The sequence below is a fragment of the Papio anubis genome, chromosome 12 (genome assembly GCF_008728515.1).
Source record: "Papio anubis isolate 15944 chromosome 12, Panubis1.0, whole genome shotgun sequence".
NCBI classification, from domain to species: Eukaryota; Metazoa; Chordata; class Mammalia; order Primates; family Cercopithecidae; genus Papio; species Papio anubis.
In genome coordinates, this window is record NC_044987.1 from 85,087,724 (window position 1) to 85,231,902 (window position 144,179).

Here is a 144,179-nt window from a genome sequence, read left to right on the forward strand (position 1 = left end):
AAGCACACAGTTATGCATAAATGCACCTATTCAGTATGTATCATTGATTATAAGAACTAAGGGCTACATTCTGCGTTTTTCTGTAGACATGTAGTCTTGTTTGTCTACTGAGGTTTGTCTAATGACAACTAGACTGGTCAGTGATTACCAGTTTTTGTGATTCATTCCTTATCTAATAATTCATTCAGTATGCATACAAAATATGAGAGTCTATATGGTAACATCTTTAAACTTAAATATCAAATGTAACATTTTTCTCTAAAATACAGATAAAACATAAACAGTAACGTAAATTATTAATATTAGGAATACACCAGAGAAAACTCAAGATAATGCTATTCTATTTAGTTATTTCAAATACTATGAGGACTAAACCATCTTGGTTGTATCATTGACTCAAGATTAAATACTACATTATGCTAAAGAGAAGTAAGGCATATTTTGAAATATTTTCACCTTTTGAAATATAAATTATTATTTGACATTTAACATTTTCAAAAATCGAGCAGACTCATTTAAACATAAAGCCTTTACCCTGACACACTGGGTTAATTGATGAACCGAATCTTTCCTATCTCTAAACGTTAGTGGCTGATGTCCACCACACACTGAACTCCTTATTCGACTACTCTCTAGTGTACTGGTGCATTTATTCACATGATAGTTGAACTGCTTGTTTCCATAGATATGATATAATTTTGTATTTTAATTATGCAATTAAATAAAATTAATATGCAAGAAATAAATAAAGTGGGAATTTCTGTGAATGCATGGAAGGATTATTAAAAGCAAATCATTAAAATGACTGATTTTTATTATAGAATTTTGATAGGAAGTTTTAGAGGGAGTATAGCAATTTAGAAATATTTTGCATTCAGACTGTTTTTCAGGTGTGTTTTAATTCTTACTTCAGTTAAAAAGTTCCGCACAGTGGAGAAGGTGGGCATGAAATGCTTTTAGTCAGTCATCCTGAAACCCTTCCCTTGTGATTTCTTCAGTTGAAAGAGATCAGAATGCATTATGGGCGTGGTCGTGCCAGAAAGGTGATGCAGAGCTCTGATGTGGATGCCAATTATATGTTCAAGTATATGATTTATGTGAAAAGGAAATAGGCATCGTATGCATATACACATATGCATGATTTTAATGGTTTAACATTTATTTCTGCTTTAACATTTATTTCTTAATCAAACCAGTTTATCCTCTAATCTCATTGGTTAAAAATCTCCTGCAGTACTTTACATGAAAAGGTCCATTAGATAATGAATTCCATCAATAAGCAGCTAACACTATACATCAGAAGCAGGAAGAAAAACAAGCAATTGGTGAGAGTAGAAAAGATGTATCGTTTGGTTGCTCCATCAAAAGAATTGGTAAATATGAACTCTCTAAAATATTGGAAAATAATTAAAATGAATGTCATTTTCAAAGTGATTTTAATCTTACCTTCAGGTGACCTGGACAGAGCATTTGTTTTTCCTATCTTGGTTTAGGAAGTGTTTTAATCAGATAATAGAGATCTATCAAATTACATACTCAAAACAAAAAAAATAAAGTAATTGTATTAACAAAACTATGCAGGAGAGCAATAGAAATACCAAAAAGCACTACTCGATCTATGCAAATAACAAAATTCTACTTGTATTCTACAAATATACAAATAAATACATCAGAAGAAAAAAGAAATAAAAGCAATAGCTGGGAAAGTTTTAAATAACATCTCGTTCTTTTCTTGTGTCTCTCACTAAACAATTCCCAATGAAATAGGTAAATTATTTGGAAACACCTTTAGTTAAAATAACCTATTAAAATCACATTATGGTACTAATGAATAATGATTTTCATGGCAATACACATTTTAGAACTCTTTGATACTTGGACGTCCTATGCATTTTTTTCTACTGTTGTTTATCTGGCCTCTATCAGAAATGTAGTTTTAAGATAAAATATTTCTGGATTTCAGGATGAAAGCACACTTTTTCATATCTGAGTCTTAATTTATAATGCTATCTTTAACAGGGGCCAATAATTTAAACTTATTTTATAATATCTTAGAAAAAATTTTAATTTTCTGTTTCTCTTCATGGAAATAATTAAATATTATATATTAGGTTAACATACTATAACAACATAGTGTAAATCAGACATGTTAAAGAGAGTTTTTTAAAACATACTAACTAGCACCAGTGGTTTTTTCTCCACCACCCTTTTCCACAAAGTGAAGTAATTGTATTTCCAATAACTTTGTTCAATGTGTGTGACTATAAAAAGAAGCTTTACAAATACAAACGTGGGTACATGTGTGTGCATTTTTTGTTGTTTTTTTTTTTTTTGAGACTGGATCCCACTGTGTCACCTAGGCTGGAGTGCAGTGGTGTCATCTCAGCTCACTGCAGCCTGGACTTCCTGAGCTCAAAAGATTCTTCTACCAGCCTCCTGTGTAACTGTGACTACAGGTGCTTACCAACATTCCTGTTAATTTTTGTAGTTTTTGTAGAGACAGGGTCTTGCCATGTTGCCCAACCTGGTTTCGAACTCCAGGGCTCATGTAATCCACCTGCCTAGCCTCCCAAAATGCTGATATTACAGTCATGAGACACTGTGCCCAGCCCACATGTTTTTTATTGATGATTTGTGAAGCACTAATATGATTTGCTCTGTGTTGCTTTTTGCCATTCTGACAGTTTGATATTAGACCATTGATTTTGAAATTATTATAGATTTTCAAAATGGTTTATGCATTTAACAAATGGGGTCATTAACATTTAATGCAAAATTAATTGTCCTTGATCTTGTGCTATGAATACCTTTTATACTACATTCCCAATCAAAAGTCATTAGAAGAATGCGATTTTGACATTCCTCATTTCAGAGTGTGTTAATTGGTTCAATGTTTAAATTTTTCATAGTTATGGAATCTCCCTATATATTTCAGCAATCTTTTAATGTTAACTTATCAGATTAGCAGATCAAACTGAGTTTTTAAAGTAACATATAAAAATGATCTCCCAATATTCTTGTTAAGAGATTTATCTTACAGCCTTCTGATATATAAACACAAGGCCAAAATGTAAATGCTATAATTGGTTCCACAAATTATTTTGTTAAAAATATATTGAATAAAAAATGGATAAGGCCTACTGTTCGATTGCACAACAGGGTAACTGTAGTCAAAAATAAACTGTACATTTAAAAATAACTTTAAGAATGTAGTTGGATTGTTTGTAACTTAATGGATAAATGTTTGAGGTTGTTGATGCCCCATTCTTCATGATGTGCTTATTTCATATTGCATTCCTGTATGAAAGCATCACATGTACTCCTTAAAATATATACCTACTATGTACCCACCAAAATTTTTTTAAAAAGTCTTGAAATATCTTGAAAGTATCTTTCTTCCATTGCAATTTGGTATTCCTTGTAATAATGTATAATTTACAGCAATCGCATTTTCTCCCCCTTACCTTTGCCAAAGAACTAAGGAACAGTTTCTTGGAAGTACATTTAATATTTCAAAAAAGTTTTCCTTGAGGTTTGAGACTGTTTCCCATATATGTCTATGCTTTAATCACTATGAGTTTGTCCCAAGCCTGAGAACCAAACCTACATTTTAGGTGCTGCAAAATCTGATTTTTGAACTCTGAAGAATTGTAGGACAGATCCTAGGCTGCAGTGAGGCCAACAGAAGTGTATTTTGGAAAAGAGCAATTCTTGGGTTTTTTTGATGCACTGATACAGAGTCTCGCTCTGTCACCCAGACTGGAGAGCAATGCCATGATCTCAGCTCTCTGCAACCTTGATAGCCTGGGACCAGCAGATCCTCCTGCCCCAGCCAAATAGCTGGTACCACAGTCATGTGCCATCACACCCAGCAAATTAAAAAAAAAAAAAAAAAAAAAATCTCTTTTGTAGAGACAGGATCTCATTATGTTGCCTAGGTCGGTCTTGAACTCCTGGACTCAAACAATCTTCCCACCTTGGCCTCCCAAAATGCCAGGATTACAGATGTGAGCCACTGTGCCCAATGGGAAAAACGCAACTCTCTTTGCCATCAGTGCGCATCACGAATTTTCTTTCAAATATGATCTTTAGGGACAGTATTTTAATTATCCCTTTGTACCGCTCAACCTAGGTCCTAAGAACTGTGTATAGGGTTATAATTTTTTTTTTCTCTCTCTCTCTCTCTCTGTGTGTGTGTGTGTGTGTGTCTCTCTCTCTCGCTCGCTTCTCAAGTTATTTTTGACAGTTTTACTTGAATACAAATTTCATCTCTTGGTACTACATCTACTCATTGAGTCATACCAGCCTGAGACAACAAGGGATTATGGGAAAGACATTAGGCTTTGGAACTGGAAGACCTGAATTAGATTCTTGGCATCTACCAAGCACAAACAGTGTAACCTTCAGAGGGTCCTCCTAACTTTCCTGAGCCTAGTAATTTGTGTAATTAAAATGGAGATTATAGTATTTATATAATAATATCAATAATAATAATAATAATAATACCTATGAAGTACTTAGAGTATGTCAGTAACATTCTAAACATGCTATATACCTCTGTGCCACATGGTTTCTCTCTCTCAGTTTCTTTACTTCTCCCGTCTGGTCTATTCTACTCAATTGTTCTCTCCTAACTTGAGTTCATGCATGATTCATTATCACTTATTTCTTTATTGGGAACTTACAGCTTCAGCCTCCATTGTTAAGGGTTCATTCTTTTAGTTTCTTTGATTTTTGAATACAGCAAATCTTTTATCATGGCATATGTTACTCTATAATCGCCCACTGGCCTCCATCTCTGATCTAATTTTGAACTATGTGGAGAGCTTCCATGCTCAATAGTGTGTTACTGAAACACGTCAGTTTTATCAAACTTTGGGTCCTCTAGTTTTTCTGGTCTCTCTTCCTGGAATACTCTTCTGTTATATATGATTTACCCGTTATATTCACATTCCTCAGGTCTCCATAGCCATTTTCTATTTCATTGCTATATTTCATTTGTAATCTTGTTAATAAAAATGCATGTATCATATTTGTTTGCTCACTTGTACATTATTTATCTCCCCAAACTGGAATTCAAAAATGATAAAAGCAAAACTTTTTGTTATATTCATGACAGTACCTGTAATACCTACTGCAGTGTCTACCATGTAGTAAATCTGCAGTAAATATTTATAAAATTGATTAAATAAATGAAAGAAAATAAAGCCACCATGCCCTCATACATATTATGATTTATTATTTTATTATGTATTACTCTTTCAATAATAGAAAACAAACTAATATATCTCCAATTGTCCAAATATTGTAGTAAAGACAAAGTGTTGTTTTGTCTTGGACTCCTTCCAATTTAAAATACCAACATGATCTGCCCTATCTTTACCTATATTTGATGTATCACTTTCTTCATGACTAAGTAGAAATATACTTACACTTCTCATAAATGACAAGCAAATGATGTGTGAGTTTATACATGTGTTTTCTCCAGCAAGGAATTCATAATTTTCATGAGCTTGTCAAAGATTTGAATATGAGACTCTAAAAATGTTTTAGTCACTCTTACGTAATGAAAACATAGTTATTTTATCATAGTTTTAAGTATATAACTATTTCCAAACTTGACAGGATGCTAGCCTAAATAGTTGAAGTTTAACTGTTTATATTTTTAAAGTAATACTTTTAAAAATTAAATATCCACTTTGTACAAGTACACAGTAGAGGATAAATAATCATATAATGGAGATGAATTTATGATCTAAGAATGAATAATCTACCTTCAGTAGCTTTGAATAGAGATTTTTTATTAGTTAGAAAAAATGTTATAATCCATACAGTCTTATTCAGTATATTTCGTAAATAGAGAAAATGCTTCAATATATACAATCATCAAGCAGCATTTGCTAACATCAAATTAAGCTTCATTTTTTATATGCTTGAGAATATTAGAGATTGATTTGTTGGTAATGCTATTAACAAGCGAAAACTGCAATGTCTATTTATCATATTATTGAAGTCACTTCAAAATGGCCCAGAGTCATTTTATGTGACTTTACAGTGACTTTAATGTCCTGTGGCCCCCTGGACCCAATAATTAATCAACTATGATTGTCCTGGCAGATTCTGTGGCTGATTTTGAAGGATAATCTGTACAAAGTTACTGTGCAAATGTTTGCATTAGTACTTTTGGAGCACCACTTTCCAGATTAGAGAGAACCCTTAACCATTCACTTTCCTCTTGCAACAAATACCTTGCGTTTGTGATGGGAGATGATACATGGTTAAATAAAATGCACCATGATTTAGAATTTGGGTACAAATAAGCACTATAAGGAAGAAGCAAAATTAAAGTATAGTTGTAATTTTATCTGACTGAAAACATATCTGAGATCTTATATTGAAAACAGCAGAAAAAATATCTGAGACTTTTAATAATAGGTACTGCAGGGCTGTGATTAATAAGAGAAGGGGGAGGAGGATAACTGATGTGAGCCCATATGATTAACTCTGGCTTTCCAAAGGGCTTTCTGAGTCATAGCACAGGGAGAGGAATCCAAGCAGAACACAATAGTTTTACTGAATTGAAGAGACAGAGATTAAAGTACGGGGAGCCTGAAGTGGCTAAATGTGTAGAACACAATATCTCAGGAGACACAGCTACTTGAAGGAAGGGTTCCATAAACCTTCAGTAGATTCCCACTTTAATCTGTTGCTGAATACTATGCTGTACATGCACAAAGCAAAACTCCACAGACAGGTTAATAAACAGCATAGAGACCTGAAGGCCAAACAATCCCTGGAAATCAAGCAAAGTCTGTAGACTTGGGAGTTCTAATCAGTCATCTTAGGACAATACAAAATATTTAAACTGAAACATGGAGAAGAGAGAGGCAGGAAAGAATAAACAATAACGGAGCCTCAGTCCTCAGTGACCTGTGGGGCTCCAATACCAAGCTAAACTCAAACACGTGAGTAAATAGATTCTCATAATGCAGTGGTGATGCCGGGGAGAGTGTCAATAAAGATAATTGAAGAAATAATGGACATTTTTTCCCAATTTGATAAAAACTATAAACCATAGCATGTCATAAACATTTTCCTAAAAGTCAGTGAAGTTTTATTTTTATTGTTACTTGCAACTACATATATTTCCAAAATATATTTTCAGATATTTTTCCAGGGGGAGGTGTTAGGAGATGGGAATAATGGCACTGAGGGAGACTAAGTAGGGTGCTGAGATTTGAAGTTATCTCAAAATCCAAACTCATTTAAATATAAATAATATACTGAGTGGTAAGCTCAGGAGAGCAAAGAGGGTTTACTAGAATAAAACAGAAAACAGTAGGTGGATTATCTCATGGAAGAATTGCACTATTAATTTTGAAAAAGTAAGTGACATAAATACACATTACGATATTGACAGAAGATCTACAAATTAAAAACAAACAAAAGAAAACCATAAAGTATGTTGAAGAGGCACAGAAATGCTAGAGATATTTAATATACATAAATATACCTACTGTATACTTACATATATATACATCTCTAGTGTTTCTATGTCACTCTTAATTTCATTTGCCATAATTAGACTTTCTTGACTTACTGAATATTGTCAACCCAATGCTTTTATTATCATAAGTGAACAATTACCTCTTATCTATGAAGACATCTCGGTGGCTACACAATCTCTTGGCTTCTCAGTAACTGGTGTATGATAGCAGACAATTTGGGTGGAGAATTCAGAGAAAACTTTTATAAATGTCCCTTATGATGTTTATATAGGCCTGTTCATTTATATTGTCTGACATTTAAAACCAGATGGGTGAAAATATTGTAAAGCAAAGAAAGCACACTCTTCTGAAAAATCATTGATTGTCTGATCTCAGAGGTCATTTTCATCTGTGTGGATTGTGACTTTTCTTTGAATTTACATCAACTCTGATAACAGAGCTGCTGAAAACCTCTTGTGATTAGAGCCCATTTGCCAGAAGTTTAGAGAAGTCTCTTAAGTAAGTCCCTTTTATCCCTTTGTATTATGGCTGTCTCTCTCTTTTTGAGTTTGACATTTCTTTTATCTTTATTACTTATTAAATAAATAAAGAGATTAATCTTGGTTCTTTGCTTCAAACTAATAGATGTGTTCATGTGCTTCTCTTTGATAAATAAATCTTAGAGGCAGTTTACAAATCAAATACGTGTAGTAATTATAGTTTTTAAAAGCATAAGATTAGGAGCTTGGGAAATATGAATTTATAAAAACATACTGTAGGGAGAGTAGAACAGATTTAACCAGGTCAGATCATTCTAGATAGTTAGAAAATTGAGCTTCAGGCCAGACACAGTGGCTCATGCCTGTAATCCCAGTACATTGGGAGGCCGAGGTGGGAGAGTCTCTTAAGGTAAGGACTTTGAGGGCATCCTGGGCAACATAGTGAGATACCATCTCCATAAAAAATGTAAAAATTAGCCAGGAAGCTGAGATAAGAAGATTGATTTAGCTCAAGAGTTCAAGGTTACAGTGAACTAGGATCACACCACTGCACTCCAGTCTGAGTGACAGAGTGAGACCCTGTCCAAAAAAAAAAAACAAAAAAAGTAGCTGCAATATTGTCTCTATAACTACCTCTTATTAAGTACACTATTAGGGTACACTAAATCCGTACCCTACCCAGACACAAACAAACACACCCATGTTACTCGCATATGCCTAGTTTGTTCTGCTACAAAAAGAATAGCCTCTGATTTGGGCTGATTTAGATACCTGTTCTTTGAAATTTTCTGAGACTCTTTTGGGCTCTTTACTTTTTCTAATTGTAGAAAATATATATTATACAACATTTCTCATTTTAGCCATCATTAGATTTATAATTCTGTGGCACTAAATGCATTCACAGTGTTGTGCAGTCATCACCACAGTCCACCTCCAGAACATTTTTCTCCACAAACTGAAACTCTGCACCTATTAAACAATAATCCCCATTTTACAATCCCCCCACCCAACCTGTGGTAACTACCTTTCTACTTTCTGTGTCTCTGAATTTCACGACTCTAGGGATCACATGTAAATGAAAGCATCGAGTCCTTACGTGACTGGCTTGTTTTATGTATCCTAATGCCTTTGAGGTCTATAAATGTTGTAGTGTGTGTCACATTTTCCTACCTATGTAAGGCTGAATAATGTTGTATGTTGTTTTAAAATATACCAGGATTTGTTTTAAATTAGTAAGATATTGTATTAATGTATTCTCACACTGCTATAAAGAAATACCTGATGCTGGGTAATTTATAAAGAAAAGAGGTTTAATTTACCCACAGTTCTGCATGTCTGGGGAGGCCTTGGGAAATTTAAAATCATGGCAGAAAAGGAAGTAGGCTCTTTCTTCACATGGAGACAGGAGAGAGAAGAACAAGCAGAGGAAATGCCAGACACTTATAAAACCACCAGATTTCTTGAGGACTCACCACTCTCACAAGAATGGCATGGAGGAAACAGCCCCCATGATAAAATCGTCTCCTACCAGCTCCCTCCCTCCAAATGTGGGGATTATGGGGATTAGAATTCAAGATGAGATTTGGGTGTGAACACAGCCAAACCATGTGAGATATGTAGATATGGAAATGATTGTCATAAAGGAATAAAATCCCACTCATAGCTTCCTAGAAACAGAAGACAGAGCATGCCACACAGGGCCACATGGGGAAGGACTGGGTCAGTCAGGAGGCAGAAGCAAGGGGGAAAACAGGGATCCAGAGCCTTAGTTACGATTTTCATGGCAAGGAGTGAGCAAAAAAAGGGTAAGCAGGCTAAGGAGGTTTAAGATTGGCTACTTTAAATAATTTCAGAGGTCTCCCAGGTATAAGGGCTGTCTCTAGCTGTCAAGTATTTGGTCCTGGGAAGATTGGGACAGTCAGTTAGTAGCCCAGAGTATAACAGCTAGACAAAAGAGTAGAGGTGGAAGAGGGTATGATCTTTGGATTGTTTGATTTGCATATAAAAGGTGCACTTGCAGGCAAGTATTTTACTACCCCTAGAATTTCACTAATCTTGGGAGGCACAGTCTTTCCAGAATCAGTAAGTCCCCAGATGACAGTAGAATATACAGAACATAAAAAGGCATTATATATAAAAAGGCAGTACACACACACACACACAGCAAACACCTTACATTTTGTTTATCTATCAATGGATAGATACAGGTTGCTTTCATCTTTTAGCTATTGTGAATCCTTACAATTCTTAATCCACACGCACTCATCTGTGCAGGGCTTCTTAACATTTTCATTGAAGAGACTCTATTATTATTTGTAAATTATCCTTCATCTTTTCATTGGTCATTGCCCAGTAGTCACTTTAATTACTATCTTTAGCATTTGGTTTACAAGAATGTTTTGCTTTTCTCTAATACACTCATCAAAATGTCAGCTTTGCTATGCACTGTGATATGAATTTTGTCTCACCTCTAAGTGTTGTTTTACCTCCAATTTTTTGTATTAGTCTATATTCTGCCATTTGACGCATATAATGCTACTATGGAGGTAGTTACTTTCACAATATGGTCCAACTAAATATAGAATTTTGTACCTGTGGAGTGTTGTCTTTATTCACTCTATATAACATCACTGACTACCTGGTTATTAGCAACAGCTCTAGCAACATGCCTTTTTGTTTGGTTGGTTCTCTTTTCCAATTATCTATTTATTTTCATTGTGGTAAAATATATTTACAATTTACTACTGAAAAATCTCAAACAGTTTGGCGGCACTGTTATAATATTGTACAACCATATAGCTTTTTAATTCCAGAATATTTTCATCATCTCAAACAGAAACTCTGTTACTATTAACCACTCATAGCAAATGCTAATTATGTTAATTTTTTACTGTGGAGATGAATGAGTGATAGATACTTTCTTTTTTTTGGGGGGGGCGGGGGGGACAGACTCTGGCACTGTCACCCAGGGTGGAGTGCAGTGGCGCAATATCAGCTCACTGCAACCTCTGCCTCACAGGTTCAAGCAATTCTCCTGCCTCAGCCTCCCGAGCAGCTGGGATTACAGGCACCTGCCACCATGCCCAGCTAATTTTTTATATTTTTAGTGGAGACAGGGTTTCCACTGGTCAGACTGGTCTCGAACTTCTAACCTCATAATTTGCCCGCCTCAGTGTCCCAAAGTGTTGGGATTACAGGCATGAGCCACTGCGCCCAGCCAGGTGATAGGTATTTTCTAAAGGATGTGAGTTAGTAAGCCTTTTATAGCTAAACATTTAATATCAATAATTTAATATTAATATCTATTCTATAGAATAGTAAAATAATTTTCTGAGCTGATTTATTTAGTAATTTTATAATCACAAAGTCAATGGTTATAACTTTTATTTCCTCATTAACAGTTTGTCTTACACATTTTTGTGTTTATACTCCTCATTCTATTCCACAGGCTAAATCATTTGAACTGCTCACTGATCTCATGCAATTTAATTTTTAATGACTAACCATATAACTCGTTTGTGACTCAGGTCATGCTACCACTATATGCTAAGTGAAGTGTACAATTTGCTCTAATGAAATATCTTTTTAAGACCTGGACTCTTGACTTAAGCAAATCCTGCCTCTGCATTAACCATGGCTGAAACAGGGACAAAACTCAAGCTTCAGGCAACCACTGATGGGTAATTAATTAACTTAAAATTATATGCTCAATTTATAACATACTTTATAGTCTTATTAGATTCAGACAGAATTATGTAGGGAAAGAAAAGGTACGATCTATGTTGAAGGGGAAAGAATCCAAAGCTAATCCTGGTCAGACAGACAGATGTGTTTTATGTATATGGCATAAATGTATGGATTTAGTCCTGAAAACAATGAGAAGCCATCAAACTATTTAAACAAAGGAGTTGTATGAACATACTTGTGTAGGAATGAACACCATAGCGGCAGTGAAGAATAACATTTCGGGGAAAGGGAGAAGGAAGCAGGTGTGAGCAGAGGCTTCATATCTATTTTAGTAATCCAGTCAGCATATAATAAGCAACCACTGCCTTACAGAGAGGCCTGGGAATTGTGCAGGGGCTTAACAAAGTAGAATTTCCTGGGGTCAGGAGTAATTAAGGACTTAAGGACAGGGATATAAAATAAAATATATCTTACGGCTTACGTATATTTTCAGGGCTGCATAGGATTCAGTATGCGCATTCTAGCATTATCCTGAACTCTCTGTAACAATATACTCTTTATAACTGCCTTGAGTTTATTAGTATTTGGGAAAGTCATAGGGAAATCTTTATGTAGATTTATACTGAGCCGAGGGAAGAGAGTATTCATAAAAGTTGAGGTAAAATAAACCAAAAGTTCAAAAGTAATAGAAATCAATGTCAGGGTTCCAGTGGGCTGCACTGTGAGTTCCCAGATCTATTAGCAATTAGCCTGGACTTCCCAATGAGAACTCCTTTTTTGTTTGTTTGTTTTGGAGACAGAGTCTCGGTCTGTTACCCAGGCTTGAGTGCAGTGGCGCGATCTCGGCTCACTGCAAGCTCCGCCTCCTGGGTTCACACCATTCTCCTGTCTCAGCCTCCCAAGTAGCTGGGACCACAGGTGCCCGCGACTATGCCTGGCTAATTCTTTTGTATTTTTAGTAGAGACGCGGTTTCACCGTGTTAGCCAGGATGGTCTCGATCTCCTGACCTCGTGATCCGCCAGTCTCGGCCTCCTAAAGTTCTGGGATTACAGGCGTGAGCCACCGCGCCCGGTGATGAGAACTCTTAACAGTTTTATGTGTGCTAATAAATATTAAAGCAAAGGTGATCACAAAAGCTGGATAACCCGAAGACATACATATTAAGGTTACAATATTGAGGATTAATTAAGAAAATATTTTTAAATGCTTTGCTTGAATTATGACATATTCGCTATTGAAACGTGTAGCATAATCATTGGGAAAATGAATTAAGCTTTCTGAGTCTCCTTCTCCATGTTCTTTTCATTCCAGAGTGTTAATATTATACACAACACAAAGTTAATTAAATATAATGAGAACACAGTAAATGAAAATATATTTTTCCCATCTGTTTATATTATTTGTCTTCAGGCTTGAATTTAATTTTATATGAAATATCTCATACAAAACATATACTCTGGAATTGTGATCTTAATAGAGACACAGACAAACTAATGATAGTGATTGCTTACTTAACCTCAAAACAATTTCAGTTAATATATTTTATATTATTTATTTTTTTCATAAAACTCCATTGATTTGTCTTTGCTATTTGTAGTTTAATAAAATAAAAGCGAGATCTTAAGGGAGATGTTCAAGAAATAATTGACAGTTTCAGGTCTTAGGTTCAAGTATTTAACCCATTTTGAGTTGACTTTTGTGGACAGTGTCAGGTAAGAGCCCAAGTTTATTCTTTTGAATGTGGATGTCAGGTTTCCCAAACCATTTACTGGAAAGACTATCCTTGCCTCATTGTGTGTTCTTGGCACCACTGTCAAAGATTAATTTTTCATATATGCTTGTTTTATGTCTGGGATCTCTATTTTGCTTTCTTGGTCAGTAAGTCCATTTTTATGTCACTGCCTTATTGTTTTGTTACTGTAACATCAAAATGTATTTTAAAATAAGGAAGTATGATGACTCTAGCTTGAAAACATAAAACTCCTAGAAAAAAAAATTTTAAACTTCCTTGGATACAACACCAAGGCACAGACAACATAAAAATGGACCAGTGGGATGATGTGAAAATAAAATTTATTCAAAGCAAGAGGAAAAAAATCACCAAAATAAAAATGTAACCTACAGAAAGAGAGAAAATATTTGAAAATTTCACATAGGATAAACAGTTCATATCCAAAGTATACAGAACTCACACTCAGGAGAAAAAAATTAATTAAAAAATGGGCAAGTCACCTAAATAGACATTTCTCCAAAGATGACATACAAATGGACAACAGGCATATGAAAAATGCTCAACATTACTAATCATCAGTGAAATGAAAATCAAAACCACAATGATTATCACCTCACATCCTTTAGAATGCCTTTTATTTGTAAAATAAAAGATAAATATTGTCAAGTGATATAGTCTGGATGTTGTCCCTGCCTAAATCTCATGTTGAAATATAACCCCCAACGTTAGAGGTGGGGCCTGGTGGAAGGTGACTAGATCATGGAGTGAATTTCTCATGAATAGTTTAATATCATTTGCTTGGTGTTGTCCTTGAAATAATGAATGAGTTCTCATGATATCTGGTTGTTTAAAAGCATGTGACACCTCCCCACTCTTACTTTCTTGCCCCTGCTTCTGCCACTTGATATGCCTTCTCCACCTTCACCTTCTGCCATGATTGGAAGCTTTCTGATGCTCCCCCAAAGCAGATGCTACTATACTTTCTGTATAGCCTCCAGAACTGTGAGTCAATTAAACCTGTTTGCTTATAAATTACCCTGTCGCAGGTATTTCTTACAGCTGCGTAAGAACAGCCCAATATATCAAGGATGTGATGAAAAGGGAACCCTTAGGTACTGTATATGGAAATGCAAAATAGTGCAGAGACTATTAAAAACACTATGGAGATTCCTCAAAAAATTAAAATTGGAACTACTGTATGATCCAGCAATCCCACTTCTGGGTATATATTCAAAAAAATTGAATTCAGGGTCTTGAAGAAATACCCTCATTTCCATATTCATTGCGGCAATATTCACAGTAACCAAGACTTGGAAACAATTTAAATGACCATCAACAGATGATGTAATTTTTAAAATGTGGCACATAGAAATAATGGAATATTTAGCCTATAGAAAAGAGAAAAAGCCTGTCATTTGTGAAGACATGGATGAATCTGCAGGACAATATTCTAAGGAAAATCATTAAGACACAGAAGAAAAAAATACCATTTTATACAATTATAAGATTCCAAAATAGTCAAACTCATAGAAGCAGAGAGTGGAGTGATGATTGATATAGGCTGGAAGTAGAGCAAAAGAGGACAATATATTTCAAAGGGCATAAAGTTATGGCTACAAAAGTCCTGAAGATCTACCATACATCATAATGCCTGGAGTTGTTAATAATGTGTTACATACTGCCAGTTCTGATAAATCTATTTTGAAATATTGAAGAGCAAAGAATACATTCAAACTCATTCTGTGAAGCCAGCATTACTCTGATACAGAAGCAGATTAATACACAACAAAAAAAGTAAAAGTACAAGCCAATATTCCTGAAAAATCATAGATGTAAAAATCCTCAACAAAATACTAGCAAAAAGAATTTAACAACATGTCAAAAAGATCATGTACCATGATCCAGTGGGATTACCCCAGGGATGGAAACATGGCTCAACATATGCAAATTAGTAATTGTGAAACATCACATGGACACAATTGAGGACGAAAATCACATGATCATTTTAATATCTGATGAAAAATTATTTGATAAAATTCAACATCCTTTCATGATAAAAACCCTTAAAAAAACTGGGTATAGAAGAAGAAACATATCTGAGCATGACACAGATTATGTATGACAAGCCCACAGGTAATGTCATATTGAATGGGAAAATAAATTGAAAGCCTTTCCACTAAAATCTGAAATAAGACAAAGATATCCAATTATACCAATTTAACTCAACATAGAACTGGAAGTCAGACCCAGAGCAATTAAGCAAGGAAAAGCAATAAAATGCATCCATACTGTAAAGGAAGAAGTCAAATTATCGTAGTTTGCAGACTATATAATCTTATTTTCAGAAAACCCTAAAGACTACACAAAATCTCTTAGAACTTATTATTATATTTAGTAAAGTTGTAGGATACAAATTGATATAAAAAAGTAGTGTTTCTATACTCTAAAAGTTATTTGGTCAATCTAAAAGATAAATCAAGAAAGCAATTCCTCTTAAAATAGCTACAAACATACCTAGAAATAAATTAAAACAAAGAAGTGACAGATATCTAAAAGGAAAACTATAAAACATTAATGGAAGAAATTAAATATAACAGAAAAATAAAATACACATCATGCTGATAGAGATAATAGTCTTAAAATGTCTATACAATTAAAAGTGATCCACAGATTAAATGTAATTTCTATTACCAATAGAGATTACAATTAAATGGATTACCAATGTCTACCAATAGCATTCTTAAGAGAAATAGAAAAAAAAAAAAAAATCCCAAAATTCACATGAAACCAAAACAGACCTCGAATAGTTAAAGTAATCCTGAACAAAAAGAACAAACCTGGGGGAAGCACACTACCTTATTCCAGATTATACTACAAAGTTCCAATAACCAGAATACCATGGTACTGTCATAAAAGCAGACATAGACTGATGGAACAGAAGAGAGAGCCCAGAAATAAATCCACACACTTAACAATCAAGTGATTTTTGACAAAGGCACCAAGAACATACATTAGAGGGGGGGAAAAAAAAACAGTTTCTTTAATAAATTGTGCTGTGAAAATTGGATATTCACATGCAGAAAAATGAATCTAGATTCCCATGTTTCACTATATGCAAAAATCAACTCAAAACTGATTAAAGACATAAATGTACCACCCGAAACTATGACAGTACTAACAGAAAACCTTGAGGAAACACGATAGGACATTGGTCTGGGCAATGTTTTGGATAAGACCTTAAAAAAAAGTTAACAAAAGCAAAAACTAACAAATGAAGTTATTTAAGCTAAAAATCTTCTAGATAACAAAGGAAACAATTAACAAAGTGAAGAGAAAATCTACAGAATGGGAGAAAACATTTGCAAGCTATCCATCCAATCAAAGGATTACTAACTAGAATATGTAAGGAACTTTACTGCAAAATAAGAAATAATCACATTAAACAACGAGCAAAACACCTAAATAGGTATTTCTCAAAAGAAGATGAACAAATATCCAACAGGTGTATGAAAAACTGTCCAACGTCACTAATCATATGGGAAATGCAAAAAAAAAACTACGATAAGCTACCTCATCCCAGTGAAAATAGTTTTTATCTAAGGACAAAAAGTAACAAGTATTCATGAAGATGTGGACAAAGTAGAACGCTAACATACTGTTGCTTCCTTGCTTCTTTTTTTAGCTCGGATTACAGGCGCCCACCACCACACCTGACTAATTTTTGTATGCTTATTAGAGAGGGGGTTTCACCATATTGGCCAGGCTGGTCTTGAACTCCTGAACTCAGGTGATGCGCCTGCCTCGACCTCCCAAAATGCTGACATTACAGGCGTGAGCCACTGCACCTGGCCCACTCACATACTGTTGGTAGAAATGTAAAGTAGTGCAGCCATGTAGAAAACAGTAGAGAAGTTTCTGAGAAATCTATTAAGTTGTTGCAAAAGTAATTACGGTTTTACTACTACTTTTAATGGTTATAACTGCAATTACTATTGCGCTAACCTAATACGTAAAGAACTACTATATCATCCAACAATCCCACTGCTGGGTATATATCCAAAAGAAAGGAAATCAGAGTACCAAAGGAACATCTGCACTCTCATGTTTACTGTTGCAGCACTATTCACAGTATCCAAAATATGGAATTAACCTAAATGTCTATCAACAGATAAATGGACAGTGAAAATATGGTATATAACAAAATAGAATATTATTCATCCATAACAAGAATAAAATATTTTCATTTGCAGCAACATGAATAGAACTGGGTTATTATGTTAAATGAAATAAAACAGGTATAGAAAGATAATTATTCAATTATTGCATGTTCTTACCCACATGTTGGGGCTAAAATAAAAAATAAATGTCTCATGGAGGTGGTGAGTAGAATGATATTTACCAGAGGCCGAGGAGAAAAGAGGAGAGTGGGTATGAAAAGCTGGCTACTTCAAAAATACAATTAGGCAGAATAAATAAGTTATTCTATTCAATAGAGTACAGTACAGTAGGATAATTATAGTTAACAAAAATCTGTATTTCAAAATAGTAGAAAAGAATAATTGTAGTTCTCTCAACACAAAGAAAAGATTAATGTCTGATATGATGGATATCCCAATTATACTGATCTGATAATTGCACATTGTACACATGTATCAAAATATCACACATTCTATAAACTAGGATATGTCAACAAAAAATAAAAAAATCAGGAAGATAAAAAAATTGCTAAGAGGGTAAATCTTAGTTAAGTATTCCTGTTACAAAAACATGATTATAATAATAAATAAGAGAATGTGAGGAAACTTTTGGAGGTAATGAATAAGTTTATGGCATTGATTGTAGTGATGGGTTCACACAATCTCTAAGCTCATTAGGTTGTATTATACATTAATCATGTACAAATTTTTATTATTTGTTCTTGAGACAAGATCTCACTCTGTTGGCAAGGCTGGAGTGAAGTGGCACAAACACGGCTCACTGCAGCCTCCTGGGCTTATGCAATTATCCCACCTCAGACTGTAAGGTAGCTGGAACCATAGGCACAGCATCAAACCTAGCTAATTTGTTTTTACATTTGTGTAGAAATGAGGACTTGCTATGTTACCCAGAATGGCCTCAAACTCCTGGACTAAAGTGATCCTCCTGCCTTGACCTCCCAAAGTTCTGGGATTGCAGAAGTGAGCCATTGTGCTTAGCCTATACAACATTTTTAATGTAAATAAATAAACAAAGTGATATAGTGGAATACTTAGTTTAGGGCAATTTTCACAAAAAGTATTAAGAAGCATAAGAGCAAGTTTTATCCACTGATTACAAAAATGGAAAAAAAAACTAATCTGTCTTGCCCAAAGTGTCACCTGGTAATACAAAGCAATTTAAACCAGAACTTCTGCTCCCAGGGACTTTTGGTTGATTACTAGATGTTTGTCAGTATTTTCTTTCCATAGGATCAACTTAAAATTAAGTAATGATGACTCAAGAGAATTGTATACTTACTTTGCTGAAATCTAAAATGCAATGCCTTTTAGTTTCCCCTGGTGCCCTGGGAACATTCCCAACTGTTTTTTTGCATTTCTGTTTGCCTCAAGCAATATATTCTTAGGTGTAACAGTTTTGTATCACTTAACTATGAAATAATATGAATAAGCTTAACATTATATTGTCCAAGGGAAATATAAATTGTGCAAGTTACCAGGAAAACATAGGTAGAAGTCTGTTTAATGGTATAAAATAAAGCCAATGGTCTCTATTTTACCATCAGTGTCACATCTCATTTCCAAAGTGTTTTCTTGAGGGGAGATAAAGTGTATCATGATACCTAATAATGTCTGAATAATATTAAATACTTGGAGACATGGGTGTGAATATTACTCCTTAAAGTCTCATGGGGAATTAAGGGAGCATCTGTAAGTTTCCCATGTCTCTCTGGGAGGAATACAGTGTTTTCATAAAAGAGAGAGGGCACAAAGAAGTCTGGACTCAGAAGGAGGACAATCGAATGCACAAATCTTGTGAGTAGAGAAAAGTGAGGACTGAGGCTGAAGCAAATAACCCGAACGAAACTACAGAGAACTGACAAGATAAGCAAACACACCAAACCTAGTTCAGAAGGGGTATGCATGAGAATTCTAAGAGGCTATATTTAAACTTGAAGTGATTGAATTCCTTAAACTCTAAGGGGGCCTGAAGATCCAAGCTAATTTCAAAGAAATAGTTACAGCTATTAGGTCATTTATTTTGTAAACAAAAATTATGAACTGGTCACACTAGCAAAATAAAATTCTTCCAAAATTATATTTTTGTTACAAATGAGAAGAAAATACAAAGAACCAAAGTCAAAAATATGACTCAAATCTGGTACTTGTTTCAGTAAATACAGTGGTCTGGGAATGAAAATGTAAACAGGGTAGAAGTCAAGAACCGCCGCCCACCCAACACACACACACACACACACCTCTTGAGCATATTGAGGAAATCTGCAACTGAACCTTACCATGGAATGAAGCAATCAGAATCTTTTTTGAAAAAAATTGAACAATGCAGTTGAAGGTCATATTTTTCTAAAGCTGGATATTAGTAGACTAGGTGATGGGAGTACTGACATGTATTGAGAGTCCACTCTGCTCTAGGTATTTGTTCTGGTTAAAACTGTTTTGATTTCCAGTAACAGAAATGAATTGAACTTGCTTACACAAAAATGGAATATTTACTGGAGAGTATGGGATATTTTGAAGAAATAAGAATTGCTACATTTTACTATTAATAGAAATCAGAAGCTTCAAAAGCATCAGGAACTCTCACATTGTTACTTCTCCACTTCTATGCTCTTTATGTTTCTAGGACTGCTTCATTATTGCTATCTCTCTTTTTTTATATATATATAGAAAATATATATATACACACACATATATACACACACTATATATACCCACTATACTATATATAATATATAGTATATATACACTATATATACTTATATATACTTTATATTATATATACTCACACATACATGCATATGTATACATATATACACACACATATATATACTCACATATATATACACTTTTTCTTTTCAATACACGCAATACAAAAATTGACATCTCCCTCTATCCAATCATACAGTATATTGAGTCCCAGTTCTTTTTTTTTTTTTTTAATTATACTTTAAGTTCTAGAGTACATGTGCATAACGTGCAGGTTTGTTACATATGTATACTTGTGCAATGTTGGTGTGCTGCACCCATCAACTCGTCGGCACCCATCAACTCGTCATTTACATCAGGTATAACTCCCAATGCAATCCCCTCCCCTCGTGATAGGCCCCGTGTGCCATGTTCCCCTTCCCGAAGTTCAAGTGATTCATTGTTCAGTTCCCACCTATGAGTGAGAACATGCGGTGTTTGGTTTTCTGTTCTTGCTATAGTTTGCTGAGAAGGATGGTTTCAGCTGCATCCATGTCCCCACAAAGGATACAAACTCATCCTTTTTATGGCTGCATAGTATCTCCATGGTGTATGTACCACATTTTCTTAATCCACCTGTCATGATGGACATTTGGGTTGATTCCAAGTTCTTTGCATTATTAGAATAGTGCCGCAATAAACACACGGTGCATGTGTGTTTATAGCAGCATGATTTATAACTTTGGGTATAAAAATTCAGTAATGGGATGATAAATATGGTACTTCTAGTTCGGTAGATCCTTGAGGAATCGCCATACTGTTTTCCATAATGGTTGAATTAGTTTACAATCCCACTCAACAGTAAAGTGTTCCTTTATTTCCACATCCCTTCCAGCAATCTGTTGTTTCCTTTACATTTAATAATGATCGCCATTCAAATCGGTGTGAGATGGTATCTCATTGTGGTTTTGACTTGCATTTCTCTGATGGCGAGTGATGATGAGCATTTTTTCATGTGTCTGTTGGCTGTATGAATGTCCTCTTTTGAGAAATGTCTGTTCATATCCTTTGCCCACTTTTTGATGGGGTTGTTTGTTTTTTCTTTGTAATGTGTTTGAGTTCTTTGTAGGTTCTGATATTAGCCCTTTGTCTGATGAGTAGATTGCAAAATACAGGGAGATTTGGGCCATTTGTCCATCAGCCTCCATTCAGATGTTGCCGTGGATTATAGGTTCATGGATTTCAGGATCCTCCCATTGGGGTGAAGTCTTCAGAGAAAGCGTGTCACTGTTAGCTCAGCAACTGCTTGAAGAGATGTCAGTTGCAGCCTTGTGCTGGCTAGCTGTTGTTTGCTTTCCTGGTCAATCCTTCTGGCAGTATATCGGAGGAGGCAGTTGGGAAGCTTAATCAGAATGGTTTATGTACTTTGTCAAGGGTCACACAGCTGATTGACAAAGAATTTGAATCCAATTTGTCATAGGTTTACAATAAAATTTGTGAGGCCCAATTTGAGAAACCCCCAATTTGATCTTGGAAAAAAAGATGTTTGTGTGTGTGTATTCAGAGAGTGAAAAAGAGTGTATGTGCGTATGAGAGAGATAGAAAGAGAGCGAGAGAGAAAGAGAGAGAAGGGAAGGGGAGGGCAGAGGTGGGAAGGGGAGGCAAGAAGAGAAACAGTACCACTAATAGGTTATTCATCAAATAGATGCAGGTATGTGAACCTGTGTGACTAAGAGGGCCTTAAAGTTCCTGTAAGCTTGACTGAGCTTTACCTACAGATTTCCCTAACCGTAGGATATTAACCTCCTTTTTGTAACATCATGTACTTTAGAAAACTTAAAATTCTACATTCTTTCTCTGTTCCCCATGAGAAGTAAATCTTTCAAAAAGTTTCTGGTAGGTTTTACAGCCCAGAGGTATCTTTCTTAATAAAGACCTGGGAGCTGTACCTTTAAAATGTGTTCATCAAGGAAGACAGCGCCTTTATCTCCTAATCTTTCTAGGACAGTAGGAGCCTAACTTTGGTGGGCATTTCTCTCAAGTTGTAAAACTATCTCCTGCTGTGAAGATATGTGAAAGTTTAATTTTCCTTTAGGTAAAGTCAGCTAGTAAACATAGATGACAATGATCCTCTCATCCCAGCTCATACAAATTTTCTCTTTATTTCAGCAGAGTTGAGCTCAAACCAAGTCTGGTATCACTCCTTTCTTACAAAAGCCTTACATGAAGCCTTCTTTTCCTTTTTACTTTGTCCAGTGCAAGTTTTTCTTCGACGTATCAATCCCATCCTTATTCAATAGTTTCTAAATGCACAATAGTTAATTATGTCTTCATATTGCTGGTGAATATTGTAAAGAAACCAATAAATATTATATTTTTTCATAAGAGAAATGCTAAGTTTCTATTTCAGTTCAGGAGACAGAATAATACTGTGTTTAGCCAGAATTCAGTTTTACCTTCTTCTTACCTTAGGCATCTGTTTTGATGAAATTATGTAAAGATAAATGGCACCATAGACCATATGGATAACCATATTCTCTAAGATTTATTGACAACTATTTGTTTCCATCAAAGTGATACATTCTTGTATTTTAGGAAATCACATTTCCTACAGGCTTGTACAACGTATAATTTGAGCGGCTTTACAAGGCATGAAAGATGCTCAATATTGTTAAGTATAAATTTAGGGAGAGTAACTTTTACAAATGTCTGTGTGACTATTTATAAATAGGATAAATCCCTAGACTGGCTTTTAAGCTCTCAGAACCCTACTCTTACTCAGTCAAATATAAACTATATATGACAAGATGCTATAGATATGACTAAAATGTTAATTTCATATGTAATACATGTCATTGACAATCTCCTTGATTCAGTATAAATAAAGTGTTATGCTGAAATCAGTTTGGAATAAAAGATGTCATCCATAAATAACAGTTATCAACACTAAAAACAAGGGAAGATGTTAATAATGTACAATGCTTCATCTCTGTGTCCTGAAATATGTAGTTAATTTAAATAGATTGTCTACTCTGGTGAAAGAAACTAGATCTATCATTGAATATTGTAAAACAGCCAAGAGGTCAGCTTTGACCTTAGAACATTAAGTTCTGTTAGTTGCAAATAATAATATTTGGTGATTATCATATCAATTATCCAAAATATAACCAATGTTTCTTAAGTGAGAAGAATATGAATTTATCGTGTATCACAGGTATGGACTAGAGGATATGGCTAGGAAAGCTATTAATACTTGCAATAAGATCTCTTTGGATTTATATATTTAATAAGAGAAACAAAACCACTGTCACACAAGTTGGACTTTTTGAGGGACAAATTAAACACTGTTCCCAAAAATAATGTGATAACTGAGATCTCTTTAAGTGTAACATGACAGTTGAGTTTGAATGAAGACATTTTCAAGAAGAAAAATTAACAGGATTATCATTTTAACAGACCTATAGAATTTTTGCTGGAAAATGAGAGATCCTAACTGCAGGAGGATCTGACTGCATTCTTGTTAAAGAGGAAACACTTGAGACAGGGCAGTGCATGACTACAAGTATGTGTAGTAAAAGGTCATGCATAAATCAGTGGGTTTCGCAATGTGCAGTTTTGGTGGCAACCACAGAATAACAGTTTTATTTGGACAAGTGAAAAGAAAAGAAAAAAAAAAAGAAAAAACAAAAGAAAACAGAAAGCAAAATAAGAAAGTTGAGCCAATATACATAATAACATTATGAATAGGAAAGATTGGGAATCACAGATTCTTCAGTGGCAATTTCAAGAACATAGGAAATCAAGAGGTATAAGCAAGGGAGCAAGGCACCAAAAGGCCTGGAATATGAAGGTGGCTCCCAATACCTTCCTTCCAATATCATGCATGTTCCTCTGGCCCACACATATGATGAAGATGCTAAGTGATATTTCCAGGTTAACTCACACAGTGTAGAGCATTCGAATTATGGAAGATCTTACTTTTTGTTCCCTGAGAGTTGTATAATTTACAAGACATTCTCCAGTGTATGCCTCATAGACTCTGGATTTCTTTTCCATAAGTAATGCATTAGTCAGAAGTGTCTTCCTAAGAGCACTCAATAAAGTGTGTTTCTCCTAGTAAATTCCACTAGTCCATTTACCCAGAGATGGTCTCCACAAAGACATTGGATTTGGTCTCTGTGATGGTTACTTTTAGATGTTGTCTGCGCTAAAGTAAGGGATACACAGGTAGCTGGTAAATGTTATTTCTGGGTATTACTTGAGAGTGTTTCTGGAAGACACTGACATTTTAATCAGTAAACTGAATAAAGAAGATCTGCCCTCACCCAATGTAGGTGGGCACCACTGAATTCGCTGAGGGTTCAGATAGGTCAGAAAGGTAAAGGAAAAGCAAATTCACTCTTCTAGAGCAGGGACAACCATCTTTTCCTGTTCTTGGACCTCAGAACTCCAGGTTCTGAGGCACTTTGACCTTAGAATTTGCACCAGCCACTCCACGTTTCTCAGGCATTTGGCCTCAGACTGAAAGTTACATCATATGACCTCTTGATTCTCAGGGATTTAGATGTGAACTGAACTACACCATCAGCTTTCCTAGCTCTCCATTTGCAGATGGCATACCATGGGACTTTCTCAGCCTCCATAACCATGTGAGCCAATTCTTACTGTAAATCATCTTTCATATATCTCTAATATATATCCTATTGGATCTATTTATCAGAAGAACCCCCACTAATGCAGTCACTTTCCTTTTATAGTTTCATCTGAGGGCATAACCTGGGGAAAAAAGAGTATATGGATTGCCAACTAGCTGTCTTAATTTCTTTCCCAGGAAAGAAGAAAGAGGAAAGACCAAGTGAAAAAAAAAATTATATACATCTGGCTGAATGGGTTTTATCGGAAATAAAAAATGAATTCAGAAACCAAAGTAACATTTGTTAAGTGTCTCCACTGGAAGCCAAGAACTGAACCAAATATAGATAACCAAAGACATGGGTAAGTTGAGCTGGTATGTAGAGGAAAGAATATAGGCCAGATTTTTAAAGATTTTATTGAATATTTAACATAGTATTTAAACGTATTGAAGCGAAGTGAATTTAAGCTCAAAATAAAGTTCTTAGACAGAAGGTTTTGGAGGCATACCTTGGCAATTTGCATTTCTAACACTTATCCTGACAATTATTGTGGGCATTGAGATTTGAGACCTGTAATCTAAGGTCAATAGGCAATAGGGAAAATGACTTTTCTTCAGGAGGAAAACAGCATGAATTAAAAAGAATATTCTGTTTGCTACCTTTAAGTCAATATGGAAAAGGGGAGAAAAGAAACAGTAAAACCGTTAAGGATTTTATGTATACAGCTCAGATAAGGTTGATGGCTTGAACTAGAGCCATTATTACAGAAATGGGTGGGAAAACGCAGGTCCAAGATATATTTTTGAATTTTATTATTTAGGATTTCATATATAATTTTGTCCAACAATGAAAGATAAAACAAATATGAAGAGGCATCAAATCAAGGAGTCTGGTTTTAGAACAATTTGAGCAGGGTTTCTAGCTCGTACATTTCTTAATTATATGACCTTGGACAAGTTATGTAGTTTTCTAAGTCTTTGGATTCCTCGTCAATAAAATAGAGATAATTAAAATGACGAAGGATGTATTGTGTTATTAAATGAATCATAAGATGATAGCAAATGCTAATTCATTTAAATCCATGCTAAAATTGATAAAGAAATTTGAATGGACTTGTTAATTAAAATGTTTAGAGAATGTGGCTAGTCACATATTACTGAATTGTATCAGAAAAAAAAAATGACCATAGAACAATGAGTTACATAAGAAAAAATATTCTGTGTTGCTTTAAATCCAAGTATTATTCTGCAGTCAAATCACGGAGTCTGAGAGTTACATATGAACACAGTAGACTGGTTGGTTTGACAATTCCTGGCTTTTAAAAAATGGATTGTGCTTGCAAAAGCATTCAGCAAATTGAGTCATCAATTGCTCAGAATTCAGTTGATTTAGAATGAAAATAGTCAATTATAGATCAGATATAAAAATGCAGACATATTCATAAATGAACATTAAAAACACTGGACTGGCAACAAAACTCCATTCAAAATAATTTTCCTAATCAACATGTTCTTGAATTAAGATAATTTGACTTTATAGTCTTAAGTGAGTATTGTGTTAGTAAAAATCGTAACATAATCATCCAAATTTGTAGGTTATAAATTTTAAAAATCACATTTTATGAGACATTGACATGAATTTTCACAATGTCCTTCACTGAAAATAAAATCTCTGTAGAATAAATAATATCAAACAAGTGATTTCTGCTGAGAGAGAACTGTCCTCCTGGTGGCGGTGCTGGGTCACATGACTGAAGACCATCAGTCATTGACACTGCTGGGTCTTCCCTCCACCCTCAGGGATCCAAAGGCCTTTAGACACTACCTAAAGTGTTTTCTCACACCAAAGTAGAAATGGCTGACAGCCAATCAGTGTTCCCTCTGTTAGTATCAAACTGTGCTTTAAAAAAAAAAAAAAATGTTAATGGAGACTGGATAGAAGTATTAATGTATATGAAACAAGGATGACAGGCTATCAATAGTTGCTGAAGCTGAGTGATGAATACATGAAGATTTCATACAGTTTTGTGTTTGCATTTTAAACATTTGGAATTTTAATAACAAAAAGGTAAAAAAAAAAAAAATACATGCTTTAGAATTAGAGTAATCTGGCCTCAAGTCCCAGGTCTGTCAGTGATGAGCTCTGTGACCTAGGACAACTTTCAATCTTTGTTAGTGTTGATTTCTTCTTCAATAAAATGAAGATGCATTCCATTATAAAGAGCTTATAAAGTAGATAATATATTTCACGTCCTTAGCACATGTCAGAGCCATTATTTACCCATGTGTTGTTTTCATGTTAATAAAAACACATACTCTTCCTTAAAGCATCTTATTGACATTTCATTTTTTTAAAAAAGTATTTAAGCCAGATGCTGTGGCTCACAGCTATAATCCTAAAACTCTGGGAGGTCGAGGCAGGTGGATCACTTGAGCTCAATAGTTCAAGAACAGCCTGGGCAACTTGGTGAAGCCCTATATCTCCAAAAAAAAAAAAAAAAAAAAAAAAGCAGGGTGTGGTGGCATACACCCATAGTCCCAGCTACTTGGGAGACTGAGGTGGGAGGATTACTTGAAACCAAGAGGTGGAGGTTGCAGTGAGCTAAGATCATGCCACTACACTCCAACCTGGGATGACAGAGCCAGATCCTGTTTTCAGAAAAAAAAAATTATTTAATATATGAATTTAAGTAAATTTAATGTCAACCGAGTGCCAGTGTTGTGCAGCACATAACATGCTCAATTATAGGCAGCAGAACTAAGTTATCACAAAGTGCTAAGTGCATCATTGTTATAATTATTCCGAATCATGAAAACCATATAAGAATGGCTGACGGCTGGGACACTAGAATTTCTCATTGGCTGTTGCAAATGAGAGCAATGTGTGTCTCCCTGAGTCTCCACATCCCATCACCACTTCTGACTGACTTGATTAATTTTCTATTTTCATCTTGCCAGTCAGGAAATGAGAGCAAGAAACCACAGCTCTGCCCATTTTACTGCATCTGCCAGGAAATTGTGAGGTTTGTTTCCATTATGGAGTTCTAACTATCAGACTCTCCATGGAGAGGATATTGAAGTCACCTTCTGACTTCTCACATCACCTTCCAGGACTTCCTTTCTGATTTGATCCCTAATAGCACTTTTTATCCCCATTGAGTTTATCTTGTAAACTGCTTCAAAACATTTCAATTTAAAGAAAATGGGATATTTATATAAACACAGTAATAAGTACAAATTTCATTGGAAACACATAACAAATACAAATTCCATTTGAAAATGGGCAGTGTTTCATATTTTCTGGGATGGCTGAGCAAAGCTACATGTTATGAATTGTGAGACTGCTGAGTAGAATACTGATGAGGTATGGAGACAGTGTTCCTTATTCCAAGTCACTCCTGTACTTTCTAGGATTTGAGAACAAATGATAACAGAAGTGGTTTCTACTGATTTTTATTAAATGAAGGATGTTATTCTTGATGTGATCATATCTCTGCTTTTTAACTATGCCAACCAAAGTCACACCTTGGACATAACACAAAATGCAGAGATGAGAATTAAGTTGTTATTGTAACCTTTTTATTTTTATTGACCATACGACCTATCTAGAATGTAATTTGAGTATAAATATTTTCTCAGCATACATTCAGATAGCCATATATATATATACACGTATATATATATATATATATATATATATATATGTAAATTTAATTCGCTTTTATTGTACTGTTTAAATAAAGGACTCTACTTAAATGTATTTTGACTAAATAAAATGGTTCATTGCTTTACTTCTTACTACCATGTTCCCACAGGATTTCTTACTAGTCTGTGATCAATATAATTAAAATTATTAATCAGCTCAATCTTCATGTTGCTGATAAGGACTATAGTTGTATACAATAGTTACGTTAGAAAACACAAAAGCCATTTAGTTAAAAGAATTTGGAAAATGTGTTTTCAATGTAATATGTTTTAATGTATTCAAATAAGATATTATTAGGTTGGTGCAAAAGTTATTGCAGTTTTTGCTACTACTTTCAATGGGAAAAACTGCAATAATTTTTGTACCAACATATTATAAAAAATTATTTTCAATACAAATTGAAGGTATTACTTTAATACTTTTAAATTTAATATTAACAATCCAATGAAATAAGCATCATTGGCTGGGCGAGATGGCTCATGCCTATAATCCCAGCACTTTGGGAGGCCGAGGCGGGAAGATCATTTGAACTCAGGATTTGGAGACCAGCCTGGGAAACATGGCGAGACTACATTTCTACAAAAAAGATTAAAAAGTTAAGCACATGCTGTGGCACATGCTTGTAGCCTCAGCTACTCGGGAGGCTGAGGTGGGAGGATTGCTTGAGCCCGTGAGGTCGAGGCTGCAGTGAGCCAACATTGTGCCACCTGCACTCCAGCCTGGGCACCAGAACAAGACCCTGATTCCAAAAAAGAAAGAAGCATCTTTCCATTTCAGCTTATAGATGAAGAAACTAAGTCACAAAATAAAACAAGTAACTCTCCCAAAGTCCCCAGACTTGTAGTAACAGCACCAGGATTCTAACCCCAGCCTCTCTAGCACAAAACTTTCTATTCTTGACACCACGCTGTGTCATCCTGTAGGTAACATGTTGTTAGCTTAAAAAGAGCATCCATCCTCAAATTTATGTAGGTGGAACAAGAACTCTCAAGAGTGCAGGAGTTTCCATCTTCCATAATAGAAAGCTTCACTTAAATATTATTCCCATAATACCTTTTTAAATGAGAGGGATGAAGTTATTTTAAGGGAAAATGGACCACAAATCTCTTACACTAACATGACTATCTAAATTAACTTAGAATCAAAATGTGTTGGATGAGGCTTGTTTATCTACAGTGCTTCACAAAACATTGAAATTCTGGGGATGGGGTGAGGTGCCTGAACCTCAGAAAGTGAGGAGGGAAAAGGGCACCTGCAGGCTTAGAAAGCCTGGCTGATGACTGAAATAAAGTTCCCCAGACAAGTCAGTTAAGGTGGCACTTCTCACCTATATTAGCACAATGTAATAAAAGGCAGATAAATAGCCACTCTTTGAAAAATAAATAAATAAATAAAATAAAATAATAAAATAAAATAAAATAAAATGAGCTGACTGATCAGCCTCTGGAGGCACCAGAATATCACTCCCAAAAGGGGATGGAAACTTATTTATCATTCAAACCACCAGAAGGGAATATTTGACACAATAGCATATAAAATCACCAGAAAGCATTATGTGAATAATTGAATTTGTTCTGTAGAATTAGAATGAACACATTTTACAAAATTATGTGGATGGACCCTAAATTTTGAAAACAATGCTGAGTTCTAACATTATAGTTTATCCCCAGGTCCTTCTTGAAACAGAATTGGTGAGTCCATTGTGTGGGTATACAGAAGAAAACAGCATGGAACTCACCCTACCCAGACGTCTTTTCTCTAACGTAACCTCATTCCATGCTACCTACTGATGATCTTCTGACTCTTGTATATTTTGTGTGAAAGTAGGTATTGAGGGGGCTGGTGTCCTGGGGATTTTATACTAATTATAAAAAAATGTTTATGTCTGGGTCTATAGCAGCACCAGCAGCATCTTCATTGGGTGCTTATATTGCTTGGTCTATCCTGATTCCTAATATTGCATTCATGTAAAGCTGAAATTTAGGAGTTTCTTTTCTTTAAAAATATTTGTAACTGCTCTCTGCACCAACTTCTTTGAAGCTTAGCAGTATTTGTGCAAATTTTTAGCGCAATTATAGGTAAATATAATAATCTTTCCATGTAGGTGTTACTATACAAAATTAACTGAATTAATTGCTATCAAGATTTCCCACTGCAATCGGATACTGCTCTATAAAAATAATTACAATAATCATTATTAAAATGATCATGACAATTATATAATCTGTAACTTGCTTTAAAGCATGTTAGTGTAGTCAGTACAATATTTCTAAGTGTGTTAGTTAGTTCTGATCTCTGTTAGGAGCAGTTAACTGACGGATAAACTTTTTAATCATTTGTACTATGAGGACATTCAACTACGGCTTATAAGGTCGTCCCTAGAATGTTTGGCAATTGCTGTAGATATGATAGCAGTACTTAAAAAAAAAAAATGGTGCTATTACTAGTGGTATAAAGTTTGTAGTGTAAATAGAAATAGCACACATTTTTTGTGTTATTATATAACCAATATATAAGAAGAACACATATTGTGTTCTTATATAGCCAAGGATATAAGAATCAGGTGAGTTTAGCAGCTTATACTCTGAGAGTGGATCTTGTACCCAAGGGTTCAGATTAGGCCAGAAAATGAGGTTTCATCTCAAGTTTACAAGAAGAGGTATATAAATACTTGTTCAGATGTGTGGTTTTTTTGCTAATAAATATTGTATTTGTTGCAGAATTTAAACTGAAATTTGAATTAATTAAAACAATTTTACCTAGTAATAAGTTTGTAGTCACATCTTCCTACCTTCCTTCTATGCTGTTATAAAACTGTAATTATTATTTAATGTATTTATGACTTACCATGTGAAAGCAACTTCATGATACTTATACAGTTGATCAGTTTGCATACAGCAACCGGTCATCTACTAGTCATTATAAGAAACCCATAATATCTACCACAAGGGACCTAAATCCTATGAAGATTAAACTGCCTTAAATCAGTTCACTATAATAATAACAGTAATAGATAGCATCTGTTGAAGGCTTGCTATGAGTCAGATGCCTACTCTGAGTATATGTATTATCACATTTAATTCTCACAACAAACCCAGAATTTAGATACAATTTTACCTCTATATTCAGAAGGATAAGGTGAGTCAAGCCTACACACAGGGATATATATTTATGTAAGCATAACCACTATATTCATATAAATTGATTTATGATTTTAGATAACATTTTAAAAGCCTACACTTCCTCTCATTGTTCTGCTTTGACTTCATAATAATTAAACATTTAATGACAATATAATGGCTGTTTGTATTAATGTATCATTTTCATAATATTGTACAATTATGTTTTAATTGCATTTTATAAAATTTTTAATCATAGAGAATTCATCTCCATATTAAATGGTTGGGCTTTTATTGAGTTATAATTATAAATTCCTAGAGTCAGATTTCTAGATTTGAGTATATAAATGTCTGTATACATATTCTTACATGTTACCTTTTTGCCTTTTCAAGAGAATATAACAATTTACCATGGCAGTCACAATAAATCTAAAGCCCAATGGGTATTATAATTTTAATTATGTTTATTTGGTTAGGATAAAACTGGGTGCTGAGAGATTATTTTAATACATATTGATTTGATCAATCACAAGGGTAATTTACTATCTACCTTTCTTATGTTAATTGCCTCTTTATATTCATGTACTTTTTCAAAATTCAGCACCAAATACAGAAGGTTCATTTAAGCAGGTTCTGTGTTTAGGAGTTAGTTGTTTTCAATAGTACATTTAAAACAAGCAAAGAAACAACATTCTCTTCCATCAGTACATATTTGGAGTTTTCCATGATGCTAACTGTCTCATTGTGTAGGCTTAAAATGGCTAAAGGGAAAAATAAAAATGAAAGAAAAAACATATTTTGAATGGCATTAAAAGGTATATTCAGGGACCCAAACAGTTTATATTTCCTTGAAATCACTTTTGAAAAACATGGACTATGTATTTCTTCTACTATACCAAATTCTAATAATACAGACATGTTTTGAAATATAATAAATTTACGTAAAATATTAATAAGTACTGTAGCAAAACAAAGATAACACATATCAAAAGAAATAGAGACAGGGTTCTGGAACGCAAGTGATGAAAAGGAAATCTTTTTTCTCTGTTAGAGCACTTTTAAACAAACTATTCATTTACTTATCCCTAATTGCTTTCCAATTGCTAAAGTGATTCAATTTAATATGTGTATTGATGAGTGTAATGCCTAACTAAAGAGCTTTTTCTTTTGGTTTCACTAGCCCATATGTTCTTATTTTGTGCCTAACTAAATAGGAAGGTATCATACAGATCTGCCCTGTTACTTAGAGACTGAAGAAACAGGTCCAGGGAGAGGAAAGAACATGCTAAGTTTACATATAGATACAACTTTAAAACGAGACTTAAAAGTTCAGCTCTTCTAATTCAGCATATATATGTATATGTACTCAAACATTGTTATCTTCTTTGTGTGTAGACTTAGAGACATTTTAATCTCATAGATATCTCTCTTTTGCCTTCACTACTCCTTTGAATTCATTTACATAATACTTCAATCAAGTTTGACAATGAAAATGCACCTGTGTTTGGCTTGTTGGGCCAATTCCGCAATATGTCATTCCAATGAAGATTGGGCATGACTAAACACAGTGCAGGAACAAAAACCGAAGTAGGAGATAAATCGTACCTGTGACTATTTGAATCTTTGGCAAAAAATAATTGAATAGGCCGTGCGTGGTGACTCACGCCTGTAATCTCTGCACTTTGGGAGGCCAAGGCAGGTAGATCACGAGATCAGGAGATCGAGACCATCCCCGCTAACATGGTGAAAACCCGTCTCTACTAAATATACAAAAAAATTAGCCGGGCGTGGTGGCAGGCGCCTGTAGTGCCAGCTAGGATAGGAAATTTTAATTATCCTAAATATATATGCACCCAACACTTGAGCACTTAGATTCAGAAAACAAATACGACTAGACCTAAGAAAATAGAGTGATAGCAATACAATGATAGTGGGGAACATCAGCATCACTGACAACACTAGAAATATCATTGAGGCAAAAAGTCAACAAAGATACTCTGGTCTTAAACTGGACTCTAGACCAAATGGACCTAATACACATTTACTAGAAGATTCTACTCAACAACTCCAGAATATACATTTTTTCTCATCTGCACATGGAATATTCTCCAAAAATTGTCTATATTCTTGACCACAAAGCAAGTCCCAATAAATTCAAAAATCAAAATTAAATTAAATATCTTCTTAGACCACAATGGAATAATATTAGAAATCATGCCAAGAAGAACTCTCAAAAATGCAGAAACACATGAGAAGTAAACAACTTGTTACTGAATGACCTTGAGTAAACAACAAAATTAAGGCAGAAAGTTTAAAAAAATTGAAATGAGTGAAAATAGATATAGAACTTACCAAAACCTCTGGAATATGGCAAAAGCAGTGCTAAGAGGAGAACTTACAGTGTTAAATGCCTACATCAAAAAGATAGAAAAATCTTAAGTTAAAAACAAAATGTCACATCTCAAAGAACTGGAAAAGCAAAATCAAATCAAATCTAAAATTAACAAAAGGAAAGAAATAACACAGGTCAAAGCAGAAGTAAATGAGACTGAGACCAAAAAAGAATACGAAAGATCAAATAAATTATAAGTTGGTTCTTTGAAAGGGTAAACAAAATCGATAGACTACTAGTTAGTTTAATCAAGAGAAAAAGACAGGAGATTCAAAAACCACAATCAGAAATGATAAAGGTGACATTACAACTGATAAAGAGAAACATAAAAGATCTTCAGAGATTACTATGAATATCTCTATCCACACAGCCTAGAAAACCTAGAGGAAATTGATAAATTTCTGGATGTATACAACCTACCAAAACTGAATAAAAAAGAAATAGGAATCCTAAAAAGACCAATAAGAAGTAATGAAATTGAATCAGAAATAAAAATCATTCTAACCAAAGCAACTGGGATCCAATGGATTTATAGATAAATTTTATCAGATGCACAAAGAAGGACTAGTATTAATTCTACAGAAAATATTTCCAAAAATGAAGGAGGAGGAATTGCACCACAACTCATTCTATTAAACCAGTTTTACCCTGATAGAAAAAAGAAGTCAACGACACAAAAACAACAAAAAAAGACAACTACAGTCCAATATCCCTCATGAACATAGATGCAAAGATCCTCAGTAAAATACAAGCAAATGGAATCCAACAGCACATCAAAAAGAAAATTCATCATGATAAAGTGGATTTTATTACAACAATACAAGGATGGTTAAACCTTTACAAATCAATAAATGGGATTCGCCACAAAAACAGATTTAAAAGCTAAACCACATTTATTATGTATAATAATTTTTATAGATGCAGAGAAAAGCATTTCATGAAACATCCCTTCATGATAAACATAATTAACAAATTAGACATTGAAGGCACATACCTCAAAATAATAAGATACATACACAACAAACTGACAGCTATCATCATACTGAATAGAGAAAAGTTGAAAGGACTCCTCCTATGAACTGGAAAAAGACAAAGATGTTCATTCTCACCACTCATATTCAACATGCTACTGGAAGCTGTAGCCCAAGCAATCAAGCAAGAGAAATTTTTAAAAAGCATCTAAATTAGAAAAAATGAAGTCAAATGACCTCTGTTCACAATGACATGATCTTATAACATGAAAACTCTGAGAACTCTTTCAAAAGACTCAGACTTAATAAGAAACTTTAGTAAAATTTCAGAATATACAATCAATATACAAAATCAGTAGTATTTCTATATACCAATAACATTCAAGCTGAGTACAGCACACAGCAGAGGGACCCTGGGTGTGTCTGGATATTTGTTGCTTATTAATTTCATACCAATACAGTTTTTAAAAATCTATTTGTTTAATTTTTGAGGGCATGCCCATGTCATGCTAGGTTATAAACCTACAATCACATTCCCTAGCATATGTCCTCCTGTACACCCTCCTTGGCCTTTGTCCCTAAGCCCAGATTGTTTCTTGACTATTACACTATCTCTGGGTAGTTTTTCTACACAATCTTCTTGACTCTGTTTTTGGATAAAACATAGTCTAACTCTGTCTATGAATCTGCAATGATAATCTGCCACTTTAAAGCTATCCTCTTCATTTGGGTAATCCCTTGCCCCAATTCTCTTACCCCTTTCATGTTTTCAGAACTCCTGTTGCTAGGTTAAAACATATTATTTAACTCAAGTTAGCAATTCACCTTTGTGACCCTTAATTATTTAGATGGCATGATTAAGATTTCCTTTAAAAAGTAATTGTAAAATAATTGAAAATGGGAAAGTAATAACTTAACTCTCTATTAGAATCTTAAGTGATGGCTAGGAATACTTCAGTTTTAACAATGGGGATAGGGAAAGGAGGTCACATCATCAGGCTTTGATGAAATCAGCTTTATGTAATGTTTGGCCTTATATTTGTTAGAATATTATAATAAAGGGTAGAATAAAAACATACTCAGATAATGTGGAGAAATAGGAATGCGTTTACACTGTTGGTGGAACTGTAAACTAGTTCAACCATTGTGGAAAACAGTGTGGCGATTCCTCAAGGATCTAGAACTAGAAATATGATTTGACCCAGCCATCCCATTACTGGGTATATACCCAAAGGATTATAAATCATGCTGCTATAAAGACACATGCACACATATGTTTATTGCAGCACTATTCATAATAGCAAAGACTTGGAATCAACCCGAATGTCCATCAGTGACAGACTAGACTAAAAAAATGTGGCACATATACACCATGGAATACTATGCAGCCATAAAAAAGGGTGAGCTCATGTCCTTTATGGGGACATGGATGCAGCTGGAAGCCATCATTCTCAGCAAACTATCACAAGAACAGAAAACCAAACACTGCATGTTCTCACTCATAGGTGGGAACTGAACAATGAGATCACTTGGACACAGGAAGGGGAACATCACACACCAGGGCCTATTGTGGGGAGCGGGGAGAGGGGAGGGATAGCATTAGGAGATACACCTAATGTAAATGACAAGTTAATGGGTGCAGCACACCAACATGACACATGTATACATATGTAACAAACCTGCACATTGTGCACATGTACCGTAGAAATTAAAGTATAATAAAAAATATATATATACACTCAGATATTCTGGAACATTCCTACTAGCAGAATAAGCTGTACAATGTATATCATAGAAATTTTTTCTTTAAAATGTTATTTATATTGAAAACATGTAATATCAAAATTTTTAATATTCTATAATTTTTGTGACCTAGATTCTTTGTAATTATTTATGACTTGAAAGTGAAGATTGCATTTCTGAGAAGTGAGACAGTAAATTTATAGTTTACAATGCATAGGGGAATACCCTGGCCATGGTGCCATAGCTAAGAAGAAAGACTTCTTCTATTTTATATTTCTTTATTCATGATTAAAATACTTACATGGAATATATGACTAGGCAAGAGTAGGTCAGGATCCTGCTCTCTTTCCCTATCAGGGTTGTGTGAAGATGTAAGTTTCTGAAATGAGAAGCATTCTCTCCAATAATGCTATATAACATGGGAGTCAGGAGTAATTTCTCCAAAAGAAAATCAACATGCTATTTGGAAAGAAGATGGATACTGAACTCCACCCCTTCCCCCAATAACTACTAAAAAGTCACAGTAGATAGATCAGAATAGAGATAAACTTTTCATCCCCTATATAGAGGTCACATGGGCATTCTACATAAGATAAAAATCCATGGCAATGCCATGTATGGTTGGAGAGAGAGTCCTCTGACAGGAATACATGTTTGCTGACTGCTGTGGTTTAATACACCTCTACTGCCTTCTGAAGCTTTCAGTTTGAAAACTGGCTCACTTAGAAAAGAGGCCTCATGGACAAAACATGCCTTATAATGACATTCCAAAAGCAGAGAGGTAAAGTGATTGAAAGAATGTCTCCTATGATCATAGGTTGAGAGAATGCTTGTAATTTTAATCACCAAACTATACATGCAAACAAATAGCTTTGTGATGTTCTAAATGCACAGAGGGGAACATTTAATAAACTAATTCTAATGTAAATATGACAGCTATTTAAAAAGAAAGATGAAACATTTTTATCCTAATAGATATCACTCACTATAATTACAGACCTTTTTATTCTATTAAATTTGATCAATAGAATGAAATCTCTTTTGGTTTGAGATCATGGGACTAGTACAGCATCTTTCTCTCTGCTCTTCTTTCGAAGGTAATTTCGATTTCTTTGAATATTGTTATTAAAATATATTTTTATTTTTGTTTATTTTAAGAGAGGTTTTATTGATCTATTTCTGTTTTGGGAATGCTTCAGTCTGTCACCCCCACTGCCACAGCTTTTGTTTCAATGTGTGGGTCCAAAGTAACAGCTGCTGTGTATGAATAATCTCATTTGGTCTGCAAGAGAAAATGCTGCAAAATTTCCCGATCATGATGAATTACAGTGCTAATGAGCCAGTGAACAGGAGCTAAGTTCATTGTGAGAATTTGTCACACTTCTCAAATTTTGAACACTCTGCTATAAGCTTTGGAATTAGAAGCTAAAGTTATTCCAGTGACTGTAGCAAGAGAAATTAATTACCACACCTGGCAATAAATATCAGAACTTTTTCAGAGAATCGTTCCTCTGCCCATTAGTACCTTTGTAATGTTTTTCCTCACAGCCAGTGGGATGGTTGAATGTGCTGCTACAGCACATTCTCTGTATGATGTATACATATTAGGAGTTAATATCTCTGGTTTCATGTAGAATTAACTGATTTTGATACTAACCCAAGTAATTGACTCATGTCTTTCTCACCATCATTTTGGAAATCCCTATGGACAAATGTATAGCTCTAATGCACTTGCTACAGAAATAAGTGTTAGGATGGTTAACAAATTGATTGCAAAGGAGCAGAAAAAGTTGCCTTTTGTTTTTGTTGTTTTTAAGAGAGTGGGCTGCAAATTACAGAATTAACAGTTATATGCCATCCAACAATTACTTTCTTTGTAACTTCCTTGTCTGGCAAAGGAGCTGATTTAGAACACACGGTGATTGATGACTCCCTTTCAGCACAATATATCACTGCTATTTCCAGACATTTCCAATGGTGAATAGAAATTCTGTGTGTGCCGTCCAACCAAAGGGAATGACCAAATTATTTGACACACACTTAGAAATGGGTACAGAAGTCGTAACTGATATAAAGTGAAGATGTCACACCACTTTCAGAAAAACACGTATTTTGCAACCTTTCAGACATGCCCTTTATGTGTCTGAGATAAACTGAGATAGAAAAAATATTTTTGAAAGAGCCAAATAACCAGCATATATAACACCTCTACTTTATAGTGACGAATTCTCGCATGATATAATGCCTGTCAAATCACTGTCATAATTAGACTATGAAATGAGTTTTCTCTGCTGAAGGATGTCAGCAAGTAGTTTGGATATATTCCAAACTATGACCACACTATGCATGCTTCCTGCATGAAGATTTCAAGCAATATTGGTCATTTGCTCTGTGCTCATTAGTGACTCATCTTAGACTTCTTTGAAGTGCCTGACCTTGAAAAATAAAGTTAGTGAAGTGTGACAGAAGAGTAATATTCTGTAAAGAACAAAGTGATAGCACATGAAGGAGTACAATTTGACTAGAGTGATCTGAAATGAAATTAAAGCACACACCAAGTTCCTTGGTTAATGCTTCATCTCTGCTGTCTGATTTTAAGTGGAGAAATAAAGACACACTCTGAGAAAGTGACATAGATCTCCATTTCCCATCTTTTTGAGCCCTATTAAAGTCAGAAAATGTCTTCCTTTTTGATTGAAATTTCCTCTTCCAATAGGTCAAAGCTTTAACTTTGAAGACACACTTTAAAATTTATTTTGCACATGAACAGTTGAGGAGTGTGGTAAAACTCATTTAGCTGTAATGGGAAAAGAAAAATTTTATTCCTTTTACTCCTTCCTTTTACAAATTCAGTAAATTACTTGAATTTGGTTTTATAGTGTTCTTTTTTAAATAAAATAACAGTTTTAAGATATCCCATAATTGTAAAAATAAAAAGTATAATGTTATCAAAATGTATTTGTATATATTCACTTTAGAGAAATCAGTAAATAGAATTTGAAGGGCTTGGAAGGCTGCTATGCAAAGAGAAAGTCTGCTTTTGACCTGTTGTCTACTTTGGATTATCACAGACTCACATTGTACAGAGCACAAAATTGACTAGGCCTAAAGTCTAACTCATACCAAGTAAACTTCACTGAAGGGTATGGTAGAAACTGTAATGTCTTCAGATGACACCAGGGCCTGAGTCCGAATGGCAGTAAATACATTGGCTACCTTGAGCAAGAATCACTTAGATGAACACAGTCTTGTTGTAGGGGGTGGGGGCAGGGGCGGCGTGCATGGTGTGTGTACATTTGCTGTATATCTATAAAGAACAATTAAGAGGAAATTAAGAAAATCTGAGTTTGACTAGTTATTATGTTATACTAAAAGTGTTTCTTGGTTATAAAAAATGGTATTATAGTTAAGTAGAAAGGCATTTATTTTTAAGATTTCTTAGCTGTAGTATTGATGATTGAAACATCATTGTGCCAATATGTTCTATCAAAATGATCCAGTCAAATGTGTGTGTTTACTCCCTTCAAGTAAAAAGATAAATGTTAAAAACAAAAGATTATTGTGCTTAAGTTTTTGTCTGTAGTGTCTCATAATAATAATCAGTTTCATTAAAATCAATTTGATTCAGGCTGACTTTTACTGAGTTTTGCTTTTCCCATTCAATAAATGAATAATGTGGACCAGGAGGGATCAATGCTTAGAGTGTATAATGAAGCTAAAATCATACTTAGTCCAAGTTTGTACACCTGAGATTCAAAACAAGAGAATAAAATACCAAATAAGAGACATTCTTATTTGTACTTTCTATTACTGCACTTGTTAGCCAAAACCATTCTTTATGGACTTGGTTAAGAAAATGTGAACTAACTTTAAATTTAGAGAAACCCAAAGTAAGTAAAAACTAGGGTGTGAAACCTGACATCAGTAGATTGAAGATAACTAAAAACCAGAATCAGAGATTCTCTGAATTGGAAATGAAGCCCCAGGAGTGATAGAAACTGCTCAGGGTGAGGAAATATAGGAACCAGGTGTCTAGGTAAGGAGAAAAAACCAGAAGATGGGCACATCCCTGACCAACTATTGTAGTAGGTAGATGTACTTCCTCCCTTAACAGCTATGTTCTAACTAAAGTAATGATTGCTGATAACTTACTGAATGCACCATGCCCTGCCTTTGTACAACATGGCATTCTTCCTAGTATAGTTTTCACTTTACTTCAACTAGATGACGTCTCCCAGTCTTTCGAGTCTCAGCCCCTCACACCCGGGTTATTTCTAAGATTCTCTCCCTGTATCCCAGTGTGCACTGGGCACTGCTTCCCTGCCTCTGTGATTATGTTCTTAGCTCTGTCACAGCATTTTATCACGGTGCCTTCCTTCTCAGTCTACTCACCTGTCTTGCCTACTGAACTGTGCACACCATCAGATTGACACCATGCTGATTTATCTTTGTATATTTAGTGCATGTCTTGTATACGCTGAATTAATAAATGAAATAAAATTTTGAATTTGAGATGAGGGCTCTATCTGAGAGCCATATCACAAGCTGTAAAGGTGATGACTTGGACTCATAAGCAGAGAACATACACCAATACATTTCCTCACACCTAAGTTCAGAAAAAATAGACTACTGCTCAGTACTCTAAGTCTTCCTGCAAAATTCTTAAATAAAAAAATTTTGACCTTCCAATTTACTTGTATTTAAACTTACTCACACTTTTACCTGTTATATAATACGGATGAGAGTAAGGTCGGATTTTGGAATTTCAATTCTACCTGTTATTACTATTTTGCTCTGTGAATCCCACAAACAGCAACAACATAATGAGAAATTTCCATAGTATAAATTACCTCTGCGTAGTAAATTCTCTCTCAGGTTTTAATAAAAGTTACTTATATCCTAAGGCTTAGAGAGGACTGGCTATATAATCTGAGGGACCAGTATAAAATTAAAAGCAAAGGCTCTTGTTAAAGAGAGAAAAGAAAGTATCATAAAAGCTTCTAAGTACGCAGGTTTTTCCTTTGCAAATAGTTCAGTTCTTATGAAATATAAGAGTGATATATGAATAACATTAGTGACAAAAATTGCATAAACATATTTTGGTATCATGTTTTTATATTAAAAAGTAAATAATTCTTCTTTAGTAATACAGTAGTTTGATCATAAGACTCTTCTAAGATTTTTTCTAAAATCATGTTTTAGTTATTAACATTTCTGCATCTAGAAATTTATTTTCAGTTGATGTAGATGAAAAACAAAATCAGTTGATCTTGGTAGATATAAGATCACATATAATTTTCTATGATTTTGAGAACAATCTTCCTGATAATATGACTATTAGTAGAGCTGTTAAGAATTTTCATGGGTTGTGACAATATTGGGATAAGTTTCTGATATAGCATTTTAAAATGTAATTTTTATGCATCTACAGCTTGTGATTTCCATGAATCAAATTTTCTAAATATATTTAGCACACCGTACAAATCAGTTCCTTGTATGTTTGAATTTAATTCAAAATGTAAATTTATACAATGCCAATTAATATTTCTTCCTCTTTTTTTTTTCTTTTTTTTTTTAATTTATTTATTATTATTATACTTTAAGTTCTAGGGTACATGTGCATAACGTGCAGGTTTGTTACATATGTATACTTGTGCCTTGTTGGTGTGCTGCACCCATCAACTCATCATTTACATCAGGTATAACTCCCAATGCAATCCCTCCCCCCTCCCCCCACCCCATGATAGGCCCCGGTGTGTGATGTTCCCCTTCCTGAGTCCAGGTGATCTCATTGTTCAGTTCCCACCTATGAGTGAGAACATGCGGTGTTTGGTTTTCTGTTCTTGTGATAGTTTGCTCAGAATGATGGTTTCCAGCTGCATCCATGTCCCTACAAAGGACACAAACTCATCCTTTTTTATGGCTGCATAGTATTCCATGGTGTATATGTGCCACATTTTCTTAATCCAATCTGTCACTGATGGACATTTGGGTTGATTCCAAGTCTTTGCTATTGTGAATAGTGCTGCAATAAACATACGTGTGCATGTGTCTTTAGAGCAGCATAATTTATAATCCTTTGGGTATATACCCAGTAATGGGATGGCTGGGTCATATGGTACATCTAGTTCTAGATCCTTGAGGAATCGCCATACTGTTTTCCATAATGGTTGAACTAGTTTACAATCCCACCAACAGTGTAAAAGTGTTCCTATTTCTCCACATCCTCTCCAGCACCTGTTGTTTCCTGACTTTTTAATGATCGCCATTCTAACTGGTGTGAGATGGTATCTAATTGTGGTTTTGATTTGCATTTCTCTGATAGCCAGTGATGATGAGCATTTTTTCATGTGTTTGTTGGCTGTATGAATGTCTTCTTTTGAGAAATGTCTATTCATATCCTTTGCCCACTTTTTGATGGGGTTGAGAACAAAGATACAACATACCAGAATCTCTGGGACACATTTAAAGCAGTGTGTAGAGGGAAATTTATAGCACTAAATGCCCACAAGAGAAAGCAGGAAAGATCTAAAATTGACACTCTAACATCGCAATTAAAAGAACTAGAGGAGCAAGAGCAAACACATTCGAAAACTAGCAGAAGGCAAGAAATAACTAAGATCAGAGCAGAACTGAAGGAGATAGAGACACAAAAAACCCTCCAAGAAATCAATGAATCCAGGAGTTGGTTTTTTGAAAAGATCAACAAAATTGACAGACCACTAGCAAGACTAATAAAGAAGAAAAGAGAGAAGAATCAAATCGACGCAATTAAAAATGATAAAGGGGATATCACCACCGACCCCACAGAAATACAAACTACCATCAGAGAATACTATAAACACCTCTACGCAAATCAACTGGAAAATCTAGAAGAAATGGATAATTTCCTGGACACTTACACTCTTCCAAGACTAAACCAGGAAGAAGTTGAATCCCTGAATAGACCAATAGTAGGCTCTGAAATTGAGGCAATAATTAATAGCCTACCAACCAAAAAAAGTCCAGGACCAGATGGATTCACAGCTGAATTCTACCAGAGGTATAAGGAGGAGTTGGTACCATTCCTTCTGAAACTATTCCAATCAATAGAAAAAGAGGGAATCCTCCCTAACTCATTTTATGAGGCCAACATCATCCTGATACCAAAGCCTGGCAGAGACACAACAAAAAAAGAGAATTTTAGACCAATATCCCTGATGAACATCGATGCAAAAATCCTCAATAAAATACTGGCAAACCGGATTCAACAACACATCAAAAAGCTTATCCACCATGATCAAGTGGGCTTCATCCCTGGGATGCAAGGCTGGTTCAACATTCGCAAATCAATAAACATAATCCAGCATATAAACAGAACCAAAGACAAGAACCACATGATTATCTCAATAGATGCAGAAAAGGCTTTTGACAAAATTCAACAGCCCTTCATGCTAAAAACACTCAATAAATTCGGTATTGATGGAACGTACCTCAAAATAATAAGAGCTATTTATGACAAACCCACAGCCAATATCATACTGAATGGGCAAAAACTGGAAAAATTCCCTTTGAAAACTGGCACAAGACAGGGATGCCCTCTCTCACCACTCCTATTCAACATAGTGTTGGAAGTTCTGGCTAGGGCAATTAGGCAAGAGAAAGAAATCAGGGGTATTCAGTTAGGAAAAGAAGAAGTCAAATTGTCCCTGTTTGCAGATGACATGATTGTATATTTAGAAAACCCCATTGTCTCGGCCCAAAATCTCCTTAAGCTGATAAGCAACTTCAGCAAAGTCTCAGGATACAAAATTAATGTGCAAAAATCACAAGCATTCTTATACACCAGTAACAGACAAACAGAGAGCCAAATCAGGAATGAACTTCCATTCACAATTGCTTCAAAGAGAATAAAATACCTAGGAATCCAACTTACAAGGGATGTAAAGGACCTCTTCAAGGAGAACTACAAACCACTGCTCAGTGAAATAAAAGAGGACACAAACAAATGGAAGAACATACCATGCTCATGGATAGGAAGAATCAATATCGTGAAAATGGCCATACTGCCCAAGGTTATTTATAGATTCAATGCCATCCCCATCAAGCTACCAATGAGTTTCTTCACAGAATTGGAAAAAACTGCTTTAAAGTTCATATGGAACCAAAAAAGAGCCCGCATCTCCAAGACAATCCTAAGTCAAAAGAACAAAGCTGGAGGCATCACGCTACCTGACTTCAAACTATACTACAAGGCTACAGTAACCAAAACAGCATGGTACTGGTACCAAAACAGAGATATAGACCAATGGAACAGAACAGAGTCCTCAGAAATAATACCACACATCTACAGCCATCTGATCTTTGACAAACCTGAGAAAAACAAGAAATGGGGAAAGGATTCCCTATTTAATAAATGGTGCTGGGAAAATTGGCTAGCCATAAGTAGAAAGCTGAAACTAGATCCTTTCCTTACTCCTTATACGAAAATTAATTCAAGATGGATTAGAGACTTAAATGTTAGACCTAATACCATAAAAATCCTAGAGGAAAACCTAGGTAGTACCATTCAGGACATAGGCATGGGCAAAGACTTCATGTCTGAAACACCAAAAGCAACGGCAGCAAAAGCCAAAATTGACAAATGGGATCTCATTAAACTAAAGAGCTTCTGCACAGCAAAAGAAACTACCATCAGAGTGAACAGGCAACCTACAGAATGGGAGAAAATTTTTGCAATCTACTCATCTGACAAAGGGCTAATATCCAGAACCTACAAAGAACTCAAACAAATTTTCTTCCTCTTTTTAAAAATTTTACTTTAAGTTCCGGGATACACATGCAGAATGTACAGGTTTGTTACACAGGCATGCATGTGCTGTGACAGTTTGCTGCACCTATCAAACGTTCATCTAGGTTTTAAGGCCCGCATGCTTACGTGTTTGTCCAAATGCTCTCCTTCCCCTTGACTTTCACCCCCAACAGGCCCTGGTGTGTGATGTTCCCCTCCCTATGTACATGTGTTCTCTTCGTTCAGTTCCCACTTATGAGTGAGAACATGCAGTGTTTGGTTTTCTGTTCCTGTGTTAGTTTGCTGAGAATGATGGCTTCCAGCTTCATCCATGTCCCTGTGAAGGACGTGATTTCATTCTTTTGTGGGTGCATAGTATTCCATGGTGTATATGTGCCACATTTTCTTTATCCAGTCTATCATTGATAGGCATTTAGTTTACTTCCAGTCTTTGCTATTGTAAAGAGTGCTGCAATAAACAGAAGTGTGCATGTATCTTTATAGTAGAGTGATTTATAATCTTTTGGTTATATACCTAGTAATGGGATTGCTGGGTCAAATGGTATTCCTGGTTCCAGATCCCTGAGGAATCACCACACTATCTTCCACAATGGTTGAACTAATTTATGCTCCCAAAAACAGTGTAAAAGAGTTTCTATGTCTCCACATCCTCTCCAGCATCTGTTGTTTCCTGACTTTTTAATAACTGCCATTTTAACTGGCATTAGATGGTATCTTATTGTGGTTTTGATTTCCATTTCTCCAATGCTCAGTGATGATGACCTTTTCTTTCATATGTTTGTTGGCTGCATAAAGATCTTCTTTTAAGAAGTGTCTGTTCATATTCTTTGCCCACTTTTTGATGGGGTTGTTTTTTCTTGTAAATTTGTTTAAGTTCCTTGTAGATTTTGACATTTACTGTAACTTGTGATGGTTCTACCAAAAAAATGAATTCATAATTTTTACATAGTTCACAATAGCTGTTTATGCACTCTGTGGGTGTATATTTAATTTCAAGTGCCTGAGGGCCTGAGCCAGACAGAGCAGATATTGTTCCTAATCCACCTGTACTTCTCCACCGCTTGTGCATATGCTCACTTTCTCATCAGATCTTAGTTATAAAACACAAGTTTAGAAATTAGAATTTCTTATTTGTTAAGAATTTCAGTATAGCTACAGCTGAACATTAAACCATTCATGGAACCCTTCTGTTTGCACAGAACCCAAGGCCATGAAGTCAGACCTGAACTCAGGTTTAAGAATGCAAAGAGAATTTTTGCATGTAGATATAATAGACGAGCCTTGAGACCACTGACATGCCTGGCTACATGAATGATAAAAGTAAAGCTAAGATACCAGTTTCTGTGAGTTTACCAGATGTAGGAATGGAAATAAAGTTAGCACAGAATAGCTTGGCCTTCTCTCAAAATAAGACCCTGTCCAGAGGTATTAACTACATTTGAGCAGGAGTGAAGCTATCTCTAGAATTCTCTTCCTCTAAAGCACAAATATTCAGCTCATTAGTAAAATGTAATCCTAGCAAGGTATCAGACATTAGTGAATGAGTTCAGATATTCCTCCTTGGAATGAAGCTACAGGATGATTCAATATAAGAACTCCTGGCCGGGCGCGGGGGCTCAAGCCTGTAATCCCAGCACTTTGGGAGGCAGTAGGCGGATCCGCGGGTCAGGGAATCGAGAGACCATCACAACTGGCATGGGCTGAAACCCGTCTCTACTAAAAATACAAAAACTAGCGAGTGGTGGCTAGGCCTGTAGTCCCAGCTACTCGGGGCTGAGAGGCAGAAGAAATGGCCTGAACCTGGGAGGGGCTTGCAGTGAGCGAGACCCGGCGCCACTGCACTCCAGCCTGGGTGACCTGTGAGACTCGTCTCAAAAAAAGAACTCCTAAATTTAAGATTTGGGCCTAAATGTTCCCATATTCTCATTTACAAGTAATAGACCTATAAAACAAAAACTCAAGTACAATTAATAAGGTTGTTCGATCCTGTTGTGTTAATATAAAATAAGCGACAATAGCATTAGATAGTGCCAAATGAAAATATTACCCATCTCCAGCTTTGAGGATATCATAGAACACAGGCCACATTGACTAAGAGCAATTTCTGGTTTATAGCAGGAGATCATAATTTGAATATAATATAATGTCTAAATGTAAGCACTTTCCTTTTTGTTTACTAGACACTGAGTTCTTGAAATACCAACGTTGTCTTAGGTCAAGAAGTCCTTTTATTTGCTCAGTATCATAACCAACTCTATAGTACTAAGAATATATTTATCTTTTTTTCTCTCCTCTCTTCCATTTTTCTTTCCTTTCTCCCTTCTTCCCTATCCCCTTCCTTTTTTAATTGATTTATTACATGATTTTTTATGACATTGTTTCAGGGTTTTCCAAAATCTGTCTATGAAACTGAAATTCACTTATTCAGTCATTTATTTGATAAAACCACATTGGACACTGAATTCATTTCCTATGGCTACTATAACAAAGTACCACGAACTATGTGACTTCAAGCAACAAAAAGTTATTATCTTCCAGCGGCCAAAATTTCAAAATAAGGTGTCAGCAGAGCCACGCTGCCTCTGAAATCTGCAGGGTTTCATGAGTCTTTCTAACTTCTAACAAGTCTGTTCAGCAGTCTTTTTCATTCTTTGTCTCATTGATGCACCACTCTAGCCACTATCCTCATATGACATTTTCCCTGTGTGTCTTCACATCATCTTCCCTATGTGTGTGTCTGTCTTTGTATCCAAATTTTCCCCTTTTATAAGGACAGCAGAAATATTTCATTAAGGCCTATTATCATGATCTCATTTTAAGTGATCACCTCTGTAAACACCCCATTTTCAAATAAAATCACATTCTGAGGTACTAGGGGTTAGAACTTCAACATATCTTTTCTTTTCCAAAGGAGACAGTTCAACTCATACACTTTCTATTGTCAGATATTGAGTGGTGAATACAAAAAATGATTGATTTTAAGAGGTTTAATTGCAGAGAAAGGAAATATATATATGTTAGACTGTATGACTAGGTAGGTGAATACATCCTAAGCAAAATCCTCAACATTGGATGGTATTTGGTATCACTGGGGAACAGCAAGATGCCCACCGTGGCTAGCAGAGGAAGCAAGTTAAAGAATGGTAGCATATGGGGTCAGAGAGGTAGTCAAGGACATGTCCAGAGAAGAGGTACGTAAAATATTCTTATTTTTTTATTTCTCTTAAAAAGGGTGGGGGGTTCATGTGCAGAGCATGCAGGTTTGTTACATAGGTTTACATATGCTAGTGATTTGCTGCACCTATTAACCCATCCTCTAAGTTACCTCCCCTCATCTCCCACCCACCAACAGACCTTGGTGTATGTTGTTCCCCTCTCTGTGTCCATGTGTTCTCAATGTTCAGCTCCCACTTATGAGGGAGACCATGCAGTGTTTGGTTTTATGTTCAAATGTTCTTACATGTAAGGAAAGGAGAACTTAGGACAAAATAAAATTTGCCTATATACCTAGATACCTTCCTCTTTTGATTCAGCTCTATACTAACTAAACCTGGTCTCTTTGATGTAACTTTTCTTCTTGCCTCTGCACCAAATATCATCCAGCCATTAGATAAAATAAACCCTGTAGCTCTGAAGACCCCAAAGGGATGCTGTGTTTCAGAGCATTTTGACCCAGAGACTGCCTGCTGTGCTGCTAGGCAACATTACATAAACACATAAGTTCTCCCTCCGTTTCCTGCCTTACCATAGCGTCTGAAAGGACTCATATATCTTTGGACTCATCTCTACTTCCAAAGCTGATCTATCAAAGCATTGCCTCATAAAGACCTTTGTGCCCTAATGCCATGTCTTGCTCCTTTTTCCTTGATCACACCCCTTGAACTCACTCCACCCCCTCTTCAGAAAGAACAAGGCAAAACTTCTATTTATTAGTGTCTAACAAATTCTATGTCATTTTACATGTTATTTAAAAATATTAACTGCATTTAAAATATCCTATATACAAACTAGAAGACCGAGATTCCAGAAGTTGTGACTTAACCAGTGTCACATTAAAAGCAAATAGTAAATGGTGAAACTGGTTTTAAATCTAAGCCTGTCTCAAGCTTATTCTACTTGCTTGAGTTGCTTCAAAGAATGATGAGAGCCAAAAAAATGTCCTCTTATAATACTCTCTGAAGAAGATACTGTTTTTCCTTCCATTTGATACATGATTAGACTGATGCACTAAGAGATAAAGTATCTTGCACCAAAACAGACTCCTCCATGATGGAGACGCAGACTGACTCCAGAGGCCAGGCTTATTCAGAACACAACTCTGCTGTTCAAGGAGGGGTAAGAGAAGGAACTAACTTTTATTTGAGAGCCAGATCATCAGAGGGAAAGAAAAAAGAAAGTAGAAGAGGGGAATTAAGAACTGAAGCATAGACATGAGTAGCCTCCTGCTTCCAAAAGAAAGTGAGGTGCTCTGCTAAAGACATCATATTTAATTCAATCTCAGAGGTTTGCATGACAGAAAAGAGCAATTCCTACATCCCTTGTGACAACGTGACTTACGACTCGTTGCACATCCCTATTTTTGAGAGTGTATAATCATGTCATAATTCTTCTTTTTAAAAAAAAATCTCTATTTGCTGTGCAAATTTAAGATAGGTGAGCTCACTAAATTATTTTCAGAGGAACAACAAGAAATTAACAGGTATCTGGTTTTCCATGTGCTTTTTGTGCTCTGAACGGAGATAGAAATCATTATTTTCATGACCTTTTATAGAAACTTAAAAAAGTACCAATTCAAAAAATAATAATTATTGAATACTATAAAGGTATTAAAACTATTGAACCAGATCAAAAAGATATGCATGGGTAGATGTTTAAAGAAAATAATGAAATGACAGACATACATATTTTAATAATTTGTAGAATAATACTTGCTTATGAATAAACATATGGGGAGCAAAGACATAAAAAATAGATGGGAAAGTTATATTCTACATTCACAGTACTATTTGCTTCTAGAAAAATACTATGGAAGAGTATGAAACAAACTTACATTTTATATCTTAAAGAAAACGTTTATGGTGAACATGAAAAAAGTGTTAAAATCTGTTAGTTAAAAAATGACTATCCTTGATTCAATAATTTAACTCCTGGGAATTTATACCATACAAATCAAAGTGCAAGCATGTCAATACTAGAATGACTACATAAACTATGTTATAACCATAGCAGTAATCGATTTTTAAAATACCAGATGACTTGAATTAATTTCCTTAAGAAATTATTGAGAAGAAATGCAAGAGTCAGAAAATATATGTATGATATTTGTGTAAAATTATGATAGCAAAAAATTTTGTATAGTCCTACAAAGAATTATATCAATATAGCAGAACTGGGGGTGTTGGTAACTAGATTACCTAAGAGACCCAAAAAGCAAGTGGGAACCATAATTCAAACCTGAACTAATTAATTGCAATTGTACAACCCTCTATCTTATTAGGTCTAACTGAAGTGATATGCTGGAGCTGAAGAAAGACATTTGAAAAAGATATTCCCCAAAAAAGACAAGTATTTAAGATATGCATCATTTATACTAACTTCCAACTTTTTATAAATCAATTATTTTCTTTTATGTAGACAGAGATAAGTATGTAAAGCAAATTCAAAATGTGCAACAGCATATTAAAATGATAGACTCACTTCCTGTTATAGTGTCCGTGCAAAGTCACCAAAGATTTACATAACAACAAATATACATCACTAATAATAATGTAATATCAATGTATCACTGTACTGGCAACTGATACACAATATTCCAGGAAGAGAGACAGCAAGTTGTTCTATAGTACATTCAAATTTCTCATCCAGACTTCAGAGAGAAACCATTCCTTCCATCTCTTGCTCCCTCTTCAAAGGACACCTAAAAGGGAACTTTGCGTCCTCCACACTCCAGGGACACATCAAAAGCCTCCCTCAGTGGATAGTCAGTAAGTCAGGTCCCACATTTCATCATGTTTCATTCAAACCTAAAATTGGAGGGTCAACCCAGGGTGGGTAGAGCACAGATAAAGTGAAATAAACAAAAACAAGAGTAGATAAAAAGCAAGAGGATAGTTAAGATAATTGGAGGAAACACACAAAAGCTCTGTTCATCACAGGGAACTTGAGTTTAGATATACACACCAACTGTGATTAATCAAGAAAGAGCAATTCGGTATATTGTCTTTTTATAAAAGGAGATCATTTATTTATATAAAGTAATAACAAACAATTTTATTTGGGACTATGAAATACATTATTTCAGTATTATAAGGGAAACTCATCAATATAGAAAAAGAACTTTTCTAAATGGATCTGATGTTTATGGACCAGATAAGTTGTAACTTCATTCAATATTTAACAATGTACTCTATTCAGTTAGAGTGAATACTATTAACCAGATCCATTAAAAAACAAAATCAGACCTAAAATATTTCAATGTATTTTAATGTGCCAGAAATATTCTGATAACATTTTTAACTAAAATGTATGACATATAAAATTTTGGCACCAGGAGATTCTTGCAATCTTGATTTGGCTTGGCACTCAATTTTACCACCGCAGCAAAGTTGTGCTGAAAATATGAATCAGTTTAATTCTCTCTGGAAAATACTGTCCTTTGGAATACTTTTTTTTTTTTTTTTTTTTTGGTGGAATATAGCCGATTTAAAGGTCTTATGGATATGAAGAATTTGACACATCCAAATAAATGAATTAAGGCAGACTGGCACAGATCACATATAGACTGTATTGAGGGATTTGGTTATTTTCAGTTTAAAAAGGAAGCTAATAAAACAAACATTTTAAGTAGAGAAAATAAAAATCCAACGTACGTTTGACAAAGATTACTGGCTAACATATGGATTAAAGTCTAATAAGCATGGAAGGTATGAGGAGATTCAAAGAGCTACCTCCAAAAGATTTGTTTCATCCTAGGAGGTAGCCCTCATTCAATAACTGATGGATGTGGAGATGGAAAGGCACAGCCCCTGTTCCTTATTTCAGGGTAGTTCTGGAGAGCCACCCAACTTCCCATTACCTCCATGATTGGGGGGAGAATTTCACATTTTTCCTCTGCCTCATCTCACTTCCTTCTTTCCTTCATAAGTATTATTCTAGATGAACCTCCCATAAATATTCCTGCACACACCACTTCCTAGTCCATTTTTAGGAAACTGATAAAAGCTATAGATTTTGTTCAATTTCAGTATATAATAAAATAAATACATATCTCTTTTTCTGTCCTAGCTAAAATCATTACTGCAATGAAAGCAAACTCAGAAAAGAAACTAAATTCAGTAGAGGTTCATGCAACTTGAGAGAAACCATTCAAAAGCAAATTCATCAAGTAAACAAAAAGCTACCTGGAAGCACCAACACTGAAGCCGCTTCTGACTTTACAATCACCTGCTCTGATACGTCCAAATAGCCAGTCTGCATCCAATGATTAGTTGATGCTAAAAGATAAAGGCAGGTCTATCTCAGCCCCACTTGAATAAACTTTGATGAGCTACATTAGCTCCAGAGATACCTGGTGTATAGGTCAAGACAGTCATTAGACTTAAAACACAACTGGACTGGACTTCTTCCTCTGCTCATTCCTGCCTCCTTCCACTCATTTATGAAGGTGATGATTACAAGGGCACTCCCTAATGAAACACCAACCTACTAAATTAAATCTGAGTCGTCTGCCTCTTGAAGAACAAAACTTATGACAGTATTTACAATATCACACTATAAAAATTGATACATAGGGAAGGTTAGCAAGCTGAAGAATAGGAAACTCGAGATGGAAGGGTAACATCTATAGCGGGAATCCAATATCACTCTATTTCAATTTTATCAGAAATTATTTATTAAATATGTCCTAGATGTCAGACACAACTTTATGTACTGAGGATACAATGGTGAATGAAAAGAAACACAGGGAAACTTACTCCGAGGGCCAGAAATGCTTTCCAAAAGAGTGATATTAAACTGAGGTATGAGTACAGGAAAGAATTGTGGGCAGAAGAAACAGTGTATACAAAGACAGGCTAGAATATGGTAAATACAACAAACCAAAAGGAAGCCAATTATAAAGAGTAGTGAAACAAACAGAGTGGAAGTCTAAGAAAATACCTAATCCTATAAGGATTTTGTAACCAATGCTTGAGCCTTTTTAACATATCCTTAGAATGATGGGCATAAAATGAAGATTTTAGGATCAAGGGATATACATTGAGCTGTCTACAAAAGAAAACTGAAAAAGCAACCTTAAACACATAATAATTTGATTTGCACAATAAGAAATCTTGGAATATGGGGCCCAAGGCTGATGCAGTTGTCAAAGAATGTCGTCAAGAATCTAGACATTTTCTATTTTTCTGTTCTGTAATCCCTACCATATGGCCTCTATCTTCGTGTGTTCAGAGTAACTGCTGCCATCTACAAGAAATGGAATGTGTGGGTCAGATAGTAAAAGCAGAGTGAATGGGCAAAGTGAACATGTAACTTCCCTCAGAGACTTCTGATTAAATTATATTTTCCAGAACATATTAGCAATATATAGTTTAGTCACAGCTAGCTATAAAAAGTCTAAAGAAATGGGCTAGTTTAGTTTTCCAGGTTTTATTGTAGGAGTCAAGGGAGAAGGTATCTAAATGACTTTCATAATAGTCCATAGAAGAATAAGCTAGAGACATGGGAGGAAATAAAAAAGAATATGGTGTGTTTAAATCAGAGGAACACTTTTTCAACACTAATCTATTAGTCAGTAGTGTTTAATGCTGCTAAAAGTGTAAAAAAAAAAAAAGGTGATTAAAATTATCCAATGATTTAGTGACAAAAAGACCAATGGTGACATCAGTGAGAGTTGTTGGCATGGAGTGAAGATGAAGTCACCCAATTGGAATGAATCAATGAATAAAAGATAAAAACACAGAAGTAATAAATATATATATTGACTGTGAAACGGAAGAAAGAGGATCATACTTGGGGAGTGAAATGAGTTGGAGATTTCTGTTTCTTCTTTGTTTTTTCTTTTTGGTTCTTTAAGATAAAATGTATTACAGAATAACAGAATATATATACATCCTGGATGTGTAAATTCATATGATTTTAACAACAGGAAGGAAGAAGTTGACAATATGGGGGGAAGAGAGTGAACAAAACATATTGTGATCTCCCTGATGTGATGAAAGGATGTGGCATTCAGATATATACTGACACAGACACAATAGAATACCACTGAGCCATAAAAAAGAAGGAAATTCTGCACTATGTGAAAACATCAACTTTGAGTACATCCTACTAAGTAAATTAAATTACAGAAGAACAAACAATGCATAATTCCAATTACATGAGGTATCTAAAATACTTGAACTCATAGAAACAGAGAGGGGAATGGTGGTTGCCAAGACTCAAATAAAGGGAGAAATGGGGACCTGGTGTTCAGTGGGCATAAAGTTTCAGCTATGAAGGATGAATTAGTTCTAGATATCTTCTGTATAGCACTGTGCCTATAGTTAACACTGTATTGTACTTTTAATGTTTTAAAAGAGAGAATCTTATGTTAAATATTCTTACCACAATCAAGAAATGGTTACAGTAGGCAAAGATGAAAAAATAATCTAGAAGGCTAAGAGATTAAATCACTAGTGATTTAATGGTAAAAAAATTTAGTGGTAAAAAATCACTAGTGATTTTTTTTTTGATGTGATACGTTACATTGATATATGACTGTAAACCCAAATATATACGAATATATATTCAATATTTATTCTCTAAACAAGTGGGCAGGGATAAAATCAGCTTTGAAATAACAGATTCTTCTTATTATGAAATTTAAAGTCTCAGAAGTATGGAGTATGATTACTCTGTTATGCAGGGTGTATAGAACTACTTTTGTACAGGGTGTACAAAACTAGAATTACTTATTTAGAAGATAGAATGGTTTTAAAAATACACCTCATTGGAAAGAGTATCCTGCACACAGCCATACAATTTCGCGTATCTGTTATCCTGCTAGAAGAGAAAGACTAGTAATACAAAATCACTTTCTTTTTAGCAATGATTAACTCTGAACCATCATCTTGGGAGATGTTCAATAAAATTTTATTTCAAATTATTCTACTACAATAGAAGCAAGCAGGCTATGCCATGAGACATATATGTATCTACATTTCTGCTTCATTTCTTGGGTCTGTGACTTTGGCAAATGACATAATCTGTGTTTTAATTCCTTTGTAAGTAAATTGAGTACAGCAATATATTTCTCCATAGAGTTTCTCATGTAGTAAGCAAGACCACAAATATGAATCACTAAACACAATGCCTGATATTTGGCAGACAATTTATGTATAACAACATATTTTCCTAATATTCTAAATGATTGTTTTGGTGTAATAAGAAATTTTATTCATTACAAAAATTGCCTCCCAAAGTGTTACTATACAATTAGATTAAGGGAGAAGGTGGTAATTTCATGTACAGCAGTGAAACCATTTTCTTAGCTAGTTCCAGAAGTACTTGAAACAAGAATGGCTTTACCATGGAAATAAAGAAAAACAAATGTCCTAGAAAGTTGACCATTAAAGTATGGATTATTTGTCTTTAGCTGAAGGCCTAGATGTTTGCTAGATTTTGCTTCCCAACTCGGCGAAAAAAAAAAAAAAAATGGAATTGTTTCCACAGAAATGTTAATTCCAGAGTTATCCATGAAGAAGAGACATATGCTACTAGATTTAACTATTCATTCTGTGAACTACACATAAACAGTATAAACACACGTTTTCATAGTCCTTTTTCAATTATGCATATTTTATTGAAATTCATGTATGATGGTATAACATATGTCCACGTGCAAAAGGAAAATCATTAGTGCCCTTGTATTTTATAATTCCAGGATGAACCAAGTTTAGCATGGAAAATGTTTTAGGTTATATCCCTAATATCCATGAACTGTAGTAATGATAAAATGGAAGTATTGAAAGGATCTCAACAGGATTATACTTAGATTGAAGTACAAACTTACTTTCAATAAGATAACTAAATATATAAAATTCAGTGCAGGATTATGTGACGTCAGATTTATATGTGTTTTCATTAAATAATTTAAAATGTTACCTTTTTTCTATCAGAGTCCTACATCATAGATCCATTCCAATAGTCTGATGAAAGTTAAAAGAAAGCTTCTGTTCAAATTGATCTGATGTTCTTCCTCGTGATTGCCCTCTTATTTCTTCTCAGCTGGATGTCTACTGTCTTGGTGGTCTCTTAACTGGCCCTTTCTTCTCATTAATTTTCTATATCTCTCACAGAAGTCAGACTTTTGTTTCTTACAACTCTGATTATGTCTAGCTTTTACTCTGAGACCTTCACAACTGCTTATTGTCCAATGCACAAAATGCTTTGAGCTTAGATTTTAAAATTTTTTAAGATTTTACTCCAATCTGCTTTCCAGTCTTACCTCTCCCTAACTTATGTAACACTATATATAAACTCGATCTTAGTTGTTATTTTTTCACCAAAATTTCCCTGATTACATCAGCCTTAGCCAGATGATCTATAGCTAATGATTCATAGTTTCTTTGGAAATTTGTAACATTACACCCTACATAACAGAGTAATCATACTCCATACTTCTGAGACTTTAAATTTCATAATAAGAAGAATCTGTTATTTCAAAGCTGATTTTATCCCTGCCCACTTGTTTAGAGAATAAATATTGAATATATATTTGTATATATTTGGGTTTACAGTCAAATATCAATGTAACGTATCATATCAATAGAATTAAGGACAAAATCAAATTGCCATCTTAAGAGAAAAAATGAAATGTTCGTAAAAATTGAGCACACTTTCATGATTAAACTCATGTTAAGAGAAAAAATGAAATGTTCATAAAAATTGAGCACATTTTCATGATTAAAACTTTCAAAAAAGTAAGAATGGTAAAGAGCTTCCTCAACCTGGAAAAGCTGTATTCGTCGGTTTTCACACTGCTGGATAAAGACATAACCGAGACTGGGTAATTTATTAACAAAAACAGGTTTAATGAACTCATAGTTCCACATGGCTGGGGATGCCTCACAATCGTGGGAGAAGGTGGAAGGTGAAAGGCACGTCTTACCTGGTGGCAGACAAGAGAGAATAAGAGCCAAGAAAAGTGGATTTTCCCTTATAAAACCATCAGATCTCTTGATACTTATTCACTACCATGAAAACAGTATGGGGGAAACCACTCCTATGATTCAATTATCTCCCACTGGGTGCCTCGCACAACATGAAGGAATTATGGGAGCTATAATTCATGATGAAATTTGGGTGGGGACACAGCCAAACCATATCAAGAGTATCTCTGGAAAACCCACAAATAACCATGTTCTCTCTTTGAATGATGGGTTCACTAGAAGCCCAAACCATAGCATTACACAGTATCCACATGTAAGAAACCTGCACATGTACACACTGAATCTCTAATCATAAAATACAATGAGCAATATGCACATGAAATGGTGCCTAACAACATTAGTTATCAGAGAAATGGCAAGGAAACCACAATGATGGCCAGGCGTGGTGGCTCATGTCTGTAATCCCAGCACTTTGGGAGGCCGAGGCAGGTGGATCATCTGAGGTCAGGAATTCTAGACCAGCCTGACCAACATGGAGAAACCCCATCTCTACTAAAAACAAAAAACTAGCCAGGTGTGATGGCACATGCCTGTAATCCCAGCTACTCGGGAGGCTGAGGCAGGAGAATCTCTTGAACCTGGGAGGCAGAGGTTGTGGTAAGCCGCGATTGTGCCATTGCATGCCAGCCTGGGCAACAAGAGTGAAACTTCATTTTTTTTTAAAAAAAAAAAAAAAGAAAATCACAATGATACGCTACTTCATAAGTGCTAAGATTTCTAAAATAAAAAAGACAGGAACAACTGTAATTGCTCTCAAGGATGTGAATAAATTAAACCCTTATACATTGCTGGTCAACATGTAAAACATTGCATCTACTTTGGAAAACATTATGACAGTTCCACATAATGCCAAACATAGAGTTATCACATAACCTAGTAATATTGCAGGTATATACTCAATTTAAATGAAAACCTACATCCACACAAAAATTTATATGTGAATGGCATATAGCAGAATCATTCATAATAGCTAAAAATAAAACAAAATAAATGTGCACCAACTGAAGAATGGATACAATGTGATATATCCACAGAATGTAATATATTCAGCAAGAAACACAATTGAAGAATATATGCTATAACATTGCTAATCCTTGAAAATATTACGGTAAATGATACAAATTGGTCATAAAACACAACATATACAACTCTGTTTTAATAAGATACTTAATAAGGTGCTCAGAATAGGTAATCCCACATAAACAGACAATAGTTTAGAGATCTTTAGGAACTGGGAGGAGGAGAGAATAGACAATGTCTACTAAATGGTTACAAGGTTTCTTTATGAGGCAATGAAAATGTTCTAAAATTAAATAGCAGTAATAGAGGTGCAACCCTACAAATATACAAAAATGTGCCAATTTGTACATTATAATTTTTAAAAGTTATGGTAAGTATTGAAATTATTTTTCAATAAAGCTTATTTGTATGTGTGTTTTTTAAATTGATTTCTATTAGAAGAATTTTATGGGGGGGGGGTGTCCAAGATGGCCGAATAGGAACAGCTCCAGCCTCCAGCTCCCAGCGTGAGTGACACAGAAGACGGGTGATTTCTGCATTTTCAACTGAGGTACCAGGTTCATCTCACTGGGGCGTGTGTTGGACAGTTGGTGGTGGTCAGTGGGTGCAACTCAACCAGCAAGAGCTGAAGCAGGGCAAGGCATCGCCTCACCTGGGAAGCACAAGGGGGAAGGGAATTCCTTTTCCTAGCCAAGGGAAACTGAGACATACAACACCTGGAAAATCAGGTAACTCCCACCCTAATACTGTGCTTTACCAAGAGTCTTAGCAAATGGCACACCAGGAGATTATATCCCACGCCTGGCCCAGAGGGTCCTACACCAACAGAGCCTCCCTCACTGCTAGCACAGCAGTCAGAGATCTAAATGCAAGGCAGCAGCGAGGCTGGGGGAGGGGCATCTGCCATTGTTGAGGCTTAAGTAGGTAAACAAAACCACGGGGAAGCTTGAACTGGGTGGAGCCCACTGCAGCTCAAGGAGGCCTGCCTGCCTCTGTAGTCTCCACCTCTGGGGACAGGGATGGCTAAACAAAAAGCAGCAGAAACCTCTGCAGATGTAAATGTCCCTTTCTGACAGCTTTGAAGAGAAGAGTGGTTCTCTCAGCACAGAGGTTGAGATCTGATAAGGGACAGACTGCCTGCTCAAGTGGGTCCCTGACCCCTGAGTAGCCTAACTGGGAGACATCCTCCACTAGGTGTAGACTGACACCTCACTCCTCACACAGCTGAGTACACCTCTGAGACAAAGCTTCCAGAGTAAGAATCAGACGGCAACACTTGCTGTGCAGCAATATTCTATCTTCTGCAGCCTCCACTGATGATACCCAGGCAAACAGGGTCTGGAGTAGACCTCAAGCAAACTCCAACAGACCTGCAGCTGAAGGTCCTGACTGTTAGAAGGAAAACTAACGAACAGAAAGGACACCCACACCAAAACTCCATCATTATGTCACCATCATCAAAGACCAAAGGCAGATAAAACCACAAAGATGGGGAAAAAGCAGTGCAGAAAAGCTGGAAATTCAAAAAATCGGAGTGCATCTCCCCCTCCAAAGGAACGCAGCTCATCGCCAGCAACAGAACAAAGCTGGTCGGAGAATGACTTTGATGAGTTGAGAGAAGAAGGCTTCAGTCAGTCAAACTTCTCAGAGCTAAAGGAGGAACTATGTAACCAGTGCAAAGAAACTAAAAACCATGGAAGAATAGATAACTAGAATAAACAATGCAGAGTAGTCCATACACGAACTGATAGAGAAGAAAACCATGACACGAGAACTATGTGACAAATGCACAAGCTTCAGTAACCAACTCGATCAACTGGAAGAAAGATTATCAGTGATCGAAGATCAAATGAATGAAATGAAATGAGAAGAGAAGTTTGGAGAAAAAAGAGTAAAAAGAAATGAACAAAGCCTCCAAGAAATATGGGATTATGTGAAAAGACCAAATCTACATCTGATTGGCGTGCCTGAAAGTGACGGGGAGAATGGAACCAAGTTGGAAAACACTCTGCAGTATATTATCCAGGAGAACTTTCCCAACCTAGAAAGGCAGGCCAACATTCAAATTCAGGAAGTACAGAGAATGCCACAAAGAGACTTCTCAGAAATAATACCACACATCTGACAAAAACAAGAAATGGGGAAAGGATTCCCTATTTAATAAATGGTGCTGGGAAAATTGGCTAGCCATAAGTAGAAAGCTGAAACTGGATCCTTTCCTTATTCCTTATACGAAAATTAATTCAAGATGGATTAGAGACTTAAATGATAGACCTAAAACCATAAAAACCATAGAAGAAAACCTAGGTAATACCATTCAGGACATAGGCATGGGCAAGGATTTCATGTCTAAAACACCAAAAGCAACAGCAGCAAAAGCCAAAATTGACAAATGGGATCTAATTAAACTAAAGAGCTTCTGCACAGCAAAAGAAACTACCATCAGAGTGAACAGGCAACCTACAGAATGGGAGAACATTTTTACAATCTACTCATCTGACAAAGGGCTAATATCCAGAACCTATAAAGAACTCAAACAAAATTACAAGAAAAAACAACCCCATCAAAAAGTGGGCAAAGGATATGAACAGACACTTCTCAAAAGAAGACATTTATACAGCCAACAGACACATGAAAAAATACTCATCATCACTCGCCATCAGAGAAATGCAAATCACAACCACAATGAGATACCATCTCACACCAGTTAGTATGGCAATCATTAAAAAGTCAGGAAACAACAGGTACTGGAGAGGATGTGGAGAAATAGGAACACTTTTACACTGTTGGTGGGACTGTAAACTAGTTCAACCATTGTGGAAAATAGTGTGGTGATTCATCAAGGATCTAGAACTAGAAATACCATTTGATCCAGCCATCCCATTATGGGGGACATACCCAAAGAATTATAAATCATGCTGCTATAAAGACACATGCACATGTATATTCATTGCAGCACTATTCACAATAGCAAAGACTTGGAATCAACCCAAATGTCCATCAGTGACAGACTAGATTAAGGAAAAGTGGCACATATACACCATGGAATACTATGCAGCCATAAAAAAGGATGAGTTTGTGTCCTTTGTAGGGACATGGATGCAGCTGGAAACCATCATTCTGAGCAAACTATCACAAGAACAGAAAACCAAACACCGCATGTTCTCACTCATAGGTGGGAATTGAACAATGAGATCACTTGGACACAGGAAGGGGAACATCACACACACCGGGGCCTATTGTGGGGAGGGGGTAGTGGGGAGGGATAGCATTAGGAGATACACCTAATGTAAATGACGAGTTAATGGGTGCAGCACACCAACATGGCACATGTATACATATGCAACAAACCTGCACGTTGTGCACATGTACCCTAGAACTTAAAGTATAATTTAAAAAATAATTCTATAAAGTCACAACCAGACAAAAAGAGGACTTCTGGTGTGGCTTTGGGAAGGATTCTAGCTGGTATAGATTCTTTTAGTTTTCAGAAAGGATCTTTCTTTCTAAGCCCACATGATTTCTTGGTCAAGTAGACAATGGGTGTTAAGAAATATGAGGCATGCCATTTACTCCCTGAAGTAAATGAAGTAAAAAAGAATAAAACTGAAATTGATAGAATTGAAATCTGTAAAATTGAAATGCAAATGCAGTGTTTGTTGGAATACCTCCCTGGACATGTATAGCCTTTATACTTTGTAATTATATTAAGCAACTAAAGATAATATTGTGTAGGTAATTATGGTATAGAACTAATTGGCTTTCTGTGTCATTTTCTGTATTTTTCTTTCCAATTTTTATTTTAGGTTTGGGGGTACAAGCACAGGTTTGTGATATGGGTCAATTGTGTGTTGCTGGGTTTTGATGTACAAATAATTTCATCACCCAGCTAGTGACCATAGAGAGTTTTTCAATCCTCCTTTCCTCCTACCCTCCAGCCTCAAGTAGGCCCCATTGCCTCTTATTACCATCTTTGCATCCATATATACTCAATGTTTAGCTCCCACTTGTAAGGGAGAATATGTGGGATTTGGTTTTCTGTTCCTGCATAAATTTGCCTAGAATAATAGCCTCCAGCTGGATCCATGTTGCTGCAAAGGACATGATTTCCTTTTTATGGCTGCATAGTAATCTTTGGTGAGAATGTACCACGTTTTCTTTATCCAGTCCACCACTGATGAGCATCTACATTGATTCCATGTCTTTGCTACTGCAAGTAGTGCTGCAGTGAACATATGTGTGCACGTGTCTTATGTTATAACAATTTTCATTCCTTTGGGCATATACCCAATAATGGGAATGCTGGGTTGAATGGGAGTTCTGTTTTAAGTTGTTTGAGAAGTTGAAAAAACATTTTCCAAATTGGCTGAATCGATTACATTCTCAACGGCAGTATACAAGAGTGTCCTTTCCTCCACAGCCTTATCAGCATCTGTTATTTTCTGACTTCTTAACAATAGCTATTGTGACTGGTGTGAGATGGTATCTCATTGTGATTTTGATTTGCATTTCTCTAATGATTAATGATGTTGAGCATTTTTCATATGCTTGTTGGCCATGCATATGTCCCTTTCTGAGAAGTTTCTGTGTCCTTTGCCCACTTTTAATGAGGTTGTTTTTTGCTTACTGATTGTTTAAGTTTCTTGATTTCTGCATATTAGACCTTTGTCAGATGCATAGTTTGCAAATGTTTTCTCTCATTCTGTAAGGTGTTTACTCTGTTGATAATTTATTCTTCTGTCCAGAAACTCTTTAGTTTAATTAAGTCCCGGTTGTCTATTTGGTTTTTGTTCAAATTGCTTTTGAGGACATTGTCATGAAATCTTTGTCAAGGCTTATGTCCAGAATGGTATTTCCTATGTTTTCTTTTAGGGCTTTTATAGCTTTAGGTTTTAGATTTAAGTTTTTAATCCATCTTGAGTTGATTTTTGTACATGGTGAAAGGAAGGAGTCTAGTTTCAATATTCTACATAGAGCTAGCCAGTTCTCCCAGCACCATTTTTTGCATGGGGAGTACTTTCCCCGTTGCTTCGTATGGTTGACTTTGGAAAAAGTCAGATGGGTTGTAGGTATGTGGATTTATTTCTGATTTCTCCAACCTGTTGCATTAGTCTGTGTGTCTGTTTTTGTACCACTATCATGCTTTGTTTGCTGTAGCTACTCAGTATAGTTTGAAGTTTGGTAGTGTAATGCCTCTGGCTTTTTTCTGTTTGCTTAGGATCACTTTGGGTATTCAGGCTCACTTTTGGTTTCATATACATTTTCAATTTTTTTTTCTAATTCTGTGAAAAACGATGTTGTAAGTTTGATAGGAATAGCATTGAATCTGTAAATTCATAAATTGCTTTGGGAAGTATGTCCATTTTAATAATATTGATTCTCCCTACATATGAACATGGCATGTTTTTCCATTTGTTTGTACATCTCTGATTTCTTTCAGCAGTCTTTTGTAATTTTAATTGTAGAGATCTCTCATCTACCTGGTTAGCTGTATTCCGAAGTATTTTACTACAGTAAATGATATTACATTCTTGATTTGGTTCCTAGCTTAGACATTATCGGTGTGTACAAATGCTACACATTATCAGTGTGTATATTAATTTAGTATCCTGAAGCTTTACTGACCTTGTTTATTAGTTCGAATGGCCTTTGTGTAGATACTATGCGTTTTCTATTTAGGGAATCATCATTTGAGAAGAGAGATAATTTGATTTCATTTCTTCCTATTTGGATGCCTTTTGTATTTTTCTCATGCTTGATTATTCTGGCTAGGACTTCCAGTATTATGTTGAATAGGGGTGGTGAGAGTGGACATACTTGTCTTATTCCATTTCTTAAGTGAAATGCTTTCAGCTTTTTCCCATTCAGTATGACATTAGCTGTGGGCCTGTCATAGATGGCTATTACTATTTTGAGGTACATCTCTTCAATGCCTAGTTTGTTGATGGTTTTAATGTGAATGGATGTTAAATTTCATCAAAAGCCTTTATGTATGTTTCGAGAAGATCTTGTGGTTTTTGTTTTTAGTTCTGTTCATGTGACAAATCATATTTATTGATTTGCATATATTGAACCAACCTCATATATCAGAAATAAAGCCTACTTTCTCATGGTGGATTAATTTTTGATATCGCTGAATTTGATTTGCTAGTATTTTGTTGAGGATTTTTGTGTCTAAGTTCATCAGGGATATTATCCTGAAGTTTGCGTTTTTCATTGTGTCTCTACCAGGTTTTGGCATCAGAACTATTCTGGCCTCATAGAATGAATTAGGAAAAAGTCTTTCCTCAGCGTTTTGGCATAGTTTCAGGAGGATTGGTACCAGGTTTCTATTATACATCTAGTAGAATTTGGCTGTGAATTTGTCTGCCCCAAGACTTTTTTGGCTGGTAGATTTTTTACTATTGATTCAATTTTGGAAATTATTATTGATGTCTTCAGTATTCAATTTCTTCCTAGTTCAATCTGGAGAGGTTTTATGTTTCTAGGAACTTACTCATTTATTCTGTTTTCTAATTTGTGTGCACAGAGGTGTTTGTAATAGTCTCTGAGGATTTCTTGTATTTCTTTGGGTTCATTGGTAATACCACCCTTGTTATTTCTGATTGTTTATTTAGAGCTTCTCTCTTTTTTCTTTCTTTATCTAGCAGTTTATCAAACTTATGTATTCTTTCAAAAAGCAAACTTTTGCCTTCCTTGACCTTTTGTATGGATTTGTGTGTCTCACGTTTGTTCAGTACAGTTCCGATTTGGGTTATTTATTTTCTTCTGCTAGCTTTGAGGTTGGTCAGCTCTTATTTTCCTAGTTCCTCTAGGTGTGATGTTAAGTTTCTAATTTATTTCTAAATGTTTGATATTGGCATTTAATGTTATGATTTTTGATCTTAACACCGCTTTAGCTGTGTCCCAGAGATTCTTTGTATGATGTACCTTTGTTTTCATTAGTTTCAAATAATTTATTGATTTCTGCTTTAATTTTACTATTTACCCAAAAGCCATTCAGAAGCAGGTTGCTTAATTTGCATGTAATTGTACAGTTTTGAGAAATCTTCTTGGTATTAATGTCTATTTTTGTTAAGCTGTGGTTCAATAGTGTGGTTGGTGTAATTTTCCTTTGTAAAGTTCCTTAGAAAAGTTTGGTCAATCTTAGAGTATGTGCCGTTTACAGATGAGAATATTGTATATTCTCTTGTTTTGGGTGAAGTGTTCTTTAGATATCTTTTAGGTCTACTTGGTCAAGTGTTGAGTTTAGGTCCTGAATATCTTTGATAGTCTTCTGCCTCAGTGATCTGTCTAAAACTGTCAGTGAGGTGTTGCAGCCTCCCACTACTATTGTGTGGTTATCTAAGTCTCTTTTTAGGTCTTTAAGAACTTTTTTTATGAATCCGGATGCTCCAGTGTTGGAAGCATGTATGTTTAGGATAGCTAAGCCTTCTTGTTTAGTTGAACCATTTATAATTATGTAATGTCCTACTTTTTCCTTTTTGATCATTCTTAAAGTCTGGTTTGTCTTTATAAAAGACAAGTAAGAATAACAACTCCTGCTCCTTTTGTTTTTTCTGCTTGATAGATCTTTCTCCATCCCTTTACTTTGAGCCTATATGTGTCACTGCATGTGAGGTGAATCTCGTGATGACAGCATACAGCTGGGCTTTGCTTTATTTTATACAATTTACCAACTTGTGCCTGTTAAGTAGGGCATTTTGCCCATTTAAAATCTAAGTGATTATTGATAAGGATTTGATCTGTCCTCATGCTGTCAGCTGGTTGTTGTATAGACATGATTGTATAGTTGCTTTATAGTGTCAGTGGGTTATGTACTTCAGTGTGTCTTGTGGTGGCAGGTAACAGTTTTTTGTTTCCATGTTTAGCATTCCCTGAAGGACATCTTATAAGGCAGATCTGGTGGTAATGAATTCCCTAGGCATTTGCTTGTCTGAAAATAGTTTCATTGCTCCTTCACTTAGTTTGGCTGGATATGAAATTATTAGTTGGAATATCTTTTCATTAAGATGTTATATAGAGGCCCCAATTTCTTTTGGCTTGTATGGTTTCTGCTAAAACTTATCCATTAGCTTGATGGTGTTCCATTTGTAGGTGACCTGTCCCTTCTCCCCATCTGCCTGTACATTTTTTCTTTCAGAGTAACCTTGGAGAATATACTGACTTTGTGGTTTAGGAATGGTCATGTTATATAGTATCTAACAGGGGTTCTCTGAATTTCCCGAATTTACACAATGACCTGTCTAGTTAGGTTGGAAAATTTTTGTGGACAATATCTTCAAATATGTTTTCCAAGTTGTTTGTTCATTCTCTCTCTCTCTCTCTCTCTCTCTCTCTCTCCATCTGGAATGCCAGTGAGTCATAGGTTTGGTCTGTTTACATAATTTTACATTTCTCTGATATTTTTTTCATTTTTATTTTTATTTTTTTTCATTAATTTTGGTGTGACTGGGTTGATTTGAAAAACTAGTCTTCAAGTCCTGATATTCTTTCTTCAGCTTGGTCTATTCTGCTATTAATACTTCCAATTCTATTATGAAATTCTTGTAGTAAGATTTTGAGCTCTATAATATCATTTTGGTTCTTTCTTAAAATAGCTATTTCATCTTTTAGCTCTTCTATCATTTTATTGGATCCCTTAGATTCCTTGTATTGGGTTTCCACTTATCCTGAAGCTCTGTGAGCTTCATCGCCATCCAGATTCTGAATTCTATATCGGTCATTTTAACCATTTCGGTCTGGTTAAGACCATTGATGGTGAGCTAGTGCAGTGTTTTGGGGGTAGGACAGAAGACACTCTGGCTTTTAGAATTGCCTGAGTTCTCACATTGGTTCTTTCTTATCTGTGTGGACTGATGTTCCTTTAATCTTTGAAATTGCTGTCCTTTGTATGGGCCTTTTTGCTTTTATATTATTTGATGCCCTTTAGCGTTTAACTGTAGTACAAGTTGGGTTTTGTAATTTGCTTAATTTCTGGGTAATTTCAGAGGGCCAACATTCAGCTTAGCATGCTCGGACTGCATATTCTATCTCTGGGAGGCTGAGACAAGGGGCACATTTTTTTCTCTGTCCCATTGAGGTTAGAGAAAAGCTTTTATCTCTGGCCATGAATGTTAAGCACCTGTTGTCTTGAAGGGGCCAAGGTGTTCCCAGTTCTCTGGGAACAACACTCTGTCAAAAGTGATTTAGTGCACTGCTGGTAGAGAGGCAGTAGGTCCTGTGTGCAGTATGCACTGGCGCTGGGACAGCGGTGGGGTCCATGCTTCCGTGCATGGTGGCAAAATGATGGAGGAAGGGTGTGGGCAGGTGCATGCCAGTAAGGCTCCGTCTGCAAAAAAAAGGCAAGGTCTGCCTCTTAAAAAGCCATGGTGCTAGCCACTGGCACGTGCTTCAGTGGGGCAACTAAGGATGCCTTGCAAGTGGGTGCAGCCAGGCAGGGACCCTGGGAGAGGCCAGCAGACAGAGGGACATTCAGATCAGACTGGCTCCATCCTGCAGGCAAGATATTCCTTCTTCGTTCAGATCTGTCACTCAACAAAAGCTAAACCTACCTACGGGACTATGGCAAGCCTTGAGGGATGGGCACCCATGGCTATGCCTCACTGAAGCCATTTCCACACCAAACCCAATAGGCTCTATGCAAGCTGGAGTTATATCTCTGACAACTGACCTGGCAGTTTTCCCTTTCAGCTCAAATGTCTGTGGTGGTTGTAGCGTGTCACATAGGTAGTATTCTGGATGCCCACTCCATGCCTATTTTACTTAGCCCTTCCCCAGGAGCCAGTTAAGGCCAGAAATGAGTTTTGGTGCTTGGCAACCCCATACAGCATTCCCGGCTTCCTCTCCTTTCAGCCTGGGGACTGCATCGTTCCTCCATCTACTCTCAATGCCTCCTTTCCTACAATCTGTTCAGAATGTTCTAGTCTTCTTGGTGGTCTCGTCTCTGTGAGAGAAGCTCTTTCTGGCTGACTCTAGTAAGCCATCTTTGCTAAGAAGATCTCTCTGTGTCCTTTTCTATAAATGTATTAATAGTTCACATTTTTACCTAAGAGTACTATTCACACAGTGGTCGAAGGACTTTTCATAAAGCTATTTCTATCACCAGGTAGATAATTCTAGATCCACTTTTGGTTATAATGAGACTCAAGTGTCTAGGAAACTCTAAGGAATGACCTTGGAAAAGTCAACTTGGCTTCCTTCTTTTCATAGGAAAATGGCAATAAAAAAGAAAGCATTTGCTCACACACAAGAGACATAGGGTGTTTTCAAGGGACTTGTGGTCCTAGAGTCAAGACAAAGCAAGAATTGTCTTTGCTCAACACTGCAGGACAAGTCACAATGATTTTATCAACCTTGACAATCAAAATCCCTATAAAAAGTGAAAGATAAGAAGTCGCTGCTATTCTTACCTCTACAGATCCACTGTTGAGATTATATGCACTTAATTTAAATCCTTTCTCTGTACTCTATGTGTGTTGTGGGATGCAAGGGTTGAGTGGCTTACATAAGCTTTTGATAAAGCTGTGGCCATATTGTTGGTGTAACTTCACATTCTGCTTATTTCACCATAAACCTTGTTTGTAACATAAACCTATTAACAAAAATAATTGCAATGCTGCCAATGTTGGGTACAGTAAATAATATCTTATCCTCATCCATTGTAAGGTTCATAGCTGACACCCATATAATGAAAGAGAGTTCTACAAAAGAAAATCATACCAAATATATTCAATCAAAGTTTTATATGACATGAGAGCCCTTAGAAATGAAGATCCAAAGATCCAGGAAAAACTGTACAGTGTGTGTGTGCATGTATGTATATATATGTGTGTGTGTGTGTGTATATATATGTGTGTGTGTGTATGATATGTGTGTGTGTGTATGCTAACAAATATACATTACACAAAATAATAAAGAAAGCTTGTCAGGGGAACAACATAAAAAGGAAAATCAGACTGTCAGAAGTAAATAAAAAGAAATGTGTAGATATAACATATTATGTTTTCTATTTATTTCTTTAAAATACATACTAATAATTAAATAAAAATATGACATCTGCTTGTGAATTTTACAGCCTATGTAGATATAATGCATATAAGAAACATGCCACAAAGAACAGAGAGTATATGCGTTTATCTCTTTTCATACTGCTATGAAGATACTATCTGAGACTGGGTAATTTATAAACAAAAAATATTTACTGACTCACAGTTCTGCATGACTGAGAGGCCTCAGGTAACTTACAATTATGGTGGAAGGGGAAGCGGGCACATCTTACATGGCAGCAGACAAGAGAGAGGTACAAACAGGAGAGATGCCAGATGCTTATAAAATCATTAGATCTCATGAGAACTCACTCACTATCATCAGAACAGCATGGGACAAACCACCTCCATAATCCAATCACTTCTCAACTAAGTCTCCCTAAACACCTGGGGATTACAATTCAAGATGAGATTTGAGTGGGGGACACAAAGCCTAACCATATTAATATGTAAGTGCTTTTTCAAAGATTTTACATTTGAGATGAAGTGATATTATTATATATTAATTATAAATAGATTGCAAAAATTTAGGAAAATACATCTTCATTCCTAAAACAACCACTAAAATAAGATGAATTAAATAAAGAAAAATAAAACAATGCAAAGAGGCATTTAGTAAAATTTAACAGAAAAATCAAAATGTAATTGTAAAAAACATTTACTTGACCCAAAGACAAGAATAATGGAGATGTAACAGTGGTCAGATTTGGACAGATTTCATGTACAGTGAGGCAAACTTCAGATTCAGCATGAGGATCATGGAGAGCTCCCACAGTGAGAGCTGTAGAATTTCTCTTTAGGAATTATATGTGTTAACACACACCTGACCACCTGATCACCCCCAGAGGTTTCACTTTCTATTTCACTGAATTGATGACTCAGGAGAATAAAGAACAACCATACTAGTTGAGTGGGTTGCTCTGAGAATCTTCCCTGTCCTGTCTCCTTCCAACACAGGAAGAACAGTCCTTTTTCCATTTCAATTGCAATGGCTGTTTGGTTGGATTTGATTTGCCCTTTAGGAGAATCCAGGTCCTGAATGAAAAGTACATTAATGAGACATTAAAGTGAGATGAAAACAGGCTAATGAGAAACTTATTATAGAATGAAAATAGAAATCAGGACAGCCTGAATTATAGCACCCGCAATGGTGTTAGAAAAAAGGAAGGATACAGGACCAAATCCTAATCACATTCTTCACAGATTTAGAAAAAACTACTTTAAAATTCAAAGGAAGCCAAAAAAGAGCCTTTATAGCCAAGACAATACTAAGCAAAAAAGAATAAATTTGGAAGCATCACGCCACCTGACTTCAAACTATACTACAAGGCTACGATAACTAAAACAGCATGATACTGATACAGGGATAGACACACAGACCAATGAAACAGAATAGAGAACTCGGAAATGAGACTACACATCTACAACCATCTTGTCTTTGACAAATCTGACAAAAACAAACAATGGGGAACAAATTCCATATTAAATAAATGGTGCTGGGAGAACTGGCTAGCTACGTGCAGAAAACCAAATCTAGACCCCTGCCTACACCTTATGCAAAAATTAACTCAAGATGGATTACAGACTTAAATGTAACAACCAAAACTATAAAAACATAGAAGAAAAACTAAACAATACAATTTAGGACATAGGAACAGGTGAAGATTTCATGATTAAAACACCAAAAGCTATTGCAATGAAAGAAAAAAATTGACAAATGGCCTCTAATGAAACCCAAGAGCTTCTGCACAGCAAGAGAAACTATCAACAGAGTGAGTAGACAGCCTATAAAATGACAGAAAATTTTTGTAATCTATCCACCTAACAAAGGTCTCATATCCAGAATCTACATGGAACTTAAACAGATTTACAAGAAAAAAACAAAAGCCCATTAAAAAGTATCAAAGGACATGAACAGACCCTTCTCAAAAGAAGACATTTACGCAACCAACAAGCATATGGAAAGAAGCTCATCACTGATCATTAGAGACGTGCAAATCAAAACCATGCCAGTCAGAATGGCAATTATTTAAAAGTAAAGAAACAACAGATGCTGGTGAGGCCGTGAAGAAATAGGAATGCTTTTACACTGTTGATGGGAATGTAAATTAGTCCAACCGTTGTGGACGACAGTGTGGCAATTGCTCCAAGATCTAGAAGAAGAAATACCATTTGACCCAGCAATCCCATTACTGGGTATATACCAAAAGGAATATAAATTATTCTATTATAAATATACATGCACACATGTGTTTATTGCAGCACTACTGACAATAGTAAAGACATGGAGTCAACCCAAATGCCCATCAATGATAGACTGGATACAGAAAATGTGGTACATATACACCACGGAATACTATGCATAAAAAGAAATGAGACAATGTCCTTTGCAGGGACATGGATGAAGCTGGAAGCCACTATCCTCAGCAAACTAATGCAGGAACAGAAAACCAAACACCATACGTCCTCATTTATAAGTGGGAAAAAACACATGAACAATGCTAACACATATACACAGGGAGGGGAACAACATACACTACGCTGGTGCCTGTCCGAGGAGGGTGGGAGGAAGGACAGCATCAGGAAAAATAATGCATTCTGCTTAATACCTAGGTGATGGGTTGACAGATGCAACAAACCACCACGGCACATGTTTACCTATGTAACAAACCTACATATCCTGCATATGTATCCTGGAGCTTAAAATAAAATAAAATAAAATAAAATAAAATAAAATAAAAGGGGAAAAGAAGAAAAGAAGGAAGGAATATCAGTAGATTTGAGGATAATAGAACTTGTCACACATAGTGACTGACTGGGTTTAGGAATATGACAGGAGATAGGGGAGTTGAAATAAATTTCAGGGGCATAATTGTGTGGTTCATCTAACATTATAAAATTCTTTAATAAAATTCTTGAACTAGAGTGGGAAGGAATATTTTCCTGAGGAGCTAGTTAAAAATTACTTTATGAACTCCACTCATCTCCAGAAATTCTAAAGGATTCCGGTTCAGGTTGAGAAATACTGCCCTCTGGAGTTTCAGGTGGTATTTATAGCCAGTTTTCAAGTCCGATGTTACAAATATTTCCTGAATGTGAACTGTGATTTCAGCGTTGCATAAATAATTCTGGGGCTGATTATTGACAGCATTTTTTTCAAATACGTACGTAGATTTTTAGAATCTTCCCAAGAAAATGGGTGAAAAATGAAGCTCTTAGATAATTACAAAATACCAAAAAAACGTTTAAATGTCAAAGAGGGTGTCTATAAATAATGAAATTCACTGCTGTTCCTAGCTCAAATGATAATGGCTTTTTTCAAATACATTTTCCTGGCCTATCGTTACTGGGCTAAATAAAAGGTGTGAAAATGTTTTGGCAGCCTTAACACCATTTATAAACTACTTCTTTCTAAGAAAACAATACAAATTGTCTGAATATCTAAGTATTTATTCTACTTTCTGTTGTGTTTTTGTGTACTTTCCAAAATATGTAAGTCAGCCAGGTAGAAACAAACTTCTACCTAGATTAAACGGAAAATTTTAGTTTGTCAGTATCTGCTGTTTCTGAATGCCACATCATCGAGTTTTTATTCTTTAATTATTATTTAAGATTATAACACTAACATTATTTAAAGAGTTTATTTTTAGGTATAGCTGTATAGTATAATCTAGTATTAGAGATGTGCAAATCCTGTTTAAAGTTAACAGGGAAAATTACACATGTAAGAGAAATAACTAATCCATGGTTATTTTGTCCTGAAAGATTCTGTGAGTGCTGATGGGAACTCTGGTGTCAGACAAATATCTTCTAGAATACAAAGAACATTCCATCATCATGATGCATTGTTATGGCTCCCTCTATAGACAACCCAGGTCTTCTAATTTAAAAGTTGCTGCATTTGTGATGATGTTCATCTTGACTGGGGATGTTAAGATCAGACAAAAAATAAAAAAATAAAAAATAAAAATGTTAAAAGAAGCCTCCTTCAGATACAATTTAAATAGACCAGAATTCTCATGAATCTCTGAACTATACAGGCCATTGCTATGAAAGAGGTAGTAAAGAGTTTCTAAGTGACTCAGATAATTCCCTTTGCTCAACTACTAGACAAGTGAACTGACCCTAGGGAGGACTGTTGGAGCTGAATGGTATCCCTACAAAATTCATATACTGGAGTCCTAAATTCGGTGCCTCAAAATGTCACTGTGCTTGGAGATAGGACCATTAAAGAGCTAATGATAGCAACGTGAGGTTACTGGAGAGGGTGCTAATCCAATATGAATTGTATCCTTGTAAGAAGACTTGATTAGGACACAGACTTTCACAGATGAAAGACTGTGCTTTGACACAGAGAAAAGGTAGCCATCTGCAACTAACACAATGACATAACCTCTAAAGCTTCATAGTTGTCATTTAAACAGGTAGAGTATGTCCCCAAGGAAGCAGTGACTTTGTAGTTCCCTTTTGAATTACTGGAAATTTGATGTGATTTATTTAATTACAATTATATGTCAGTGCCCTTAAGTCTTTTATTGGCCAATTCTGTCTAGGCAGTGACTCAACGATGCTTCCTGCTTGACATGCTAAAACAGAACAGTCATTCTTCCATTTTTTATTGTAATTAGTACATTTACAATATCTTTCATGCCCAGGGAATAATCCTGTGTATTTTGAAAACCAAATCAGATCTGAAATTTAAGAGCTATTATTGTACTGTACTTTCATCAAAAAGCAAGTCACCAAGAAAATAAATCTTATATATTTTTTTGTACTGGAGAACATGTCCTTGAGATATGATGACCAGAGTCTTTGAAAGCCCAAATTGAAAGGCATGGTGTGACAAAGGATATTTTTTCCGATATGAACTATGAATTCATTTGGATTAAAATTTTACAAATAGATGAATACAAAATCCATTTTGGTTTATCAAATGAATTACCATTACTGAAAAGAAAAAAAAATCCTAGAAAATTGAAATTATGGGGAAACCTCAAGACATACATTCGCTGAAACTTTAAGGAGAAGCTTAGTAGCTTAGATTTACAGAGAGAATTTTAAATAAGAAAAAAAATGCTTCCAAAGAATACAGAAATCTCTCCTTCTAGCTTATGATTGACTCATGTTTCCCAGGCATGTCAGCTCCAGGCAAGGATGCAGGTTTTGATGAATGAAAAAGCCCAGTTGAGACGACATAAGAAAATTTGTAAGTATTCTCCCCCACACACAAAAGTCTGTAATAGATTTTCAAATTGGGAATAAGAAGCCATGGGGAGATTTTCAGAAGCAGTAAGAGAAAGCTGCCTTTTAGATAGCTCTGCCCAGTCCTTGGTGAATCATATTGATTATTATAGGCAGAATCCAGAGGACAGAGAAATCTCCCAGCAAAGGTAGTCTAGGTAAAAGTCCTTGAATCCATTTCTCATGAAAAAGAGAAAGAAAAAAGGATCTGGCATTTTTCAATACCCACTCAGCAGCCATTTACCTAATACCCAGTTATTTTAAAATAACTTTTAGTTTGTGTGGTTTTACTAATAGTCTTCAACAATATCCTAAAATGCAAACGTAGCAGCCCAGCACAGAATCAGCATTATGTAAGAACCCATGGGATATTCATATAGAGCAGAATTAGAGAGACAAGTATAAAGCAAAGAAAATAAAATTTAGGATGAATGCACAACAGAAATCACTTCCTGAGGCTTGCAAAGGGACTTTACTAGCATCCAGACAAATAGAACATGAAAGTCTTCCAGATCCCTTCTATAAAGTTTTTTCAGTAGTCACCTGTATCATTATTAATGTTTTGCATGTAATCTCATGCCAAACTAGTGATTAGTCAATTTTATAAATCTATTTGTTGTCAATATAAATTTCAAAAGTTAGAAACTTCTCTACGTATTATTAGATGTATACATTCAGGTCAAGGTTACATGTATATCAAGAATCTGGTTCCTACAGTTGCTAACTTGGATTACTAGGTCTTCTTCAAGAACACTTTGTTAAACTGTCCATGTGTGCTATTTGTCACAAGTATTCAGAAAACAAAACGTAAAGGTCGTGGTTGATGGCCTTTGGTCTACAGTCAGAAAAGTGTCAAAGGAGCAACAAGTAATTTTACATTGTACTTGATGACAATTTCTAATGAGCTGGGGAAAATTAGGGATGGAAATATAGAGGAAGTAACAAATAAACTAAGTGGAAATTGCCAAGTTTATAGAATGAAGAGTAGGTGTTAGAACAAGAGAAAGTTAAAGTATGTTTAAGGAAGAAGCAGATCTTAAAATGCAGAGTTGAAAGTCGTCGTGTATCTAAGCCATTGATAGTACAGAGAACTTTGAGTTGTAGACGTAAACAGAGGCATGTTTGAATAGAGCCAAAGGCTGAGGTTGTGATATTGGGAAACTTCAATAATATGCCGAATGGGGAGTCTTGAAGGATACAAAGTAGGGGAGGATTAGCAACTAATTTGTAGGTTAGCAAGACTATTTGAGCCAAAAAAGCAAGATAAATGAAAATTTGTTCAGAAGTATAGTCAAATCAGCAACCACAGTACCAGTTTCAATAATCATCTTAAAACATATTTCTCTGTGCAATCTCAGCTCTTTAAGAAAGAAAAGTGTGGGTAATGATGTTATTTTTACTATTACAATAACTACTATTTGTAACATCATTGAAGTATAATTTACATACAATAAATGTATCCGTCTTGCATATAAAATTTGATGAATTTTGACATATATGTACATCTGTGTACACTTTACCCATTTTTTATGAACTCTATTTCCATCACTCATAAAATTATCTCATGCTCCTTAGCAGGCATTTGGCAGACATATGTATTGCCCTTGGGAAATAGCTTTACAAGCTTTAAACAATGCCATTTACAAGAGCCAATATTTTAACTTAAATGAAATAAAATTAGTCTTTTTTACTTCTTTTATATTTTATAATACTTGTACCTGGTCAAAAATATCATAAAACATCTTCTGTATTTTCTTCTGGAAAGTTTATAATTATAATTTTTATATTTTTTTCTGGCCCATTTATGGATATTTATATCTGGAAAGGTAATATGGGACATGATGATAAAATATTTTAAATGCAAATTCAAAAATATTTTCTATACATTCTTTAATGTTAATTGGTGTATTTAAAGAATGTAGATTCATTGAAAATAGCTATATTTAGCTCTATTTTAGAAAAACTAATCTGACAGCTTTCTTTACAGATTTTTTTTTTTAAATGTTCAGTTGTAGAAGTTTCTTTGAAAGTTATTGCCATATCAGATGTATGGTTTGCAATTTACTCTTGCCATAGGTTATCTTTTCACTATTGATTGTTTTTATTGCTAAAGAGCGCTGCTATTGTTGTTATTGTCGAGTTATTTATTTTACTCTTTAAAGCTTCATTATTTTCAATTATTACAGACACATAATAGCCATATGTATTTATAGGTATGTGTGATGATTTAGTACAGGTATATAATGTATAATAATCATACCATGGTAACTGGAGTATCCATCACCTCAAGCATTTGTCATTTATGTTAGAAACATTCCAATTCCACTCTTTTAGTTACTTTAAATACACAATAAGTTATTATTGAATATAGTCACCCTATTTTATTATCAAATACTAGATTTTATCATTTCCATCTAATTATATTTTTACACTTATTAACAATTCCCAATTTTTTCCTTCTTTCCACGACCCTTCCCAGCCTCTGGTAACCATCATCCTACTCTCTATCTGAGTTCAATAATTTTAATTTTGGGGTCCCATATATGATTAAAAGCATGTGAAATTTGTCTTTTCTGTGTCTTGCTTATTTCACTTAACATAATGTCCTAGAGTTCCATTCACATTATTGCAAATGACAGAATTTCATTCTTTTTATGGTTGAATAATATTCCATTGTGTATATGTACTACATTTTCTTTATTCATTCATCTATTGATGGGCATTTAGATTGACCCCAAATCTTGGCTATTGTAAATAGTGATGCAATAAATATGGCAGTGCTGCTATCTCCTCGGTATACTAATTTCCTTTATTTTTAATATGTACTTACCAGTAAAATTGCCAGATTATTCATGAATTGCAAGAACCAATATTGTTTAAATGTCTATAATACCAAAAGTAATCTACAGATTAAATGCAATTCCTGTCAAAATACCAATGACATTTTTTCATGGGAATAGAAATAATATCCTTATTTTTTTGTGGAACCACAAAAAATAAAAGAATAGCTAAAATCATCCTGAGTGGGGGAAAACTGAAGGAATCACATTCTCTTACTTCAAATTATACTACAGAGCATTAATAACCAAAACAGCATGGAACTATCATAAAAACAGTTTCATATACCAATGGAGCTAAATGTAGAACTCAGAAATAAATGTACACATTTATAGGAAACTCATTTTTAACAAAGGTGCTGAAAACATGCACTGGGGAAAGGATAGCCTCTTCAGTAAATGGTGCTGGGGAAACTGAACTCTACTAGGCCCCTATCTCTCACCATATACAGAAACCAGATCAAACGGATAAAATTCAAGACCTCAAACTGTGAAATTACTAAAAGAAAACATTGGGGAAACTCTTCAGGACACTGGTCTACGCAAAGATATCTTCAGTAATACCTCAAAAGCACAGGCAACCAAAGCAACCAAATGATCAAATGGAATCACATCAAACTAAAACTCTGCATGGCAAAGGAAACAATCAACAAAATTAAAAGAAAACCCCCAGAATGGGAGAAAATATTTGCAAATTACCCATCTGATAAGGGAATAATAACCAGAATATATAAGGTGTCAAATAACTCAATAGGAAAAAATTAAATAATCCAATTTTTAAAATGGGAAAAATGATCTGAATAAACATTTATCAAAAAACATATACAAATTGCCAACAGGTGTATGAACAAATGTTCAACATCATTAGACATTAGAGAAATGTTATAAAACAACTATGAGATATCATGTCACCCTAATTAAAATGGCTTTTATCCAAAAGACAGGCAATAATGAACGCTGGTAAGGATGTGGAAAAAGGGAAACCCTCTTACACTGTTGGTGGGAATGTACAATAGTGCAGTCACTATGGATAACAGTATGGAGGTCCTTCAAAAATTAAAAATAGAACTAGCATATGATCCAGTAATCCCACAGCTAGGTATATATTCAAAAGAGAAGACATTAGCATATTAAAGAGATATCTGCAGAACTTTAAAATTAAGCACATGCGTGCGCACACACACACACACAGGGTTCTACTTGTCTGTTTGCTTTTCTGTTTGCTATATTATATGGTATTATTGTAAATAGACTGTGATAAAGATTTTCCTCTATGTGTTTTTCCAGGGTTTTACAGTTTAAGATTTTACATTTAAGTCTTCAGTGCATTTTGACTCAAGTTTCGTGTTTTGTGTAAGATAAGGCCCACTTTTATCTGTTTGCATGTGATTTTCAGGTTTTTCCAGCACCATTTGTTAGACTATTCTTACCTCCATGGTGATTCTTGGTGCCACTGTCAAAGACCAGCTGACTGTATATGTGTAAGTTTATTTCTGGGCTTTATTCCATTTATTAGTCTATATGCTTGTTCTTATGTCTCTGATATACTATTTTAATTATTGTAGCTTTGTGGTGTGTTTGGAAATCAGAAAGTATGGTGCAGATTTGTTCTTTTTTCTCAAGATTGATTTAGCTACCAGGGGTATTCATATGAGTTTTGTGTTTTTTCTATTTTTTTTAAAACGGATTTCTACAGAGATTGCATTGAATTTGTAGATCATTTTGGGTGATATGAACATTTTCATGGGAGTAAAGTTAAAGGTGAGGAAACCATTTAAGAAGTTAGCTACTAGGGGATCTTCATTTAGCTACTGGGGTCTTCATATGGGTCCATATGAGTTTTATGTTGCTTTTTTCTATTTCTGCAAAAAATGAATTTATATAGGGATTGCATTGAACTTACAGATAACATTGGGTGGCATATACATTTTAGTGGGAGTAAAGCTGAAGGTGAGAAAACAATATAAGAAGTTCCTTCCACAGTCCATGGCAGTGAGTAACCAGTGACACAACTTTTGCCTTGGGTATTTAGACAGAGAAGAAGGAATGATCTATAGATGCCTGATTTTTCTTTATATGATACAAGAAAGGATATGTCTTTGTGTACCTATGCTGAGTTTCGGTCCTAAGTGTTACAGTTGAAGCAGGTAAGGTAACTGACCAGGTGGCTGGCAGTAAAGGAAGAACTAATGCAAAAGTGAGTTAAACAATCAGGGGCCAGTGTCAAAACCACAGAAGGAACATTTGTCTTTAGATCTGAGGGACAGAAATGTTGGAAAAGTAAAATGAATTAAAGCAAATTAGTATCAAACAAAGTGGGAATAATAGTTGAGGTATAAAGGGATCAGGTGGTCCAAACTTTCATTCTTGAAGGGCCCTTGAATACTAAGCACCATAGGCATTGGGTCCTTATGTGCATGTTGTAGTCTGAGTTAAAGGTAGAGTTTTAGTTATAATCACTATAAACAGTATGACAAATTCTCACCAACATTAAAAATAGAACTTCCATATTATCTAGCAATCCCACTTCTGGTTATATATCTAAAAGAAATAAAGGCATTACCGTGAAAAGATAATTTCACTCATATTTATTGTACTTTTCACAATAGCCAAGATACGGAAACAACCTAAGTGGCATTCAACAGGTGAAAAAATGAAGAAAATGGAATAAATGCATATGACAGAATATCATTTATCTTTCAAAAAGAAGGAAGTTCTGGCATTTGTGACAATATAGATGAATCTAGAGGACATTAAGCTCAGTAAAAGAAGCCAGATACAGAAAGACAAATGCTGCATAATCTCACTTATATTTGAAATTACAGAAAGAGACAAATTCATAACAGAGAGTAAAATAGTGATTGTCAGGGGCTGCGGCAGGGGGTAGTCATTTAATATGCTTTAACGATTAGCTTTAATAACATATGAGTATTATCAAATTTCATGTTCTACTCTATTAAAAATAATGGTTATGAGATTGAGAAATAATTGTGCTGGATGAGATAGGGACAACAGGAGACTTTAAAATATTGAGTTCTGTCAAATTTGATGTGGCTTTGCCTTTTGTAGATTGAAAGCAAAATTCTACATTACACTTTCCAAACTTCCATATCAGCATCATACCCCTTCTGTAGTCAATCTCACATTATATCTCTGTTAAATAACTAAAATTGTGGCATTTATAAGCACTTAAGCTGAGATTTCAATCAAAAGAAAAAAAGTTAAAACAGAAATAAAACATCCTATATGAAGGCCTGCAAGCTCAAAGACAACTAAGCTCCAAAGAGCAAGAAATAATTTGAAAATAGTTTGAGACTTGGGAGACATTCTTTGCTTTACATACTAAAAAAATGAATCTAATTATCTTGTAAATAACCAAGCATGTAAACACAAACAGTGATTATCTTAAGCCAATAATAAAGTGGTTTGGACAGACTGCATCACAATGAAAAAATACACCCATGGGCCTATTTTCCAAAGGTCCAAAATCTAAACTTGTGTTTTACACTTAGTGAGATTTCCATGCTGTGTAGAGTTCATTGCACTTATCTTTATCAAGTCTGCTAATTTTAGCCTGCTGATAATTTGCACATGATTTTGCTGACAACTTGGAAACTCTGAATGTGTGTTAGATATGAAATTTAATAATTGTTCCCTTTTGGTATAGCACTGGCTTCCGCTGTGAATAAACTGCTATTTCTTCTTACAGGTAGGTCAACAATGGACTGAAAATGACTCATTCCTAAATTGTTCCTACCAATTAAAATTAGATTGGTACTTTTTTGCACCATTATTAAGAAATAATTTTTTTAGCTATAGCAAAAGTAAAAAATAAGAAGCGTTGGTGCTGGCTTGCAAACTTCATGGTTTTGGCTTGTATACTGTAATTGAGGGAAAATAAAGGTGATGGATATTATTTAAGTCAAACTTTTCAATGTGCTGACATTTGAAATATTTATATTTTGATTGGTGGTTATGTCACCCGGAACAACAATATAGCCTGAAAATGGATTAAAAATAAACAGAGAAGACACTATTCCCTGTAGATTTGCAAACAGAAATTCAAGAATTTAGGTAGAACTAACAAAGAAGAATAAAACATTTCACCAAATAATGGATGAAGAAACAGTCAAAGAAGTCAAAATTATGACCTACTAAACATGGAAATGGCAGCATTTTTGTCTAGTTGAAAAGATCAGGTGTTGAAATTTTATTCTGTGAAATCTCCTTGCTTATTTTATAACATGGATATATTTCTTAACCACCTGATCCTGATAGCTAAGATGTAAAATTTAATATTTATCATAAAAATCTCATTCATTTGATATTTACAAAAGTAAATGAGGTGAACTATGAAAAACCGTTGTGGAAATCTAGACAGTAGTAAGCTCATAATAGCTTCTAAGAACTCACATCGAGACTAGAGGAAAAGTGGTCATGAAAAAACTTTGTTTTTGTTCAGTTCCCTTAACATTATCTGAGTTGTCATTCTTTTGAAATCACAGAGGTGGGAAATAGCATAGCAGAAAATAGAAACTACAGTAGAAGAAGAAAATTTGAGCCAGAGGTGATGAGGGGAAATATAATCACCTTCAAAACTTCCTAAAATACTGAGGGTAGAAAAGTAGGAATTGTGATGGGATGAGGATTTGGTTATACATTTAAGCTATTATTTCTCTCTTAGGTTAAGGTAGTAACTACTTACATTAAGCAATCAGTAGGCCATTCCCTGAATAATATATAATCTATTGTGCTGCCAAAGATTTAAGCAACTATTCAAATATGCAAGAGTGAAAATAGTGGCTTCAGGAAACAAACACCACTACCTCATATAGAAGCACATCTTATCTGACTATGATTCATTGTTTTAAAGTAACTTCGTATCTTATCCAGGGAGAAGGGATAGTGTTTGAATATATTTCACATAGAAGAATCAACAGCTGTATGAAATCCTCAAACTACCCATAGGCTTATTAATATTGCTATTAGTCTACTTTAAGAATAAGTATTGAGTGTATACTAACATTAAGCATTATATGAATAACATTTTATTTTAAGAATGCTTAATTTTAGCTTGCACTTACTAGTTAGGAGTGTAGAAAAGGCTTTCCTCTACTTTCATCTTTTTCCCATGGTAGGGTTTGCTATCCTCATTTTACATATGAGGAAATTGAGGCTCCCAGTGATAAGATAACTTGTCCAAAGCTATGCAAATAATGGTGTAAAAGCAGGATTAACACATGGGTGTTTTAACCTATATTATTCTACAAACATTGTTCACTCTTTTCCACCACTTGATTTCATTTGTGCTATAGTTTCATTAATGGTAGGTGTCTGGTTTTACCAAAGTTGTTGCTCCAATTTTTCTGTAATTACGATGATTTACATAGATATTGTATGTATCTTGATATTGGGGAGGCGTAGAGAGATAATTTCACAGAATATCGTGAGTTAGAAATCCCAAATACAAGTAAAATAAATAATTTTTCTTAAAAGACAGTAAAGTCCAAGAAAAAAAGTAAAATCTGTCTACATAAAACAAGAATTACTGTATAAAGAAAACAAAAGTTTACTGCATGTGGATACTTTGTGGTCTGCTAGATGGGTTCTCAATCTGCCTGACTGTGTTTCTGTTTCAAGTTCACTACAAATAAATAGAATACATATAATGGGCTATATTCTTCACTACTAATTTCACATGATGTTGTCATTCAGTTCATGTTTGGATACTACTACTTTTCTAATGATTTCTTTCTCGCATTAAATTCATCTGAATATAATTAATAAATATTATAATATATATAATAAATATTATATATATTTATTTTATATATATACATTTACATATTAAATTGATGCTCATCTTTGTTCTTTTGAGTCCCCAAATAAAATCCCTACCAAGTGAACTTTTCTATTTCGGTCCAAAAATAAATAATTAATTAGACAATATGTAAATGCTTATTGTATTATTTTTAGATGCCCAATTAATTTGTTTATTTTTGGTTTAATCAAAAGAGAAATGCATTAGAACATCCCACAGAAATCAAGGAAAATTTGAAGTGTGGGATCCCAGATGGTTTCAGAGATCTTGAGATGGTGTAACTATATTTGGGGATTATCATATTTACTTAGGTATAATTTACACAAAATAAATTCACTATTTGTGAGTGTATAATACAATGTGTTCTGATAAATATATACAATTGCTTAATCACCCGGTATATACAACAATTTCATCACCCCAAAGGTTTCCTTGCCACAGAGCTGCGATCACTGACCTGCTTTCTATCCTTGTGAATTCGATTCTATTAAATGTCATGTGATGAAATCACATGGTTCAGTATTTTGTGTCTACTATCAGTTAGCATAATGTAAGAATCTATATGTTGTCTGTGTCAGTAGTTCAGCCTTTTTATTGCTAATTAGCATTCATTGTATGAACATAGCATAAATTATTATTATTATTATTTCTTATTCTTTTTTTTTCTTTTGAGACAGTGTTTCATTTTGTTACCCAGGCTGGAGTGCAGTGGCGCAATCTTGGCTTACTGCAAATTCTGCCTTCTGGGCTCAAGAGATCCTTGGAACTCAAGGAATCCTCCTGCCTCAGCCTCCTTAGTAGCTGGGAGTACAGGCATAGGCCACCACCCCCAACTAATTTTTGTTTTGTTTTGGGGGGTTTATTTTTATTTTTTGGTAGAGATGGGGCATACTTTGTCCATTCACCTTTCATGAACATTCTGGTTATTTTAAGATCATTGCTGTTATAATAAAGCAGCTATGGACACTTGAATACAAGTCTTTGTGTCTACATGTGTTTTTATTAATTTTGAGTAGATACCTACAGGTGAAATTTCTGGGTCATACTGTAAATATATATTTATTTTAATTTTAAAATAGTTTGCAAATTATTTTCCAAGGTTGCCATACTATGTTGTATTCTCATCAGCAATATATGAGAGTTTCTCTCAATCTTCCTCAACATACGGTGATTTCAGTAATTTTTAATTTATTCAAATCAGTAGGTGTGTCATAGTGTGTTATCATGGTCCTAAATAACATTTTCCTGAAACCTGATGATCTTGGACATTTTTCAGATGTTTATTTGCCATCTTATATTGTTTTAGTTAAGGGTCTGATCAAATATTTTGCCCATTGTTTTATTTGGTTGTTTCCCATTATTAAACTACAAATGTCCGTGTGTGTGTGTGTGTGTGTGTGTGTGGTGTGTGTACAGGTATTTGCTGGAATGTATTATACTATAAATATGGATATATTATTTTATAAATATGTAGCATAATATATATACATACTATAATTATGTATAGTGTATATATATGGCATATACTATATAATTTATCACATATATGGTACATATATCACACATTTTTTCAAAGCATAGTGATTTCCTATTCATTTAAGTCTAATTATCAACGTTTCTTATTTTATGTTTTGATGTTTTTTGCTTTTTGTCTTAAGAAATATGAAATTAATGTATAGTCACTATAATTTCAATTCTATTTTTAAAGGTTTTCATTTTGACTCTGACACTTATTTTATTCTCCATTGAATAAGAATATGTAAATTTCCCCATACTATTGTTTAAAATGTTAGTATTTATTTTTCATTGATTTGTTGAGTCATCCATGTTAATAATTGGTCACATATATGTGTATTTACTTCTGAACACTATTTCATTGATCTATATGTCTATTCTGTGTAAATACTACACTTCCTTGACTATAATAGCTTTATACTAAATCTTGTATTTATGTGCTGTTGGTACTGGAAATTTGTTCTTTTTTTTTTTTTTTTTTCTCTTTTTGCAAAATACTTTGACTAGTTTAGGTCATTTACATTTAACTGTAAACTTTGGAATCACTTTGTTAATGTCTATAAAAATCTCCACTGGAAGTTGATTTCACATTGAATTTATAGATTCAAAAAGAAAGACTATTTTTAAAAATAATTGACTTTGTTATTTTCATTAGTGTTAGGTTTATAGAAAAATTGAGTGGAAATTACAGCGACTTCTCAAATCCTACCTTAACACCTCTTCCTTTGGCCTCAATCTCTCTATCCCACTCTTAATTTTCCCTATGGTTAACATCTTGCATTAGTGTGGTGCATATGTTAAAACTGATGAGCCCATATTGAAACATGATTATTAACTAAAGCCCATAGTTTACATTAGGGTTCACTCATTGTATTGTACATTATATGGGCTTTGCCAAATGTAAATTGACATGTATCCATCATTAGAGTATAATATGAAGTAGTTTCACTACCCTAAAACTCCTATGCTCCACCTATTCATCCATTCCTCCTTCCCCCAGAACCACTGGTAATCTCTGATGTGTTTACTGTCTTCTTGGTTTTTGCCTTTTGCAGAATTCCTTAAAATTAAAATCATACAGTGTGTCTTTCCACATTGACTTATTTCACTTAGTCATATACATTTATGTTTCTTTGTTTTTTCATGGCTTGACAGCTCATTTCTTTTTATAACTGAATAATATTTCATTGTGTGAATGTACCATAGCTTGTTTGTTCCTATAATTTTAATAATTACTATATTTCTATTGCTTGACCACAGTATAAGTCTATTTATTGAGGCTCTATAAAATTACACACAGCAATAACTTGGATTTTTTGTGCAAATATTTTGGGTGATTATTTAAAATATTTATGCCTAAGGTCATTTTTATTGTACTGTGAAGGGTATGTTTTTCTTCTTTTGTGAAGGGCATTTTAATCACTATTTATGATTATGTGATGGTAGCACATATATAGATATGTAATTGATCTTTGTATACTGATCATTGCATGCTGATTCATTGATGGCAATGCCATCAGTGAGTAAATACAGCTATACTTGTTTCGTTTTAATATACATTATTTCTATTTATTTTTCTTGATTTATGGAATTGGCTGGGACCATGAATATAACGTTGAAATAAAGTGATAAGAGAAGACATCATTGCTATATTGCCAATCTTAGGGTGAAAAACCATCTTCCAACATTATTATGTTAGCTATAGGTTTTCCACAGATGCTCTTCATCAGATTGAGGAAATTCCCTTTATTCCTTGGTTACAAACATTTTTTATCATTGAAGGATAGTTAACTTTTTTCCAAATGCTTTCTATACCTTTACTAATATATCTATTTTAATAAAGTGGATTATTTTTATTGGTATTTGAATGTTAACACCTCTTTCTTTCCTGGGATAAACTCTATTTGACTCATTTGATCATGAGTATTATTCCTTTTTTTTATATACTAAAACCAGTGATGTCTCACTCCCTCTACCATTACAGCCTCTTTCAAGCCACCATCAACTTCCACTTGGACTGCTGCAATAACTAATACCCTCGCCCCAATCCTGACCTACCTCACACTGGCCAAAGTCACAACACTGGACTGGACAGGATTAGGCCACTGGTAAATTCTTAGATGGAAATTCCTACAGCTCCTCCTTTGATTCTGTCTGATCTGGCATGTAGTCTTCTTGAAGTTTGACCACATCAAGCTCAGTTCTGCTAAGGGGTTCAGGCTGGACTACCGGCCCCCAGGACTTTTCATGATTTTCTCAAATTCTCCCTCTTTAGATTGGACTTTTGTTCTTAAAATGCTTAAAGTGACAGCATTCCCTTCATCATCCTATACTCTCTGTACCTTATCTATATATTTTCCAGGACTCATGTGGTACTAGTAATTTAGTTATTGATTTCTTTATTGCCTCTGTTCCCCACAAAACATATGCTTTGTAAATCAAGAATTTGATCTCGTTTACTTCACTATCCTCAGTCGCTAGGTAATGCCTGACATTTTGTTATAACTAAATGTTAATGTTATAAGTAATTTACTTCACCTCCTTCATTTGACAGGTATGAGAATTTTAAATGCATTTCTTGTCTCTGAGTGGTGAGTATTGAATGTTTGTTTGTAAAACTGAGAAAAATAAATACATGTCCTGGATCTATGAGATTATGCATGTAAAAGTAAAAAAAATGCAAATTTTAAAACATTTCTTAATATTCTTGGTCTCATCTCTTAGGCCTCTAGCCCATAGTTATACCATAAGATACATAGCTCTAGGAATTTTATTAATCTAGTTTCTCTTCTATCAGAAACTAGACTGCTTTGAATATAAACACCAAACTTTTTTTGTCTAGTTAGTGCTATATAAAATTTGAATTTTCTTTTAAGTTAGAAATGAAAGCTGATATAAAATAGAAATCTATCTGTGCTCATTTTTTGGAGTACAATGTTTTCCTGCTATTTTTAAATTTTAGAAAACATAATTTTAACAATGAATATTTATTTCATCATTAGATAATTTTATGATACATAAATTACTAATAGAATTTAAGATTTAAATAATTGTTTAATCATTCGCATAATTTTTTACAACCTTGTATTAAATTACTGTCATAAATGACTGCAGTTCACCTAATAAACAGCATTAACTATGATGACTTTCAAAGTTAACTCTACAATAAATTGGCTTCATTTTGTAATTAATGAAAACAAAAAATTGTAGTAGCTATTAGTTGATAATAATTAAGGCAGCTTCAAGCTACAAAGAACAGAATAGGATAGATTAAGCTAGACAAATTTGGGTGGAATCTTGTATTTTAATTTCACAAGGTTTAAAATTTTTCCTCATCTTCACTTTTTCACACAAAATGATGGTTTGTGGTTAGGTTTTTTGGTTTGTTTGAGTAGGCATTGCTTTTTAAAATAATATTGCAAGAAATCCTGGCAAAATAATCTTAGCAAGGACTCAAATAGATCTTAGTAAAATAGGCAAATAAATAAATATTAACAAATAATTTATGATGTTATTAAAACTGCTAATATAAATGAAGCAATGTAGTTTGTTTAAAAATGAGGTGACATAGAAATTGTAAAGTAAATATTTTTGGCATATTAACACTGCAAGCTTCCACTTTTTTTTTTTTTTTTTTTTTTCCTCTTTTGGAGATGGAGCCTTTCTCTGTCACTTAGGCTGGAGTGTGGTTGTGCCATCTCGGCTCACTGTAACCTCTGCCTCCCGGGTTCAAGCAATTCTCCTGCCTAAGCCTCCCGAGTAGCTGAGATTACAGGTGTGCACCAGCATGCTTGGTTAATTTTTGTATTTTTAGTAGAGACGGGGTTTCATCATGTTGGCCATGCTGGTTTCGAACTCCTGACCTCAGGTGATCTGCCTGCCTCAGCCTCCCAAAGAGCTGGGATTGCCGGTGTGAGCTATTGTGCCTGGCCTGCAAGCTTCTTTTGACCTAACTCGGAATGCTCATAGTGTCACTTCCAGTGTATCCAATGTCAAAAGAAATTACTAAAGCAAGTGAAAATGCAAGGAGAGGAAAGCTAAATTTTATCTCTTTGTAGGGGGTAATGTCTAATAATTTTCCATCATCTTCAATCTGCCATAATTATGAAAAACGATAACTTTTGCATTGAGTAATATAGTTTAAGTATGTCTCAAAGCATTCCTACTCTGATGTATTTTGAAAGTAACCTAGCATTTCCGAAGAGAGGAATGAATCAGGGAGAAAGCCTTGATGTCAGTGAAAGTAACAGAGAGCAGGAACGATCACAAAATCTTGACACAAACTATTCAATGCTGCCTAGAAACTTAGTCTTTGAAGGGAACAGGCACAAAGAAGTGACAAATGGCCACACTTGCAAGTATCGATCTAGTCTTGAAGGGGAAGATACGAAAAAGCAGTCAGGGGCTCACATGCCAGGCTGTTTATATCCTTATTCTCTCAGAATACGTTAGATTGGAACACAATGACTGAACATACTCTTTTCCAAAGTTTTAATATTATGAATCTTGTGTTGGAATGGGAAGGAGTTTATATTGAGTCTGGAAGAAGGCATATGTCACTGTGTTTGGCAATGGCAAGCTACTCCAACTGACTTTCACATGTAGCAATTACAGATGCATGTGGCCATATTTAAAAACTATGGGTAAACTAGGTATCCTAAGAGTCTATAGCTTCTTTTAGCCAATGAGTTCATGAGTAAGTGAAGGATGGGATACCTAGACTGCCTTTAGCCAGGTTACCTAACTAATAATTTTGAGTAAATTCCTCAAAGAATAATTCAACAACTACTTTATGTTGTGCTTTCTGCTGCTCTCTAAAGATACAAAGATGAAATTTGAGAAAGCGTGTAGAATGGACCTGATATAGGATAGCATAGGTGTTAACTCAGTGAGAGCTGTTGCCTTGAAACATCTATGAAAAGTCACTAATTTTAGGTATCGAAGCCAATCAATCTCTTCAGACAGACACCTGTCTGCTATCACAGAGAGGCTTTTCTGTACCATGTAGATCAATATCAAACATAAAAAGAATTCTAGTTTTATACTAGAGGCTGAGTGTTATTAATAATAATTTATACATGATATTTTTAACAGTATAGACATTTTCTATTTTATGTTAACTATGTATTCATTTGGTATCTCTTTGCCCACCCACTCTGGGCAGACCTTGGATTTAATTTTTTCTTCATGGTGTCAAATTTTGAACATAAAAAGGGATTTAAAAAAGAAATATGTTGTGACTCCAAGGTTATTTCACATGTTCATTCCATTAGAAAAAATTAAACAGTTCCTGTAAAAGCTCATGTATTACCATGAAAAATCTGGAGCTAAATATGCATATCAAAGCTGCTAAAAATATATCAAAGTAAAAATACAGTAACAAATAAATTATTACTATAAAGGTTTTTTTTCTCAGAAGATGGGTGATTTCTGCATTGCCAACTGAGGTACCTGGCTCATCTCATTGGGACTCGTTAGAGAGTGGGTTCAGCCCACCATGGAGGGTGAGCAGAAGCAGGGTGGGGCATTACCTCACCTAGGAAGTGCAAGGGGGTCAGAGAACTCCTTCCCCTAGCCAACAGAAGCCTTGAGGGACTGTGCTGTGAGGAAAAGTGCACTCTGGCCCAGATATTACACTTTTCCCATGATCTTAACAACCCTCAGACCAGGAGATTCCCTCGGGTACCTATGCCACTGGGTCCCTGGGTTTCAAGCACAAAACTGAGTGGCCATTTAGGCAGACACCAAACTAGGTGCAGGAGCTTTTTTCATACCCCAGTGATGCCTGGAAAGCCAGTGAGTCAGAACAGTCCCTTCCCCTGGAAAGAGGGGCTGAAACCAGGGAGCCAAGTGGTCTAGCTCAGCGGATTCCACCCCCTCAGAGCCCAGCAAGCTAAGATTCACTGGCTTGAAATTCTTGCTGCCAGCACAGCAGTCTGAAGTCAACCTGGGTTGCTCGAACTTGGTGAGGGGAGGGGCATCCGCCATTACTCAGGCTTGAGTAGGCAGTTTTCCCTTCACAGTGTAAACAAAGCCTCAGTAAAGTTCAAATTGGGCAGAGCCCACCGCAGCTCTGCAAAGCTGTTGTAGCCAGACTGCCTCTCTAGATTCCTCCTCTCTGGGCAGGGAGGTCTCTGAAAGAAAAGGAGAAGCCCCAGTTAGGAGCTTACAGATAAAACTCTTATCTCCCTGGGACAGAGCACCTGGGGGAAGGGGCGGCTGTGGGCCTGCTTCAGCAGACTGAAACATTCCTGCCTGCCGACTCTGAAAAGAGCAGGGTATTTCCCAGCACAGTGCTTGAGCTCTACCAAGGAACAGACTGGCTGCTCATGTGGGTTTCTGACCCCCATGGCTCTGGAATGGGAGAAACCTTCCAGCAGTGGTCAACAGACACCTCATGCAGGAGAGCTCCAGCTAGCATCTCACAGGTGTTCCTCTGGGTTGAAGCTTCCAGAGGAACGAACAGGCAGCAATCTTTGCTGTTCTGCAGCCTCTGCTGGTGATACCCAGGCAAACAGGGTCTGGAGTGGACCTCCAGCAAACTCCAGCAGACCTGCAGCAGAGGGGCCTGACTGTTAGAAGGGAAACTAACAAACAGAAAGGAATAACATCAACATCACCCAAAAGGACATCCATACAGAAACCCCATCCGAAGGTCACCAACATCAAAGACCAAAAGTAGATAGATCCACGAAGATGAGGAAAAACCAGGGCAAAAAGCCTAAAAATTCTAAAAACCAGAATGCCTCTTCTTCTCCAAAGGATCACAACTCCTCACCAGCAAGGGAACAAAACTGGATGGAGAATGAGTTTGAAGAATTGGCAGAAGTAGGCTTCAGAAGGTGGGTAATAATAAACTCCTTTGAGCTAAAAAAAAAAAAAAAAAAAAAAAAAAAAAAAAACATATTCTAACCCAAGGTAAGGAAGCTAAAAATCTTGAAAAAAGGTTAGAGGAATTGCTAACTAGAATAACCGGTTTAGAGAAGAACATAAATGACCTGATGGGGCTAACAACACAGCAAGGGAACTTCGTGGAGCATATCACAAGTATCAATAACTGAATCGATCAAGCAAAAGAAAAGATATCAGAGACTGAAGACCAGCTTAATGAAATAGAGCATAAAGACAAGATTAGAGAAAAAAGAATGAAAAGGAATGAACAAAGCCTCCAAGAATTATGGTACTTTGTGAAAAGACCAAACCTACGTTTGATTGGTGTACCTGAAATTGATGGGGATAATAGAACCCAGTTGGAAAACACTCTTCAGGATATTATCCAGGAGAACTTTCCCAACACAGCAAGACAGGCCAACATTCAAATTAAAGAAATAAAGAGTACACCACAAAGATATTCCTTGAGAAGAGCAACCCCAAGACACATAATCATCAGAAGTTGAAATGACAAAAAAAATATTAAGGGCAGCCAGAGAGAAAGGTCGGGTTGCCCACAAAGGGAAGCCAATCAGACTAACAGTGGATATTTCTGCAGAAACCCTACAAGCCAGAAAAAAGTGGGGGCCAATATTCAACATTCTTAAAGAAAAGAATTTCCTACCCAAAATTTCATGTCCAGCCAAACTAAGCTTCATAACTGAAGGAGAAATAAATTCTTTTACAGAGAAACAAAGGCTGAGAGATTTTGTCACCACTAGACCTGCCTTAGAAGAGTTCCTGAAGGAAGCACTAAATATGGAAAGGAAAAACCAGTACCAGCCATTGCAAAAACATACCAACTTGTAAAGACCATCGACGCTATGAAGAAACTGCATCAACTAACAGGCAAAATAAATAGCTAGCATCATAATCACAGGATCAAATTCACACATAAAAACATTATCCCTAAATATAAATGGGTTAAATGCCCCAATTAAAAGACACAGACTGGCAAATTGTTTAAAGAGTCAAGGCCCATCAGTATGCTGTATTCAGGAAACCTGTCTCACATAGAAAGACACACATAGGCTCAACATAAAGGAATGGAGGAAGATTTACCAAACAAATGGAAAAAAAAAAAAAAAAAAGCAGAGGTTGCAATCCTAGTCTCTGATAAAACAGACTTTAAACCAAAAAAGATCAAAAAAGACAAACAAGGACATTACATAATGGTAAAGAGATCAATGCAACAAGAAGAGCTAACTTTCTTAAATATATGCACACCCAATAAAAAAGCACCCAGATTCACAAAGAAAGTTCTTAGAGACCTATGAAGAGACTTAGACTCACACACAATAATAGTGGGAGACTTTAAAACCCCACTGTCAATGTTAGACACATCAAGAAGACAGAAAAATGACAAGGATATTCAGGACTTGAACTCAGCTCTGGACCAAATGGACTTAATAAACATCTACAGAACTCTCCACCACAAGTCAACAGAATATACATTCTCCTCAGCACCACATCACACTTATTCTAAAATCAACAACATAATTGGAAGTAAAACACTCCTCAGCAAATGTAAAAGAACACAAATCATAACAAACAGTCTCTCAGACCACAGCACAATCAAGTTAGAATTTAGGATTAAGAAACTCACTCAGAACTGCACAACTACATGGAAGTTGAACAACCTAAATGACTACTGGGTAAATAACAAAATAAAGGCAGAAATAAATAAGTTATTTGAAACTAATGAGAACAAAGACACAAGATACCAGAATCTCTGGGACACATTTAAAGCACTGTGTAGAGGGAAATTTATAGCACTAAATCCCCACAGGAGAAAGCAGGAAAGATCTAAAATCAACACCCTAACATCAAAATTAAAAGAACTAGAGAAGCAATAGCAAACAAATTCAAAAGCTAGCAGAAGACAAGAAATCCCTAAGATCAGAGCAGAACTGAAGGAGATAGAGACACAAGAAAACTTTCAAAAAAAATCAATGAATCCAGGAGCTGTTTTTTTGAAAATATCAACGAAAAAGATAGACTGCTGGTCAGACTAATAAAGAAGAAAAGAGAGAAGAATCAAAGTGACACAATAAAAAAAAGATAAAGGGGATATCGCCAATAAACTCACAGAAATATAAACTAACATCAGAGAATACTACAAACACCTCTTTGCAAATAAACTAGAAAACCTAGAAGAAATGGATAAATTACTGGACACATACACCCTCCCAAGACTAAACCAGGAAGAAGATGAATCCCTGAATAGACCAATAACAAGTTCTGAAATTGAGGCAATAATTTATGACCTACCAATTAAAAAAAAAAAAAGTCCAGGACCAGACGATTCATAGCCAAATTCTACCATAGGTACAAAGAGGAGCTGGTACCTTTCCTTCTGAAACTATTCCAAACAACAGAAAGAGGGACTCCTCTTTAACCCATTTTATGAGGCCAGCGTAATCCTGATACAAAAGCCTCACAGAGACACAACAAAAATAGAAAATTTCAGGTCAATATCCCTTATGGACATCGATGCAAAAATCCTCAATAAAATGCTGGCAAACTGAATCCAGCAGCACATAAAAAGCTTATCCACCACGATCAAGTAGGCTTCATTACTGGGATGCAAGCTTGGTTTAACATATGCAAATCAATAAACATAATCCATCACATAAACAGAACCAATGACAAAAACCACATGATTATCTCAATAGATGCAGAAAAGGCCTTCGATAAAATTCAACATCTTTTCATGCTAAAAACTCTCAATAAACTAGTTATTGATGGAACGTGTCTCAAAACAATATGAGCTATTTATGACAAACCCTCAGCTAATATCATACCGAATGGGCAAAACCTGAAAGCATTCCCGTCAAAAACAGGCACAAGACAAGGATGCCCTCTCTCACCACTTCTATTCAACATAGCATTGGAAGTTCCAGCCAAGGCAATCAGGCAAGAGAAAGAAATAAAGGGTATTCAAAGAGGAAGAGAAGAAGTCAAATTGTCTCTGTTTGCAGATGAGGTGATTGTATATATAGAAAACCCCATCATCTCAGCCCAAAATCTCCTTAAGCTGATAAGCAACTTCAGCAAAGTCTCAGGATACAAAATCAATGAGCAAAAATCACAAGCTTTCCTATAAACCGATAATAGGCAAATCATGAGTGAAATTTGATTCACAATTGCTGCAAAGAAAATAAAATACCTAGGAATATAACTTACAGGGAATGTGAAGGACCTCCTTGAAGGAGAACTACAAACCACTGCTCAAGGAAATAATAGAGGATACAAACAAATGGAAAAACATTCCATGCTCATGGATACTAAGAATCAATATCATGAAAATGGCCATTCTGCCAAAAGTAATTTATAGATTCAATGCTATCCCCATCAAGCTACCAATGACTTTCTTCACATAATTAGAAAAAACTACCTTAATTTCATATGAAACCAAGAAAGAGCCCATATAGCCAAGACAATCCTAAGCAAAAGAAACAAAGCTGGAGGCATCATGCTACCTGACTTCAAACTATACTACAAGGCTACAGTAACCAAAACAGCATGGTAGTGGTACCAAAACAGATGTATACACCATTGGAAAAGAACAGAGACCTCAGAATAATGCCACAAATCTACAACCATCTGATCTTTGACAAACACAAGCAATGGGGAAAGGAGTCCCTATTTAATAAATGGTGTTGGGAAAATTGGCTAGCCATATGTAGAAAACTGAAACTGGACCCCTTCCTTACACCTTATACAAAAATCAACTCGAGATGGATTAAAGACTTAAACATAAGACCTGAAACCATAAAAACCCTAGAAGAAAACCTAGTCAATATCATTCAAGACATAGGCATGGGCAAAGACTTCATGAATAAAACACCAAAAGCAATGGCAACAAAAGCCAAACTTGACAAGTGGGACCTAATTAAACTAAAGAGCTTCTGCACAGCGAAAGAAACTGTCATCAGAGTGAACAGGCAACCTATAGATGGGAGAAATTTTTTGCAATCCACCCATCTGACAAAGGGCTAATATCCAGAATCTACAAGGAACTTAAACAAATTTACAAGAAAAAAACAAACAACCCTATCCAAAAGTGGGTGAAGGATATGAACAGACACTTCTCAAAATAATACATTTATACATTTATGCGGCTAACAAACATATGAAAAAAAACTCATCATCACTCGTCATTAGAGAAATTCACACCAAAACCATGAGATACTATCTCACACCAGTTAGAATGGCAATTATTAAGAAGCCAGGAAACAACAGATGCTGGAGAGGATGTGGAGAAATAAGAACTCTTTTTGGGAGAGTTGGTGGGAGAGTAAATTAGTTCAACCATTGTGGAACACAGTGTGGCAATTCTTCAAGGATTTAGAACCAGAAATACCATTTGACCCAGTAATCCCATTACTAGATATGTACCCAAAGGATTATAAATTATTCTACTACAAAGACACATGCGCACATATGTTTACTGCAGCACTTTTCACAATAGCAAAGACTTGGAACCAACCCAAATGCCCATCAATGATAGACTGGATAAAGAAAACATAGCGCATATACACCATGGAATACTATGCAGCCATAAAAAAGGATGACTTCATGTCCTTTGCAGGGCCAAGTGTGAAGCTGGAAACCATCATTCTCAGCAAGCTAACACAGGAACAGAAAACCAAACACCGCATGTTCTCACTCATAAGTGGGAGTTGAACAATGAGAACTCATGGAAACAGGGAGGGTAACATCACACACTGGGGCCTGTCAGGGGGTGAGGGGCTAGGGGAAGGACAGCATTTGGAGAAATACCTAATGTAGGTGATGGGTTGATGTGTGCAGCAAACCACCATGGCATGTGTATACCTATGTAACAAACCTGCACATTCTGAATATGTATCCCAAAACTTAAAGTATAATAATAATAAAAAGAAGAAAACTTAAATTGCCTAGTATAAAACTGAATCCAGTAACTAATGAATAAATAAATAAAAATGATGTGCCCATGCAATGAAACATTATTCAGTCATAAGAAAAAATTAAGTACTGAACATGTTACAACATTATAAAAACATTATGGTAAGTTAAAAAAGCCAGACATGAAAGACAATATATTATAATGATCTTTGTATAAAACATCCAGAATAGGCAAACTCATAGAAAAAGAAAGTAGATTAGGGGTTGCCAGGAGATGGGGATAAGGGATAAATGACAAGGCAAGGAGTTCCTTTTGGAATGGTGGAAATGTTCTATAATTAGACAGTCATGATGATTATACAGCATTGCAAATATTCTATAAATCACTTAATTATACACCTTCTAATAGTTAAAATAATGAAGTTTATATTACGCAAATTTTATGTTAATAAAAATTTGTTTTTAAGAATTAAAGGATGTGACACCAAATATCTGGTGTATAGATCACAAATATCCTCTTCTATGACCATGGGAGACATCACTAACATCTACCAACAGTCTATCCTTCTACGTCTGAGAGTGCTTCAGAGGGTTTTCAACACAATTCTACAAATAGCTCAAAAAATCAGTTTAAGAATCTGTATTGCTACTTAGTTATTATCCTTGGTGTTGTTTATATCTAGAATTTCTTTCAATCATACAATATTCTTATAGCATGAAGTCATACTGGGATTTCAAGGCACATATAACTATGCAGTAAATATTTAACTATAATCACTATTATATCAACCAAGACAATACAAGGTAGTGGAGGAATTTCTCAATTACAGAACTTCCAGTGTACCACAAAATGTTCAGAACTATGCTAGAAATTGGTAGGCCAAAGACCTGAGAACCCAGATCAGCGAGTTTGGGAGGATAGGTGCAAGTCCAGAGGCTGGAGAGCCTGGAATTCTAATGTAAAAGGGCAACAGAAGAAGGCTGACTCAGTTTTTTGGTTTTTGATTGTTTGCTTTTTGGGGGGTGGAGGGAGAGGGAGAAGAAGGGAGAGGGAGAAGAAGGGAGAGGGAGAAGAAGGGAGAGGGAGAAGGAGGGAGGGAGGGAGGGGGAGGAGAGAGAGAGAGAGAGAGTAGTCTTTTCTCAGTCTTTTTGTTGGATCTAGGTCCCTAGACAACTGGACAATGTGGACCCACATTAAGGGTGGATCTTCCTCATTCAATCCACCAACTCACAAGCCCATCTCCTCTGGGCTTCACAGCCTCACCTTCACAGCCACACCTAGAAATAATGCTTTACTAGATATCTAGGTAACCCTTAATCCAGTCAAGTGGACACCCAAAGTGCTGTCACTCTAGCACATTTTTCTGCCATCTACACACATTTTTCTATTACCTGTGTTTTTCATGTTATGTTATTTGCATGTATCCTCAGTGTGTTTAAGAGACAATGCATGAAATAACCACAGAACAATATAAACTGAAAAATATTGTAAAGACAAACTACTTTAAAAAGACTCCTTGAGATTTCACAAAGGAAGGACATTAGCATTTAGAAGACGTTCTGTGATCATTGTAGCTGAATCGTGGTGCTTTGTATTACTGCATCCTTCATTTACTTTCTAATTGAATTATTACACTAAAGTCAGCCACCCAGTGCTGCTATGGAATCCAAGTGTTCTCATTTGCCCATTTTTGTATGGAAAACCATTGTATTGCATGACATTTAGATGAATTCAGATAAAGCCTTTATTGTTAAAGACAACAATGGGTGCACATATTTAATTGCATCAACAAGGTGAGATCTGATGTATAAAAGCTAAAAAGAGAGTGTTACTATGCAAAAATATTTTCATGGTAACTTAAGGACATCATATAGCTCTGGAAAGCAAGACCACTTGACTAAGAAGAAGAAAGGCTATTCTTCCTTCCTCTCAGTTTTTTTCCTGTTAGAAGCTAAGATCATTTTTAATCTATAAAAATAACACTCCCAATATTTGTGTGAAATCTGTATTTCTCAGAAGAAAATATTTTAATTTCTTTCATGTTGAGCACCTACAATGTATGCACCAGTGTTTCTGGCTACTGAGGCTACTTCTATAAATGCCATTAAGATACTAACTACCTTAAAGGAAGTTAACAGGTATGTGTGTTTGTGATGGGATGTGAGCATAGTGCAGTATGCTCACAACTAACCATAGGGCAAAGCATAAAGTTTCATGTTATTTTATCTCCAGGTTGATTGTGCCAGCTACTTAGTCCAAGGAAAACATTTTTCCTCTTAAAAACAAATAGTATGCAGAGTTTGCCACAACTTATAATAATATATATAAATAAAATCCCCATCTTTGTTAATGCAGAATAGCCAACTTGAAATTGACTTATTTTTTGTGGTAGAGACAAAAGTGAGTAGTCTGCACTCGTGAATGTAGCTTGGTAGTAGGCGACAGTTGCTGATTTTCCTCCTGAAGGGTCACAGCCTTCTTACCATCACTAATGCAAACAAACCTGTGACTCATTAAATGCCAGTGTTTGCCTCTTAAAACTTTATCATGTCTCATCTTCCTTAAGCTCTTTATAACTCATATTTTAAACTTATTACTTTTTGCGCATTATAACCTTGTTCATTAATCTGAATTGCTTCTTCAATTTTTTCCACTAAAAATTTTGTTTGCATTGGTTGAGATTATAAACAGTACAGAAATGCAGCTGGTCTGACAAATGAATTCTTCAGGCACTGAAATAAGATTTCATACACTTGAATAGATAGGGTGAGTTAATTTTTCCTTTTTTATTTTTATACAATGAGACTAAGAGAAAGGAATCAACCCTTCTCAAATCTTTTTCAGTAACCCTGGAACTTCTGTAATATTGGATCATACTGATACACCAAATTTCTGAGCAATTCTTCTTCATCCAATTCATGATGAGCAGAAATAAATATTGAAACAGAAATATTTATTTATAGTAACTTTCAAATGACTTCCTGTACTAGTCCCTAAAATCATTGGCCAAGGGAAAGCTGTAGGACAATGTTATGTTACAGAGGTGATAAATTGACTTTACTATCCCTAAGCTGGGGCTTCTACTTTTCTCTCCTGTCCTGTCTACCAAGCTAAATTTTAATGACTTTCAAGACCACTCAATTTCTAGCTTTACAGGGAGCTACTTCTGATTATTTTACTTCTCATCCAAAGTAAAGCAATTTAAAGTTTTGACTCTTGAGGCAGATATATCTGGATTGAAACCTTGGCTTTATCTCTCTCCAACTATGTACATTTGGCAAGTTGATGAACATCTATGATCTCAGTTTCCTCACATGAACAATGAGAATTATTTCAACATATTTCTCATAAAGCTGTTAAGATACTTACATGTAAAAGACATAGGACTGTGTATAGTATATTTTAAATACTCTCCAATTACTATATTCATCATCATTATACCACAACGCTTAACTCTAACTATATCACATCCACCACACTCTGGACCTTTCTGCTATTATTTCATTATTCACACATTTGTGCTACAACTCTTAAGCTACATTTTGGCATCCTTTAAGTCAGGAAATAAATTATTGTATGTTTTTGTTATGGGGAGGGTATAAGTGATTGGACAATAAATTGGATCAGGAATCTGGTCACTATGAAAAGAAATCTCAGTGAAACTACAAGTTATTCTATAATGAGAGAGAGGGAGAGACAGGAAAGGAAGGGAAGGGGAAGAGATGAAGGAAGGAAGGAAAAGAGGGAGAATGGAGGGAGAGAGGAAGAAAGCACAGGCACATATACTGACATATATACAATGAAAAGAAGTGGTGACCACATACTTTGCATTTATTTTCCTTGGCAAAACATTGTTTCATGACTACTGAGCTGGAGATGTCAGAATATGTGAGCACACTGTGCCATCTGAATGAATAAATAAAAACTAGTATGCAGGTCTCAGAAGTAGACAGGGAAAGCAAACTTGAAATTCACATGGTGTCAAGGTTACTACTGCAGGCATCAAGGTAGTTAGAACTTTTTCTTTGTCTCAGACCAAGATAGTCAGAACATTAATATTTCCATTATCTCAGCCCTAGTCACAATAATTAATAATTTGTGACTGTAGAAAGGGATTTTACTGTGTTTATACATCTAATGAATTTATGCTTTCTAATAGGTCATATGTATAAATATAACGATGTGATAAGATTACCAGTTTGTTAACTAAGTTATTACCAATGAAATCCTGAGTGTAGAGAGAATGGTGTGTGTGTGTGTGTGTGTGTGTGTGTGTTGGAGAGTCAGTATTAAAACCAACACTGAACTTTACCATGATATCAATACATGAAAAATTCATATTTGTGTTCTCATTTTCTTTCTCTTAAAATAAGCAATCTCTAGGAGAAAAAACTCTAAGGAGGCTCAGATTAAATTGCTCATACATTTTCCTTTCAATGTTGTGCCTGTATTGAAAGAACTCATTTCTTCAGTGGGATGACAGTGTGTTTTTGCAGCCCAGAAGGCACTACAATTTTTCAGGGGAAAGTTACAGTCTTGATCTTAGAGACCACTGCTGGGGATTTTTCTTTGTATCTCTCACATCTTTATCTGAAGGACTGTTAAGATGTCATAATTATTATCTGTTTAGGCAGCACTTGCTCTTTAGCCCAAAGGAAAGCATTCACTATTCCATCATGCAACTGAGAGCCTTTACTGTGAACCTCTCACTGTTTTAGGAGCTGAGATACATCAGTGAACAAAGATAAAGATCCCAGTGTAACACTAGTTTACATTCTAGCAGGATGGGGCAGAGACACACAGGAAACAATAAACATGATAAACAAACTATAGCATATATTAGAGTTAATCAATGTTATGGAAAGAGAAAAGTAGAACAAGTTGAAGGGGAGGAATGGACGAATGAGTTGTAACTTTAAAGAGATAGTCAGAGAAGGGCCTCTTTGAGAAGCTTAAAGTGGAGCTCAGACATGAAGAACAGTAGAGGGTGAGTCATGTGGGTATCTGAGCAAGAACATTCCTTGCCAAGGGGGCGGGCGGGGGGAATCAGAGTGAAGGCCTAAAAACAAAGCATATCTAGTATATTTATAGAAGAGCAAAGAAAATGCTGTTTCTGGAACAGATTTTTAAAGGGGAATAGAAAATGTGGACAGAGGGGTGAGTGTGGTTCTATGTCACTTTTGTAGGTATTTAATGACTTTGACAATGTATCTACGCAAGGTCCATGTTGATTACATTTCTCAATTTTAATGGTAAACTCTATCCCAAGCTAAAAATCAGATTAAGTATAAATGGATAATCAATTGGATGGCTAAATAGAGGGGGAAATTTTAGAAAATAAAAAAGTTTTATTTTTTCTTCTGCATTGTTGATTCATCTTTTTTTCCTCTCTTGTGGACTGTGCTTCAGAGAGATTTTTTTTTTTTTTTTTGGTGGATTAGGTGGATTCAGATTTTATCACTAGAGAATGAAAGAAAGCATGATGTTTTCTACTAATGTTTGCTTAGAGGAAAAGAGGTCTTAGAAAAGTTACCAAAGAGGACTTCTGTTGTTTCTAAATGATTTCCATCACAACTAAGCAGCCTCACATGCATTTGAGACAAATGAAGGGAGAAAGCATAATTTTGCCATCGTAGTATATCCTATCCACCTTCAGAATAAAGGTACATAAAGGATCCTGGATTTTTACCTTAGCAGATATTCCTAGCTCCATGCTAACCTTAATAGGAAACTGCTGCGTAGATGAATTTTATACCAATCTAACCTCTATAACAGGTAATCGTGTTGCTTCTGTCTTAGGTTTGTTATAAGGATTGAGATAATGTCTGATGCAAGAAAAACATGAGCTATTCATGATGCCTAGCAAGTAACAGCTGCTTAGCAATGACAAGGGAGGCTATTATTTTGTTGCTACTTTCCCTTGGAAGGCAAATCCAGATTCTACCTTCCAAACCTTGTCACTCTGTCTTTTCTGTTTTGCAGCTCCTCGTTCTGAACACCAGCATTATTCATCCTTCGCTCTGTTCTAGGCACAACAATCAAAAGTGCTAATTCCCAAACTGGACCTGACTTCAACCAGAGTAAGAACAATACTGATCTTCACCTACCCACCCTCACCATAGTCCCACTAATGAAGACCGTATTCTACTTCAGAGAGAGTTACTTGAACAACTGTTAAATCAATTTGGTACATTTAGACAACCACGCTAGAGGATGCAACTTAAACACTAGAGTATCTTCCTTAGTATCCATGTTTGTGTGTGTGCATATTTATTATTTATTTATTTATTTTTATTATTATTATTTTTTTTTCTGAGATGGAGTCTCACTCTGCCTCCCAGGCTGGAGTGCAGTGGCGCGATCTCGGCTCACTGCAACCTCTGCCTCCCGGGTTCACGCCGTTCTCCTGACTCAGCCTCTTGATCAACTGGGACTATAGGCGCCCGCCACCATGTCCGGCTAATTTTTTTTTTTTTTTTTGGTATTTTTAATAGAGACGGGGTTTCACCATATTAACCAGGATGGTCTCAATCTCCAGACCTCTTGATCCGCACGCCTCGGCCTCCCAAAGTGCTGGGATTGCAGGCGTGAGCCACCGTGCCCAGCCGTTTGTTTCTTAATACATCTGTATTTTTCTTCTTTACTTGAACAGAATATAAAAATTGCAGCAAATATGTATTTATTCATTTTTATTCAGCAATTACTTCATGATCATTTACTGGGAGCTAGATATTATCCTAGGTGTGGGCATATATGAATGTACAAGTCAGACAAATTCCCTGCTTTATGAGGTTTCTTTCCGGGACTGAAATAAAGATAATAACTAAGTAAACTGCAAATCAACATTGATAGGTGCCATGAAGAAAATATGTTAGTAACTTGACAGATATTGGCTGGAGGTGGGAGATAATGGAATGGACTCCTTAGATGGAGTGCTAAGGAGATCTCCTCACGCATGCCCATTTCCTTGATTTGAAGAACTTAGCAGATCCAACCACACACACACACACACACACACACACACACACACACACACAAAACTGAGGCAAGAGTTTTTCAGAAAAAGGGAAGAGTAAGTAGAAGGCTTAAGATGGAAGACTCCTCTTGTATACCTGAGAAAGAAGTAGAATGCCAGTGTGGATGTCTTGGCAAGGAGCTAGTTCAGAAAAGAGATGAAGGAAGAGAGGAAGGCAGAGCTTAGATCATGGAGCACACAGTGATATAATGTTTCACATAAGACATTTTATGCAAATATCAAAAATAAATTAAAATAGAAAAGATGCAGTAATCACACTCCTTGTTACCCACAGGAGTTGAAAACTTAGTACACAAAGATCTGAACAAGGATGTTTATATTGCAGCAGCTTCATTCGTAATTGCAGAAACTTGAATACAACTAAGATATCTCTCAGCAGGTGAATAGATAGATAAACTGTGGTAAATCTAGGCAAGAAAATATTATTTAGTACTAAAAAGAAAAGAGCTATCAAGCCATGAAAACACATGAGGTAAACTTAAATGTATATTTAAGTGAAAAGATCAATCTGAAAAGGCTGCATACCGTATGATTCCAACTATATGATATTCTGGAAAAGACACACCTGCAGAGACAGGAAAAAGATCAGCACTTGTCAGGGGTTAATGGGGAGAGAGGGTTGAATAAGCAGAGCATAGAATATTTAAACACAATGAATCTATTCTATATGATACCATATTAGCAGTTACCTGTCAATAAATATTTGTCCAAACCCATCGAGTATACAGCAACAAGAGTGAACACTGATGTAAACCATGAAATTTGGATAAATTTTGTGTCAATGTAGGTTCATTAATTGTAACAAATGTACTATATTTGGCCTTCTGTATCCATGGGTTCCAAATCTGTGAATTCAACCAACCATAGATAGAAAATGTGTATTTTAAGTTCTGTGTGTGCAGAACATTTTGCTTTGTCATTATTCCCTAAACAATACAGCATAATGACAATTTACATAGGATTCACATTATATTAGATATTATAAATAATCCAGAGATGATTTAAAGTATACATGAGCATGTGCATAGGTTATATGCAAGTAGTATGCCATGTTATAAAAGGGACTTGATCATCTTTGGGTCTCGGTTTCCAAAGGAGGTCTTGGAACCAATCTTCTACAGATACAGAGGGATGACTGTACACTGGTGGGGGATGCTGATGATGGGAGAAACTATGCATGTGGGGGGCCGGGGGTATTTGAGAAATCTCTAAATATTCCTCTCAATTTTGCTATGAATCTAAAACTGCTGTAAAAAATTAAGTATTTTATATAAAAATGAAAAAGAAATAAAAAGCAAAAGAAAGAAGCAATTATACCATGATACTAATAGCATTTCAATGTATATTCTTCCAGTGTCTGTCTCTGAATATTTTTCTATTTCTCACTTCTCTGTGTCAAATTGTCTCTGTTTGCCACTTTCCTCATGTGTACTATGATGATCACAGGTTCTTCAATTTTCTTTTCTTTTCTTTTTTTTTATTATTATACTTTGAGTTCTAGGGTACATGTGCATAACGTGCAGGTTTGTTACATATGTATACTTGTGCCATGTTGGTGTGCTAGGTTCTTCAATTTTCTCCTTCTCATTCTAGTTGTTCTATGCCTCGACGTTTTGCATGTTCCCTAAGACAAAGAACTTTGTAACTCTCTTTCAGGATCCCTGAATTTAAAGCCGTAAATACAGAGTACTAGCCATGTGCCAGGCCTGAGTTAAGTTGCTTGGGTTATAAAAATGTATCAGACACCACCACTACTCTCAGAAGCCTGACATCTGATTATCTATCGCTTTGTTTCAAGCATATCATATACCTTGGACTCTGTACCAATTCTGGCATGGTGGCCTGATTTAACCCAAGTTACAGACTTAGATCATATTTGCTTTATCAGTTCATTCAAGCTTTTAATATTATTGCCAGGATTTTGAGGGAGGGAACTCTAGACACTCAGACAGATACATCCACATATGTTATTCAAATACAATATTAATATTCTTGTAATAAAATTTAGTTGATTTAATCTGTCACTTATTTTTAATAGATAATTTTGGACTTTATACTAAGAGTATTTATTCTTCTTAGAAATAGTTATTATAGGACCAGAGGAGTAGAATTCAATGAGAAAAGATTGCAGGATCTTTCTCATATCAGGTTTAAAATTTTGCAACTACATACCCTGCTTTCCATGTACGGACATTTTTCATTTTACAGAAAGGGTATAGCATTCAACTTTCATTTATTTTGAAGGTTGTTCACCCCTCTCTCTGTCCTCACTTTCAGCATTATAGGACCCTCCAAGTAATAAAAAGTGAAATGACAGGATCGTAAATTCTGAGATGTAGGAAGTCTTTTAAAGGTCGTATTGCCCTACATATTATGGAACGGGTGAATATCTTCTATACCATATAAATTTAACAGTCGACTGAGTATTGGCAAAGAATTTGTGATCAAGTTTCACTCATAACTTGTGCTAGAAGTGAGGCCTTAGACAAATTGCTTCTCTGAAGTACTGTTAAATTATTCTAAAGTGTGGTTCTCATCCTTATCTTGCCCATATACCACAATTACTATGACAATTAACTTTGTTGTGAAATTTCTGGATAATGCAATGTAACATAAGGAAAATGAACAAACTGACTACATAATTTGTAGTTATTTCAGCTATAAAAGGGTAGCACTCCCACAATCTTAAAAATAATTTAAAAAATGTTTCTTAATAGTCAGATTGCAAGATCTATATATAATTGGGAAAACACTAATGTAGTTTTTGTTTCTATAGATGTATGTATTCTGGACATTTTATGTAAATGGATCATATAATATGTGGTCTTTGGGACTAGCTTATATCACTTAACATCTTGTTTTTATCACTCAACTAGGTTTAGCATGTGTCAGTACTTCATTTCTTTTTATAGCCAAATAATATTACCATGCTGTAATTATTAATATATTAGCTGATGAGCATTTGGGGTTGTTTCTACTTTCTGGCTCTTGTGAATAATGCTGCTATGAACATCTGGGTATATAGCTTGTATTAGCGTATGTTTTCACTTATCTTGCTTGTATACCTGTGAGTGTTTTCATTTATCTCAGGCATACACCTAGGCATTGCTGAGACATATATAAATCTACATTTAATATTTGAAGACTTGCCAGACTGTTTCCTAAAACAACTGCACCATTTTACATTCTCACCAGCAAAGTATGACAAGCTTCCAATTTCTCTACATCCTCACCAACAATCAGTTTTTTAATTTTAAATGCTATCGTTACAAAGAAAAGTTTTAGGATGAATTAATGCTGTGGTTTTAATCATGGAGATTGATTTTGCAATAAAATCCCTGATAATTCTGATTATATGTGTGGGTTTGTATTTCAATTGAGAATTGAAGGTTGCGAACTTGAATTGAGACTATATTTGAAAGGTACATTTCTTTCCATGTGGATTATCAAGCCAAAGAATATGAATGTTTCAACTTTAGATATATAAAAGTATTTTCTTTTCCAATATATTGTCTCAATTTGTAGTTCAACTAAGGCTTCCCAGACCCTTTTCTTTCCTTAGTAACATGAAATAATACTTGTAAAAGTTGTGTCTGGCTTTACTACTTAGAGGTTCACCATTTAATAGAGAGGCACACATTGAACAGGGAAGTGTTTATACCTTTTTTTTTTTAAAGGAGAAGAAAGTTAAAATTGTCAAATAGAATAAAGGTTTTTATTAAATTTAATAGGGGAAGAAGAGAAGTTTTATTTCTCTTCTGCTGTAGATTCATAATCAGTGAAGGGAAATTTACTATCTGCTTTTATGTTTATTTCTGCACTCTGTTAGCTGTCTCCAACTGACATGCTGCTCCAAAATACTTTATGTGTATTGAATAGCTATGCTGAGACCTTTGTGTTTCCATAATCTAAGTGGATTTAAGGGTTATGCAATTATCCAAGAAACAGAGGAACAGTGATGGTAAATATAAAAATGCACACCTGGGGAATAAGAATAACCCAGTGTGGGCCTCCCTCTGATGTCTCTGGTTGTGGAAGCAAGTCTCTTCTCCTTCTATGTATTCATTTTTTTCAGATTTGATGAGAGAGGACAGGTCTGCATAAATTCCTACTGTTATTACTATGAATCTCACGCTGAGGAAAAGATTTTAGATAGTATTAGACCTCTCAGCCATAAAGATCTGACTTGAGAATTCACCCCAGCTTTATTGCCACCAACTTCCAACATCAACGTCTTTTAAATACAAATGAAATGGAGGAAAATGCTGCATTTGACAGCATCGTTTTTCTTCCTAGGACTAGCTCCTTTACAAGATTTCCACTACAAAGCAGATTTTAATCCTGCCAACCCCTCAAGTGGCATTTTCTCAATATTTTATATGTTGGGAAAAAAACCAGCACTTTAACAGTCATAGCACTGAAGATGATGGAGTTACGATTCAAACTTGTGGCTGACTTTGGTCCCTTGTAAAATTTTAGTGTAGAGCAGGACCATTAAAATCCCATACCACCAGTCTGCATTCTGCCTCAAAAATCAATCCAAACATTTCAGAGCATATATTTATTCATGTTAAGACTCTATCTTCCCCAGATACAAAAATGTATCCAAGGTGATGATTTGACAGATTCAGGGACAGAATACTTATATCCAGTCACGTTAGATGGATAGCAAAATTAGCCGAGGCATTTCTATTCCATGTTGCTAAGGAGAGTGAGTCAGCCTCAGTGGAGGAATCAGATTGTGAAGGGTATGTTTCCTCAGTCAGAACAGCAAATGAAAACTTATGGAAGATTTTCTACTCATTCAGAATATTCCTTCAGCTGTTACCTTCTGCTTTATATTACAAGTGAGAAAGAAGTATGTTTAATTATTACAAAATAATATAATAATGTGGGCTAGTTAACTTGTGGGAGTTTCTAACTCTGGTATCTTATTTATATTTCTAAGTATTGCAACTAGAGGGAAAATGGGATAAGGTAAATGAAGGGTCTATAATGTATTTAACAAATCAGAATCTCTTTCCATCCTTTTGCCAAAATCTTTTTCTCTCTCTCTCTCTTTTATGCCTCACCACTGTTTTGGCAATCTCTGGATTATGTTTCCCTGCGAACATTGTAATCAATTACATTTTAAATCCACTGTCTATGTTATTTGCAATATATACTCTGGAGAATTATAGTACTCTGCCTTTTAAATATATACTCTGCCTTTTAAAATGGGTATTGATGGGAAATGAACCTGCTTTGTTCTTTGCCTTTTCCTTTTAAATTCTAGCTTGTGAACTTCATCCTTTCAATTCTATTTTGCCTTTTCAATATTTTAAGCCTTGTCAACAAAGCAGCTTTCTGAAAAGAGTTTCTGGAATCATGGGAACATGGAAAGTGCTTTGGGAGTTTTTATTCCACCATTCCCAGAGATCTTCTACATATCTGACATTGTGTTATTATGTGTTATTCGCTCAAATGGATGTAACAATGTTGCAGGTAGACCATGTGAACCCTTTTTTAAAAAAATTCTTACAAGCAGGTCATAATTGCCAACTTTAGAGAAAATGAAAAAATGTAACCTCCCACATTTGTTGCTAAAATTTAAAAAATTACATGCATGCAAAATGATCAGTTGACATAAGAAAGGCAGGTAGTAAAATATACAAAAGTGAAAATGCTCACCTTTGTTAAGTGACAATAATGTGTATAAAGGTATATTTGAGATCAAATAATGCATATAAAGGTATATCAAGGAGCTATTTTTTTTACCCTAACGCATTATTAAAAATTACAATTGTTGAAGCCATTGCTACCAACACACAGTAAAATTGGAGCATGCCTATACTTTTTGCGTTGTAAGGTGGTATAGACTTTTTGAAAAAACAAGGCAATATGTAGAAATATTTATAACTACTTTGAAATCTGTCTCCAAGGGGTTTATCCAACAATTATAGCAAAACAGAAGCAGAAAACTTTATGAGCAGAAATGTTCACTAGTACATCATTATTCAAAAGTATGAAAAATTGAATTACATAACACTGAAATTTATGTATTAATACAAACGTCACTACACATCTATTCAATTATAATTACTATAAATATTTTTTAAATCCTGAGGAAAAGCCTTTTATGCTATGCAAAATCATAAAATACATTTATGCTTGTATAATAGTTGCAATTTTATGTTTCTGTGTGCATATGCATATTTTTTACGTCTCATTTTCTTTTCAAAAGAATGAGAATATTACCTCCTTCATAATCTTTTTCGAGGATTAAATGTGACAATGCAAATAAAGTGCTCAGTTCAGTGTCCATCTCCTAGTAATCCTTCTATAGATGCAATCTATTATTTCTATCTGTTGAAAAGTGACATGAGCCACTTTGAACCTCATCACCATGTGTTATTTTTGGAGATGTGGCAGACAGCCTCTAAAATGGTTTTCAGCGATCCTTACCTTCTGATACCCATATCCTTGTGTAATCCTCTTCTGAGTGTGGGTTGTGCCTAGTGACTCATTTATAACAAATACTATTCTATAACAGTGATGAAATGTCTCTCTGGAGATTATGTTAAAAAAGGACTATGATTTTCTCTTGCTTGTCCCTTCCTGTTCTTTCTCATTCTCTTCCTTTCACTTTCATGGATCTAGATATGTCACTGTGAGATTCCCTATGCAGAGGCCCATGTGGCAAGAAACTGTTGTTTCTTTCCAAAAACCAGGCCCGAGACCTCACAAGACCCAATTGAGTAAGCTTGGAAGTGGATTCTCCACTCATCAAGTCTTGAGATGATTTCAATCAACACCTTGATTGTAAACGTGGGAGACACTGTGATTCAAATTCAGATATCACACCTGAATTCTTAAACTGTGTAAACAATGAGATAATAAAACTTGTATTAAGCTGCGGAGTTTTGGAGTAATTTCTAGGAAGCAATAGATAGCTAATGGATTTCATCGGTTTTATAGAGTTATGGTTTGAGGATTCTTATACACTATCCTCACAACCTTTCTGTAAGGTAACATGCTTAAATCAAATAAAGTTTCAACTTAGGTCTTGCCTAAAAACCTTCAATAGCAAGAAGTCACAAACACATATGCACATACACACACACGTGCACTCATACACAATAACTATATAGCCTTGTTGTTTAAATTTGATGAAATTTTAGATCTTAAACTCAAGAGAACTCCACCAAAAACTTTGTGTGAAAAGCAGTCTTGAGGCAGATGCAACAATTTATAACAGCCAGCTCAGCTAATTTTATGGTCAAATTAGGCAATATCAATTCTCTAGTACATTGCTGCGTATAGAACATCCTGAGGTGATCAAAATATATTATGGTATATCTTGGCTATCCAACACTCTAGCCACTAGGTACATATGGCCTTTCAGTACTCGAAATGTAGCAATGTAATAGATTTTAATTTTAGTTAATCTTAGTGAATTTACATTTAAATTGCTTCATGTGGCTAGCTTCTATCAAGCTAGACTGCACAGCTCTAGTAGGTGATAGGACGAAAGACCCACATCTGAGTCCTAGACTAAGAGCACCAATGGGGAAACTGGCTGCTAAAATGAACTAGATTTTTACATTCTTAATAATGTCAGAGTACAGAGTACAATATTTCTAACAAATCCACAAATGTTAACATCATTTATTTCATCAATGAAAAACTATTTATCACTTATTGTAATTAGCACAGTCTAGTGAAAATTATATAACCATATGAAAGCTCTTATAGAATGGTATCCCTGGAGAGTATATGGTTGATTGGTGAGGTTCCAAAATTAACTTCCCCAGATAGAGAAAAGAACTAGCACACACAGGCATTGTACACTACTTATACTGGAGTTGCTTAAAGCACATTGCAGATAATACAATGAGCATAATTAGAATTATTGTTTACAATTTTATTTCATACAGAAGTAGAGAATTCATAATTACACAACAAAACCCTGGGCATTTGCAGTGAGAAACACGGGAGACCTGATTTAATAATACATGAAATAATAGTGTCAATAACTTCCACAGAGAATAAAATCATTTTATAGAGATAATTCTGTTTAGACATGATCCTCCTGCTAAAAGTCAGCCTCTATTATCTCTCCAAGCTGCTGAGCCACAGCGGAGGTGGTTCAGATAGCTGTGACAGGCATTCTTAAAGAAGAACAGACTCTCCTCATCTTATGATTTATCAAATGCACACAGTAGCTAGTAAGGACCACACTAGACAAGTCAATATACCCCGTGAAGATCTTGATTGATCTACTATATACTGAGAGACAGATTTCTTTTAATTAATGCAGATGCTGCAGTCCCATTTCAATGTAAAGTGATGTGAGAATTTGAAGATTAATGGGTGACATAAAATTGTGATGAATTAGAAAAAAAAAGATGCTGGTAACATCAGGTCTGTGCTATTTTCCTTCGTGATATCTACACAATGGTCTTAATATAAAAATTTCATATTAATATTAATATTAGTATTAATGCTGATTTAATTAATTGAATTATTTAATATTGATATGAAAACTTACTAAACCTTATATCTAAAATGAGATCTTTCTCCATGCATACACATATGCACACATGCCTACATTACAATTATTGCTTATATATACATGCCTATATATAACATTATAATGACACATATGTTTATATATGTATATAGCATCGTTGCATATGATTGTATAATACATATTTGCATGTATTCTAATTTTATATGGGGATGTAAGTTGTTCTCATTGTTTCAGTGACTTCATTTCATATTGGTCTTAATTATCTCTTTTGGTATTGGTAAATATATATTTAATTTGCTGCTTACAAAAAGCAGCAACATTATACATATTTGTCTGGGTTTCCTCATCTGTAAGTTGAGTGTAATAATAATGCTTACTTCATAAGGTTATTATTAGGATTATATTTTATATATATATATATATATATATAACTTGTTTGGCACATAACAGTCACTTTGTGAAGAATAGCAATACAGTTTATTTGACTAAATTAAAAAACATGTAGCATGTGCAAAAAACACATTGAATTTCCACTGTGAATACTTTGTGTTAAAAATACACATTAGTTTATTATTTATCATAACCGTGATGTCAAATTATAATGTATTAACAATCTCAACATACTTTGATGATAGGCTACTGAGAAATGTGATGGTATAATTTGTGAAAGACAATCACCTTCAACCCTTGCTAGTAAAACTTTAAATAATGACTTAAACATCTCATTTAATCCAAATTTATTTTATTAGGAGATAGTTTACTGGAAATATCCAACATTCATATAAAAAGGAAATTATTTACATATAGATAAATGGCTTTTATTCTGTTGTTACACTAAGGAATATAGCTACATTTAGAATACTTTTCAACACTTTCCTGGGACAGATCTCCCAGAGGGAGCAGGTAGCTCCCCTGCCTGTACACCTCAGTCAGAGGCAGCTCTTAATTTCTCTTAGAAGGAATCTTCAGAGACAAACCACAGCCCCTCTGCCTTTGCAACTGCAGTGCTACTGCCCTGACCAACCTCGGGCTGGGGAAGGAACAAAAGGCCTGATCATTACTCTAGCACCTCCAGCACACAGCAGCCATTATCTTCTGTGGGCACACAGAAGCCCAGTCTCTCTTCCCTGTGAGCTCCTATACCCCACTCATCACCAGGCAGGGCCCCCAAGATCAAGACAGCACAAAAGTCACCCCAGCCCAAGCTGAGCATACCCACAGGTAGTGACTCTGTGTTTCCCTAGGAAGGGGCTTCCAGAGGCAACTGACAGGCCCTCTATTACTGCAATGGCAGGGGTTTTGCCCCTGTAGCCTTTGTTCTGATGAAGAAACAAAGAACCTGAGGGCTTCACTTGTGCCTCTAGCACATCACAGTCACCACAGGGAGAGGAGCCTAGTGTCTCTTCCCTGAGAGCACTCAACACCCCACCTGTCATCTCACTGTCTTCAACAGGTAGAGCCCTCAGCTCGAGTCAGCCGCTCAGTCACCCAGCCGCTGGCTGAACATTCCCAGTAGCGCTGGTTTTACGTTTCTCTGAGGTGGAACTCCCAGAGGCAACTGAAAATACCTCTATCCACTGCCACTAGATAGTATAGTAGTACTATCCTTGCTGTCCTCAGACCGGAGAAGGAGCAAAGACCCTTGAGTGACTCAACCATACCTCCAGCAAGCTGCAGTTCCCCTAAGAAGGAGAGGCCAGTCTGTCTCCTTGATGACCTCCCTACTTGACCTCCCTGACCTCCCTACTAAGGGGGTAAGACCCCCTAACTTGGGCCCACAGCACAACTGCCCCACCCCAGGCTGATCACACTGATTGATAGTGGTTCTGCATCCCTCTGAGGGACCCCCAAGAGACCAGTGAAAAAATCTCTCTCACAACCATCATCAAGATCCCGTTCCCTGCTGCCTCCAAGCTGGGGAGAGAACATAAAGCTTGAGCTCGCCCCAGATCAGTGGCATACAGCTTAGGAGAGCCAAGATGCGATCTGCAACCAACACTCAAGGGGTAGAGGAGCACACACTTTCAGACCACTGAGGGGGTGCATGACTGCATTCATGAGCAAATACAGATGAGCTCTGTGGCTGAACAAGAGTCTACCTACTGACCATTATATTTAAGCACCATCTACTACATCACAGTGTAACATCAACAGCAAAAATACTTTGCTAATATACCCCCTGGGGAACTAAGGACAATAATTAAACTACAAATAAAGACCCTACACAAAGTCTTAGCCCTCTGAAAATATCCAGAAGAGAAAGTCTACTGACTGTACTCAAATTATGCCACAGTTAAAGGAACATCAACCCACACAGATAACAAAGAAACAACATGATAACTCTGGCAACTCAAAAAAGCCAGACTGTCTTTTTTCCACCAAATGCCTACATTAATTCCCCAGTAAGGGATCTTAACTTGGCTGAAATGGCTGATGTTACAGAAATAGAATCCAAAATATGGACAGGAAGGAAGACCATTGAGATTTGGGAGAAAGTAAAAACCCAATCTAAGAAATATAAAGGTTACAATAAAATGATACAGGAGCTGATACACAAAATGGTCATTATAAGAAGAATCAAACTGACCTGATAGAATTTAAAAATGCACTATAAGTGTTTCATAATTCAATTGCAAGTATTAACAGCAGAATAGACCAAGCTGAAAGAATATCAGAGCTTGAGAACTGGTTCTTTGAACTCACTCATTCAATCAAAAGTAAAGAAAAAAGAATAAAAGATGAATAAACAAGACCTCTGAGAAATATAGGATTATGTAAAGAGACCAGATTTGACTCATGGGCATCCCTGAAACAGCTAGGGAAAAGGCAATCAACTTGGAAAACACAAATCTTCCTCAACTTCACTAGAGAGGCCAAAATTCAAATCCAGGAAATTCAGAGAACCCATACAAGATACTACAAAAGACCATCCTCCAAGACACATAATCATCAGATTCCCCAAGGTCAAAATGGAAGAAAAAAAAAATGCTAAAGGAAACTAGAAAGAAGGGACAGGTCACCTACAAAAAGAACCCCGTCAGGCTAACAGCAGATCTTTCAGCAGAAACTCTACAAGCCAGATGAAAAGGGGGCCTATATTCAGAATTCTGAAAGAAAGAAATTCCAACCAAGAATTTTGTATGTAGCCAAACTAAGCTTTGTAAGTGAATGAGAAACAGAATCCGTTTTAGAGAAGCAAGTGCTGAGGGAATTTTTTATCACCATACTTGCCTAACAAGAGGTCCTAAAAGGAGCACTACATATGGAAAGGAAAGACTGTTACTAGCTGCCACAAACACACACTTAAGTACACAGACCATTGACACTACAAAGCAACCACACAAACAAGTTTGCATAAATACCAGCTAACAACACAATGATATGATCAAATCCACAATATAAATATTAACCTTGAATATAAATGGGCTAAATGCCTCCATTTAAAAGGCACAGAGGGGCAAGCTTGATAAAGAAGCAAGACACAGTTAATGCTGTCTTCAAGAGGTCTATCTCACATGCAATGACACCCATAGGATAACAGTAAAGGGATAGACAAAAATCTACCAAGAAAATGGAAAGTATAAATTACCAGAGTTTGCTATTCTAATTTCAGATAAAACAGACTTTAAAGCAACAAAGATTTTAAAAAAGGAAATTACATACTGCTATAGGGTTCAATTCAACAAGAAGACCTAACTATCCTAAATATATATGCACCCAACACAAGAGCATTCAGATTCACAAAGCAAGTTCTTACAGACCTCTGAAGAGACTTAGATTTCCACACAATAATAGTAGGAATCTATATCACCCAAATGACCGTATCAGACAGATTATCAAATTAACAGAGATTAACAAAGAAAATTAACAAAGATATTTAGGAGTTGAATTCGATACTTTACCAAATAGACCTACTAGACATCTACAAAGCTCTTTACCCCAAAAGAACATGATATACATTCTTCTCATCACAACATGTCATTTACAGTAAAATTGATCAGATAATCAGACATTAAAAAAAAAAACCTTAGCAAATTCAGAAAAACTGAAATCATACCAACCACACTGTTAGACCACAGCACAATAAAAATAGAAATCAATACTAAGAAAATATCTCAAAATCATACAACTACATGAAAATTAAACAATCTCCCACTAAATGACTTTTAGGTAAATAATGAAATTAAGGTAGGAACCAAGAAATACTATGAAACTAATGAGAACAAAGATTCAACAAATCTTTGGGACATAGCCTAGGCGATGTTAAGAGGGAAGTTCATAGCACTAAGCACCAAAACCAAAAAGTTACAACAATCTCAAATTAACAACCAAACATCACAACTAGAGGATCTAGAAAAAAAAGAAAAAAAAATTACCAGAAGAAATAACCAAAATCAGAGCTGAATTGAAGAAAAATGAGATGTAAGAAAACATACAAAAGATTAACAATTTAGGAATTTATCTATGAAAAAAACAATAAGATAGACAGCTATCTAGACAAATAAAATACAAAAGAGGGAAAATCCAAATAAATACAATCAGAAATAGCAAAGGGGACATTGCCACTGAATTACAGAAATGAAAAAAAAAAAAAATCTCAGAGACTACCATAAACAACTTTATGCACACAAACTAGAAAAGTTAGAAGAAATGGTTGAATTCCTGAACACATACAACATCCCAAGATTGAACCAGGAAGAAATTGAATCCTTGAAGAGACTAATAATGAGTTCTGAAATGGAATCAGTAATAAAAACCTACCACTACCAGTAACAAAAAGCCAAACAGATTCATAGCTAAATTTTACTAGATGTATAAAGAGGAGTTGGTATCATTCCACTGAAACTTTCCCAAACACTGAGGAGAAGGGTCTCATCCCTAACTCATTCTACATGGCCAGCAACATTTTGGAACCAAACCTGGTAGTGACATAACAACAACAAAAACAACAACAAAAACCTTCAGGCCAATATCTTGGAAGAATATCGATGCAAAATCTTCAACAAAATATTAGCAAACCCAATCCAGCAGCACATCCAAAAGCTCATCCACCACAATCAAATAGGCTTTATTCCTAGAATGTAAGGTTGGAATAGGCACAACATACTCAAATCAATAAATGTGACTCATCACACGTATATTTCAATAGCTGCAGAAAAGGTTTTCAATAAAATTCAACATTAATAGGGACAAGAGGCAAATTCTAGGCAGAAAAGGGTGGGTCCTTAGCAAAACCCCACCTTCAAGCCAAAAAGCCTGAAACCACAGCACAAAGTGAGAACTTGTATCTCTGCTTTTCCACTAGAATGCTGCCTTTTCCTAAACCACCCATGGCCATACTCCACCCTATCTTGTGCCTATAAAAACCCCACATTCAAGTGGTAGATGAGACTTAGTGCCATTTCAAAGCAATTAATATTATAATATTAACCAGTCAACCACTGTATAATATTTTGTGGGAACAATTTCTGTTATCTTCAATCTGAATTTAAGAAAATAAGGGCTACCAAACTGTAGAAGGTTGAAATTTATGATTAGTGCAACAGACAGTTATGCTGTAATAAGCAGTTACACAGGCACATGTAAATATCCCTCTACCTGAAACCAATCTTCCAAGCATTGAACATTCATCATGCTTTCCCAAGCTACTCATATTATGTTTTACAATAGCACTGTAGAAAATTTTGTTGTACAATGTATAGAACACATTAACAGAACATGCACCTAGGGGTAACTATCAGTCCTACAGACCAAGGTTACCAATATATGCTGTGGTGCTAGGTACCTACACAAAATCTTATCAAATCCAAAGGTTAGGGCATGGAAAAGCTAAAGTAATTCCTTGACTGAACATATCATAGTTTTCTGTCTCTTTTTTGAAGTAGAAACTTAACATTTTTTTTCCACAAGAACATAATTTTTATTGGTCTTCTTAGAGTATTTACCAGTAATATAATATAAGGAAACAATTTATAAGCTCTGACGCATAAGTATTGTGTCTTTCATGATTAGTGCCGTTAATTGAAGAAACAATAATCTTCCAGAAAAAGTATACATGATTAGTTCTGTTTTACTTCCTTCCTCCCTTTCTCCTTTTCTTCCTTCCTTGTTGTTCTTTTGTACCTGTTTTTCTCTCTTTCATGCACACATGCGCATGTGCACAAACACACACAATACACAGCAAATCGGAAGCTTTCATGTTTGTTTTATTGGGACTCTTTTCAGGCTTTGAATTTAGCTCAGACTGGATGCAAATCCTAGACCTGACAGTCAGCTTTGTGACTCTGGTTGCATTACATAGTTTTATAACAAATTACACAAACGAAGATGTTTTAGACAATGCTCACTTATTATCCCACATTGTCCATAGATCAGAAGTGTGGGCATAGTAGAGTTCTCCGCTCAAGGTTTCAAAAAACTAAAATTAAGGTGTCAATCAGGGTTACTTATCTGAAATTCAGGTTCCCTTTCAAGCTCATGAGGTTTTTAGAAAATTTCATTTCCTTGAAGCTATAGAATTTATGGAGGCTGTTTTTGCAGGGCCAGCAAGGGAGAGTTACTCTGACCACCAGACTTTGTTTTAAAAGCTTACTTAGCTAGATAAGGGCCACTAGGTAATTTCATATTTGATTAGCTCTAATTACAAACCTTAATTCCATTTGCAAAATTCGATTTTGCCATGTAACATAATCACAAAAGTGATACTCTCTCATATTCAAAGAGGTCACTGACACTCAAAGAAAGGGTATGATATATAGATGTGGATCATTCAGAGTAATATATTTATTCTGCTTGACACCATGAGCAAACTGCATAATATTTGTTTCCTTTTTAGACTCCTAACTAGCATGCTCTGAAAAATTACTGAGAAGAGTGAAAGATTAAACACTATAATCTATATAAGCCACTCTATATTGCTGTAGTAGGCATCTTTTGGATGTTTGCATATTCACTATGTCACTTTTTTTCTGGGAAGCTCACCCTTTTTCCATCCTCCAGCTAAAAGACTCTAGAAATCCTAACCCTGCCCGAATGCTACAGTTGATTGAATCGCTAGTCTACAGATTGCTCAGATACTCAGGAATTTGGAACTGGGATACATAGACATCTTATGACTGTGATTGAGGGAGATGAAGACTTGCGTGTTATATGTACAAGAAACAGAGAAAGTCTATTTGAAAAGAGTGAGCACAAAATTGCATTACCGGCCTAACAAAATTCAGTCTGTCCTGTGTAAATTTAAGGCTTTAAAATTCTCACTCGTCTTTTTCATAATAAAAATTATTTGGCTGCTGCAAGAACTGGCAGGTGTATAATAATTATTTGTATTGTTCTCTCTCCCTTTAGCTTCTGGTTTAGGGTTATTTATCTTGTGAGGTCCCTGCATCTTTGCAGTTCCCTTCATGGGCCCCTATTTGCAATGTTCACACACTCTACATTTTGTTGTCCTCTCTTCAGTTTGCTTTCCATCCTTTATTATGAGTTTGTCAATTTCCATTGTCTACATGGGGGACCATAAGGGTATTAGTAGATGCTTCTCTTTATTTCATGTTGAAATGTGTAAGATCTGGAGACCTTCGGTAGTAATTATGATTTTATTGTTTAGCACTAAATACAGAAATGTATTGTTCGATTAATTTCTAGGGTGAAATTGGAAACTAGTAATAATTAATCTGGGACAAGAAGTGTAATGGTAATTTCTCTGTAGATTGGAAAATATGATCGCTGTACAGTAAAATACACTGTTTGTAATATGATACACTGCAAGCTAACCAAATTATCTGCAAAGACTGTCAACTAATGCAGCACCACATAGGAGTTTAGCACTGGAAAGATCAGAATGCCAGACTCTTTAAAGCCCTGTAAATCTTCGTCTTTCCAGAACTGGTCCAACTCTTACTACTTAGAAGGGGAAAACTAGATCTAAATAAGTTTCATTTTATAATCACTTTATGCAATTTAATTATTTTAAATTATTTTATATTACTTTGCAACCAGCACCAAAATGAACTGTTAGAACATTTTATCACAAAAAGTTTCTTTGTTCCTGTTTGAATAATTCATTTTTTAGAGATAAATGTTATGCCGTCTTCCTTCAAAAGTTTAAATTTTAATGTTGCAATAGAGGCCTTTTTTCTCAAGTTCCTGACTCTTACAACTGAAAATAATAAATTTCCATACTACTGTCTCCATTGTCGATTTATTAAAGTTAGAATAGGGTGGAAAGAATTCAGAAACATGACCCTTTATGTTAATTTGCCTAATCTCTTCCATGGAAAATAAGTTGCACATCTGGGTTTAAATAATTAAGAGAAAATAAGAGGAATTAGTAAGAAGAAAGTGAAAATGTAATAATTTTACTAATATATTCATCAAAATTATTATAACAATTTATAAAACATCAATAAAAGGTAGACTTTTGGACATTTGTATTAATTCAGGTTCACCTAAAGAAGTAGAACCACTCTTTGTTTCCCATAAATATTACAAAATAATGTTTAATAATAAGAATAACTTATCTATGAATTAGATCTTATACACCAGTGGGAGTTGATGGAGACATGAAGTCTGGAAGGGTAAATCAGAGGGTTGCAGAAAAGATCCTTAACATGTCTGTCTGAAGCACTAGCTTGAATAGACAAGTTGGATCATAAAAACCAGAAAAGGAAAAGTACATCAACTGAATTAAATAAAATCATGAAAGAAGAATGTATATACAAGTCTGTGGGGAGCTATTGCCTGTGTGTATGTACTTCCTCTGTGAATCTCTAGCCAAGCATCTAGTGATGCTCCTGGTACTACTAGCATTGAACATAGGAAAAGTTGGATGCAAAGTCAGGAAGTGTTAGTTCAAATGGAACCCAGTGAGCATCTTTGTGATTATTGGTTCTATATCTAACTTCAACGACCTCTCAAGTACAATGTTGCTGCTTCTCTTCTGCAGTACAAGTCTCATGGAAATTTCTTTTTTAGCCATTCTGACTTGAAACCATACAGCAAAGATGGTGCTGGGAAAGCTTCACAAACTAATGTAGTGTAATACTTCAAAATATCAGTTGAATAAAAATTAATCATGGACAAATCAACACTGATCATAATATCAACAAAATCAGTAAGTTACAGTTAATGATTTAGAGGTCTATGGTATGGAATAACATGGACATAGTGTTTACACACAAATTTCTTTTTTTATATAATCATGAAGGAAATAAAGAAAAACAATATTTATTAAAACATAATAGACAAGCCACTGCACTGGGAGATTTTGATATATTCTCTTCTTCAAATCTGAAAATAAAACTATGCTCAATTATTAAAATTCACTTTTACAGTGTGTCAAATTTAAGGCTAAGAATCACATATGAACTTTGATTTACTTCATAGCTGTTTTAGATGAGATAGGTGAAACAAAACTGAGAAAACTGAATTTCGTATCAATAGCTTTCTATGAATCCTCCTTGTGCTAAAAAGACAGTAACAGATACGGCATTGTAAACCTTGATCAGTATATAATCCAATACTCTGACAAAGAGTCCTCATATAATTCACTCACCAATGAATAGAAGCTGAAAAGTAATGACAATGAGATATTCTGAATTTGCAACCTGCTTTTGACATTTAGAGACTTATGACCTTCAATAAGTTACATAAACCTTTATAAATCTTTATTTTCTTGTCTGTACAAAAAAGGTAATAATATTACACATTTCACACGTTGTGAGAATTAAATGAGAAGACAATTTCTCACAATGCCCTAACAATATTAAACATTCAAATAATGTCAACTACTATGAATAAAATAAGAATATAAAAATTCTATCTATCTATCTATTCATCTGTCTATCTATCTTTTCATCCATCCATCCATCCTTAACTTCCAAGAGACTCCACAGAGGCAAATGCAATGACAAACTGCAAATATCATCACCAGTCCACCAGTTTTGAAAATAACAACACCCACAGTCCTCTATGTCATTTTATTTTATTCTCATCTAAATTAAATATTTTACTTTACAACTGGACATGCCTTTTATATCAACCTCGCTCAAAAACCTTCTGAAATAAGATTAACAAAACAATTTTAAAAACAACATCTGTCTTGTCTTCAATGAGCAATAATTATGCCCATTGAATATGACATTACTATCACTTATGATAATTTGAAATATTTACTGTGCTTTGCATGTTACTTTACAATCAAAATATTAGAAGCCTTTGTAACTCTGTGAACCATGTGAAACTCAGTGAGGCATATCTTATAAAGGCAGGACAATTTTGTTGTGAATATCTCACTAAGTTGACTTACTAATAATTTGCCTGCATTCTGAGAACTGATCTCACCAGCTTGCATATATATATACACACACACACACATATATATATAGAATTGTGAGTCGTTTACAATAATGTTTAAAAAAAAAAAGCAATGCATTCGAGAGTGTCAGTGGATCTTTGAACAAGTTTAACTGAACTAGTAAGAAAATCCAGATGATCTACTAGTAATTGTGGGAATTGCTTTTCATTAAATTTAGTATTGGACAAGATTGATTTTGTTCACTATCATTACATGGACTTATTGTCTATAGTAATCTAGTAACATTACATGGGGGGCTCCTTGTCCTTTAATGAAGCAACAGGATGGAAAAACTAGTCAAACCACTTTATGGCTGAGCACAATAAAACTGCTGCACCTAATAGAGTATTGATTGAGGCAAGCAAATACACGAACAAACAGTTAGGAACAGTCTTAGGACACCTGAGAAGTTAAGTGGCATTGCATGTTAGATTTTTGCAAAGTGCTCATGCAATTCCCTTAAGAATTGCTTTTACACCATTTCAGGTTATTTCCTTAGAATGAATATGCTGACAACTACCTAGAAAACAATAAAGAGGTCCTGAGACCAGAAGTTCCTCTGGCCTTAACAGATTCCCCAGAATACCAAATGACTTTTTAAGCAAGATTATTTTTTTTCCTGTAATCTATGGATAAAATATGTCCTAATTGCTATCTGTGGAACACATATTAAACAAGCTATTTGCTTGAATCATCTCTTGAATATTTCCTACTAGAATTTTTTTCTTTTCTATAAAAAAGAAAAATTAATTTTGAAGTATACATCAATAATTAAGTAAGCTAAACTTTATTAATGTCAAATTCTTATAGGTGCTCAATGAACAGTCACAATTATTATTTCATCTGGGTTTCTTTTAGGATTGTTTAAAATCACAGGGCCAGCATCTTTTTTTTTCCTATTAGTGAATTCACGCATACTAAGAAAAGTTCTAGAGACAGATTTATTTTAAGAAAGCAAGACAAATCTTGCTTTCTTTCTTTATATGAGAAATTTTCAACAAATAATTATTGCTTTCTTTCCTTACATAAGGAGTTGTCAACAAATAGTTATTTAAAATATGCAAAATACAACAGATATTCTCATTTTTTCCATCTGAGCAAATGTAAGAAACATGACTAGAAACCATACTTTCTGATGAACAATTATTATATTTCACATTCAAAGGCTTAAAGTGTCAAAGTTTATACAAATTATTTTCATGTATTTTGCTAAATCCTTAAAATTTTATTCAGTATAGCTCCAGTTTTTAATTAATAAGTTAATTCTTAAAAACTCTATACTCCCAGTATTCTGCTAAAGCCCTCCAGTATTTTGATATTAACTTTTCCTTTATTTCTTAGATGAAACAAAATTGTGGAGACATAGTTCCATATTTGATGCTAATTTCAGGTCCTTACCAAGATTTCTTAAATTTCAATGAGGATCCATTGGACAAAACTCACTCAGATTTGTATGTGTGAGTGGGTACACGTGTGTGTGTGTGTGTGTGTGTGTGTGTAGCTCTAAAGATTCCCCTGCTATGACAATTTTTCACTTGTCAACTTGCTAGATCATATCTCTTAGGCCTCAGTTATTACTATGATTGTGGCTGCCTCTCTCTTGTTTCATCCTGGTAAACACTGACTCTACAATGATGCAACAATGTATATTCTTTTCTATTATTATACTTAAGTTCTGGGGTACATGTACAGAAGGTGAAAGTTTTTTACATAGGTATACACCTGCCATGGTGGTCTGCTGCACACATCAAGCCGTCATCTACATTAGGTATTTCTCCTAATGCTGTGCCTCCCCTACCACCTCATACCCTGACTCCCCTACCATCTCATACCCCGGCAGGCTCTAGTGTGTGATGTTCCCCTCCTTGTGTCCATGTGTTCTCATTGTTGAACTCCCACTTACGAGTGAGAATATATGGTGTTTGGTTTTCTGTTCCTGTGTTAGTTTGCTGAGAATGATGGTTTCCAGCTTCATACATGGCCCTGCAAAAGACATGAAGTTATCCTTTTTTATGGCCGCATAGTATTCCATTGTGTGTATGTGCCATGTTTTCTTTATCCAGTCTATCATTGATGGGCATTTGGGTTGGTTGCAAGTCTTTGCTATTGTGAAAAGTGCTGCAGTAATTATACGTGTGCATGTGTCTTTGTAGTAGAATGATTTATAATCTTTTGGGTATATACCCAATAATGGGATTGCTGGGTCAAATGGTATTTCTAGTTCTAATCCTTGAGGAATCACCACACAGTCTTCCACGATGGTTTAACTAATTTACACTCCCACCAACAGTGTAAAAGCGTTCCTATTTCTCAATCTCCTCATCACCATCTATTGTTTCCTGACTGATAATCACCATTCTAAATGGTGTGAGATTAGGTATCTCATTGTGGCTTTGATTTGTATTTCTCTAATGATCAGTAATGATGAGCTTTTTTTCATAGGTTTGTTGACTGCATAAATGTCTTCTTTTGAGAAGTGTCTGTTCATATCCTTTGCCTACTTTTTGATGGAGTTGTTTGGTTTTTTCTTGTAAATTTATTTAAGTTCTTCATAGATTCTGGATATTAGCCCTTTGTCAGATGGATAGATTACAAAAATATTATCCTGTTCTGTAGGTTGCCTGTTCACTCTGATGATAGTTTCTTTTGCTGTGCAGAAGTTCTTTAGTTTAATTAGATCCCATTTGTTAAGTTTGGTTTTTGTTGCCATTGCTTTTTGTGTTTTAGTCATGAAGTCTTTGCCCCTGCCTATGTCCTGAATGATATTGACTAGGTTTTCTTCTAGGGTTTTTATGGTTTTAGGTCTTAGGTTTAAGTCTTTAATCCATCTTGAGTTAATTTTTGTATAAGATGTAAGGAAGGGGTCCAGTTTCAGTTTTCTGCATATGGTAGCCAATTTTCCCAACACCATTTATTAAACAGGGAATCCTTTCCCAATTTCTTGTTTTTGTCATGTTTGTCAAAGATCAGATGGTTGTAGATTTGTAGCATTATTTCTGAGGCTTCTGTTCTGTTCCATTGGTCAATGTGTCTGTTTTGGTATCAGCACCATGCTGCTCTGGTTACTGTACCCTTGTAGTATAGTTTGAAGTCAGGCAGTGTGATGCCTTCAGCTCCGTTCTTTTTGCTTAGGATTGTCTTGGCTATATGGGCTCTTCTCTGGTTCCATATGAAATTTAAAGTTTTTTTTGTTGTTGTTTTTTGTTTTTTGTTTTTTTTACAATTCTGTGAAGAAAGAAAATGGTAGCTTGATGAGGATAGCACTGATTCTATACATTACTTTAGGCAGTATGGCCATTTTCATGATATTGATTCTTCCTATCCATGAGCAAGGAATGTTTTTCCATTTGTTTGTGTCCTCTCTTATTTTCTTGAGCAGTGGTTTAGAGTTCTTATTGAAGAGGTCCCTCACAACTCTGTAAGTTGTTTGCCTAGGTATTTTATTGTCTTTGTAGCAATTGTGAATGGGAGTTCGCTCATGATTTGGCTCTCTGTTTGTCTATTATTGGTATATAGGAATGCTTGTGACTTTTGCACATTGATTTTGCATCTTGAAACTTTGCTGAAGTTGCTTATCAGCCTAAAGAGATTTTCAGCTGAGACTCCCAGACAATAATAGTGGGAGACTTTAACACCTCACTGTCAACATTAGACAGATCAGCAAGACAGAAAATAACAAGGATATTCAGGACTTAAACTCAGCTCTGGATCAAGCGGACCTAATAGATATCTACAGAATTCTCCACCCCAAATCAACAGAATATACTTTTTTCTTAGCACCACATTGCACTTATTCTAAAATTGACCACATATTTGGAAGTAGAACATTCCTTAGCAAATGCAAAAGAACAGAAATCATAACAAACAGTCTCTCAGACCACAGTGTGATCAAATTAGGACTCAGAATTAAGAAATTCACTCAAAACCCAACAATTACATGGAAACTGAAATAACTTGATCCTGAATGACTACTGGGTAAATAACAAAATTAAGACAGAAATAAATAAGTTTTTTGAAACCAATGAGAACAAAGATACAACATACCAGGATCTCTGGGACGTAGCTAAAGCAGTGTTTAGAGGGAAATTTATAGCACTAAATCCCCACAAGAGAAAGCAGAAGAGATCTAAAATTGATACCCTAACATCACAATTAAAAAAAACTAGATAAGCAAGAGCAAACACATTCAAAGCTAGCAGAAGACAAGAAATAACAAAGATCAGAGCAGAACTGAAGGAGATAGACACAATAATCCTTTCAGAAAATCAATGAATCCAGGAGGTAGTTTTTTGAAAAGATTAACAAAGTAGATAGACTGCTAGCCAGACTCATAAAGAAGAAAAGAGAGAAGAATCAAATAGACACAATAAAAAATGATAAAAGGGATATGACCACTGATCCCACATAAATACAAACTGCCACTAGAGAATACTATAATCATCCCTACGCAAATAAACTAGAAAATCTAGAAGAAATTGATAAATTCTTGGACATGTACACCCTGCCAAGATTAAACCAGGAAGAAGTCGAATCCCAGAATAGACCAATAACAAGTTCTGAAATTGAGGCAGTAAATAATAGCCTACAAAACAAAAACAAAAACAAAAGCCCAGGACCAGACAGATTCACAGCCGAATTCTACCAGATACACAAAGAGGATTGGTACCATTCCTTCTGAAATTATTCCAAATAATATAAAAAGATAGACACCTCCCTAACTCATTTTACAATGCCAGTATCATCCTGATACCAAAACCTGGCAGAGACCCAACAAAAAAAAAGAAAATTTTAGGTCAGTATTCCTGATGAACATTGATGTGAAAATCCTCAATAAAATACTAGCAAACCGAATCCAGCAGTACATCAAAAAGCTTATCCATCACAATCAAGTTGGCTTCATCCCTGGGATGCAAGGCTGATTCAACATATGTAAATCAGTAAATGTAATTCATCACATAGACAGAATCAATGACAAAAACACATGATAATCTCAATAGATGCAGAAAAGACCTTTGATAAAATTCAACACCACTGCATGCTAAAAACTCTCAATAAACTAAGTATTGATGGAATGTATCTCAAAATAGTAAGAGCTATTTACGACAAACCCACAGCCAATATTATACTGAATGGACAAATCCTGGAAGCATAATAATTATGCTTTATTCAATTTACATATAAACAAAAACACTCCTCTCACTTGAAATTCCTTTAGTTTGGAGGTTACTTCCTAGGAGCCAAGGAGAAAGACAGGAAAAATTTTAATACATAATACCTGTATTAATTTATTTTTCTGACTGTCAACATGAAGTGTCTGCCTCTGATGCCCTTGGACCTCTGAAAGATGTCCACTTTCCCCTTGACATGACACAGTGTGTTCCAGACTCTGCACATAAGGAGTGTAATTCTGATAGGGTATTCTTAATAAGATAGATGTACATGATTTTCCCCTGCTAATTTTAGCGTTATTTCCTTCATGTTGACCTTAGACCATGGTTCCCCAACCCCTGGGCTATGGACTGGTACCAGTATGTGGCCTGTTGGGAACCAGGCTGCACAGCAGAAAGTGAGTGGTAGATGGACAAGTGAAGCTTCGTCTGTATTTACAGCCACTCCCCGTCATTCACATTACTGCCTAAGTTCTACCTCCTGTCAGATCAGCAATGTCATTAGTTTCTAATAGGAGCACAGACCCTATTGTGAACGGTGTATGTGAGTGATCTAGGTTGCATGTTCCTTGTGAGAATCTAATGCCTGATGATCATAGGTGAAACAGTTTCATCCCAAAACCGTCCCCATCCTACCCTAGTCCCTGGAAAAATTATCTTCCTCGAAGCCCATCCCATGGGGACCACTCACTTAAACAGTCTGATGACTATGTTTCTAGTTAAGTCCCTCTTGCAATGTATTTTACTACTGTTTGTTGGGCCTCCTATATCTGGATGTCTAAATCTCACGCTAGTCTAGGAAAGTTTTCATCAATTATTTCTTTAAATAGTTTTACTAAACTTTTTACATTTTCTTCTCCTTTGAGAACCGATGAGTCATAAATCCAGTCATTTTATGTGGTCCCATACTTCTCAAAGGCTCAGTTCATTTTTTAAATTAATTGTTATTTATTCTTGTGGCTGGATTAATTATAAAGAGCTGTCTTCACGTCCTGAGATGCTCTGTTCTGCTTGGTCTAATCTATTGTTGAAACTTTCAAATGTATTTTGTAATTCCTTCAATAATTGTTTTCCTTTTGAGAAGTTCTATTTTTCTTACGGTGCCTATCTCCTTGGTAAATTTTTAGTTTATGTCCAGAATTGATTTCTGATTTCTTTGCAATGGTTTTAAGATTTATCTTGTGTCACATTGAGCTTCTTTAAACATCAGTATTTTGAATTATTTATTTGACATTTTGTAAACTTGTTTTTGGGTAGGATTTATTTCTAGAGAATTACTGTGCTTCTTTTGTGGTGTCATAATATCCTGCTTTTGCATATTCACAGGACTATTATGCTGATTTCTTTGTATCTGGAGAAACAGTTGCTTCTTGTTTTTGAATTTGCTTTATTTGCAGTGAGAATTTTTGTTGTTGTTTTCCTTGAGAAAGTGACTATGACGTATGTTGAATAAGGCTGTTTGGCTTTGCTTCTGAATGCAATCAGTGATGACAACTCTGATTTATTTTTTATAAATAGCCTTAGTGTGATGGTTTTCTTGAATGCCAGTTGCAGCGGTGATGTATCAGTGGGTGAGTTGGTTTGCATTCTGGGTAGCAACGATGGTGTGGAGATGGTGGTAGCAGAGGTGGAAAGAAACGTGTCTTGTTCCTGAGTGCTGTGAACTTGTGTCTGCAAAAAGAGCTGTCTTTTTGGTGTGCTAGCCTCTCCTATCCCCTAGGAGTGGCACTTCCTGAGGGGTAGATTACTGGGGACCCTGTAGCTCCTTTGGGTCCAGCTCACACTGTGTTGCTGCAGTCTTCTGTGCGGGTAGTGAGGAGTGTCAGCAGAAGCTCCCAGAACATGGACATACAAAGGTTGGAGTTCCAAGGGCAAGATTCAGTCCCCTGAAGGCTTTGTGCCACACAGCCACTAGAGTCTTGCAGGGAGAGCGAGTGAGTGACCCAGCATGAGTTCACAATCTGGGGCAATGCCATCAAGGGTTCTCCAGGTCACCACCCACACTACTGTCAGGGTTTGGGAAGGCAGAGGAGTTCTCTCCTAGTTAGAATCCTGGCAGGCTGCAGCAGGGATGAAAGGGATGAGGGCCACCAAAACACTCTCAGCCTTTCCCTGCAATACAAGGTCCTAGGGATCTCACCAGAGTTGGGGGTCATGCTTCCCCCTTTTTCTGTTTCGCAGGTTTTTTCATGGGTTTCTCTATTAGGTTCTAATGTTCTCTACTTCATATTCTATTTGAGGTATTGTACTATATGAATAGCAATATTCATATAATTGCTGCTTCTTTCCAGGGAGAACTGACATGTCTAGTTAGCCATGTTTAACCTATTTAAGGTTGAGATATTGTAATGGACCCTGTGGTTTGATCTCCAGGCCAGTAGGTGATGCTTGCATATAAGAGCCAGGTGTGTAACTAAAGTTTATGTTTGGCATTTGTTATCTTGGAGAAATGCTCCAGTGTCCTAGATTGTGGGTTGGGCCCTGGAGTGCTCAAAGGCCTGGGTTCTGCCTTTCCTCTAGGAGGATGGTGGTAAAACTGGGCAGATCTGGACTAGGGAAGCCTGAACTCGGTTCGCCCAATGGTAGGTGCAAGCAGCAGCTCCTGTGTGGGTCACAGGGGAGTCTCAGGCCCCTGGAGAAATAGCTGGGAGGTGATGTGTGGTCACTGAGGTCTCTGGTCAGGGAGGAAGGGTCGTCCCAGCACCACTTTCTCAGCAGGCAGGAATGTGATCTGTTCCCCTCTTGTGCTCTTGTCCCAGTGTTCCAGATATTTGGTTAGGTTAGACACTGCAGTTTGCTTCTAGACTGCAATGTGGCTCAGGGCTGTAGGAGACGCCAGCCCATTGTCTCAACACTAAACTTCTGCGGCACCTGGACGTGGGTGTAAGGTAGAATCTCTTCTCATAGACCTAAACACCCAGACCTTGGGCTCTCCTGCTCTCTGTGATAGCAGCACTGCAGCTCCACGCTGAGAGGGAAGGGCGCAAGCCCAGGCCAAGAGGTCATGCTGCCAGTAGAGTTGCAGTCACCCCTCATAGCCCGATAGGCCACCTGCTAGCTTGCTTGCCCCAGCCTTCTAGTGCAGCAGCAGGGACCATGCCTTCAGGGGTGTGTGAAAGCTGGAGAGGGTTCTTGTTCTCTACTCCTAAGTCCCAGCAAGCACAGTCTGCTTGCCCAGCAGAAGGGAATTTAACCCTTCACCTGTAAAGCCCCGCACACAGTTCGTGCTGCTGCTGAAGTCAAAGTCACTTTGCACAGCCCAGAACAGGAGCTCTTAGGCTCTCTTGCTCTCTATGGCAGCAGTGCAACAGGGCTGCAGAGAGTGGGAGAGGGTCCTGGCTTTCTTTTAAGTGCAGGTCTGGAGGCTATGCCATCAGTGGGGTCACAGTTGCCACTCTTGCCAGAGAGAGGTAGCTCTCTGGCTTGACCATGTCAAGTTCCTATGCCAGTAATAGAGGCTGTTCCTGCAGCAATGTGCAGAAGGGGAGGAGGAATCGCCTTCTGTAGGCCTGCACTGGAGCACAGAAGCTACTCAGCCGGTTGGAGAGGATTTCACTCTTCACTTACGGCAGCATAGGCAGGGAGTTTGTGCCCATGTTGGAAGCAGGACCACTTTTCACAGACCCAACCAGGGAGCTCTTGGGTATGATTTTGTTTGTCCCAAGAGCTGTCTTTTTGGTGTGCTGGCCTCTCCTATCCCCTAGGAGTGGCACTTCCTGAGGGGTAGATTACTGGGGACCCTGTAGCTCCTTTGGGTCCAGCTCACACTGTGTTGCTGCAGCCTTCTGTGCAGGCAGTGAGGAATGTCAGCAGAAGCTCCCAGAACATGGACATACAAAGGTTGGAGTTCCAAGGGCAAGATTCAGTCCCCTGAAGGCTTTGTGCCACACAGCCACTAGAGTCTTGCAGGGAGAGCGAGTGAGTGACCCAGCATGAGTTCACAGTCTGGGGCAATGCCCTCAAGGGTTCTCCAGGTCACCACCCACACTACTGTCAGGGTTTGGGAAGGCAGAGGAGTTCTCTCCTAGTTAGAATCCTGGCAGGCTGCAGCAGGGATGAAAGGGACGAGGGCCACCAAAACACTCTCAGCCTTTCCCTGCAATACAAGGTGCTAGGGATCTCACCAGAGCTGGGGGTCATGCTTCTCCCTTTTTCTGTTTCGCAGGTTTTTTCATGAGTTTTTCTATTAGGTTCTAATGTTCTCTACTTCATATTCTATTTGAGGTATTATACTATATGAATAGCAATATTCATAAAATTGCTGCTTCTTTCCAGGGAGAACTGACATGTCTAGTTAGCCATGTGTAACCTATCTTAAAATCTAAAGTATAACCCTAAATCAGGAGTGTACCTGGTGTGTTGAAGGAAATACAGAAGAATAGCTTGACTCAGGAGGGAGTGATGGAAGGGGAGAGCAGTAGTTATGATATTTGTCAATCTCAGTACTAGTGTCTAATGACTTAAGACTTCATTGATTATAGAAAACAATAAGAAACTAAGTAATTTCTAACAACCAAGTACTTTTTTATTATTCTCCTGTCAGTATCTCTAATTATTTTTCTATTTTTCTTCCTTGTTTTGTTCTCCTCTTGATTTATGTTTTCCTGAACACAGTGCAATGAATTATACTTTAAAATTAATGTCATGTTATTTTCATTATGAATTTCTGAATAATTATAATCTGTTTTTTAAGTGTCATTTCAACATGTAACATTTTATTCCTTTTCTTAGACTTTCAAATGCTGTTTTATCATATTTATTCTTTCAATTTGATTTTCCCCTTTAGGCATTTAACAATCAATAGAGTTACTTTAGCCAAAGAGCCTCTAATATGAAGAAATCCTAAACATACTCTATAGAGTTTTTCCTTCATTTTTTTCAGTCATCAATCATACACCACATCATTACCTTAAGAGGTATCATTTATCTTAATATATTTAGTATCTCTCCTAATAGAAATGCCCCCAAAAGAGATGTTTTGTTTTTCTTTTATTATTAAAAGTAATTGAAGAATACCAAATAGGGGAAATGCCTATTCTTCTTTATTTGGTGCTAAATTTTGAAGAGTTATACATAGGAGAGGCAATTAATAAAAAGAAAATACAAGTAGTAAACACTGTCTGAAATGTTTACTAATTTGAGAGATAAAAAATACACATGAAAACTAACAAGGCAATATTTTATATTAACTAAACAACCAAAATAATAATTGTAATGCCAACTGCTATCAAAGTTTTAATGAAAGTACTCCTGGAATCATAAATTGATAGAAACACTTCAAAAAGCAATGAGGTAATGTGAAGCAATAGCTACAAAGACATTTACATAGTTTGACGTAGTAAGGTGGCCCTAGGAAACGTATTCAGAATGTAACTCACAGAAACAAAGTAAAATGCCCAGTCTCATTAAAAAGAAAACCAAAATACTACAAACAGCCAAATTGCACAATACTGTGATTGTATGTTACTGCAATCAGCAGTCACACATTCATTAAATTTATAATTCTTAAGAAGATTAATGAAATTCCTACAAGACTTTAGTCTTAAGGTCTTCAGAAGAAGGAGAGATGGAATGTAACACAGTCACAAAAATGCCTCAGTCACCCATATAGCATATATGTTTTATCAAAGCTTTATGTTGTGCCAACATTTAAGCCCACTCAAGCAACTGGGTATAAGCCTTACAGGGAAGGTAGCTCTTTGCAGCTGAGACAAACCATGATGGATCTGTCATCTGGCAGCTCTCTGCAGATTGCTGGGACCACAAGTCTATTCTTAATGATGATTGGGCAAACACTGTCCATGCCCACCCTATTTCATCCATTGTGCTATTCACATCCAGTTTTTCATATCTGTTTGGGCAACGGCTCCTCCAAAATTCCAGAGAGATTTTCTCCTTGGGTGACATAGAAGAGGAAAGCTACTGTGATTACGGTGATGACCTACAGCCCCTACCACTGCAGCTGGTCTCTGAGCTGAAACCTACACTCATTTGTTTCCTCTTTTATCCATTCTAAATCCCCCTTGTCCTCAGCTACAATCTCTTCTGGTTTCAGTGGCTTAACAGCTGATATGACCAGTTTCTCACTTCTGAGACATCCAGATACCTGTTTACTATGCTATTCTTAGACCAGGGCTGTGGCACTACCATCGTATCTGGGAAAGAGGCTCCCAAGTGTAACATCTAGTTGTCAATCATATTCCTCTCCATATGCTTTGTCGAACAACAGCCCTATCTTGTCCTCTTGATCAGTCATCCTTGTCAAAATTATGACATTTCGTATAGACTGTCTCTGGACACATGGATCCCTAAGTTCCTGTATTTTACACATAACTTGTAGGTTAATAGGATTTTTACTGTGTCTTCTGGCAAAATCACACTCCATTTCAGGATTATTTCCAAACTTCTAATAGTCTTTTTCTTTCTATTGCTTTCTATCACTTCCAAATTTCACTCTATATTTCTGCTATGTGACCTTTCTAACGCACAAGTATGTCAAAATGCTTTAATAGACTCTTACTTCCAGGGCAAAGGCCACATTTTTTAGTAACATATGAAACCCTCTTGCTGTCTGGTCTGTATCAAAGTCACTCCCCTATCAAAGTCTTATACATACTTTTATATTTCCTTAACATAAGCTTCTTGAGGTATCTTATATATTGAATACACAATATCAAGTAACACTATCTTACTTCTCTTCTGTAGCTTAGGGTGTGAGCTCCATAATCGACTTAGACATATAGAGGGAGAATTGTCCCCAAGGAGGTCATTGATTAAAGCGACACATACGCTTGTGTTAGCTTATGGTGGCTGTATTAGACAGGGTTCTCCAGAGGAACAGAACCAATGGTGTGAGTATTTGTGTTTGTGTGTGTGTGTGTGTGTGTGTGTATTTCCTACAATGAATGAGCTTACACAGTTATGGGCACTGGCAAATCTCAAGATCTTCAGGATGAGTGGGCAAGCTGGAGATTGCAGAGAGCTGACAGTGTAGCTCCAGTCCACATCTGAGAGTCTGAGAATCAGGAAAGCCAATGGTGTAGTTCGAGTCTGAAGGTCAGCAGGCTCAAGACCCAGAAATAGCTAATGTTGAAATATGACTCCAAAGGTAGGAAAGAAGCTGATGTCTTAGTTCAAAAGCAGTCAGGCATGAAGAACAAGTCTCTCTTAATCCAGAGAGGATAAATCATTTTGTTTTATTCAGGACTTCAACTAATGAGATGAGGCCCACTTGCATTGGGAGATAAGTGTGATTACTCAGTCTATCAACTTAAATGTTAATCTCAAATAAAAACACACTGACAGAAGCATGAAGAATAAACTGATGAAATATCTGACCACCTTGTATCCCAGTCAAGTTGACAGATAAAATTACTATCATAGTGGCTAGGTGATTCCAAGTCACAACTGAGTTATACACTTTGTTGCTGAAGCTTAGAATGTATGTGAACATATGTCAATGAAAATTGACTGCTTAGAATAGATGTGAACATATGTCAATGAAAATTGACTGCTTAGAATAGATGTGAACATATGTCAATGAAAATTGACCTAACAAAATAGTGAAAAGATAGAACAATACCAAAATGCATTTAATTGACTGTACACTAAGAAAAACAGGATTAGGCTGGGCGTGGTGGCTCACAATTGTAATCCCAGCAATTTGGAAGGCCAAGGCAGGTGGATCACGAGGTCCGGAGATCGGGACCATCCTGGCCAACATGGTGAAACTCCATCTCTACTGAAATACAAAAAAAAAAAAGCCAGGTGTGGTGGCATGTGCCTGTAGTCCCAGCTACTCAGGAAGCCGAGTCAAGGTAATTGCTTGATCCAGGGAGACGGAGGTTGCAGTGACCCAAGATCGCACCACTGCACTCCAACCTGGTGATGGAGTGAGACTCTGTCTCAAAAAAAAAAAAAAAAAGAAAAAGAAAAACAGGATTAAACTTGTGTGTGTGTGTGTGTGTGTGTGTGTGTGTGTGTATGAAGCTGCAATACAATTAAACTATTTTTTTAAAGCAGTATCTGTAGCTTGATCCTAACCACTGTTAATATCTGGGTCCAAGATATGACCAAATAAGCTGTGTGTCATATTTTATGTACTATGATTTTCATCAAAAGAGGGATCTAATAAAACTTCCAACCAAAGCAAATAACCCCTAGAGTTGGGGTAGAGAAATCCAAAAAAACATATAGTTTTCTGTGGAGTAGAAATAGCTAACAGAGCTTTCTTAGAACCTAGGTGAAGTAGAATAAATAAAACATTCCACATTCTTGTGCTGTATTTAAAAATAATATTCTGATTGCCAGCAGGCTTTCCAGGTTGCTAAATACTAAGCAAAAAAAAAAGAAAAAAGAAAAAAGTCTTTTCAAGGAACCCAAGGATTTTAGTTACTAAAGAAGAAATACCTTGACTCTTTTGTTCTCTCATTTTTATGTTCTCTTGATTCAAAAGGCTTTGAAATATCCAAGAAAAAATATAATTATAAAAGCAGAGAAACAGAGTTGGATTGCCACAAATCAACTTATGTTTGACTTAGGAAAGTTCTGCATGAATAGACAGCTATCAAAAATAACCTCTCTTGTTTCATCTCCCACAGTGTCTTTTCAGGTGCTTGTGTGATTTGTTCTTCCAATTTGTTGGCGTAGCTTTTACAAAGCCTTTGGAAATATTGAAGCATTGCTCAAGATGGACATGAGGATAATGGAAATCATGTTGCTACGTTGTAGTAAACTAATGTTAACTTACTGCTATTTTTCTAATGAAATAAAGAAGCCATTTGAAAACCTTCCAAGACAGGTGAAAGTTTTTCTGAATAGTCAATGAGTATTAGAAATCAAATTATATAAATGTTCATATATTCAGTACACCTTTTAAGAAATAGTGAGCACTCAAAATTCTTTACTCTGTTCCTTGGCATTACTGTTGTTAAAATTCTGCCTCTTGCTGGTTAACAGCTGTCTACCTCACATACCACTTTTTCCACACCATTTAACAAATATCTATTGATATGGTTTGGCTGTTTCCCCATCCAAAATCTCATCTTGAGTTGTAGTCCCCGTCATTCCCATAATCCCCACATGTCAAGTGGGAAGGCAGGTGGAGGTAATTAAATCATGGAGGTTGTTTCCCCCTGTGTTGTCATGATAGTGAGTGAGCTCTCACGAGATCTGATGATTTTATAAGTGTGTGGTAGTTCCTCCCGTGTTCCTTCTCCTTCCTGCCATCTTGTGAAGAAGGTGCCTTGCTTCCCCTTCACCTTCTGCTATGACCATAAGTTTTCTGAGGCCTCCCTAGACATGCTAAACTGTGACTCAGTTATACCTCTTTCATTTATAAATTACCCAGTCTCAGGCAGTTCTTTATAGCAGTGTGAAAACGGATTAATATATCTATTAAACAGAACTTGTCCTCAGTGTGAAAGTCGAAGCTTAAAGGTTTGCTATGAATGGTTGAAAGTAGCAATGCTGTGTTTTGGCTAATAAGGAGGTATGGAATGGTGTTACATAGAGTGAGGAAGAACAATAGGCAAATAGGAGCAAAACATTTATTTCTTAATTGAGCAGCTATCCAGATATGAGTCTTTCACATGCAACAGTAGATGGCCCACTTTTCCATCAAAATGTCTCACTATTAAAACAGGAGACTGCAGCAGAGAACAGAGACCCAGAGTGTCTACGTCAGGAAGATTTTAAAAAGTCATTGTATTAGGGTTCTCTAGAGGGATAGAAGTAATAGGATAGATGTAAATATGAAAGGGAGTTTATTAAGGAGTATTGACTCACACGATCACAAAGTGAAGTCCCACAATAGGCCATCTGCAAGCTGAGGAGCAGGGAAGCCAGCCCAAGTCCCAAAATCTCAAAAGTAGGGAAGCCAGCTACGCAGGCTTTATTCTGTGACCGAAGGCCCAAGAGCCCCTGGTAAACCAGTGGTGTAAGTCCAAGAGTCCAAAAGCTGAAGAAGTTGGAATCTAATGTTCAAGAGCAGGAAGCATCCAGCATGGGAGACAGCTAAAGGCTGGAAGACTCAGCGAATCAAGTCTTCCCATGTTCTCCTGCCTGCTTTATTCTGGCTGTACTGGCAGCTACTTAGATGGTGCCCACCAGGGTTGAGGGTGGGTCTATTTTTCCAGTCCACTGACTCAAATGTTAACCTACTTTGGCAACACCCTCACAGACACACCCAGGAACAATACTTTGCATCCTTCAATCCAATCATGTTGATACACAGTATTAACCATCACAGTCATTCCTAGGTGAACAGAACAGCTAGCATTTTATTAAATCTATTACAGAGAAACAGATAATTTATCAAGATACTTAATCAAGACATATCTGAAAGTTAATTTGGAGCACTTGAAGATGTCAGATGTAGAGCAATTTGCAAAAACAAATATAAATAACAATGCTGATAACCCTTCACAGTTGATATGGGCCAAGAATAGTGAGAGATCTAGCAAAGCATCCACACACATTGAAAGGAGAGGACTTTAGAAAAGGTAAAAGCGCTGGCTAAAAATGTATTAATTTCTAACAAAAAAGAAATAAATTACAGCCTTCTACCCGTATAGATTGTATGTATCTGCCCCCAAATTAATGTATCAAACAGGCACCTTGTATTTTTAACCAATTTAAATTGAATTCAACTAACTTGACTAATGTAAAAAAGGAAATCTAAGTTCAACCCAAATTATTAGTTTGAAACAAATTCTTTGTTATGAGAGCCAGTTGAATTGTGATATGGTGACTTCCCTAACCTCGACTATGTTTAAGCAGCAACTGGCTAACTGTAGCTGGGTCTCTTACGTGTGAGTAGTGGTTTTGGCAGATGGTGGGGTTCAGAGGACAACATATTGTGTGACATAGGGTAGGTACTTGATAAACGGTAGCAATGGAAAACATTTGAGGCTCACTTTTATAACTATGTAAATTAAGTGACTTACAGATTTATGTTCTATCTACCCACAAGTCTTTCCCTTCTAATTTACATTTTTAAGCAATTAATATTACACTTTTAAAAAGTTCTATGTTAGCCTATTTTATTGAATTGAAAGCTGCCTTTAATTTTGTACTGCATGAAAAAAATACACACACAACTCTTTATTAGAGGAAAAGTGAACTGATTCAACTGCTTGAAAAAATTTTTAAGTGAAAATATATGAAAAGTAATCTTAGCCAGGCAGGGTGGCTCACGCTTGTAATCCCAGCACTTTGAGAGGCTGAGGCAGGTGGAACATGAGGTCAGGAGATTGAGACCATACTGGACAACATGGTGAAACCTGTCTCTACTAAAAATACAAAAATTAGCTGGGTAGGGTGGCATGTTCCTGTAATCCCAGCTAATCAGGGGGCTGAAGCAGGAGAATCACTTGAACCCAGGAGGCGGAGGTTGCAGTGAGCAGAGATGGTGCCACTGCACTCCAACCTGGCGGCAGCAAGACTCCATCTCAAAAAAAAAAAAAAAAAAAAAGAAAGAAAGGAAAGGAACTCCTTGTATTCATAAGGTAACAAAAAATAAAGACAACGAATACTTTAATGGAAGGAAATAGCAGTAGTACATCTTGAAAAGTTTGCTGAAAATTGTAGAAAACTCACTCAAACAAATTAAGGTTTTCAGCAATTACATCAACAGAGCCCAATTTAAGCTCAAAGAAAAAATCACAGATCCATGCACGTTCATGATGAGAATGGCCTCTGAGGTCACACTGTCCATACTTTAGCTACCGAAGACTGTGGTCTGCTTTGTTTCACAATTTATTTTACCCTTCTGGTTTACCATTTTAGGTGGCATAAATAGACAGAAAAGAATGGCCTTCAGAGAGCAAAATACTTGGCTTAGCCCCACTAAGACTGACTCTCTAAAGAACCCATATAAATTGTCAACAAATCATTGATTGCTTGCAGAAAAGTCACAGACAGACAGTGTGATCAGAGACGTCCCATTGACTTCATAAATAAGAACAAATTTTTTACTCGTGATTTTTTTTTTTTTTTTTTGAGTTTCACTCCTGTTACCCAGGCTGGAGTGCAGTGGTGTAGTCTCCACTCACTGCAACCTCTGCCTCCTGGGTTCAAGTGATTATCCTGCCTGAGCCTCACGAGTAGCTGGGATTACAGGCGCCCACCACCACACCTGGCTAATTTTTTGTATTTTTAGTAGAGATGGGGTTTCACCATGTTGGCCAGGCTGGTCTCGAACTCCTGACCTCAAGTAGTCCACCCACCTCAGTCTCCCAAAGCTCTGGAATTACAGGTGTGAGCCACTGCACCCAACCTACCCATGATTTTTAAAAAGCCTAGAAAAGAATGTTTGCTAAGCCAAGGGAAATTTTTAATTTTGGCAAAATAAATGGAAACAGAGAAATTTACACCAAACTCCCGCACTTCTTTACTTCTTCCTTAGTCTTTAGTTATACACACACAGACACACACACACACACACACACACACACACACACATATATATATATATATATATATTTGTATGTATATTAGTTTTTTATTATTTTTCTGGACAAGATTAGACTTCATTAAGTGTCTTCTGATAACAATGATTGTCTCAATATCAGCAGTGTAACTTTCCCATAGGATTCTACAACATTCCCTTTGATCCCCTGAATGAATTGTTGTAGTGTCCTCTTAACAACACACAATATGTAATGGAATGAGTTAGCTCAAGTCTCAGCTCCTTCACTTACTTTGGTGTAACCTTGAGTCATTTAGTCTCTCTAGTCCTCAGTTCCCCTAGTATAATTCACGCATATATGTAATAGTAATACACTTACTAGTAATAGTAATACATTTATTAGAAATGTACTTAACTACATGTAATAACAATGACCACAATTACTGATTTAAACATGGGTCAATTTTTGACCAAAAATCCTGAAGCCATGCCTCACTGTTGTTGATTGAACTTTTTGACAAAAGCATAAACCCAAACTGTTTTTGTGTTCCTACCATATTCTTACAGTGCTATATTTTATCCCAGTATTTGTTATTTCAAAGTCACCAAATGGCTTCTGCCAGTCCACATGTATTATTACAGGGCTCATGGTAAAGAGCAGAGGAGGAAAGATGCTGTTAGTCTCTTTATGTTTCCATTTCTTAGGAAAACAGAAGCATTTTCAGATTCTCCCCACTACCCAGAAGATTCCCTCTCAGTTAACACTGCCCAGGATTTAGACATGTGGTAAACCTCTGGCTTTAAGGAAGGTGCAGACATCCCAGAACATGACTGTCTTGATTGGCTTTGACCAATCATAAACCATCAGAAGGTTGGGCATATTGGAAGAAGGAAAAAATGCACAAGTTAGTAGCAGTATGTGTCACTTCTTTATAGACTTTGTAGAGCTGGTATGAGGATTCAATAAGAAAGTATATAAATGTTATTCCAAAATAAATGATGAATAAATATTAGTCCCATAATATTACATAGAGTTGTGTGCTTGTCTTGTTAGGGTATTAATATGTTAGGGTATTAATTGCTATCTAAGTAAGCAATTTATATTTAATTGACCCACACATGTCACTTACAATCTGAAATAGTGAACTTGAAAGCAATATATTGGAAATTAGTACATTTACACTTAATGCCTTTAACTTCAGTGGTTGAAAGTGTGTATCGTTGTATGTTGACATTTGTTTGAAAATGCTCAAATGAGACTATAAGCTTTGTGAACACCTAGTACTATAGGTTTTCTTTTTTGGAATTAATACCCAGCATATCAATCTTTAGGTATTATTTGAATGAAAATATTAAGTATCTGGCCATTCATGTGATAAGAACAATTACTAAAGGATCCTTGGCATGACTAGATTTTAAAATCTTTAAATATACATAGGCTTTCATTTCTTGCTTCACTAAAATTGCACCGGACTTTCTGTTCTCTACTTCCGATATCATATTCACATGACCTTTCTGAGTTATTTTAAGAAAATACAATAATCCTTTATCTGACACAGATGGAGAGTTAGGAACTAAAATTAACCAGGGCTTTATATATATATATATTTTTTTCAGGAAGATAAACACTACCACTATTGTGAAATATTTGTATCAAAGAATAAATTCCAGTAACAAGAAATAAGCAAAAACATAACTTATCTGAAATCAAAATAAAATTATTAAAACTGTCTAATTTGAAAAATATAAATGACAAGCAACAAAATATGTCAAATTTCTTATAGAAAATGTGTCATTATGTGCATTTCCTAAAGTCCATTTCACTGAAAACAATTGAGATGTACTTCGTGATAGATTCAAAATGTACCCTATTAAATTAACCCTGGGAAAACATGGTTGGGACAACATTAAAAATGTTTCGTTTGTTTTGTGTGTTTGTTTCATACAGTGTTTCCCAAACTTAATCTGTCAAAGAACCCCTATAAAAGCAAATATTGAACAAAAGAAGTATTTAGGGAAACACATTTTGAAGGACACTGAGTAAGTAACTCTGTTCAGAAATACTACAGCCTGGAAAACATTGCTCATATTATAGAACACAAAGGGGTCCACTTTCAGAGAATGCATAGCATCCAAGTAAACTCTTAGTTTAGGGTGTCGGGGTGGACAGTGGCTTGTATTTACAGGTCAAAATTCATTTAGAAAGTTATTTTTATGTCAATAAGAATTATTTTAAAAACCTCTTGCCACAATGTATAGCAATGTTGTAATTCAATGCAAAGAGAATAGAATCTACGGTTTAAGAATGCACCTTAGCATCAAGTAAACAGCTAAAGAGAGCAATTAGCCTGAATTTATTAGAGTGTACTGGAAAGGTCGGGAGCGGTGGCTCACTCCTATAATCTCAGCACTTTGGGAGGCCGAGGCGGGCAGATCACAAGGTTAGGAGATTGAGACCATCCCGACTAACACGGTGAAACCCCGTCTCTACTAAAAATACTAAAAATTAGCCGGGCATGGTGGCGGGTGCCTGTAGTCCCAGCTACTCGGGAGGCTGAGGCAGGAGAATGGCGAGAACCCGGGAGGCGGAGCTTGCAGTGAGTGGAGATCGCGCCACTGCACTCCAGCCTGGGCGACAGTGAGACTCCGTCTCAAAAAAACAAAAAAAAAAAGAATGTACTAGAGAGAAATATAGAACTATCATAGAAACCTATTATATTTACAGAGAATGAAGAATAAGATACTTATAGGTTCCTGAGAACATGTGGACTCCAGGAAAGCCCTATTTCAACAGTATATGAAAGAATAAACGTACAAATAAAAAAAAGAAATACCAAAGTCTGGACTCACAAAGAGGATTTCAGATAAGACAATTCTCCATCCACACTACACGTTAAAAAATTATACTGAGAAAAGAATTAAAAGGTATTGCATATAACTTACATAATTTTAAAATTGTGGTAAGATGCACATAACAAAAAGTTACCATTTTAATCAATTTTTAAACGCAGGAAAAATGCAAGAATTTATTTCAATTGTCACCCATTCTTTATGCTTTTCCTTTTATTTATTATATATGCATACATTATAATCTCAACAATATAATTAAGAAAAATATTAAGATTAAATAAAGGCAGGCTGGGCGCAGTGGCTCACGCCTGTAATCCCAGCACTTTGGGAGGCCGAGGCGGGTGAATCACCTAAGGGCAGGAGTTCAAGACCAGCTTTGCCAACATAGTGAAACCCTAGCTCTACTGGAAATGCAAAAAATTAGCTGGGCATGGTGGCAGGCACCTGTAATCTCAGCTATTTGGGAGGCTGAGGCAGGAGAATCACTTGAACCCGGGAAGTGGAGGTTGCAGTGAGTGGAGATCATGCCTCTGCACTCTAGTCTTGGCAAAAAGAACGAAACTCCGTTTCGAAACAAATAAATAAACAAAAGAAAATTAATGCAGAATTCAATCACAAAAACACAAACAACCTGATTTTTTTTTTAAAAAAAACAAATCTTGAATAGACATTTC